The sequence below is a fragment of the Hyperolius riggenbachi genome, chromosome 10, assembly GCF_040937935.1.
Source record: "Hyperolius riggenbachi isolate aHypRig1 chromosome 10, aHypRig1.pri, whole genome shotgun sequence".
NCBI lineage: Eukaryota > Metazoa > Chordata > Amphibia > Anura > Hyperoliidae > Hyperolius > Hyperolius riggenbachi.
The window spans coordinates 91,832,292-91,959,485 of record NC_090655.1 but is presented as its reverse complement, the minus strand read 5'-3'; the positions used below and the strand labels follow the sequence as shown (position 1 = coordinate 91,959,485).

Sequence of the window (127,194 nt, the reverse complement as noted above, 5' to 3'; positions counted from 1 at the left end):
TCTTTGCAGGATGCTGCACACACAGATGCCCGTACACATTCAAAAGATCATTATCTGCAAAATATCCATTCCTGCAAAATGCATTCATAGTCTATGATATCTGCAGATCCCCATACACACTTGGTTTAACAGACTTCATCTACATATCTGGCAATCATCTGCAGATCTGAAGATCCATCCTGGTGGATCTGATCTGCAGATGAATGTCTGTTAACAAGGTGTGTATGAGGATCTGCAGATATCATAGACTATGAATGCATTTTGCAGGAACAGATCTTTTGCAGATAATGATCTTTTAAGTGTGTATAGCATCTTTGTGTGCAGCATCCTGCATACACACTTAAAAGATCATTATCTGCAAAAGATCTGTTCCTGCAAAATGCATTCATAGTCTATGATATCTGCAGATCCTCATACACACCTTGTTAACAGACATTCATCTGCAGATCATCTGCAGATCAGATCCACCAGGATGGATCTTCAGATCTGCAGATGATTGCCAGATATGTAGATGAAGTCTGTTAAACCAAGTGTGTATGGGGATCTACAGATATCATATGAATGCATTTTGCAGGAATGGATATTTTGCAGATAATGATCTTTTGAATGTGTACGGGCATCTGTGTGTGCAGCATCCTGCAAAGATTTTATCTGATGGGGAGTGGAGCTCCATAGAATAGACTGTGTAGAGTATGGCTCTCATACTACATGGAAGGGGGTAAAATTGGTCTGTGATCTTGCCTTTTCCAAAGACTTTTATCTCAAGTGTGTATGAAGCATAAGTGTGTTCCCTGCCTGAGCAAGTTGTAATTGATAGGAAAAGCACACAGTGCTTCACTGCAGTTTTTATCTGCATGGAAAAAATGCATTTGTGTTAACTAGCCCATTGATTAACATTGGTTCTTAGTTTAAATGCATATTTCTATGCAAAAAAAGCGCATGAACACAGACAAGTGTGACCCCTACCTTATTTGTATGGAATAGGGTCCTATACATATTGAGCTCTATTCACAATCATTTTCTGCATGCGGAAATGCCCTTGCGGTAAATTCCCGACTGAAATGAGACCATCTTGACATTCACAAAATTGCACACATGAATATTTTCCGCATGCGTATAATTTTATGCATTAATTTCTTGAATGCGTAAACATGCGGTAAAAGTCTGCAAAAGTTGGTAATTCCCGCAAAAAAAAACAAAACAAAATTCACAAAAAAGCGGGGCGCCTTATTTCTGACTTAACTACCGATTTTTTTTTATCACCTACCAGTACTTGGTGATATATTTTGCTTCCCATTGACTTAAATGGAGTCTGGAGCCTTGAGTGCTGTGTTTGCTGGACTTAAATTTTTTTTTTTTTTTTGGACAAGTTTCTTTATGCCACTTTTTTTTCGCATGGTTTCTGCATGTTTACTATGTAATTACGCATGTTTCCCAAAGTTTTTTACGTATTGTTACCGCATGCGGGAAACATGCGGAACATTTTTAGTGAATGTGAAAAAATGCGGAAATTATCACTGGCGGTAATATAGCGGTAAACAATCTCTTACCGCATGTGTGATTGTGAATAGAGCCCATCGTGTGTGTTAATAAATATGCAAAGCGCAGCAAATGGTACCCACTATGTGCGGTGATCATATGCAATGCAATAGCACTGGAATGAAACAAATGTGTATGGGTAACAATTTCCATAATTTACACTTGTGAAAACAAAACATTTTTTTACTTTTTTAGGCTCGTCTATGTCACCCATGTGTTTTATGATGTTGTTGTCTTTTAAACATTATGGTGAGGTTTTCACTAGAGATGGCCAAAAACAGTTCACCAGCGGACAATTCCCAGCGAACTTCCACTGCATATGGCGTGTTCGACCCGCCCCCCTATACATCATCATGGAGCCAAACTTTGACCCCTTACCTCACAGTCAGCAGACACATGGCAGCCAATCAGCTAGCACCCCCCCCCCCCCCCATTAAAAAGCAGTTGCGGTGGCCATATTGGATTCATTCTCTGCTAACTGCTGACTTAGGCCCAGTGCACACCGAGCGGTTTTTGGAGCGATCCGCCGGCCGCATCCGCCTCTAAAAATGCTTGTCTAATGTATTGCAATGGGATGGTGCACACCGGCGGTTTGCGGTTTTTGCCAAGCCGCAAACGCGCCTCCTGCTGCGCGTTTGCGGTTTTCGGAAGAGTTTCGTCCTCAATGTAAAGTATAGGAAAAACGCAAACCGCTCTGAAAAACGCTAGTTCAGAGCGGTTTGCCAGGCATTTTTGTTACAGTAGCTGTTCAGTAACAGCTTTTACTGTAACAATATGTGTAATCTGCTACACAAAAACGCACGCAAAACCGCTAGGTATGTTTAGAAAACCTCTCTAAACATACCTAGAATCGCTCTGAAATCAGCTCCCAAAACCACTAGCGTATTGCGGATCTGCTAGCGGTTTTGGTGTGCACTGGGCCTATTAGTGAGAACAGAGATAGACTTGCTGCAGATAGGTAGGGAAATCATTAGCTAGGCCTATGTTGGTGTTGTGAAAGCACCCCAAATAGCCCTTTTGAGGGCTAGTACATCGGTCTCTTGTGGTTTTTATTTTGTGTGTGACACTCCAAAGTCCACTAAGGCCCCATTCACACTAGAGCGTTTTGCCACGATTTTGGCAAAACGCTAATAAAAACCCTATGGGCCTGTTCTTACTTGGGCGATTTGCGCTAATCGCTGCAAATCTCATAAAAATGGGCAAAAAATGTGAAATGCGTCACCTGCACCATTTTCAGGCGATTTCCCGGCGATCGCATTTCAGTGCTATAGAAGCGCTAAACGCGATTGCGGCAAAATCGCCGCACTCTTCAGTTATTTTTCTGTGTGAAATCGCGGAAAACTCACTCCTGCAAAATGCCGGAAAAAAAGTCTGGCCTTTTACGTTTCTAAGTGTGAATGGGGCCTCACACCCAGAGCTGTGTGCACACTACTGCTGTTGCTACATTAAGTTGTAGGTACAGAACCACTCCAGTGCATTATTTGTAGGAATGTAATGCGATTTCTGCCCTTTACGGATCACGATCCAACTTTGCATCAACTCCGTAGTTTTTGGTGGGGACTTTGCGCATGGATCCCCCTCCAGCATGCCAGACCCCTCAAAACAACTTATCCATCACTTTTGTGGCTTTGTCGGTTTTAAAATTAGCCTGCCCATTGAAGTCTATGATAGTTCGCATACATTTGCAGAAGTACGGAAAATTTGATGTTCACGACATCTCTAGTTTTCAAATGCTTAGTGCAAGTGGATAACAAATTGCCCCAAGAATTACTACAATGCAATTACAATAATAAAATACCTAAACAGCTTGAGGTCCTCTTCACAGCGATCAGTTGCATGTCAAAATACTGTCCATACAATTCTATAGGCCTGTTCACAGTACTGCATTGTAAAAGATCGTCTTATTCTAACTCGCTGCATGCAAGCTTTGCACTATCCTTCACACTCATTATAACGTGTGGGTTATACAACTGACCACTGTGAACTTAGCCTGGAAAAAAAAACCCCATCAAAACACATACAGAATGTTTGTCAGTCATGACTTACTTATTGTTTCACTTAGATCTGGCTACTGAGGTCCAAAAGGTACCGTATGTGTTTGCTGGACTGACACCTTTTTTCCTTTACCTCTGGTGACAGGTGTAGATAATTGAATTTGCCTCTAAATACCCTTTTTTTTAACCTTGAAAACAGCAGCAGTCACATGACCTGTGTGAACCACACTGCATCATGGGAAGGGAGGCATGGCTGAGCTACCACTCCGCTCCTCTCCCAGTCACAACACATAGGGCTCTATTCTCAAAGACTTCCCGCATGCGGTAAAGTACATGCGGGAAGTTTGCACCCAAAATACCGTCAAGTTGGAATTCTCAAAATGTTCCGTATGTTTTTTCCGCATGCGGAAAAAGTGTGGTAAAAGTGCGGGATTCATGCGGAAAAATTTCCGCAAAAGTCGATATTTTCCGCAATAAAAAAAATCAATTCTCAAAAATGTTCAGGCGCATCATTTCGTCGTTAATTACCGATTTTTTTATCACCTACAAGTAGTAGGTGATATATTCCGCATCCCATTGACTTTAATGAAGTGTGGAGGCTTAAGGGCTGTGCTTGCTGGACTTTAACTTTTTTTTTTAAAACACTATTTCATGCGACCTTTTTACCGCATGATTCCCGCATGAATAATGGCTGTTTCCGCATCTTTTTTCCCGCATGCGGTAAACATGCGGAAAATATTAGTGAATGTGGAAAAAATGCGGAGTTTACCGCTGGCGGGAATATAGCGGTAAAATTTTGCTGAAAATTTGGCTCTTTGAGAATAGAGCCCATACTATTGTTTCCCAAAATAGCTATCATGTTGCCCAGTGTACTAGAGAGTAGGGGTGATCAGTGAGTTGCAAATATTTCTGAGTTCATGCAGGATTGTGTACATTTGTATGCAAATTTATACAGCTTGAAAATGGACCAATCAAGTTGCACCAAGGTTTACATTGATTGGTCCATTTTCAAGCTGTAAAAATTTGCATACAAATTTACGTAATCCTGCATGAACTCTGTATTTTCTTCTCATTCATCGTCCCTACTAGAGAGGAGTCTGGACTGTTGACAGAAAGGTTCCTCGTTGTGCAGTGTCACTCCACCTACCAGTGTGGTCAGTGTTAACTCATTTATTCATGTTAACTAAAAGTTGATTCTCAGGCTGGGAACACACAAGGCAGAAATGCTAGCATTGCGGAAAACGCACATATTGCAAGTCAATGGGCCACATGAAAAAACATGTTTCCTACAAAATGCATTTATAGTCTATGATATCTGCCGATCCTCATACACACCTTGTTTAATGGACATTCATCTGCAGATCAGATCCACCAGGATGGATTTTCAGATCTGCAGATGAATGTCTGTTAAACAAGGTGTGTATGAGATCTGCAGATATCATAGACTATGAATGCATTTTGCAGGAACAGATCTTTTGCAGATACTGATCTTTTGTGTCTGTATAGCATCTGTGTGTGCAGCATCTTGCAGAGATTTGCATCTGATGGGGAGTTCAGCTCCATAGAATAGACTGTGTAGTTATGGCTCTCATACTACATGGAAGGGGGTAAAATTGGTCTGTGATCTTTTATTGTGTACTTAGCTTTAAACTGCTAATTCCAATAGGTTTGGCCAATCCCAATGCTTTGTACTCTAAGGCCTGGTGCACACCAAAAACCGCTAGCAGATCCGCAAAATGCTAGCAGATTTTGAAACGCTTTTTCTTCTTTTTCTGCAGCGTTTCAGCTAGCGTTTTTCGGTTTTGTGTAGTGGTTTTGGTGTAGTAGATTTCATGTATTGTTACAGTAAAGCTGTTAATGAACAGCTACTGTAACAAAAAACGCCTGGCAAACCGCTCTGAAGTGCCGTTTTTCAGAGCGGTTTGCGGTTTTCCTATACTTAAAAATTGAGGGAGAAACGCTTCCGCAATCCAAAATCTGCAGCAGCCCGGGAGTATGCGTTTCTGCAAAACGTCTCCCGCTCTGGTGTGCACCAGCCCATTGAAATACATTACCCTAGCGGATCCACACCTGCAAGCGGATCGCAAACCGCAGCGGAAACGCTCTGGTGTGCACTAGGCCTAAGTGCTTGTTCACACTATGGGCTCTATTCATAAAAAAAAGTGGCGAAAAAACTCCTGGAAGGAAAATACCGCAGCGGTATTTTAGACTTCTGGGTGGTCATTCAAAAATTTTTTGCCAGCTGCGATAGCAGAGCGGAGATCTCCCGCTGAAGGCTGGCGGTAAGCTGTCGGAAGGCATGGGGGAACACTTACGCGGGTAGAGTCCCTCCGTGCACTGCTCTCTCTGGGAGGTCTGTCCCATTCACTTGTATGTAATCCGCAGGTTTCGAGGAAGCGGTATTTCCCGTCCACATACCGCTGCCTCTAATCTTTATGAATGGCCATTTTGTTACTTTTTTTCTAGATAAATGTAGAAAAACACTGCAGAAGGCGGAAATTTCTCGCTCTGATGGGAGATTGTAGATTTTCATGCGGGAACAGCGTTTATGAATGCCCACTTTGCTAAATGGACGGGAAAATCCGCTGTTTTGAGCGGAAAACTTGCGGTAACGGTTTTATGAATAGAGCCCTATGAGCGTTTGCATATTTTTTTGAGCTCTGGCTATCTTAGAAATTACCCTAAAAGAACTTGTGCAAGGATTCCCTATGAGAGTGTTCACATATTAGCGGTTTGATTGTGATCCGTTTTCAAAACTGCTGCCTGTACCATTTTCTGAGCACTTCGGCTCAATGGAAATGACGTCAGGAAGTGAAAAAACGCTCTGCAAAAGCACTTAGAAAAGCACTTTTCTAATTGCAAGGCGCAGGGAAAAGCGCTGACAAAACTCTCAAGAAATCGCCCTTAGAAGGAACCCGAGGTGAGTGACATATGGAAGCTGCCATATTTATTTCCTTTTGAAAAATACCAGTTGCCTGGCTGTCTTGCTGATCTTTCTGGTCAGTAGTGTCTGAATCACACACCGGAAACAAGCATGTGTCTAATCCAGTTTGACTTCGTTTAAACATCTGATCTGCATTCTTGTTCGGGATTTATGGCTAAAAGTTTAAAGCCTGGTACACACATTACCAATTTTGATTGGCCAATCACTGACCAATTTTACCATCTACATGTAGTATGAGAGAAGTAGTGAGAGTTTATCTACCCACTCTGTTCATAGTATTCAAAATCTGTTGACCCTGATACTACATGGAGGAGGTTAAACTGGCCACACCCAGCACTGTGCACACAAGGAAGTCCTGCCCACATACACGATATCCTCACCATACTAACCTTGTGCATAAATAAACACGAACAAGGGTTCTGTGAAAACACACAGAAGTTTTCACACATGCAGAAAAAAAGTGCATGCAGAAAACGCACACAGAAAACAGACAAGTGTGAACCCTGCTTAATTCACAGTGCTCAGCTGTGTTGCAGAATGATTCTGCATGTCAACTCACTGCCCAAACAATGCTATGGGGCTATTTACTGAACTGTGTTGTAACTTCTAACTTGCTGTATTCAGGCTTTTGTATTAACCCCCTTGGCGTTATGATTCTTTCCACATTTTAGGGTCTAAAAGCAATTTTTTGCACCCTTTCAGACCCTAAAACCTGGAAAAAAAAATCATGCTGCCAGGGAGATCTGCAGCAGTTTTTCATTCATTCACCTCCCTGGCTCCAGCGCTGCAGTTATGCCTCCATCCTCCGGGTGGCACTGCAACTCTAAAGTGAAATTGCCGGCTGTCGTCATGATGACAGCCGGTGATCTCACCAGTAGGAAGCAGAGCTCTGGAGGAGAAGAAGAAGAATGGCGGCCAACGTCGGGATTACTGTCGCATACAGTAGGTACAGAAAAACATACAGGCAATGAGAAGTATGCTTTCCTGTACTTGGTAACTAGTGTGTTTAGAGGTAACGCATTGCAAGCAGTGCATTACCATAATGCTACACATTACAATGCAACGTTGCACTGTGAACGGCCCATAGGATTAGCATTGCAGTGCAGTAAACTACATTATAAGACCTTATAACGCAGCTCCTCAACGTCCCACTGTGAAAGCGACCTCACACTCGTTCTAATGAATGTATTATACACTGGACCACTGTGAATCCAGATTATGTTCGCAAAGACACGTTGAGGTGCATCAGACTATATAATCGCACCCCAAAAGCAATGGGATTACACTGTAATGGTACGTTCACATCTGCGTGTTACAGTGCAGTGGAATCTGTTGACATACATGTTTACAATTGCACATTGCCACTTTTCGATCAGGAGCGACTGTTTCTTCTGATTGATTTTTATGAAAATTGAATGGTGTAGGTTAAAGTGGCACTTTGGTGAATATAGCTCATTTTACTTAATAAAACATATAATGTGCACAAGAGGTCCAAGTTATAAAAAAAAGTAAATGGCTGGTGAAACATAACGTGGTGAGGGACAGTTCACATTGCTGCAGCTGGGGGGATAGGAAGTACACAACCAAGTGCCGGAGGTCAGAAGAGCTCACTAACCTTGTGGGGAGAAGACTGGACCAACTGCCATTCTAGCTAGAAAGATCCTCTCTCTGGCCTGGGGCACACCAAAAACCGGTAGCAGATCCGTAAAATGCTAGCAGATTTTGAAACGCTGTTTCTTATTTTCCTGTAGCGTTTCACCTAGCAATTTGCGGTTTTGTGAAGCGTTTTTGGTGTAGTAGAATTCATATATTGTTACAGTAAAGCTGTTACTGAACAGCTTCTGTAACAAAAACCGCCTGGCAAACCGCTCTGATGTAGCATTTTTCAGAGCGATTTGCGTTTTTCCTATACTTTACAATGAGGCAGAAACGCTTCTGCAATCCAAAATCTGCAGCAGCCCGGGAGTATGCGTTTCTGCAAAACGCCTCCCGCTCTGGTGTGCACCAGCCCATTGAAATACATTACCCTAGCGTTTCCACATCCGCAATCGGATCTGAAAACGCTGCCGAACCGCTCTGGTGTGCACTAGGCCTCTGTGATGAGGAGTTACAAGCTGCTGGCAATGTGGTGTTTAATCTCTAAGGCCCCTGCAGTGCCGAGAACACATGCACAGTATAAAGTCTGTGTGAGAGAAAGAAGTGGGGACTGACTCACTGAGAGCCAGAGATTCATCTGAACCCAATAATTGGTAATGCAGAGATTAAACAATTGGCCTATTTCGCCCATTGCTCTTTGCAGGACCTCTTAAAGGGACTCCGAGCACCTCTCATGGGCATGCCTTTAATCCAGACGACTTGCAACAAAGTCGTGCTATGACCCCTCTGGAGGAGCCTCTTGCAATGGCCATGCGTGTCACTTCCTCTTCCTGCTTCATTCAGTGATGCACTTCTCTAACAGAGAAGACAGGGGTTACATGGAAGTTACAACATAGCCGAGTTGGCAGCCACGATTTTTAACCATTTTGTCCTCCTTGATGTAGAACTACGTCAAGGAGGCCATGTGCGCTCCCACGCGCTCCCGCTGCCGATCGTGCGCGGATCGTTAGCCCAGGAATCAATTAATGGGGCCATGGTGCCCGATCACTGATAACTCTCTCCCGCAGAAAAAGCGTCAGCTTCTCTCGGAAGCTTTGCTTTTTCTGCCTCCTATGTCCCTCTAAGCGTACATGTTACGCTTAGAGTGACGTCATGTAAATAAACTCAAGGTTGCCCCCGAATAAGATACAGTGCATTAACCTTATCTAAGCCCCAGGGTGGACTAGCTGTCCCTGACCCTAAAAAATATCATAGTGCAGCCTCCTTGGTCCGATTGATAGGCACAGGCACGCTGAGCACAAACGTGGATACAACTGGAGTCTGACATGATGAGATCTGACCAATTGGCCCTTCCTTGGTCCACTCCTAAAGTCTCTACAGGCTTTATCTCCATACAATCTACACTTTTAGTACTCTCCAAAACACGTAACAGGCCTGATATCTCCCCTTGGCCGACTCCACTTGTCCCTCTTCTAAACAATCCTTTGTTCCCACCGGGTTGCAACCCTAGAGGTTATCAGAATTGGAGGACAGACCCTCCACTACGGGCTAAAGATCTCATAGCACTAGGGATGGGACGAATCCACAATTTTTTCGAATCCGAATCCGAATCCGAATCTGAAAAGGTTCTCGAATATCTCGAACCTTTCGAATCCCGAATCTAACGAATCCTGCACATAAGAATTGTGCGATCCGTGGTATAGTTGCCCCTAGTATAAATAGCCAGGCATAGGTGCCCCCAGTACAGATAGCCAGGCATAGGTGCCCCCAGTACAGGTAGCCAGGCATAGGTGCCCCCAGTTCAGATAGCCAGGCATAGGTGCCCCCAGTACAGATAGCCAGGCATAGGTGCCCCCAGTACAGGTAGCCAGGCATAGGTGCCCCCAGTACAGGTAGCCAGGCATAGGTGCCCCCAGTACAGGTAGCCAGGCATAGGTGCCCCCAGTACAGGTAGCCAGGCATAGGTGCCCCCAGTACAGGTAGCCAGGCATAGGTCCCCCCCCAGTATAGGTAGCCAGGCATAGGTGCCCCTAGTATAGGTAGCCAGGCATAGATGCCCTCAGTATAGATAGCCAGGCATAGGTGCCCCCAGTATAGGTAGCTTATGGTTCAGGTGCCCACAGTTTAGCTAGCGTAGCCAGGCATAGGTAGTCAGGTACAGTACATTGTGCCCCTCAAAGACAAACAGAATGCGAGTATAGTACTTTTCTTACTGTAGCAAGATGTCTGTGGTGGTCTCTGTCTTTGGCGGCAGCTTGTGTGAGGCTCAGGCGGCAGCTTGTGTGAGGCTCAGGCAACAGCGAGTATCTGGCTTGTGTGGGGCTTGGACTGCAGGCATTCATAAAGGGAGAAGGGTAGGAAAGGCTCATATGAGTTCAACCAAACCTTTTCTCAAAGAACAAGCACATGATAATCAAAATGACAGTATAGGTAGCTTCTGGTAAAGGTGCCCCCAGTGTAGATAGCCAGGCATAGGTGCCCCCAGTATAGGTAGCCAGGCATAGGTCCCCCCAGTGTAGGTAGCCAGGCATAGGTCTCCCCCCAGTATAGGTAGCCAGGCATAGGTCCCCCCAGTATAGGTAGCCAGGAATAGATCCCCCCAGTATAGGTAGCCAGGAATAGATCCCCCCAGTATAGGTAGCCAGGCATAGATCCCCCCAGTATAGGTAGCCAGGCATAGGTACCCCCAGTATAGGTAGCCAGGCATAGGTCCCCCCAATATAGGTAGCCAGGCATAGGTCCCCCCAGTATAGGTAGCCAGGCATAGGTCCCCCCAGTATAGGTAGCCAGGCATAGGTCCCCCCAGTTTAGGTAGCCAGGCATAGGTCCCCCCCAGTGTAGGTAGCCAGGCATAGGTCCCACCAGTATAGGTAGCCAGGCACATGATAATCAAATGACAGTATAGGTAGCTTCTGGTAAAGGTGCCCCCAGTATAGAGATAGCCAGGCATAGTTGCCCCCAGTACAGGTAGCCAGGCATAGGTCCCCCCCAGTATAGGTAGCCAGGCATAGGTCTCCCCCAGTATAGGTAGCCAGGCATAGGTCCCCCCCAGTGTAGGTAGCCAGGCATAGCCCCCCCCCCAGTGTAGGGAGCCAGGCATAGGTCCCCCCAGTATAGGTAGCCAGGCATAGCCCCCCCCCCCAGTATAGGTAGCCAGGCATAGGTCCCCCCAGTATAGGTAGCCAGGCATAGGTCCCCCCCAGTGTAGGTAGCCAGGCATAGGTCCCCCCCAGTGTAGGTAGCCAGGCATAGGTCCCCCCCAGTGTATGTAGCCAGGCATAGGTCCCACCAGTATAGGTAGCCAGGCATAGGTCCCCCCAGTATAGGTAGCCAGGCATAGGTCCCCCCAGTTTAGGTAGCCAGGCATAGGTCCCCCCCAGTGTAGGTAGCCAGGCATAGGTCCCACCAGTATAGGTAGCCAGGCACATGATAATCAAATGACAGTATAGGTAGCTTCTGGTAAAGGTGCCCCCAGTATAGAGATAGCCAGGCATAGTTGCCCCCAGTACAGGTAGCCAGGCATAGGTCCCCCCCAGTATAGGTAGCCAGGCATAGGTCCCCCCCAGTATAGGTAGCCAGGCATAGGTCCCCCCCAGTGTAGGTAGCCAGGCATAGGTCCCCCCCAGTGTAGGTAGCCAGGCATAGCCCCCCCCCCCAGTGTAGGGAGCCAGGCATAGGTCCCCCCAGTATAGGTAGCCAGGCATAGGCCCCCCCCCAGTATAGGTAGCCAGGCATAGCCCCCCCCAGTATAGGTAGCCAGGCATAGGTCCCCCCCAGTGTAGGTAGCCAGGCATAGGTCCCCCCCAGTGTAGGTAGCCAGGCATAGGTCCCCCCCAGTGTATGTAGCCAGGCATAGGTCCCACCAGTATAGGTAGCCAGGCATAGGTCCCCCCAGTATAGGTAGCCAGGCATAGGTCCCCCCAGTTTAGGTAGCCAGGCATAGGTCCCCCCCAGTGTAGGTAGCCAGGCATAGGTCCCACCAGTATAGGTAGCCAGGCACATGATAATCAAATGACAGTATAGGTAGCTTCTGGTAAAGGTGCCCCCAGTATAGAGATAGCCAGGCATAGTTGCCCCCAGTACAGGTAGCCAGGCATAGGTCCCCCCCAGTATAGGTAGCCAGGCATAGGTCCCCCCCAGTGTAGGTAGCCAGGCATAGCCCCCCCCCCAGTGTAGGGAGCCAGGCATAGGTCCCCCCAGTATAGGTAGCCAGGCATAGGCCCCCCCCCAGTATAGGTAGCCAGGCATAGCCCCCCCCCCAGTATAGGTAGCCAGGCATAGGTCCCCCCCAGTGTAGGTAGCCAGGCATAGGTCCCCCCCAGTGTAGGTAGCCAGGCATAGGTCTCCCCCAGTGTATGTAGCCAGGCATAGGTCCCACCAGTATAGGTAGCCAGGCATAGGTCCCCCCAGTATAGGTAGCCAGGCATAGGTCCCCCCCAGTGTAGGTAGCCAGGCATAGGTCCCCCCCAGTGTAGGTAGCCAGGCATAGGTCCCACCAGTGTAGGTAGCCAGGCATAGGTCCCACCAGTATAGGTAGCCAGGCATAGGTCCCCCCCAGTGTAGGTAGCCAGGCATAGGTCCCCCCCCAGTGTAGGTAGCCAGGCATAGGTCCCCCCCAGTATAGGTAGCCAGGCATAGGTCCCCCCCAGTGTAGGTAGCCAGGCATAGCCCCCCCCCCCCAGTGTAGGGAGCCAGGCATAGGTCCCCCCAGTATAGGTAGCCAGGCATAGGTCCCCCCCAGTATAGGTAGCCAGGCATAGGTCCCCCAGTATAGGTAGCCAGGCATAGGTCCCCCCAGTGTAGGTAGCCAGGCATAGGTCCCCCCAGTATAGGTAGCCAGGCATAGGTCCCCCCCCAGTGTAGGTAGCCAGGCATAGGTCCCCCCAGTATAGGTAGCCAGGCATAGGTCCCCCCCAGTGTAGGTAGCCAGGCATAGGTCCCCCCAGTATAGGTAGCCAGGCATAGGTCCCCCCCAGTGTAGGTAGCCAGGCATAGGTCCCCCCAGTGTAGGCAGCCAGAAATAGGTCCCACCAGTACAGGTAGCCAGGCATAGGTCCCCCCCAGTGTAGGTAGCCAGGCATAGGTCCCCCCCAGTGTAGGTAGCCAGGCATAGGTCCCCCCAGTATAGGTAGCCAGGTATAAGTCCCCCCCAGTGTAGGTAGCCAGGCATAGGTCCCCCCAGTGTAGGCAGCCAGAAATAGGTCCCACCAGTACAGGTAGCCAGGCATAGGTCCCCCCAGTGTAGGTAGCCAGGCATAGGTCCCCCCAGTGTAGGTAGCCTGAGGCATAGGTCCCCCCCAGTATAGGTAGCCAGGTATAGGTCCCCCCCAGTGTAGGTAGCCAGGCAGGCATAGATCCCCTCCCCCACAAAAGTAGGCCGCCCGACCTCACGTAGGCCCGCACCCGCCCCCACCGCCATCATCCACCAAGCAAGGTCTTCGACATACTGTACCTGACCTGTAGCTTCTTCTTTCGCCCGTCCGTCCACGCCTTCAGCTCTTGCGACGTCCACGCCCAGTCTTCTCCGCGAGAGCGACGTCTTCAAGGGGCAGCGTCAACGTCATCACGCGGCGAGCGGGAGCGATGCGCGGATGGAACGCGAGGTCGGAGGTGGTCGCGATGACGTCACAAGCGGCGCAGGTAATGTATACAAAGCGACGCGTGTGACAAAATGATGCGGCGGGTTGCGCGGATTCGTCGGATTCGAATGCGCGCAAATGGCATGGGGATTTGAATCCACGAATCTCGAATCTTTCCTAAGATTCGATGGATTCGTGGATTCGCCGGATTCGAAGTCCCATCCCTACATAGCACACTCAAACTGGACACCTTTGACTAATCTATGTTTAACGAGGAAAAATTTACTCCTAGACTCATGGAGTCTCCTACAATTCCAACATCTCCTACGATCACTAGGTACAAGGGATCAGCTGTCTCGTGAACTCACATCTTTTGAATCAATGTGCCTAGAAAAGGGCAAGGCGGAAAGGTCCCTCTCACAAATTTACCAATTATTGGGTTCAGATGAATCCTGGGCCCTACAATTAAAGAACAAATGGGAGGTTGACCTGGGCTATACTTTTACGGATGAACAATGGCAAAAGATATTTTGCTAAACCAGAAATCCTCCATCTCTGCAAAAATTCAAGAGTCAAATTACAAAATCTTGAGTAGATGGTATATGACCCCGGTAAAGCTTCATGTGAGGTATCCGACAGCAGATCCATTGTGCTGGAGATGTGATCTAGAACACGGCACGCTCCTACATATTTTTTGGAAATGCCCACTCATAACCCCCTTTTGGGAAGCTGTACAAAAATATATCAAGATACTTACAGACGGAGATCCTAACTCAGACCCTGCCTACTATCTCCTACACCACACTCCTAAACCACTTAAAAAATTTAAAAAGTCCCTCACCAAGCACTTATACAAGCTGCACGCATACTCATTGCCAGACATTGGAAATCTACCACTCCGCCCACAATTCCAGAATGGCTCAATGAAGTTTAGCTAATTAGCCAAATGGAGTCTATGACACATGCTATACATGGCAGGGAAGAGGCCCATAATAAGACGTGGGTACACTGGCACATATTTACGGAAACTCAAGAATATAGGGACGTAATGCTACTTACATGAGTATCTAACCCCTGAATGTTCTCTCCCATTGCAGCTCAGACAATTGCACACTTTAAACAGCTAGATGGAGTCCTGGCACTGGCAGGGTGCCCCAAAACTCTTCTTTCCCCTTCTTCTCTTCTTTTCATTCTCTGACCTTTACTTCCCTCTCCATTTTCTCCTCCCCTTATTACTTCCCTTTTTACAAACTCTGATCTACAGACATCAGGAATCATTTTTGCTAGTCCTTAACTTGTTTTGTTTAATAGTTCCAGGTGCTGGAGTGATGTGGAGGACCCTCCTCTGAAATACACATAACTCATTCTCCGTAAAGCATAATTAGAACCTTGACAAGGTCCCTAGCAGAATGTTCCCTTAGGGCTCTAGGGACCAGGGCCGGGCCGAGGCATAGGCTGGAGAGGCTCCAGCCTCAGGGCGCAGTGTAGGAGGGGGCGCAGAATTCATTCAGCTGTCATTTCTAATTGTGTTTGAAGCAGAAAGAAATAAGAAAAGGGGATACATGACAGTGACTGCAAGCCAGATAACTAGAAATTAAGGTGTTGGGGAGGTTGGGGGCCCTGGGGCACCTATTAGTCTAATAGCAATCAGTGTGTGACGGCTGGGGTGGGAGGGATGGAGGGGAGCACTTTGGTGTCTCAGCCTTGGGTGCTGGAGGACCTTGTCCCGCCTCTGCTAGGGACCATTGCCCTCTATATTTTTTCTTCTTTTCATTATGCTCAGGAGCTTGGGTATGCGGTAAATTTGCCCTATCCAAACCTTTACATATAATATTGTTAGGGGCCTCGCCATATTTCACTCCAACACTATGTTGTTACATTTTGTACACAATTTATATATGGTGGCACTGGTTTGTTATCGTTATTGCAATGCTCCCTGGTTCTAACTGTACCATAGATACTTGTTGATACTAATGGACCTCTAAACTTCTGTTTTTTCTACTTTCTTCAACTTTCCCGTGTCACCCTGATTGTATTGCTTCTACAAATGTCTGAACTATTTTCGACTTCTTAATGTTTGAAAAATAAAGAATCTATTAAAAAAAAAAAGAAAAAGAAAAACACACACATAAATATTTACCTAAGGGTCTAAACTTTTTAAATATCTATGTAAAGATGAAATATTTCTATTTTTTTTTATATAAGCTTGTAAACGGAAAAAATGCTCGTTTATTTCCAAATAAAATATTGTCGCCATACATTGTGATAGGGACATAATTTAAATGGTGTAATAACCGGGACAAATGGGCAAATACAATACGTGGGTTTTTAATTATGGAGGCATGTATTATTTTAAAACTATAATGGCCGAAAACTGAGAAATAATGAATTTTTTCAGTTTTTTTCTTATTCTTACTGTTAAAATGCATTTACAGTAAGGTAGCTCTTAGCAAAATGTACCACCCAAAGAAAGCCTAATTGGTGGCGGAAAAACAAGATATAGATCAGTTCATTGTGATAAGTAGTGATAAAGTTATAGGCTAATGAATGGGAGGTGAACATTGCTCGGATGCATAAAGTGAAAACGACCGAGTGCTTAGATGGTTAAATTGATATTGAACGAAAACACTCTGGTGTAGAACGGTGATTCAGGGAGGAGAGCACAAGCTACAGAAAGGTATGCATCTTTAAGTACTTTTCAGTACTGGTTGGAGTCTTATAGGCATACCCATGAGAGGTGCTTGGAGTCCCTTTAAGCTCCATCATGTTGGATGGTAGGGGATGTTGCACAGCCATTTTAAGATCTCTCCAGAGCTGTTCAATCGGATTCAAGTCTGGGCCACTCAAGGACATTCATAGAGTTGTCCTGAAGACACTCCTTTGATATCTTGGCTGTGTACTTAGGGTTGTTGTCCTGCTGAAAGATGAACCATCACCCCAGTCTGAGTCTGAGACCGCTCTGGAGCAGGTTTTAATCTTGGATGTCTCTGTACATTGCTGCAGTCATCGTACACTTTATCCTAACTACTGAAAAACATCCCCACACCATGATGCTGCCACCACCAGAGCCGGATTAAGACTACACAGAGCCCCAAGCAAAGCAATAAATTTGGGGCCCCCTCCTCAGCTACCCTGTTGAAGGGATGCCCCCCCCCCCCCAGTATAGGTGACCGGATGTCCCTCCAGTATCGGTAGTTGGATGTCCCCCTACTATAGGTAGTAGCCAGTTGTCCCCCCAGAATAGATAGCAAGAAAACCCCCCAGTAAAGGTAGCCAGATGTTCCCCCAGTATAGGTAGCCAAGTGACCCCCCCAGTATAGGTAGCCAGATGTCATCCCCAGTATATATAGCCAGCTGTCACCCCTCAGTATAGGTAGTCAGATGTCAACAGATGTATGGCCACTTTAATTCCCCAAGGCTCATCCCTCCCCCCCCCCCTATGTCCTCCCCTTCGCCACCATCACTACTAATCCCTCAAATCTGCTCCTCTCCCATCTTGAATATCCCCTCCCCCTTTACCAGACCACCATTTCCCTCAGTCAGGTAACACATCTTTACTGACCTCCCTCCTGGCACCATGATCCCTGCCACACTAATGCTAGTTTCTGAAGTTTCGGTACCCCCCCCCCCCCCTTCCATCACTGTTTTCACCCCCCAACATCCATGCCTTTTTGGTGGTCAGTGGCAGAGCATCACTGCCTGCACACGACCCATTTTACTATAGTATGAAACCCTATAGGCCACATCCATACTCAGTACTGACAGGTGGAAAAGCCATTATGATTCAATCATAGTGAAAGAATCTGCCTGTAACAATTGATGCATGTATGGCCAGCTTTAGATTATGGTTTCTAATAAAAAGATTGAGAGAGAGGAGAGAGAAGGCAAAGCAGGTGGTTTTGGTGCACCGGTTACCCAAACCAGGAGTCCCATAGCAGCAATAATATGCTGCAAAGGGCGTGTAAGGGAAATTCGGGGTTCCGGTGATCGCAATACCCCAAATTACACCTCCCACAGAGTTGCAACGACTCGGAGGGGGAATAGTATTTAACACAGCCGAGGAGTTTAGTGGCAGCAGGTAGAGCCAGCATTCGGCGCTCCCGGTCGCCCAACTCACCCGCAGCGTACAAATACTAAGGGCTCGGACACTCTATAAGCGATTTTCTGAGCTCTTTTAACCATCAGAGCTTTCTGAGAGCTGTTTAAAAAACGCTCAAATTGACTTACCGGTACATTAAAATCATGGTAAAATCGCAATTGCGGTAAAATCGTTCAGAAAAGCGCTTATACTGTGCCTGACTGTGCCTGACCGCTTATGCAGAGACAGGGAGAAACAGTGAGGAGAAAAAAGCTGAAAGAGAAGGAAAAATGTATTTGCCTCAGCAGGATTGCACTTTTATTTAGCTTACCTGTATGACACAAGAAGCTACAGCCAGCACTAGGGGAGAGGGAAACAAATGTGGAGGGAGGGCTGCTGCACATCAAGAGTGATTCTGAGTAGGGCTGCTCAAATCCGATCCGGGAGACATCCGGATAGTTGCTATCCGGATATCTCCCAGTAAACCTGTGCGGGGTGGGCTGGGGCCATCAATCTTACCTGTCTGATGTCTTCTTCGTCCGTCCCTCGGCGCCTCCCACGATGCAGTCCAAGCGGTAGTCACGTGATTACAAACACTTCCTCCTTCCGGGTTAAAGGAGGAAGTGTTTGTAATCACGTGACGCGCGTGGAGCGCATTGTGGGAGGCGCCGAAGTAAGGACGAAGAAGATGTCAGACAGGTAAGATTGACCCCCCCGCCCACCCCGCACAGGTTTACTGGGAGATATCCGGATAGCAACTATCCGGATGTCTCCCAGATCGGATTTGAGCAGCCCTAATTCTGAGCATCTTTCAAATCGACAACGATTTGAAAAGCGCTTGGCTAATGTTACCTTATGAGGGTGTTCCCACAGCAAAGTTGTGGTTTTCTCAAAATTGCAAAGACGCTACATATAGCATTTTTTGGAGCAATTCATTCAAAAATCGCTCTGAAAATCGCTTCATAAAATCGCACTCGCAAATTGCTAACGATTGCTATTGTGATTATGGCGTGCACTAGCCCAGAGAGAGGAGAAGTGGAGAGAAATTGAGAATAGCCTGAGATGGAGCAAAGAGCTTATCTGTATTGCAGTCCCACATCACACAGAGGCTACTTTCCTGTAATAGAACTCCTGTCCCTGCCAGTCTCTAACACAAGTCATAAAGCAGTCCTCCTGGTGTCTAGGGACTGTCAAAAACTTTTCAACTTGTTTAACACCTTATCCACACATGCAGTCATTATAACAATGGGGAGAGACCAGACAGATTTTTGCCCACAGACGCTCCAGGGAAGCTCTGCATCATGCTGTGTATATTTACCAGCTTGCCTGCTCTCTAATTGCACTTTTATCAGCTAGCCTAGTGTTTCACATTGCCTTACAACAACAAATCTGAATACACCAGACACTGGACCAGCCCTAAATCATTGAATGAAAGGACCAGGAGGGAGAGAAACACTGTTTGTATGTGTCTTATTATCAGGGGCGCCTCTATCCATTTTGTCACTCCAGGCAAGAATACTTGTGGCGCCTTCCGCCCGCCCCCCCCCCCCCCCCCATGGTGCCTCCCACCCCCATGAAAATAATCGTAATGCGGCAGTGTTTCACCAAAAAATAATCGTAATGCAGCAGCGTTTCATCAGAAATTACACTTATTGTGGCAGCGTTTCACCAGAAAATACACAATAGAAATAGATGTGGATCGCTGCAACCACCAGTGCAACCAACGGGAGCCTGGGACTCAGGGCATCCAGCAACAGCAGCAGAAAAAGGAATGTCCCGCTACACCGTTGTAGGGTAAAAAGGATCTCTCCGACTTTATTGGACATTCGCATCATATTTGCACATGAGGTTATTAATTAATTAATTAATTTTTTGATATCACTCTTTTACTATTAATGTTGATATGCGTAATATGCCTTTGTTCATATGTGTAATATGCCTTGGTGCTGTATGTACATTTTTGATACTTGATGCGTTTTTTGCTAGAGCCATTCGATGGCCTTTTAACTATTCCTTTTTGTACATTGAAAATTGTCATTTTAAATGTGTTTGTGCTGTCACTTTAAGGAAAGTAGCAACGCCCATGATTGGTGTGGGCAATTGACTATATATACTCTTGTCTAGTTGCTCTATGTTAGCTATGATTAAGGAGCCATGTAGAGCTCCGATACGCGTGAGCTATTGTCTGTGCTTTTTTTGATGTGTCCAATAAAGTCGGAGAGATCCTTTTTACCCTACAACGGTGTAGCGGGACATTCCTTTTTCTGCAGAAAATACACAATGCAGCAGCATTTCACCAGAAAATACACATAGTCAGGGCTCCACTTTCATGAGGCACAAAATGAGACAGAAGGAGGCACAGAGAGACTGAATAAGGCACACAGGGCGACATAGGAAGTCACAGGGGACAGAAGGTGGCATGAGGGTCAGAAGAAGTCACAAAAGAGGACAGAAGGAGGCACAAGGGAACAGATGGAGGCACACAGGGGGACACCAGGAGGCACAATGGGCAACAAAAGGAGGCCCAATGGGGGACAGAATGAGACACAAAGGAGGATAGAAGGAGGCACAGGAGTACAGAAGGAGGCAAACAGGGGACACCAGGAGGCACAATGGGCAACAAAAGGAGGCAAAATGGAAGACAGAATCAGACACAAAGGAGGACAGAAGGAGTAACAGGAGGACAGAAGGAGGTCCACAGAGGGGCAGCGGGCGGTAGAGGGGGACAGAAGAAGGCATGAGGGCCAGAAAGAGGCACACAAAAGAACAGTGAGAGGCACAGGGGGACTGAAGGAGGCACACATGGGACAGAAGGAGGCACAACGGGGTACAAAAGGAGGCACAGGAGGAAAGGAGGCACAGGGGGACTGAAGAAGATACACGGGACAGGAGAAGGCACAAAGGGGGCAGAAGGAGGCACGATGGGGGACAGAAAAAAGCACAAAGGAGCCAGAAGGAGGCACAGCGAGACAGTAGGAGGCACAAAGGCGAACAGAAGGATGCACAAAGGGGGACAGAAGGAGCCACAAAATAGTGAGAGGGGCACAGAGAGACAGAATGAGGCACAAAGAGAGACAGAATGAGGACAGAAGGAGGCAGAGTGGGACTGAAGGAGGAATAGGGGGCAGAGGTAGCACAGGGGGACAAAGAAAGGCACAAGGGGACATAAGGAGGCACAGGGGGACAGAAGAAGGCAGAGGTGGAACATGGAGACTGAAGGAGGCACATGGAGACAGGAGGCACAAAGGAGGACGGGAGGCATAAAAGGAGACAGAAGGACAAACAGGGGATCAAACATGGCACAAGGGACTGAAGGAGGCACAAGGAGACAGGAGGAGGCACAGAAGTGACAGAAGGAGGCACAAAGGGGGGGGAAGGATGTACAATGTACAGACGGACACAGTGGCAGCTGCCTGCAACTTACGCTAAGTAGAGATGGCCCGAACCTCTGATGTTAGGTTCGCGAACTTCTGCAAAAGGTTCGGTTCGCGCGAACTTTTGCTAACCGCAATAGACTTCAATGGGGATGCGAGCTTTGAAAACTAGAAACATTTATGCTGGCCGCAAAAGAGATGGAAAAGATGTTTCAAGGGGTCTAACACCTGGAGGAGGGCATGGATGAGTGGGATAGATGCCAAAAGTCCCGGGGAAAAATCTGGATTTGACACAAAGCAGCGTTTTAAGGGCAGAAATCACATTGAATGCTAAATTGTAGGACTAAAGTGCTTTCAAACATCTTGCATGTGTATACATCAATCAGGGAGTGTATTTAGAGTACTGCTTCACACTGACACACCAAACTCACTGTGTAACGCACCGCAAACAGCTGTTGCTGGACTGGTGCGCACCATGGCGAGAGTGCAGGCCGTGGCGGTGTTCCCACCCATATGGTCGCCAGGCTGTGGTAGCTCAATGATAGAACAACAGTGACTGTCCAGCTGATCAAATTTGGTCTGTCCACAATGAAGCAACAACCTTATTATCTTCTTGTATCTAGGTTGGCATAGGTAGGTGCCCCAGTATAGGTAGATAGGCATAGGTAGGTGCCCCAGTAGTTAGCTAGGCATAGGTAGAAGTCCCAGTATAGGTAGGTAGGCATAGGTAGGTGCCCCAGTAGTTAGCTAGGCATAGGTAGGAGTCCCAGTGTAGGTAGGTAGGCATAGGTAGGTGTCCCAGTATAGGTAGATAGGCATAGGTAGGTGCCCCAGTAGTTACCTAGGCATAAGTAGGAGTCCCAGTATAGGTAGGTAGGCATAGGTAGGTGCCCCAGTAGTTAGCTAGGCATAGGTAGGAGTCCCAGTATAGGTAGGAAGGCATAGGTAGGTGCCGTAGTATAGGTAGGTAGGTAGGCATAGGTAGGTGTCCTCGTATAGGTAAGTAGGTGCCCCAGTAGTTAGGCATAGGTAGGTGTCCCAGTATAGATAGTTAGGCAGGGCCTGGCTGGCACAGTAATAACAATTACCAAGGTCCAGCTGCAACAGATAGGGCTGTATAATGCAGTGTCAGTGGGCAACACAAAAAAAAAAAACACATGAGGAGAACATTAGCTCTCAAAAGAGCTGTTGAGGGGTGCTATTTTAGCAATAACAATCAGCCAGGAGCAAGCTAACAAGCCTACAAGAGCCTAACTAATCTTTCCCTATGAGAGTCTGCCAGCAGCTGTCCCTTCACTAATTACTGCAGGCACACGAGTGAGTGTAAAAGCCAGCACTGCCTGCCTTTTATAAGGGGGTGGGGGAGTGGCTCCAAGAGAGAGTGTAGCCTAATTGGCTACAATGTGCCTGCTGACTGTGATGTAGAGGGTCAAAGCTGACCCTAATGGCGCACTGTGGGGGCGAACCGAACTTCCGCAAAAGTTCGCCTTCGCTGGCAAACGCGAACCACCGAAAGTTCGCCTGGAACCATTCACAGGCGAACCGTTTGGGCCATCTCTAACGCTATGCAGATGCATTAGAAGCAAGTGATAAAACACCCATGTGGGTGGGGCTTAATTAGGGTGTATGGCTTTGAGCAGGGGGTGTGGCTTAATCCAGCAATATGGCGCCCCCAGGACCAATGGCACTCCAGGCAATGGCCTGTATTGCCTATGCCTAGAGGCTCCCCTGCTTATTATACATGTTACGGAGAGCACTCCTGAAGACTTTGTTTTTAACGGACCATAAAGAGTTACATGAACAGGGGTAATACATTTTTATTGGGGCTGCCGGGGCCCCTGACCTTTCACTAGATCAAAGCAACTGCCTCTGTTGCCTGGTGGATAATCTGGCTCTGGCCACCACCATGCTTCACTATAGGGATGGGATTGGCCTGGTGATGAGCGGTGCCTGGTTTCCTTTAAATGTGACCCCTGGCATTCATACCAAAGAGTTCAATCTTTGTTTCATCAGACCAGAGAATTTTGTTTTTCATGGTCTGAGAGTCCTTCAGGCAGGCTGCCATGTGCCTTTTACTAAGGAGTGGCTTCTGTCTGGCCACTCTACCATACAGACCTGATTGGTAGATTGTTGCAGAGATGGTTGTCTTTCTGGAAGGTTCTCCTCTCTCCACAGAGAACCTCTGGAGCTTTGGCACAGTAATCATCAGATTCACCATCAATCGGTCAGTTTAGATGGCTGGGCAGATCTAGGAAGAGTCCTGGTGGTTTTGAATTTATTCCACTTATGGATGATGGAGGCCACTGTGCTCATTGGGACCTTCAAAGCAGCAAACATTTTTCTGTAGCCTTACCCAGATTTGTGCCTCGAGACAATCCTGTCTCAAGGTCTACATACGATTCCTCTAATTTTTTTCTTGGTCTGTGCTCTGACATGACAACTGTGAACTTTGGAACCTTCTATAGACAGTTGTGTTCCTTTCCAAATCATGTCCAATCAATTGAATTTACTTTTTTTTCCACATTCACAACAATTTTCCCAAGTGAGAGTAATGATTGGTAAAATAGTGCAGTAACACCCCATTAGTTGCTAATCTCATGTGTAACCTTGCCCTTTGGGGGGCACTTTCCAACTGAGGTGATAGTTCCCAAGAGCATGTGGTCTTCACCAGAGGGTCTTCACCAGAGTGCCCCGCAAGGGACAATAGGCTTTGCTGCCTAGTGCCCACCAGGTCGCACTTAAGGGAGACTAACAGTGGTTAAGAGAACTAGGGACACCACACTTGGGAGATACTCGTAGTCAAGGTAGATCCAGGTCAGTAGGCAGGCAGCAAATTAAGGTACAGACCAGGTTAGTTTCGGCTTCTTCTGTGCCTCTAGGCCACGTAAGCGATATTGCGAGTGGAGCAGCCGCACGCTCACAGAGGCGCAGAAGATGCGAGGTTCGGCATCGGAAACAGAGGTGATCTCGGGACACCTGAGCTGTAGCGAGGGACAGATGAAGCCCCAGGTAAGTAGATCTTTTTTGCTTTCACCTGTAATTTAACCACTTGAGGACCACAGTCTTTTCGCCCCTTAAAGAGACTCCGTAACAAAAATTGCATCCTGTTTTTTATCATCCTACAAGTTCCAAAAGCTATTCTAATGTGGTCTGGCTTACTGCAGCACTTTCTACTATCACAGTCTCTGTAATAAATCAATGTATCTTTCCCCTGTCAGACTTGTCGGCCTGTGTCTGGAAGGCTGCCAAGTTCTTCAGTGTTGTGGTTCTGCTATGAACTCACCCTTCCAGGCCCCTCTCTGCACACTGCCTGTGTGTTCTTTAGATTAGAGCAGCTTCTCTCTTCTCTCTTATCTTTTACAAGCTGGATAAATCGTCCTCTGAGCTGGCTGGGCTTTCACATACTGAGGAATTACAGACAAGGGCAAAGCTGTTTGCAGGAAGAAAAGAGCAGCCTGAAACTTCAGTGCATGGGGGAAAGAAACACACAAATGATCTCTTGAGATTCAAAAGGAATGCTGTATACAGCCTGCTTGTGTATGGATGTATTTTTCTATGTGTGGACATACTGTACATCAACCTACTTCCTGTTTTGGTGGCCATTTTGTTTGTTTACAAACAAACTTTTTAAAACTGTTTTTAACCACTTTTGTGACAGAGGGTAATAGGAGATGTCCCCTAACGCACTGGTATGTTTACTTTTGAGCGATTTTAACAATACAGATTCTCTTTAAGGACCAGAGCCTTTTTTTCCATTCAGACCACTGCAGCTTTCACGGTTTATTGCACAGTCATACAACCTACCACCTAAATGAATTTTACCTCCTTTTCTTGTCACTAATACAGCTTTCTTTTGGTGCTATTTGATTGCTGCTGCGAGTTTTAGTTTTCATTATATTCATCAAAAAAGACATGAATTTTGTCAAAAAAATGACTTTTTTAACTTTCTGTGCTGACATTTTTTAAATAAAGTAAAAATTCCTATACATTTGAGCGCGAAAGTTATTCTGCTACATGTCTTTGATAAAAAAAAACATTCAGTGTATATTTATTGGATTGGGTAAAAGTTATAGCGTTTACAAACTATGGTGCCAAAAGTGAATTTTCCCATTTTAAAGCATCTCTCACTTTTCTGACCACCTGTCATGTTTCATGAGGTGCTAAAATTCCAGGATAGTATAAATACCCCCCAAATGACCCCATTTTGGAAAGAAGACATCCCAAAGTATTCAGTGAGAGGCATGGTGAGTTCATAGAAGCGGAAGTTAGCGGAAAATGACACTTTGTGACAAAAAAAAAAAGTTTCCATTTCTTCTAACTTGCGACAAAAAAAAAATTAAATCTGCCACGGACTCACTATTCACTCCTCTCAGAATAACTTGAAGTGTCTACTTTCCAAAATGGGGTCATTTGTGGGGTGTGTTCACTGTCCTGGCATTTTGGGGGGTGCCTAATTGTAAGCACCCCTGTAAAGCCTAAAGGTGCTCATTGGACTTTGGGCCCCTTAGCGCAGTTAGGCTGCAAAAAAGTGCCACACATGTGGTATTGCCGTACTCAGGAGAAGTAGTATAATGTGTTTTGGGGTGTATTTTTACACATACCCATGCTGGGTGGGAGAAATATCTCCGTAAATGACAATTTTTTGATTTTTTTTTACACACAATTGTCTATTTACAGAGATATTTCTCCCACTCAGCATGGGTATGTTTAAAAATACACCCCAAAACACATTATCACATTATACTACTTCTCCTGAGTACGGCAATACCACGTGTGGCACTTTTTTTGCACCCTAACTACGCTAAGGGGCCCAAAATCCAATGAGTACCTTTAGGATTTCACAGGTCATTTTGTGACATTTGGTTTCAAGACTACTCCTCACGGTTTAGGGCCCCTAAAATGCCAGGGCAGTATGGGAACCCCACAAATGACCCCATTTTAGAAAGAAGACACCCCAAGGTATTCCGTTAGGAGTATGGTGAGTTCATAGAAGATTTTTTTTTTGTCACAAGTTAGTGAAAAATTACACTTTGTGAAAAAAACAATAAATCTGAGGGGTGGGGGTGATCAGGAGGGAGCAGGGGGCAGTTTATGGTTAAAAAAAAAATAGCGTTGACAGATAGTGACAGGGAGTGATTGATGGGTGATTAAGGGGGTGACTGGGTGCAAACAGTGGTCTGGGGGTGGGCAGGGGGGGTCTGAGGGGTGCTGTGAGCGATCAGGGGGCGGGGGGGGGGGGAATCAGTGTGCTTGGGTGCAGACTAGGGTGGCTTGAGCCTGCCCTGGTGGTCCCTTGGACACTGGGACCACCAGGGCAGGAGGCAGCCTGTATAATAAGCTTTGTATACATTACAAAGCCTATTATACGTATTGCGTGCGGCGATCCGGGTGCTAGTAACCCGCCGGCACTTCCGAACGGCCGGCGGGTTACAGCGCGAGGGGGCGGAGCCAGTCGCCGGCGGCTGATTGCGTCACGAATGACGCGATCGCCGCATAACCACGCCCGCCGCCGCCACCGCCCATCGGCTTAAGGCGGTCGGCAAGTGGTTAAGGTGTATGAAAATTCTCTAAGGTGTATGAAAACTCTACCACCAAAGTGATGTGGCAGCCTATGAGGCAGGGACCTGTGCTAGTAGGCCCAATGACCCCTTTATGGCAAAACCCACCTTTCCCTCCTGGTTATTACTCCTATTTTGCCCAATACTGGCAAGCTTCCTAGACTACTAGACATTCCCCTGAGAGCAATCTGCAATATATTGACTCCCTCCACCAAGAGGTGCGGTCGCACAGGGTTCCCTTATGGGCATATTTCCAAATCAGAAGCTTTCTGGCATCTTTGTCTGTGAAGACTTAAGCTTCTAAGGACTTATCAGACTTTGAAAAATGGCTTCTAGAAAAGGGTCCTCATAGGCACTTGATCTCTTGGATATATGATTGGCTAGTCACAATTTTCACCTCCGATACTCTTCAATCTCAAAGCAAGAGGGAAACCTTCCAGGGCAGGTCCTTCATGGGGGAGCAGCAGCAGGCCATCTAGACTTTGAACCATAAGGGCTCCCTAAATGTGTCCACACAGGAACAGGGGTTCAAGATCCTTACTCAGTGGTACAGAGCACCAGCTCAAATTTGTGGATGGAGCTGCAGACCGCTGCTGGAGATGTGGCTTAACGGGTGCAGACTTGCTGCATGTCTTTTGGCACTGTTCCAAGCCTACAGCTTTTTGGAGTCAGGTACATGAGCGGCCTGAAAACATTTCATCAACAAAGGTTCCATATCGATCGCTGTTACCGCCGTGCACCCGATTGACCACAAAGGCCCAAGCCCAACATCTTGCAGCATGTCCGATCGTCATTTTCGGCCTGAAATTGATCGCATCGTGGATCAGGCATGCACTTGGCAGCACTGATTTTCATCTGATTAATTATCGAATCGGATAGTCGATCGCCCGCCAAGTCAATAGATGTATGGACACCATTAGTGTTAAGCAAAAAACAAAGAAAGGTTATTGTGAGAGTAGGAGACAGAAAAGTCAGTGTAATGTATGTCAGCTTGACAATGTAGGCCAATGTGTTGGTGAACTGATGAAAGCATTGGCTGCATGAGGTAAAGATAAACAAAGAAAGCTATTCTAGAAGTGAACCATTTGTGTTGATACAAGCTGTCGTTTCATTTCACGATCTACAAAAGTGAAACAAAACATGCACAGCTGTACAATGTAGCCTGTAAGATCAAAGCAGCTGGCACTCAATGCTGCTGGCAATGGCCGACATACACTTACAGGGCCATTAAGTCCAAACTGTGCTCCACAGCAATGTACAATTTCATCCACAATGTTCCAGAGGAATAGAGCCAGGCAACAGTTACATAAATTGCAAAGTCTTTAATGCAAATCCTCCTCAGGAGCTTCCTTACTCCAAGCTTTGCCTGAGGTAAGTTGCTTAATGAATATTAAATGCTTTATTACCATGGTGATAACAGTAAAAACAGCACAGAATTGTTGATGAACCTAGTGAATTGTGACTTGTGTTTAATTTGGCTAGCTCAGCCCCCCAGCACACTCAAGAACAGCAATATGGCCCTTGCCCTAAAAAGTTTGAACACCCCTGTTGTACGGTAACCGGTGCTGGCACTTGTCTACTTTAGGGGACCCAGCAGGAAACCTCATACGGAAGTTTCACTAACGTGATTAGGTGGTCAGCACCCACTTGAACTGATAGGTTTCCAATAGGTTGTGGTAAACTACGCCCACACTATTTGACCAATCACAACACTTTGTACTGTAAGAGTGTGCTGTGATTGGAGAACTGTAGATTTGTACAATGTAGGCAATGCCAGAGCAGGATCATTCATAAGGAATCCTAGGCAGGTGTCTAGGGCCTTAATGTGCGTCAACAAGCCTTTTGCCACCTTATTTGACCCCTTTCCCATGTCAGCTTACCAGAAAGACAATAATGGGGACCCAAAGCTACTACTTTGCCTTGGGCACCTCCTCCTCTGGGCAGTGCTTGTACTGTGTAGCCTGTGCTGTACTGTGTAACCTGTGCTTGTACAGTGTAGCCTGTGCTGTACAGTGTAGCCTATGTTTGTACTGTGTATCCTGTGATGTACTGTGTAGCCTGTGCTGTACAGCGTAGCCCGTGCTTGTACAATTCAGCTTGTGCTTATACAATGTAGCCTGTGCCATACAGTGTAGCGTGTGCTTATACAATGTAGCCTGTGCTATACAGTGTAGCGTGTGCTTATACAATGTAGCATGTGCTTATACGATGTATCCTGTGCTGTACAGTTTAACATGTGCTGTATTGTATAGCCTATGCTTGTACTGTGTAGCCTGTGCTGTACAGTGTAGCTTGTGCTTGTACAATTCAGCTTGTGCTGTACAGTGTAGCCTGTGCTATACAGTGTAGCGTGTGCTTATACAATGTAGCCTGTGCTGTACAGTGTAGCATGTGCTTATACAGTGTAGCCTGTGCTGTACAGTGTAACGTGTGCTGTATTGTATAGCCTATGCTTGTACTGTGTAGCCTGTGCTGTACTGTGTAGCCTATGTTTGTACTGTGTAGCCTGTGCTTGTACAGTGTAGCCTGTGCTTGTACAGTGTAGCCTGTGCTTGTACAATTCAACTTGTGCTGTACAGTGTAGCCTGTGCTATACAGTGTAGCATGTGCTTATACAATGTAGCCTGTGCTGTGCAGTGTAACGTGTGCTGTATTGTATAGCCTATGCTTGTACTGTGTAGCCTGTGCTTGTACAGTATAGCCTGTATTGTACAGTGTAGTCTCTGCTTGTATTGCTAGCCTGTGCAGTACTGTGTAGCCTGTGCTTGTACAGAGTAGCCTGAGCCATACAGTGTATTCTCTGCTTGTACTGCATAGCCTGTGCTGTACTGTGTAGCCTATGCTTGTACAATGTAGCCTGTGCTGTACAGTGTAGTATCTGCTTGTACTGTGTAGTCTGTGTTGTACAATGTAGCCTATGCTTGTACAGAGTAGCCTGTGCCCTACAGTGTAGCCTATCTTGTATAGTGCAACCTGTGCTGTACAATGTAGCCTGTGATGTTCAGTGTAGTGTGTGCTTATACAATGCAGCCTCTGCTTGTACAGTGTAGCATGAGCTTCCTGTACAGTGTAGCCTGTGCTGTCTGTACAGTGTAGCGTGTGCTGCCTGTACAGTGTAGCGAGTGTTGCCTGTACAGTGTAGCATGCATGTGCTGTACAGTGTAGCCTGTGCTGTACAGTGTAGCCTTTGTATTTACAATGTAGCCTGTGCTGTACAGTATAGCCTTTGCTTTGACAATGTAACCTGTGCTGTACAGTGTAGCCTTTGCTTTTACAATGCAGCCTATGCTTGTACAGTGTAGCCTATGCTTGTACAGTGTAGGAATGTGAGCTCTATGAAGAGGAGTGGACCATGCGTTCGCCATAAAACTTCGTTATGTTATTAATAATAAAGCGACAAGAGGCCAGCTAATAGGCATCTGCAGACATGTAACTTCCTGGAGAGGCGGGCTCTCCCTCTCTCTGACACACACAGTGCTGGGCTGAGGCTCAGGACTGCTCAGCACACGGCTGCTCTCTCTATATGGTAGCTATAGTCCTCATCATCACCAGCATCCTCCTCCTCCTCCTGTGCTCGCTGCCCCCTCCATGTGCTGCCTTGTTGATGTACCTGCAGGGGCACCGCACACACATCACCACTGAGCAGCACAGAGATCCGCGCTGCTCTCATTTCTCTTGTTGTATTTTTCCCATTGGAACAGTCGGGAGCAGCAGCTGATTCCAGCAGCCGCCAGCACAGCAGAGAGGCTGATGAGCAGCAGCCAGGGACGCATCACAGCCCGCAGTGTTAGTAAGTACCCTGTCCTCTGCTTGTTGGACCATTGGGGGGGATGGCTGACATTGGGGTGTGTGATTTGCTGTGGATGTGCAGCATCAGTGCTAGGGGGAGCAGTGCGCTGTGAGGATGGGGAGGTGGGTGTAAGTGGGTGGAAGGCTGGCTGACATCTGCTGCATAAACTCTCATGTATTTACGTCGTAATGTGAGACCTGTGGGTGCTGTGATATTAGGTCACCTATTCACAATGACAAGTCAGCTTTTCTGTTCTAGAACTGATGGGAAGGAATATGATCTCACTGTAATGGCCATTGAGCAGTCTAGAGCAACTAAAGTAGTGATTTGAGGTGAGATCAAATTTGTCTTTATTTGAAATTATTTTCCTCTATAGGAGCTGGAATTAGTGTAGAATGAACTGGAACAATGCACTTGGCTGATCAGATTTGGAATCCAAATAATGAATTGTTTTTTTTTACGTAGACGATTACGCATGTGCAAAGTTTCAGATCAGCCCCTGCTAATTCTGGTAATTCTATAGAATAAAAAAAAACCAGCATGTCGGATTTTAGATCACATTTCTAGTAAGAATTATTGTTTAAAGTGAACCTGAGGAAAGAGTGGTATGGGGGCTGCCATATTTATTTTCTTTTAAATAATACCAGTTGGCTGGCTGTCCTGATCCTCTGCCTCAAATACTTTAAGCCAAAGACCCTGAACAAGCATGCAGTAGAACAGTGTTTTTGACATATTGTCAGATCTGACAAGATTAGCTGCATGCTTCTTTCTGGTGTAATTCAGACACTACTGCAGCCAAATAGATTAGCAGGGTTGCCAGGCAACTGGTATGGTTTAAAAGGAGATAAATATGGCAGCCTCCATATCGCTCTCACCTTGGTTTCACTTTAAGCCTGGGATTTACTTGTGACACATCTAACCTTACTGAGCTGAGAGAATTTGTGTATAGTTGTATAAAAACTTGAAACAAAAACATCCAGCTATTTCTCCAGGGTGCAGCAGCAACCTCAGGAATATGATTGCCTGTTATGTACCCCTTAGCTTTTAAACGATGCCCATACTTTTCAATGACCCATAAAGTACCACAGTCTATCGGATTCCTTCTTTCATTTCTTCACATTACAGGAGATGGTAGGGAGGGACTTTAATTTGTACTTTGCACTTCATCTTATTAAATGAGAAAAGGCGTGTGCTGAATTTTGTCAAGGTCAGACACCACTTGTTTCCCTAGTTGAAGGATATTCCTTTTTTTTCTATTCAGTGAATGGAGATGTTGAGCTGAAAGGTAAATGATGATGATGATGTGTGTGGCATGACTAGTAATTTTTTTTATATAAAATAATTACGGTGTTTAAAGAGTTGTGGTGATTGGTGACCTTTGCACAGGCTGCACATGCTGCTTGCTGTGCTTTTTATTTACACGTTACACTTTACAAAGCGTGGACGGCCCTACAAAGAAAACATTGCTTAGGCTAAGGTTGTCCGAGATATCGCAGGACAACCTATCCCATGTGCAGCCTGCTGCGGATGTAGAGAAAACACAGACATGAGGTCACCAGTCGGCCCAGCTTGTCTTCAGATGCCTCTTGTTATCTTAAAGCAGAATCACAGTCGTTTTAATGTACCTATGCTAGATTTATCATATATTCTTTGGTGATTTCCAGGCCAGGAAAACCTTAGTGATCAAAACCTTTTCTCCTTTAGGCTACTTACACACCAAGACGTTGCGTTTTAGGGGACGTTATGGTCGCATAACGTGCCCCTAACGCAACGCATGGTGGTGCGGGAGAGGACGGTAGAGTGAGCCGCGTTAGGCGGCTCTATCCGCATAAGGTCTCCCAGGGTGGCGCTGATTGGCCGGCAGGACCACGTGATGCGGAGCGAGACACTCCGCATCACGTGGTCCCACCGGCAAATCAGCAGCCACCAATGCAGTGCACATTAAGTAGCCATGTGCGTGGCTACTGTAGCGGCATCTCCCCGCCTCCTCTCCGCCCCCCACTGAGCATGTGCAAACAGTCTAACGCGGCTAAAGACGCTAGAACGCACAGCATGCTGCACTTTCACTACAACGTGCAGCGTCACATGTAACGCAACGTGGGCAGTGTGAACAGCCCACTTGTGTTACATTGCTGTACGTTGGGGGAGCATTACAGGCTGCACTAACGTGCGCCTGTAACGTCCCTGTGTGGAAGCAGCCTTAAAGTGTACCTGAGGTGACATGATGAGATAAACATGTATGTACAGTGCAAAACGTATTATTAACCAGGCTGTTGACTTGCTTTTTTTTGCTGCCTGAAAGAGTTAATTTTTAGGCATGGAAGTGACAGCTTCTGTCTTGTCGGTACCTTGTCGGGAATGTACTAAACATCACTGATAAGCTAATTAGAGCCATAAAAGTTTTCCTGTCAGAAAACAACTTCTGAGAGCAGAGGGAGATCGAAAAATTTCAATAGTTCATGTATTTTTATTTAGGGACACTTAATAGGCTGTCGCTGAGCAGAGACAACAAAACTTTCAATCTACTTTGTAAATATTTACTGGTAAATATAAAATAAAATAAAACCATGGGATATTAAAAAAAAAAAAAGATCATTTTAGGAGTATGAGGTTAAATACAATTGTTTATTTCGTCAGTTTATTTTCACCTCAGGTTCTCTTTCCAGTTTGTAGTACTCTCCTGGCTTTATTAAAGTCACTAGAATTCAGATTTCAGCCTGATGTCAGACTGTTATGGCAACACAGTTGAAAGCTTTATTGCAGACTTGTGAGCAGTAGTACTTTGCTGTGGTTAGATGCGGCAGTGTATTATGGCACACAGCACTTAGCAGAGTCAGTCACTAACTGTCCCTCAGTGCAGCTCCAGTCCTGACCCTGGTCATAACCAAATGTTCCTATCATCGTCCATGGCTAAGTTAACTTACGAATATTGTTTTGGGGATATGAGGTAAATCTTCTGATTTGCTTATATGAAAGTACCCATCTTCTGTCAGCTTTAGTTTACTGCTTCTCGGGGAAACTGTCACCAGACTTGTTGGTCACAGCATGGACACTGTGACCTGGATGACCTGGCCAGCTATTGTTAGTTCCATACCTATGACAGTGTTTAGTCAGCAGTAGCCATGTGATGCTGTCAGCCCTCATATGAAATTCCAGATGCTTGACTATTATGACATATCAGTGGAAATCATACAGGAGATGACACGTCAGTGAAACCATGCCTATGTATGCAGACAGTGCTCTGGATCTAGTATGCAGCACTTCAGTTATGAGTGTACACTAGGTGACATGTGACATGATGAGATAGAGATGTATGTACAGTGTCAAACACAAATAGCTAGGCTGCGTTCTAACATTCAGGTATGCAAGTGACAGTTTCCCTCCACTCAGGACCCATATGAACTATAGCGGAACCCTCACCGATAATAATTTCAAGCAACAGAGGATTTAACTAGGTACATAGCTTGACTACTTTCAGACCTCGAGGATTGAAATCTACACCCCGTTTTGATGGCTGCCAGGGCGTAGATTTCAATCCTGAGGCGCCGAACAGTCTTGCCACTTTCGTCGCTCCTGACGATCTTGCCACGCTCTGCCATCTCTATTAACGGCAGAGCCCTGTGAGCGATTTCATTGGCTCCTGACCCTGGATATCAACGTAAGCGGCTCCCATTGGCTTACATTCATAGGCAGGGTCAGGAGCCAATGAAAGCGGCTCCTGACCGGCTCACAGGAACTCTGCCGTCATAGAGAGTGGGTGGCCCAGGTTCCAGACGTGTGGCGGCGATTGCGGCAGGTATGTGGGGCGATTCGTCAGTATTCGTCGCTATTCCGACATTTCTTGTACCAGCGGTCTCTGGTCCTGCCGGTTAACTGCCGCATGTGGATGGAGCTCCCGCCTGACCACCTGTAAACCATCTACCATTTGGGTAGTATCTGCGGCACTTAGCTTGCCCTTTTCTCCTGAATTTGGGAGCTGGATGGGTACAGGCTTAGTCTGGTTCGAGCTGCAATGATCGTAATTATTTCTCGGTTTTGGTAATTGTGAGTACTATGGGACTGTCTCTGTTTCTGGATCCTGTGTCTCATGCTGATCCCCCCCTGTACTCCCTTTAAATGCCCTTACCCTTGTACTGAATTTGGAGTGTGTGGCAACTTATGCACACATCGACCTGGACCAAAGGCTTTCTTCATGGACTATATAGTTTCCTTATTCTGACTGATTGGCTTCTCACTATTGCATTCTTACCGCTACACATGGACATCCCTGGACTTGATGACCGTGTGCTATTAACTTTCCATTTGTGAATGTTATCTGTATGTTGGAACACAAACTGCTCCATGATCCTTGCTTAATTAATAGACTGACCTCCTACCTGTTACTGGTAGGTGGTCAGTAGGTGGTCCTAATAATTATATTTACTTTATTGTATAAGGATGCATGACCAGTCTATTTTTATTCAACATATGCCATTTTTGTTTTATATGCAAGGTTTGGGCGCTTTTTGTATACTGCCTTCTTTTATCTCCCCTTCACCTACCCTGTTTGCCTATACTCCGGATGGTTGGCTGCCCCCCATCACTGGGCTCCCTATTCCTTCTTTCCCAATAAAATAGGCTCCCCGGCTCTAGCTGTTGCTTTAGATGGCGCTACATTAATTTAGATTTAACTCTCGTTTTATATACTGACCACTTGGGCGACATCCTCTGTTGCGACAGTTGTTAGGTTTACTTAAAGAATACCCGAGTTGACGTGATGAGATAGACATGGATATGTAAAGTGCCTAGCACACAAATAACTATGTGGTGTTCCCTTTTTTCTTTCTCTGCCTGAAAGAGTTAAATATCAGGTATGTAAGTGGCAGTTCCAGTCTGAGTGAGGACTGGGTCAGACTACAGTGTGACCCTCACTGATAAGAAATTACAACTGTAAAACACTTCCTCCCTTCGTCCTCCAGGACGGCCCCTCCTGAGATTGTGTAAGTCCCCCCTCCCAAATCGGAAACACCTTAAGAGAATTAAAATAATTAATTGATGCAGTATAAATCCCACCTCCTCACAATCTCCCACAGTTTTTTGTTTGTTTCCCAGACCTCACCACGGAAGCACCAGGGAAGGTTGTTCCTTTCAGTAGGGGAAGCCTGTTGACACCTGCTGCACCATTTTTATTGATTTTTTCTTTGTTTTTTTATTTTTTTGTAAAGTATAATTTAGGCTTGTTACTGGTGTGCGGCCTAGAATAGGAAGCTAAGCAGGTGGTTACCTGTTTTTTTCCTATTTTGAATGAAGGGGACTGGAGAGGTTCCCTCTCTTCATTATACTTTCTGCGGGCATGGCGGCGGTAAGCAGAGATGCCGGATTTTCCGCATGCCCGAATATGACGCAAGTTTGCATGATAGGTCGCATGTATGCATCATTGGATACGCGTGAGCGCGTGGTGCGTACTGCGTCATGCATAAAACGTCATGCGTACTGATCGTGTTAGACGGCTGAAAGTGCGAGTTTTGTAAACCGCCATGGCCACGCTATACACGCATACGCTACAGCTCTGAGGGGGTCATGGTGCAGTCAAGTGGGCCCACCACAGAAGCTCAGGAGAGTGCTGCAACTGGTGAGACTGAGCAGTCAGGTCACATCCACCGGTAAGCAAACACATTGCAGTGTTTATTGCAGACTCCTGTCATATTGTTAATGGGTACATGTTAGTAAGACTCTTGGTGTTTGAGTTGTTTTGTACCAGTGGCGTACCTAGGGCATTTGACACCCGGTGCTAGGTATTGAAAGACACCCCCCCACCCACGGTCCACCACCTGCGGCGCGCAAAGCGCGCCGCGGCAAAGAAATGGGCGTGGCTATGACCGGATGGGGCGGAGCTAATTTAAAAGTGCACCCAAGTTTTAGTCAACCTTTCTCCAGAAAATTCACATCATTGCGCAGCTTTTCTCCAGAAAATACACAAAATGTCAGAAGCTTTCAACATAAAATACACGTAATGCGAGAACATTTCACCAGACATTACACGTTATGTGAGCAGATTTCACAAGAAAATACATTCAATCATGTCGGCAGATTTGACCAGAAAAAAATCATTCAATCTTGCGGTAGATTTGACCAGAACATACACAATGACAGCACCAGATTTCACCACAAAATACACAATATCGGTAGTTAAACTGACCACAAAATACACAATGACGGTAGTTAAACTGACCACAAAATACACAATGACGGTAGTTAAACTGACCACAAAATACACAATGACGGTAGTTAAACTGACCACAAAATACACAATGTCGGCAGTTAATCTGACCACAAAATACACAATGTCGGTAGCAGATCTGACCACAAAATACACAATATCGGTAGCAGATTTGAGTGTTGGCAAGCTGATAGCCTGGTGGGTAGGTGGTTAAGGGTGAGCAGCCTGATTGCCTAGTGGGTAGGTGGGCAGCCTGCTGGGTAGCAGTGGTGGGTAGGGGGGCAGCAGTGGTGGGTAGGTGGGCAGCCTGCTGAGTAGCCTGGTGGGTAGGTGGGCAGCAGTGGTGGGTAGGTGGGTAGCATGGTGGGTAGCCTGGTGGGTAGGGGGGCAGCAGTGGTGGGTAGGTGGGCAGCCTGCTGGGTAGCAGTGGTGGGTAGGTGGGCAGCCTGCTGGGTAGCAGTGGTGGGTAGGTGGGCAGCAGTGGTGGGTAGGTGGGCAGCCTGCTGGGTAGCCTGGTGGGTAGGTGGGCAGCCTGCTAGGTAGCAGTGGTGGGTAGGTGGGCAGCAGTGGTGGGTAGGTGGGCAGCCTGCTGGGTAGCCTGGTGGGTAGGTGGGCAGCCTGCTGGGTAGCCTGGTGGGTAGGTGGGCAGCAGTGGTGGGTAGGTGGGCAGCAGTGGTGGGTAGGTGGGCAGCAGTGGTGCGTAGGTGGGTAGCAGTGGTGGGTAGGTGGGCAGCAGTGGTGGGTAGCCTGGTGGGTAGATGGGCAGCCTGCTGGGTAGCCTGGTGGGTAGGAGGGCAGCAGTGGTGGGTAGGTGGGCTGCAGCGGTGGGTAGGTGGGCTGCAGCGGTGGGTAGGTGGGCAGCAGCGGTGGGTAGGTGGGCAGCAGCGGTGGGTAGCCTGGTGGGTAGGTGGGCAGCCTGCTGGGTAGCCTGGTGGGTAGGTGGGCAGCAGTGGTGGGTAGGTGGGCAGCAGCGGTGGGTAGGTGGGCAGCAGCGGTGGGTAGCATGGTGGGTAGGTGGGCAGCAGTGGTGGGTAGGTGGGCAGCAGCGGTGGGTAGCCTGGTGGGTAGGTGGGCAGCAGTGGTGGGTAGGTGGGCAGCAGTGGTGGGTAGCCTGCTAGCAGTGGTGGGCAGGTGGGCAGCAGCGGTGGGCAGGTGGGCAGCAGCGGTGGGTAGCCTGCTGGATAGCCTGGTGGGTAGGTGGGCAGCAGCAGTGGTGGGTAGGTGGGCAGCAGCGGTAGGTAGGTGGGCAGCAGCGGTGGGTAGCCTGGTGGGTAGGTGGGCAGCAGTGGTGGGTAGGTGGGCAGCAGCGGTGGGTAGGTGGGCAGCAGCGGTGGGTAGCCTGGTGGGTAGGTGGGCAGCAGTGGTGGGTAGGTGGGCAGCAGCGGTGGGTGGCCGGGCCGGTGCACCTGTAAAGAAAAAAAACCCATTCACTTACCTGCAGATGAAACCTCTCTTCCGAATCCCAGGCAGCCTCCGCAGCTCCTCTTGAATGTCCCGCGCCGTCTCCTGCTGCGTCATCAGTGCAGGGCTACGGGAAGATGGCCACCGAAGCCCGCACTGGAGACAAAAATAGACGGCAAGATGGCGTCGGCGGCCATCTTGCTGTCTATTTTTGTCTCCAGTGCGGGCTTCGGCGGCCATCTTCCCGTAGCCCTGCTCGGGTAAACTGAGGGCGGCTATCAGCCGCCCTGTCAGTGCCCGTTGCCGGCGCCCGTGGAGGGGAAGCGCCGAAGGAGGGGACCCAGGTGAGGGAGATGTGGGGGGGTATTTCCCCCCTCCCCGCCGACGCTGCCACCCCTCCTTCAGCGCTGCTTCCCCTCCTGTGTCATCAAGGCTTCTGGGGAGGCCTTGATGACACCCCCCCTGGAGCTGACACCCGGAGCGGAGCGCTCCTGGCCGCCCCATGGTAGGGACGCCACTGTTTTGTACTACAGAAACTCAAAAGCACTTCGAAGTCTAGCTGATGTACTAAATGTGGTTGCAAGTTGCCTGAAGGAACCTCTAAGACTTTGTTTGGTCGGTTATATCAAGTCTAGGTCTTATGCTCCTAGACCTGAAGGTACCACAGTAGCTTTATTTGACCTGATGAAACCCATGAAACAGGAAATGGCTACAACTTTCTCAGCTTTCAGGGCAGCTTTACCCTCTTGCCCTATGCAGGCTACACCTTTTTGTTCTGGCAATTCCCTCAAATTCAAGCGTTCATACCACAGGGGAGCAGCCATATACATAATCAATTGCTTGATTGTTGGAATCGTTTAAATCTGGGTCTCAAAGTAGATTTTTCCACAATCAGGGATTGTGCATTTTGATTGAAGCTTGGCTGATTACAATGAATGGTGTGGTGCGGATTATGCAAATACATGCATACATATTTTGGTTGGCCGTAATATTCTGAAAGCAGTTATACTTTCATGTAATGATTTGTGCACAAATGTTATAACAAGTTTGGGTTTTCTGTTAATGATTTGTGTGCATACATTTTCAGACAATTATATGCATGCTTAGTTTATCTGCCAGCAGGTGTGCTTTACAGATCCTGAATGCAATGTTACTTATCAGATAATTATGTGCAGGGTTTAGCACATGGATATTCTGAATGCAATGGTGCATTTCAGATAGGAGTTATGTTCAGGGATTGGCACATAGTCTGAATGCAGGGTTCTGAATGCAATGCAGAATTACATGCAAAACATATGCACAGAAACCTTCAGTTTGCAAAGCTAATTTTCAGATAACAATGGTGTGTAATAATTATACACAGACATTCTGTTTGCTATAGCAAGTGCTCTTTTCAGATAATGATGCTGATAGCAGGTGTGCTTTCAGAAGATAATTTTGTGCAGGGAATATGCACAGGAGTCAAGCTATTAGCAGATGTGTTTTTACTTATGTGCAGGGATTCTGCACATAGACATTTGAATTGCAACACTGTTTTTTTTTTTGCATATAAATAGATGCAAGGTTGATGCATAAGTTATTCTGATGGCAAGTTTGTTTAAAAAAAAAATAAAAAATAAAAAATAAAAATTTAAAGGGACAGTGGCTAGTGTGGTGGTTAAGGGCTCTACCTCTGACACTGGGGACTGGGATTAGTACCTTAGCTCTCCCTGTTCAGAAAGCCTACACCTGTTTGGTAAGGAGTCCTTGGGCGAGGCTCTTTGGAACTGCTACTGCCTACTGAGCGTACCTTAATGGCTGCAGCTCAGACGCCTTCCGTCCGTCGGGACAGAAGCGCAACATAAATGCTGAGGCAGCAATTCAGGATTCAATCCCAAGTCTTTTTCATTTGCAGTCCTGAGTACTTCCTTGATGGGTTACAAGTGTTCCCAGGATCTTTATGAAAGAACATGATTTTAATAGCAGCAATCTGAGTATACAGAAGATATTTTCTAGCTTTACCTAGCTGTGAAAATGAAGGAAGACCTAAGATAATATGCAGGTTGTTTTACAACTGTAGAGTATTTAGGATGGATCTGCAGAAAGGATTGGATCAAAAACACTCTTGATAGTTTTTCAGAGCAAAGGCGGTCACAGACAAGCTATGTCTTTCATTTTGCCTGTATTCCAGTTGTTGCTTATGCACAAACTGTCTACAAAATATGTCAAACAGCAATTCTATGTCAGTGGTTGGATAGAGAAATCGATCTGGATGTCAGATCCAGTGACACTCTCCCGAGAAATGGACTTCTCAACCAAATCTGCAATCGAATGGATTATAAAATCCATTCGTTATTACGACAGATGCAAGACTCTGGAGTTGTACAAGGCATCTGAATCTCAATTAAATGCATGACAGGTGTGCTTCACTGGAGAAAATATTCTCTTTAATCTACTGGCAGTCTGGAGTACTCTCCAGAAATGAGAGAATCGGTTGGAAAACAGATTCGTGAATCTGTGACTCAGTTTAAACTAACAAGTGGGACTTATAGTCCACCCATAATCTTAAACTTCCTATGCTCAGACATTCTGCTGGGCAGTGAACAAGGTGCTTCCTTGAGATCAGCTTATCTCAAAGGAAGGGATATTATTCTAGCATGTAGGTTGAGTTGCAAACAACCATCTCAGAACTGGCGTCCGAACAAATATGTTTGACAATTTGCAGCTACCTGGTTTCTGCTTGGAACAATGTTGTTCGTTTTTTCTCCAGAGAGTGTGAACACTTTTGTTGCGGCACAGGGGGGAGCATACGTTTGTTTTTTCCCCCTTGAAGGGTACTTCGAAAAGGGATGTAGGATCAGACCACAGGTATTCTTTTTGCGTCAGACTGACCAAAACAGGTTTGGCATCTGCTGTAGCCCTACCTTTGGTAAAGGTGCCATTGTTCTTGCAGATCTTGGATGATCTTTGTGAAGCAGGGTCAGGCCATTTTATAGTGGCCTCTCGATATCTGAAGGCATGGTCTGTGTAAGAATTTATATGCTGGTTGCCATTGGCAACAGCACCACACACCTTTTGCTCCGGCACCAGAAACTCATCAGCATACAGGGGATAGAGCGGAGACAGCCTTCTTCACCTTTCAAAGGGCTTTATTAAGCATCTTGTGTTGGCATGGGCATGTGACCCACCTCATTAATTAATAAGCCATTGCTTTATAACCTAGTTACAAAGAATGCAATGTTTTGTAAATATCGGCTTTGTTTATGGTGTCCGTCTAACTGTCGGGGGCAGTTAGACCTGATAACCCATTATGTGGCCTTCCAAGAGGGACATGTTCCTGGTACATGACTGTATCATTTCTCTCTGAGAAACTCTGCTTAAAGAGACCCTGTATCTCAAGTCTTTTCTAGACTTCAGTACCTGAGACTAGAATTCAAGTATACTTACATTCCAACAGTCTGCTCATCCTAAAGTGAGGCTGCCATTCGTCTGAATTACTAAGGCTTTCACTATACAGACTTAGTCCTTAGATGTTTGTTGGTGGTGACAGCGGTGGCCAGGTGTATTGGAGAAATACAGGCCCTATACATTTAACCACCATCCATGTCTGTCCTGAAGAATAGAATTGATTTCAGGTTACCGCTCTTATTTCTACGAAACTTAGGTCTGATTTCCACAAGGATCAGAGAATCTTTCTTTTCCTTATGTGCTAATTTCTCAATTAAAAAAGAGGTAAATTAAGCTCACTGGATATGAGGGTGAAGCTACCGCATGGGCCTCTTATGTCACATTCATAAAGCTCTATCGTTTTGGATCTACCAAGAAATCAATCCTTGGAGTGGTCCTATCCTGAGAAGAGGTTCTATTCTAACTCTCATTGGTCACCTATGGTGGAGGCAAGCAGAAGCCAAAGCGTATGGTTACCGGTAATTAGTTTTCCACGTAGCCTCCACAAATGGATATACCCACCTAAATCCATCGCTAAATCTCCTACTGATTCAAGGTAATATTCAATGCACTCAGGATAGGTAGAATGAGGTGGTACTTATATTGCATCTTAGACTTCATGTCCCATTGGGAAGAACCAAGGACTGGAGAAATTCAGCTAACCTTCTGATAGCTTTCGGAGGTTCTAGAACAGGAGTTCAGGTTTCTAGAGCTACGGTGTCTAGATGGATTAAGGAGGTTATTACTCTTGCTTACTCAGAAGCTCAGGTAATAGCACCTGCTCATATTACAGCACACTCGACCAGATCTTTATCGACGTCATGGGCAGAAAGGTCAGGAGTCTCTTTGGAACAGATTTTCGGGCTGCGACATGGTCCAGGCATTCGACATTCGTTAAGCATTACGGAGTTAAACTCCTCTCCATTCAAGACCAATCTTTTGGTCGTAAAGTTCTGCAAGCAGTCATCCCACCCTAGGGTAAATTTCTCGCTAAATCTCAGGAGGGGCCGTCCTGGAGGACGAAGGGAGGAAGTGCCGGCTGCTTACCTGGTAGCAGTGTTCCGGCGAGTCCTCCAGGACGGCCGCCTAGTTCCCAACCCTGACTTTTAACTTTTATTTATAAGGGGAGTGTGGTTCGTTATTCTTCTCTTTGCATAAACTGTGGGAGATTGTGAGGAGGTGGGATTTATACTGCATCAATTAATTATTTTAATTCTCTTAAGGTGTTTCCGATTTGGGAGGGGGGACTTAGGCCTCGTTCACATCAGGGCCGTTTCTGTGCGCTTTCCACAGCGCACTGCCCTCTGCGTTCAGCAAGGTATTGATTTTTCCATGTAACTAAATGTAGCTGGTTCACATCTATGCGCTGCGCTGAGCAGCGTTACAGAAACGTAGTGTTGCAGGCATTTCTGTGCGTTGAGCTGGAAAGCGCACAGCAATGCAAGTGAATGGGTCCGCTTTTTTAGCGCATAGAAGCGCGTACAAGCGCATAGAAGCGCATGCGTTTTTTACCCCTAATTGGAGAAAAAAATACATTTACATACAAAAACAAAGTTTTATTGACAACTGCTGCTGCTACTGTAAGCAAAACGTGCTTTAAAGAAGCGCAGCGCAACGCACAGAAACGCGGACTAAAGCGTGCACAAGCGCATGCGTTTTTTACCATGCGCTTTAACACGTTTTTCAGCGCAGCAGATGTGAACTAGGCCTTACACAATCTCAGGAGGGGCCGTCCTGGAGGACTCGCCGGAACACTGCTACCAGGTAAGCAGCCGGCACTTTCCTAACAGAAAATGGCTTCTGAGAGCAGGAAAGAGATACAAAGGGTCAATAGTTCATAGATTTTAGCTCTGGCATACTTCAATGAATGTGTCATTGAGCAAAAACAATAAAACAGTAAAAACTTAAAAAGTAGATTTAAATATAAAGAGGATAGATAAAAAAAAATTATTTCGTTAGTTTATTTGTCCTTTAATACGGTGGTCTGTTATCAACGTACCATTAGTTTGGTTTGCTCAGAGCTGTTGCCCTAGTCACTGTATTATTCTAAAACCTGGAACGTGTAAGGCTGACGGCGGGTGGATCGCTGGCCTGGGTTGTGCTGGGTATCCGCTCGCCTTCATCTTTGAGGTAATTGGGGCGTTCTTAGGTTAGGTCATAGGCCTCTTCTGAGGCTTATGTATTTTCAGGTAATCTGGTATTTTATCTGCAGGTGGTGAGATGCTTCTGAGAGGCACTCCCTCTAACTTGGAGTTACATTAAAAATTTCCGATCGTCCATCGCAATTGATGTTGTAATTCCACTGAGAGTTCCTGGGCATTCGGCAATGTGGACTTTTCAGCCCAGAACTTTATTTGAGCGTGTCTGTTGTTACAGATTAGTTAATTTATTTTAAATCAAGTTGCATTTGTAATGTTATGTTCTCTTTAAAGGGGACCTGAACTCAGAACTTCCTCTCTGCTCTAAAGGATAAGCAACAGCATAACAGTTTAAGAAAAACATTCCTTTATTACAGCTTACAGAACTCCTGCAATAAATCTGCAGTGTGTCTACTTCCTGCTTTTTCATTGGAAGCAGACAAAGGGTTAACAGCCTGTGTTTACATATTAGCTTTGTCTGCCAAGGACTGCCAAATTTCTCTGCTGACACAGCCGAGAAATCAAATTGCACTTGTGATTACTTACAGATGAGGGGGAATTAGACAGGCTCTTCTCTCTCTAAAAACACACAGGGTGCATTTCTCTCTGTTATTTTTGCGTCCTGTGCAAGTGCTCAGGTCCACTTTAAGGCCTTGCTGCCCAGGTCCTTCCCTACCAGCTATAATGGTTTGCACTCATTTGGTTGCCAAATGTCTTCTACTTATAATATTGTAACTCACAATATCCAGGGGGTGAATGAGCCAATAAAGAGGAGAAAGGCCTTTCATCACTACAATCAACTGAATGCTTCTTTGTTGTTTTTACAGGAAACGCATTTCTTACATAACAAAGTTCCGCCATTTTTATACTGATACTGAAAAGTACGCTGGAGGGCAAGTTAACTACCCTAGTCAATTGCCATGCATTTAACGCTTCTCAGGCCGAAAAGTATGCTTCACTGTTTTGTGGTGACATACTGCATGCAGTGCGTTACCATGTCAAACTCTGTTATGCCGCACTGTGAATGTCGCATAGGAGTTGTGGACAGCGCTGTCTTTTGAAGCTCTTATCTCAACTGTCTCTCATTGTTTCTTCGTTTATGGTTTTCCTGCAGAGAAAAGTTCAAAAGTTCACTGGCCACCCCTCCGTCTTGCTGCTGTATGCACATTTGGAACCCCGGTTGGATCTTCAGGGCGCATACTCTGTCTATACTCGCATCTCTGTACTCGCTCTTGCACGTTTGTGTATAACAGCCATTTGGCGGGAGTGTCCTGGGAATGTGCCGTTCTGATTCTTTTTGAACTGCGAATGCCAGGATGCTCTCTGCCACAGCTGCTATGCACAGCCATATTCTGCTCTCCAGGGACTTGCGATACTGTTGCTTTTCAGGACACTGAACTTTCTGCTGCTGCACAAATGTAAGCAGAGAAGCAGGTGAGTCACCACCTGTCAGAGGCGGGGTTTTGTCTGGGGGTAGGGCTCATTTTGGGGGTGGAGCTTCATTTGGGGTGGGGATTAATACAGTGGCATGGCACCACCCAGGACCAATGGCACGCCAGACCATGGCCTGGAATACCTTTACCTAAAAACTACCCTCCTGAGTAGTGTTTACTTAGGAGCTGAGACTGTCCAGGCAGAGCCTCTCTGCAGTCTTTTCATAGTAACTGATAAGACAGGATGATCTGGCTATACAAACAAAGAAAAACAGAGCAGCATTTTTCTCCCCAACAACTATATGTGAAATAATGACTTTTTCATTGAGTATGTGCAAGAGTTTGTGTCCTCTTTACTAAGCTAACCAGGGAACATTCCAAACACAAGGCAGGAGCAGCACTCAAATGGGCAGGGTGTAAGGGATTCACCTGTGTATCAGCAGGTCATCAGACAGAACCCACTTTAATCCAGCGCAGCTCTTTTACAAATCTTCTTTATTCTATGAAAATGATGTACCATGTTACATTAAAAATGCTGCACGAGTGGCTGCAGCCCGCTGTTTCCAGCCACTAGGGCTCTTGTTCACGCCATGCTCAGGTGCTGCATTTTTAATATACCTTTGTAATTCATTTTCATATAATAGAGGATTTGTAAAAGAGCTGTGCTGGATTGAAGTGGATTCAAACAGGGAACATTGCTTTTTTTCCCCCTGAAATAGTGTAGTGTTTCGCTTTACCTAGTAGTATAATCAGCAAGTCAAGTAAAATGTTTTAAGGCATTGTATCTACTCTAAAGTATAAGTACACATCAGTATTACTCAAAACTGTTTTTATCAAATGGAGAAAAAATTTAAAATGAAAATAAGTCCTTGTTTACAAGGAATGATATGACAGGGATGATGCTTGTCAGATGTAGGTTTATATTAGCTTGTCAGGCTCCAGAGAGTGACTGTTGGCTTTAGCCTGCACCTGTCACAGGTATTTATTGTAGCGTTTCATTGTTGATACTTTCTGTTAGCCTGGATAATCTGCTTCCACTCATACAGAACAGGTGAGAGCCTAGTACCTCATGCATGCTGCTAGAAATAACAATGTGAAAGAAGGATGTGTCTTGTCTGTCCACACGTCAGCCAACCATGAGCACTGACTCATTGTACATTAATATAATGATACAGAAAGATGATTACCATGGATGCAGATACTCACTGACTTCTTATATCAAGAAAAAAGTGTATTTCTTGTTAGTTACTATGTGTATTTATATAGCACTGAAATCTTCACTAGCACTTTTATAGCGTACATAGTAAAGTCATTAACTGTCTCTAAATTGCCTGAACCCTCACATCTGTGAATAAAACTCCCTCTTTATTTTGTAAAAAAAAAAAGTTTGCATGCAATAGAAGACAACATATGATTAAAGCATGTACAAGCATGTTAGTAGCATCCTATGGTCGGAAAGGATGAATTCTGGAGATATGTTGAGATGGAAGGAGGTGTTTAATATGTGGTTTAAATGAGAACTCTGAGTCCAGCGTATGTTTTTGGGATGTGGAATGAAACCAGAGTGCCTGGAGGAAACCCATGCAAACATGAGAACATAGAAACTCCATACAGTTACAATCCTGGTCCAGATTTTATTTTGGGTCCCTTGAGCAGAAAGGGGAGAGTGCTATCCACATAGCTCCCAACTGTCCCTCTTTCACAGGGACAGTCCCTCTTTGGGAGCCCAGTCCCTCTTTCTCCCTCATTTGTCCCTCTTTCTCCCTCATTTGTCTCTCTTTCAGTACTATTGTACAGTTCTGTGTAAACATGTTTTTTTTTTTCTACTGGATTTTTTTTCATTGACTATAAACTTTATTCCTATCCTTTAAATTAATATATTTCTTATATTCAAATCTTAATATGAAGGAAAATGAGCCAGGATAGAAAGGACCAGTGGGGTTTGAATTATAAAACAATTTTCTTATGAAATCTTTATAGAATGCGTGCCTAGGGTTGTGGCGAGGGTGTGACAGGAGCATAATTAGGGGTGTGGCAGGGGTGTGACTTGCGTGTCTCTCTTTCATATCTCAAAAAGTTGGGAGGTAAGTATCCACTATGCCACCATGCTGCCCATCTCTTCATTTTCAAGTGATTTTCAAGTGATGAATCTCGCAGATCTAAATTCTTCACATTTTATAGGGTTCAGCATGTGCTGGGCGACTAAAGATTTAATTCTTTTCACTTGATGTAATAAATAGAACAGAAGCCTCCTAATTCTACAAAGGTCAGCTTTGTTGTCAGCATATGCGGGAGACCAATCTTCCCCAATTATTATCTACTTGTCTTTCCATCTAGTCCTCATAGGGTAAGCATGACGTAGTTATAAAATATGATTAGCTGTTCGCATCAGCACAGGAGCTCTACTTTAAAGCGGGTTCTAACATCCAAAAAGAAAAAATTGCCTCTAAATAGTGCCCCAAATGTAGATGTAAAACCCTTTTTTCCCTACACGTCCCCTAACTTAATTGTGTTTATAGCTACATTAACAAGCTTATTTCAAATTACAATTAAAAGAAACCTCCCATTTAAGATAAGAAAAGGACACTATGACCAGAAGGTAATTTAATCCCCCCTCCCTTTGAAAAGTTTAAACTGTGATGTAAGCCTGTTGTCTTGGTGATGTTTTGCTGAGGGTATACGCAGTAAATTAACACTGCGCTGGGTTGAAAAAGAAAAGGGCAGAAATGATATCACAGAGAAACAGTAAAAAACAGCAGAAATATTATTTTCTTTTTTCATATTGCATTTTTCTCACATTTGACAGTAAACACAAAAACCAACAGGGTAATTAAGCAGAATAATTAATTTCTTATTTGATTATTTTAATTTTTTTTAGTTAATATGGAATTTCATCCCACTTTAAGTGTACTACCCCAGCACTTTTAATGGCACCACACAGCTTTTTAGCCTCTCCTTAGTGCCCATTCACACTGGCAAATGCAAAACGCTAGCACTTAGCGTGGGTGATTTTTACTGCGATTAACGCGGTTAAATCACTGTACACTCTCGCGATTTTTGAGCAATCGTGATTAGCGCTTTTTAGCATTCTAATCGTGATTGTTCTAGAACTGCAGAAAAATGCTGCACGTAGCGTGTTTTACGATTGCTGCTAATAGCCCGTCGGCAATCGCGGCAGGGAGATCAGTTTGTATTGTGCTTGCCGGTGATTAGCGGGAATCGCCCACTAATCAACCCAGTGTGAATGGGCCTTTAATGAGTGTCACTTGGATAGACACCTTGTTACAAGCAATTAGCCGTTTATTTGTGCAAATCTATTTCTGGATATTTCATCCTTCACCTCATTTGACTGAAGAAGCCGATTGTAGAAGCAACAAAATGTCTTCTAAACCGGGGCTGTGGATTCGGCACAAAAATTATCCGATTCCAGCTTCTCAGTTTATGTAACCTCCGACTCCAGGTACCCAAAATGGCTCAGACTCCTCGACTCCAACTCCACAGCCCTATCTAAAACACAGAAATGTGTCCAGAAGGATTTGGTAACCCCCCCCCCCCCCCCCTTGTGCCCCCCCCCCCCCCCCTTTCACTTGGCATAGCCTTTGTGTCTCAGCCCACCTGCAGGCTGGTGCATCTGTTGAATGGCCTGTACTCTAGGAATGGATGTGAACATGGATATATGAGGGTGTCAGTGTAACAGGTGGCTTCCCTACATGCTACATGAAAATAGAACAGTGAAGAAACCATTACTTTCTCTTCCTCTTTTCTGTCCTATATTTATGACAGCACACACCATGCATCTGCATTGCCGGCCACTCTCACAGTTTTTTTTTTTTTCTAATTTATATTCTAAATACATCTCATCAGAATGCCCTACTGGATGGTGGGGGGAAGGAGCAGGCTGCTGAAGGGTTGCTGTGGAGTAGATGAAAATCTATGCAGGGCTGGATTTACCATAGGGCACTGTAGGCACATGCCTACAGGCGCCTGGTGATGGAAAGGCGGCTCACTCTCCTCCCAGGACGCCTCCCTCCCTCCTTCCCTATGCAGAGTCCTGATGAGAGTGTAAATGAGAGGTTACTCACCCAGCCTTCTGTATTCCACTGATGAGATCGCCCGTCAGTCGGGGGTACCACTAGCTACTTATTACTGAGGGTACCTCTGGCTACCTAATACTTGGGGGCACCTCTCGCTACTTAATACTGAGGGTACTTCTGGCTACCAAATACTTAGGGACACCTGTTGCTACCTATGATGGGTAAGGGAGAAGTGACAACTGGGACAGCCAGCATAGTTGCAGTGCAGTCTGGTGGGGTTTGTAGGTTCGTGGCGGGCGAAATCTAAGGTGCCAGAACATTTGTGTCCATAGGCTCCTGTAAGGTAAATTCAGGCTTGGATCTGTGCATTGGTACAGCAGGCGTTTTATTTTTTCACTCTGCAAAAATGAAGTTTTTATTTACAAAACTTCTGCATAATTCATTTAAAATAATATTATGTTGAATGCAGATAAACAGAAGCAAACTGAGCTTCTCGACACATTTTTATAAACGCAGAGCAAAGACTATGACATCATCATAGTAATGGCAGAGAAATGTACAAGCCCAGCTGCAGGATATACACGCTCCCCCTGCTGGCCAGCTCCAGAGATGTCATAGCACAGTCAGGTAGACACAAGCCACCTTGTCACTGCTGCACTCACACACACAGACATGTGCCAACCATGTCCTTACCTATTCTGTACCAGAGGCCAGCCCCTTGCCAGGAAGTCTCCACCTTTCACCCTGACCCCGCTGTATTTCACAATGTGTCTGTGCCAAGCACAATAACACATACGTTTTTCCTACCATTATTTGGCATTCGTGTAAGGTAAGGATGTGAGCAGCAATAGTTGCTGCTCATTGAGGCAGAGTTCATACTTAGCAGTACAGAAAACGCACATTTTTTCGCATGTGCTTTTTTTTTTTTAATTTATTTTTAGACACTGTACGTGTTCTTCTTCATTTAAAGTGTACCAGAGATGAAGCACCTTCATGCATTTACCATATATATCAGTGGGAACATTAGAGAAAATACCTACCCTGCTCTCTGTTTCATCCTTCACTGCTCAGCCTGCCTGTTATCAGCCCTGATAAAATCCCTGACTGAGCATTCACTCTGGCTTTGCTCAGGAATCTTTATAGCAGAGTCTGTCTTCTCTGATGTCTTTTCAAGCCCAAGCCTGCCCCCTTCTGGCTCTGCTTTCCTGATATGTATACTGCAGCATCACAGAGAGCTGTTATGACATGGGAGGAGCTGCTGGTGCCGAGGAAGGAGCTTTTTTTTTTAAATCTATTTGTTAGTCATAAGAGGTTTTTAGAAATGGTGATTTCATTTTGAACACAGCCCACTAAATAATATGCTTTTCTTGTGAACTGTGTTTTGCATATAGTTTAAGTAAAAAAACACAAAAAAACTGCACACCAGAGCGGTGAAAATACCAGATATTGTATTTATTTTGTAAAATCTATCGGGAGATATGTTTATTTTGTGCCAAAGTGTTCATCTCTGGTTTCCTTTATGCTACTTTCCCACCAGGACATTGCGTTTTAGGGGACGATATGGTCGCATAACGTGCCCCTAACGCAACGCCTGGTGGTGCTGGATGTGGACGTCAGACTGAGCCGTGTTGTGCAGCTCACTCTGGCGTCCGTGGTGCCGTGATGCGTACTCTTGGACGCATGCGGCATCACGTGGTCCCACCAGCCAATCGCCGCACAGAGCGGCGCTCCAGGAAGTAAACATTGCACGTCACACTGTGCAGTGAATATTAATTAGCCATGTGCCTGGCCGCTATCCTCTCCTCCCCAACTATACTGAGCATGTGCAAGCAGTCTAACGCGGCTTAGCCACGTATAAAGTACTGCATGCAGTACGTTATCTTGAGGTGTAGCGTTACAATGTAACGCAACGTGGGCACTGTGAACAGCCCATTGATTTTTCATTACTGTGCGGTGGGATGCGTTACAGGCTGCACTAACGTGCGTCTGCAACGTCACATTGTGAAAGCAGCCTTAAAGGACAACTGTAGTGAGATGTTTATGGAGGCTGCCATATTTATTTCACATTTAACAATTCTAGTTGCCAGGCAGACCTACTGATCTATTTGGCCCAGAAACAAGCATGCAGCTAATCTTGCCAGATCTGACAATAATGTCAGAAACACCTGGTCTGCTGCATATGCTTGTTCAGGGTTTATGGCTGAAAGTATTAGAGGCAGAGGCTCAGCAGGACAGCCAGGCAACTAGTATTGCCTGAAAGGAAATAAAAATGGCTGCTTCCATATCCTTCTCACTTCAGTTGTCCTTTAATGAGAAAAAGCACACAATTTTGCTGCAGGATGTTTTTTTTTTTTTCCCAGCATGTGAAAAACACATTCAAGTGTGAACTAGCATAGATTAAAATGGTTCTCAGTAGGGGCATAACAATAGCCCTGCAACCGCCACCATCATGGAGGGGGGGGGGGGGGATCCTGAAATTAAAGGAAACCAGTGTGGAGCACATATAAAAGTCTTATACATATCTGGGGCTTCCTCCAGCCCCATCCACATGGATTTCTCCCACGCCGCCGTCCTCAGCCTTCTCCTGCACCCATTTACATACCTCTCTGGCGGCGGCTGCACTAATCATTGCTAATAATATTAAAGTCTATGGTGGCGCCCTTTTTGCACAGACGGCTCTGGCACCCTTTTCAACTGACAAGATGATTACACCTCATTAAGATATATGCCCTGTGAGATACACGCAAACAGGCTTGGAAGACTACAAATAAGCCCTCGTTTTTGTGTGTCTTATACACTGCCTGTGCATAAACGCTAACCAAGATCTGTCCAGCAGCATGCTTCAAAGGTGCTCCATTCACACATAAATGCTCTGTGGTCAGGATAACCTGTTTATACAAAGCATGTGCTGTAGTATAAACAAAGCCTAGACTCAGCTGATGGAGTTCTGTGGCAGCTCTATATCTGTACAGAACTGTGACTGCATGCAGCCGCAGGCTTTTTGCCTGTACAGACCCTGGGTGCTAAATGAAGCTAAAATCATAATACTGCACCTGAGTCTGAGCAGAGTCACATTTAAAGAAAACCTGTCATAAAAAAAGAGCCCCTGGAGGATACTTACCTCAGGAGGGGGAAGCCTCTGGATCCTAAAGAGGCTTCCCCCATCCTGCTCAGTAAACTGGATCCAGCACTGGCTCCCTGGACGCAGAAAAGCAATAATATTTACTATTACCGCTGTGCACATGCGCAGTAGTGGCTGTCCACTCGGGCTCTGGCGGAAACAGCTGAGCGTGATCGGGTCCGCTCTACTGCGCAGGCGCATACAGCTCACGCCTGCGCAGTAGAGAGGACCGATCAGTCTTGGCTGTTTCCGCCGGAGGCCAAGCAGAGAGCTGCTACTGCGCATGTGCACAGGCCGACAGCCCACATGGAGATCCCGGGGGGAGGGGAGACGACACCCTACACTTTATCATTTTATACTTTTTCTCTTTTTGGCTCCCTATTCCCTCTCTCCCTCCTACTGCCTGGTACGCACCATGCAATTTCCGGCACATAGGTGGGTCGAAGGGATTATTTCTGACAGGTTCTATCTGATCTCCAATCGTTTTTCTGATCGTTTTTGCATAGACGTTATTGGAAAACCAATGAGAAAAATGATTGGGAATCTGATCGGACCTGTCGGAAAAAATGTATTTGTTCATCATTCCTACCCGAAATTGCAATGTGTGTAAAAAGCATAAGTCCCCATCCCAAGTAGTTGTTTGCTATCTACTTCATCAGCATGGGAATAAAATAAAAAACACATCACTTGAAATACCATATGAGTTTTGCTTTGTGAATTGACACTTTTAATACAGTTGCCTGACAAGCTGGTATTTTATAACTTGTTATCTCTTTAGTCATCATTTTAATTAACATGTTGTTAATTTAACACCCTCTGTAAGGCCCCGTTCACACTGCAAGTGTTTCCAGCCGCGTTTTGGAACTGCGTGCAGGTGGCCGACACGCACGACATCAGACATTGCATAGAGTGCAATGTCTGATGTTCACACTGCATGCGTTCTGGACCTGTGCGGTCCGGGAACGCATGCTGCACGCATTTTTTGTAAAAACGCGTGGCTGTCCCATTCACTTTGCAGTGATGGGATCAGCCACGCAACGCACAAAAACGCGGATGGCGTGCGTTCGTACACGTTGCGTTCCGCACGCATTGCCATCTGCGTTTGTGATGTAAACGGGGCCTAAATCGGCATGAAAAACAAATATGATGGCCATACATAATTAGAGGATGGCCACCAGATGAGATTGCCAATTAGATCTCTCTCTGATTAGATTTGATCGCAGAGGGATCTATTTCCTGCCCACACACTGCAGACATATTTACAATAGATTTCACCATTAAATATCGGTATCCACATTTTCAGAAGATGAATGAAGAGCTCTATGGAGCCTAAGTAGGCTATGAAGGCCGGGCACGCTTGCAGTGGTGTCTGGAGGGTTCCTTTGATGCCTGAATTGTGTGACAGAATGGAAATGTGAGCACTTGGCAAGAACTGGTACCTGATTCCTGGCAGCTGCTTGAAGCTGAAAGCAAAATCTAAATACCCGATCCCTTTCTTGGCTTTCTTTATTAGCCGCACTGATCTTTAAAGCGGGACTGAACTCAGTGTTTCTACTTCTTGTTTTCACGGAAGCAGACATAGGGTTAACATTGTGTGTTTACAAATTAGCTGCTCGGCTGAGGCAGAAAGCTGAGAGATCAAATTACAGTTGTACTTAGTCACAATTGAGGGGGGATTGGACTGGCTAAACTCTCTAAATACATAAAGGTTGCATTTCTCTGTTTTCCTTCTGTCCTATGCAAGAGTTCAGGTCTATTTTAATGTGCACACTGATCCGTGAAAACAAGGATGCGTCCAGTTTGATTCTCTTAATGTGCTGAAATGTTTTTTCAACCAATGTTTCATAAAGTGAAGTCCGTAGTCCACTGGATAGTAAAGTATCATTGTATTTGTCTGTTTGGAAGTTTAGAGCAGCTTAGGGCTAGGGGATGTTTCCACTCTAGCAACTTGCTGTGATGTAAAAAACGCATCCAAATTCTTTACAGTATGCCGTCCGTTTCCCCCACATGCGAATTGGAAGGCAGTCTATTGATTTCACTAGGCTGCATTTATCCATCCAAATTCATATGTGGGGAAATGCAGCAAATCAGCCCTAGTGGAGATGAGCCCTTGAGCTTTTGCTGAAAGCCAAGGTTACTGTAGTGTTTTTTGGTGAGAGTTAAGTAGCAGTATCAGGACTGTCAGGTTCAAGTTAACAATAGTTCATCCAATAAGTTCGTTTTAGAAATTGTGAGGGTGAACAGTCAGGGGTTCTGTTTGGATTAGGTTAGTGTAAGGATTAACAAAACAGACAAATGATAAGCGCTCAAGGATGCACCTGAATTGTAAGCCATCAGCGGCAATGCAGAGCCCCCTAGGGCTGAATACATGCCTCTAATGCAAAACAGATGCAAAATTATGTGCTAACTCTAATCTAAAAATTTGAGAGTGAATTTAAAACAGTGAAGGCAGCTAGCCAATAGTATACTTACATTTAAGTTTGCACAGTGGGAGACATGGCAGCGCTTTCAAACAACCTCATACCTGAAGGATTTAACTGCAATGGTGAGCAGAGCTCTAGAAACTGGACTAAATTACACACCCAGCATACACTGCAGGCAAAGAGAGGGAGGGGGAATTAGTGATTAAGCTGCATCAGTGGGCAGAGCTCCAGAGACTGGACTATATTACACACCCTGCATCACTATAGACCAAGGGGGGGTGTTAGCTTCAGTGATAATTAGTGCACAAATTATGACCTAATAGACTTCCCCACGGCGGTGACGTACCCCCTTGGGGAAGACCTACCTCTAACCTAGCAATAAAAACATAATTCCTCGTGCTGCTATTCATAAATGGTATACACATTTCATAAGACAAACAAAACAGACAAATGATAAGCGCTCAAGGATGCACCTGAATTGTAAGCCATCAGCGGCAATGCAGAGCCCCCTAGGGCTGAATACATGCCTCTAATGCAAAACAGATGCAAAATTATGTGCTAACTCTAATCTAAAAATTTGAGAGTGAATTTAAAACAGTGAAGGCAGCTAGCCAATAGTATACTTACATTTAAGTTTGCACAGTGGGAGACATGGCAGCGCTTTCAAACAACCTCATACCTGAAGGATTTAACTGCAATGGTGAGCAGAGCTCCAGAAACTGGACTAAATTACACACCCAGCATACACTGCAGGCAAAGAGAGGGAGGGGGAATTAGTGATTAAAGGGGAACTGAAGAAAGAGGTATATGGAGGCTGTCCTGTTTATTTCCTTTTAATCAATACCAGTTGCCTGGCAGCCCTGCTGGTCTATTTCTCTGCAGTAGTATCTGATTAAAACCAGAAACAAGCATGCAGCTAGTCTTGTCAGATCAGACTTATAAGTCTGAACCACTGAAACACCTGATCTGCTGCATGCTTGTTCAGGGGCTATGGCTAATAGTATTAGAGACAGAGGATCAGCAGGGCTGCCAGGCAACTGGTATTGTCTAAAAGGAAATAAACATGACAGCCTCCATATACCTCTCTCTTCAGTTCCCCTTTAAGCTGCATCAGTGGGCAGAGCTCCAGAGACTGGACTATATTACACACCCTGCATCACTATAGACCAAGGGGGGGTGTTAGCTTCAGTGATAATTAGTGCACAAATTATGACCTAATAGACTTCCCCACGGCGGTGACGTACCCCCTTGGGGAAGACCTACCTCTAACCTAGCAATAAAAACATAATTCCTCGTGCTGCTATTCATAAATGGTATACACATTTCATAAGACAAACAAAACAGACAAATGATAAGCGCTCAAGGATGCACCTGAATTGTAAGCCATCAGCGGCAATGCAGAGCCCCCTAGGGCTGAATACATGCCTCTAATGCAAAACAGATGCAAAATTATGTGCTAACTCTAATCTAAAAATTTGAGAGTGAATTTAAAACAGTGAAGGCAGCTAGCCAATAGTATACTTACATTTAAGTTTGCACAGTGGGAGACATGGCAGCGCTTTCAATCAACCTCATACCTGAAGGATTTAACTGCAATGGTGAGCAGAGCTCCAGAAACTGGACTAAATTACACACCCAGCATACACTGCAGGCAAAGAGAGGGAGGGGGAATTAGTGATTAAGCTGCATCAGTGGGCAGAGCTCCAGAGACTGGACTATATTACACACCCTGCATCACTATAGACCAAGGGGGGGTGTTAGCTTCAGTGATAATTAGTGCACAAATTATGACCTAATAGACTTCCCCACGGCGGTGACGTACCCCCTTGGGGAAGACCTACCTCTAACCTAGCAATAAAAACATAATTCCTCGTGCTGCTATTCATAAATGGTATACACATTTCATAAGACAAACAAAACAGACAAATGATAAGCGCTCAAGGATGCACCTGAATTGTAAGCCATCAGCGGCAATGCAGAGCCCCCTAGGGCTGAATACATGCCTCTAATGCAAAACAGATGCAAAATTATGTGCTAACTCTAATCTAAAAATTTGAGAGTGAATTTAAAACAGTGAAGGCAGCTAGCCAATAGTATACTTACATTTAAGTTTGCACAGTGGGAGACATGGCAGCGCTTTCAAACAACCTCATACCTGAAGGATTTAACTGCAATGGTGAGCAGAGCTCCAGAAACTGGACTAAATTACACACCCAGCATACACTGCAGGCAAAGAGAGGGAGGGGGAATTAGTGATTAAGCTGCATCAGTGGGCAGAGCTCCAGAGACTGGACTATATTACACACCCTGCATCACTATAGACCAAGGGGGGGTGTTAGCTTCAGTGATAATTAGTGCACAAATTATGACCTAATAGACTTCCCCACGGCGGTGACGTACCCCCTTGGGGAAGACCTACCTCTAACCTAGCAATAAAAACATAATTCCTCGTGCTGCTATTCATAAATGGTATACACATTTCATAAGACAAACAAAACAGACAAATGATAAGCGCTCAAGGATGCACCTGAATTGTAAGCCATCAGCGGCAATGCAGAGCCCCCTAGGGCTGAATACATGCCTCTAATGCAAAACAGATGCAAAATTATGTGCTAACTCTAATCTAAAAATTTGAGAGTGAATTTAAAACAGTGAAGGCAGCTAGCCAATAGTATACTTACATTTAAGTTTGCACAGTGGGAGACATGGCAGCGCTTTCAAACAACCTCATACCTGAAGGATTTAACTGCAATGGTGAGCAGAGCTCCAGAAACTGGACTAAATTACACACCCAGCATACACTGCAGGCAAAGAGAGGGAGGGGGAATTAGTGATTAAGCTGCATCAGTGGGCAGAGCTCCAGAGACTGGACTATATTACACACCCTGCATCACTATAGACCAAGGGGGGGGTGTTAGCTTCAGTGATAATTAGTGCACAAATTATGACCTAATAGACTTCCCCACGGCGGTGACGTACCCCCTTGGGGAAGACCTACCTCTAACCTAGCAATAAAAACATAATTCCTCGTGCTGCTATTCATAAATGGTATACACATTTCATAAGACAAACAAAACAGACAAATGATAAGCGCTCAAGGATGCACCTGAATTGTAAGCCATCAGCGGCAATGCAGAGCCCCCTAGGGCTGAATACATGCCTCTAATGCAAAACAGATGCAAAATTATGTGCTAACTCTAATCTAAAAATTTGAGAGTGAATTTAAAACAGTGAAGGCAGCTAGCCAATAGTATACTTACATTTAAGTTTGCACAGTGGGAGACATGGCAGCGCTTTCAAACAACCTCATACCTGAAGGATTTAACTGCAATGGTGAGCAGAGCTCCAGAAACTGGACTAAATTACACACCCAGCATACACTGCAGGCAAAGAGAGGGAGGGGGAATTAGTGATTAAGCTGCATCAGTGGGCAGAGCTCCAGAGACTGGACTATATTACACACCCTGCATCACTATAGACCAAGGGGGGGTGTTAGCTTCAGTGATAATTAGTGCACAAATTATGACCTAATAGACTTCCCCACGGCGGTGACGTACCCCCTTGGGGAAGACCTACCTCTAACCTAGCAATAAAAACATAATTCCTCGTGCTGCTATTCATAAATGGTATACACATTTCATAAGACAAACAAAACAGACAAATGATAAGCGCTCAAGGATGCACCTGAATTGTAAGCCATCAGCGGCAATGCAGAGCCCCCTAGGGCTGAATACATGCCTCTAATGCAAAACAGATGCAAAATGATGTGCTAACTCTAATCTAAAAATTTGAGAGTGAATTTAAAACAGTGAAGGCAGCTAGCCAATAGTATACTTACATTTAAGTTTGCACAGTGGGAGACATGGCAGCGCTTTCAAACAACCTCATACCTGAAGGATTTAACTGCAATGGTGAGCAGAGCTCCAGAAACTGGACTAAATTACACACCCAGCATACACTGCAGGCAAAGAGAGGGAGGGGGAATTAGTGATTAAGCTGCATCAGTGGGCAGAGCTCCAGAGACTGGACTATATTACACACCCTGCATCACTATAGACCAAGGGGGGGTGTTAGCTTCAGTGATAATTAGTGCACAAATTATGACCTAATAGACTTCCCCACGGCGGTGACGTACCCCCTTGGGGAAGACCTACCTCTAACCTAGCAATAAAAACATAATTCCTCGTGCTGCTATTCATAAATGGTATACACATTTCATAAGACAAACAAAACAGACAAATGATAAGCGCTCAAGGATGCACCTGAATTGTAAGCCATCAGCGGCAATGCAGAGCCCCCTAGGGCTGAATACATGCCTCTAATGCAAAACAGATGCAAAATTATGTGCTAACTCTAATCTAAAAATTTGAGAGTGAATTTAAAACAGTGAAGGCAGCTAGCCAATAGTATACTTACATTTAAGTTTGCACAGTGGGAGACATGGCAGCGCTTTCAAACAACCTCATACCTGAAGGATTTAACTGCAATGGTGAGCAGAGCTCCAGAAACTGGACTAAATTACACACCCAGCATACACTGCAGGCAAAGAGAGGGAGGGGGAATTAGTGATTAAGCTGCATCAGTGGGCAGAGCTCCAGAGACTGGACTATATTACACACCCTGCATCACTATAGACCAAGGGGGGGTGTTAGCTTCAGTGATAATTAGTGCACAAATTATGACCTAATAGACTTCCCCACGGCGGTGACGTACCCCCTTGGGGAAGACCTACCTCTAACCTAGCAATAAAAACATAATTCCTCGTGCTGCTATTCATAAATGGTATACACATTTCATAAGACAAACAAAACAGACAAATGATAAGCGCTCAAGGATGCACCTGAATTGTAAGCCATCAGCGGCAATGCAGAGCCCCCTAGGGCTGAATACATGCCTCTAATGCAAAACAGATGCAAAATTATGTGCTAACTCTAATCTAAAAATTTGAGAGTGAATTTAAAACAGTGAAGGCAGTGTAAGGATTAAGATATGTGGTGAACACTAACATAAAATTATGAATGCATACAGTATATATTCATGTGGCAGATGGAAGGTTACCAAGAATATTGGCTCCCAATTACAGGCATTCATAAATCCATGTCTCCACTGAGTGGCCAGATATTTTCACTGATCAAGGCTTGTTGCGAATGACAAATCAACAGATCATAGACACCAAGATTCAGGAGAACTGGGCCTTAGTAGAACATACTCTACAAACCAAATAGAGCCATAGGAAAAAATGGCCTTGGATTGGAACCCAAATAGTAGTTTCAGCTGTGCACTTCCATCCAATAATTCTTACCAGTTAGTCAAAGACACCCAGATCCACCATGAGTCAATAATCCATAAAAACCAGTGACGTCAGGGTGTCCACCTAGATTTATAGCCATAGTGCTCTTTATATGGGTCACTCGCACCAAACTATTGTGCATTACGTACTGTGATACTTAATAAAGCACTTTATGGCTATCAATCCAGGTGAACGTCGCTTGCTTTGCTTTTGTTGGAACTCCGAAGAGGCTCAAAAGTGGGAATGGTTAAAGATATCTTGGAATAAAAAAAAATACAAGGGTTGTCTAGATCTAGAATAACAGCTGTTTTCAGTTAATCCATTAAGGATTATTTCTCCACAGGTAATAATAAAGATTAACCTTTATCCTATCCTTTTTACAAGGTTTTCGACCCCTATATTGTAGCATCTCACTCCCTGCCTATGGGTTGGAGGAAATGAGATTGGGAAAGGGAGGCTTCAGTCTAATGGTGCTGAACAGTTAGACCACGTTCACAGTGGGGCATTGCGTTGTGTTTTCTGTGTAACAAATGCAACAGAACAGAAAAGTCGTTCCGCAAGTTATAACCACGTTGCGCTGCATATAGCGAAGTATACAGTCAATGAAAAGTATGCTTCACTGTACCTGTTAGCACGCGCATTTAGCAGTAACTCACTGCTTGCACTGTGTTACCATACCGCGACCCTCCGCACTGTGAATAACAGATGGGAGGAGCATTGCAGTGCAGTAAGCGGCATTACAAAGTGGCCGTTAACACCACACCACTGAACGGGGCCTTACCAGCGTTCTGCAGTCATGTGGCAAGCGGTCCATGGAGGATAGAGGTTAACCCGATGTATGCAAGTTAAATTACACAGGCAGAATACCTTGCGTGGCAAATGCCCCTTGTATAGGTAGGTATATGTTTATACAATGACAGTACTTCAAAATTATTTCAAAATTCAAAATGATTTGTGGCCTAACGCACGTCGCAGCTCTCAGGCTGCTTCGTCAGAGGCAAACAGCTGATCTGTGGTATATCAGAGAGCCATCCAGAGCCTATAGTTCGCAGGACAAATATGATTGAAATAGAACAAGATGCAGCAAAAGCTACACCTCTTAAAGTCAAGCAGAGTAGGGCAGTGTTCACACTTGGACTATTGAGTGTCAATGGAGAATTGGACTTCTACTAAAATTTGCCAAATTGCTGTAACAATTGCGGAACTTCCTCCGTGATCAGCGCACAACGCGTGCGCTGATACGGCGGAAATCCTCCACAAGCGTATAATTGCAGGAACCCAGCAAAAGGTGCTACGCACCCGTAGAGGGAAATTCCTGTCGGCAGATGGCGTTGTGGAGTGCAGAGGAACTAATCCTCTGTACCTCCACAAATGCCAGACAGGAATTGTACGAAGCGCAGAACGCAATCGCAAGAGAAGCGATTGCGAATGAGAACGAGCAAAGGGACAGGTTGTATGTGTGTGCACCAAACTAGTCGTCAACCCGCGACGGTGCACACACCACAGCAGATAAGAAGTAGGAACGCGATCGCGAGATGTGCGATCGCCAGACGTGACACAAGGTTATAGCAAGGCAGAGCACGAGAGTAGCAAAGGCACAGCAAATCATACAATGAGGAGATACGGAAAATAACAAACGCTAGCTAAACGCGAACACTGCACTCATTCGCAACAGTGCACGCGTTTATGCGCGGTCTCCACGTGATAAGCACAATAGAGACAAGCACGCCTAACTAACCATCGACAGACAAACATGAAACACAGGACGCGAACGCTTGCTTAACGGTTACCTCACCGAGCCTCCAGCAAGCGTTCGTAGCAGACAAGACAGACACACGAAAACAGGGACAAGCGAGAGATAGGATCCACAGCACTAGCGAAAGTGGCTAGCGCGATCCAGGAAGACAGAACACAAGGATCCACAGCACTAGCGCAGGATGCCAGTGCGATCCAGGTAGACAGAACAGAAGAATCCACAGCACTAGCGCGAAGCGAGTGCGATCCAGGCAGACAGAACAGAGTAGCAGACCAGAAGGATCCACAGCACTAGCGCAGGATGCTAGTGCGATCCAGGTACAGATCAGAAGGGGCTACCAGTAACAACCGCTGTTCCGGTTAGCACCCAGACACACAGAACGATTTCCTGTCGACCACCGCTGGGACAGGACAATCGCAACAGACAAACAAAACAGATAAGCAATCCTAACTGCACTAAGGAAACATGCCCAGTGCAGTTTCCAGGGATTACTCTAAGCTGATCTTTAAACAAAGAGCAAGGCTGACACTCCTCCAGGAGTGTTTCACAGGAAGGAATCCTTGTGACCAGCCAAGCATTGTGGGAAACACATAGTACTTATAGTACACGCCTCCAATGAATGTGGCCAGGCAATTTGAATGACAACGTATGCAAATTCCTCAGCAAGCACCAGCTGCAAAACTGACAGAAGCTCTCCTTTCCAGAGTCCTGCAGCATGCAAACCTAAACAATGGTCAAAAAGCTGCCTGCCTGCACAGGCAGCTGAGCAGATCATTACAATTGCATTTGTGTTTGCACATGTCCGAAGAAACTTAAAAGCATAAAACTGCACACTGCATGTAAATTCCCACTGACTTTCATTAGTTGCGGTAAAATAAAAAAGTGAGAGAACATTTGCATATGAACGCAAATTTTAACATAAAGTTCATTTTTTCGCAATAAGTGTGAACCCTGCCTTACTGCACGCCAGCTTCTATGACATGACGCCACCTGCAAACCAGAGGAGGAATCCTTTGACATTGTGGTGGAGCAGTGTCTTATTAAGGGCAACACTTATTGAAGGTGTATAAGCATCTTAAGACAGTCCTGTGTCTATTCAGTTTTAGGGCCCAATTTCACTTCAGCCAGCACCTGATGTGATGCGAGAAGGCATCCGAATCACTCTAACTTTTAGTTTTTTTGTTGCTACATTCCGTCTGCTTCCCCCCTCCCCCCCCCCACATGCAAATCGGACGGCAGCCGGCAGGAAGTAGCATACGGGGAAATGCTGCAAATTGCCCCTAGTCTAAATGAGCTGTAAGGCAACCTCTATGTGAACTACAGTGCCCAGCATTCGCAGTGGGGCTATGTCCTTATGGAATGCAAGATATGTCTGCACAGCCTTCAAATGATGTGAAAAGGCTGCAATTCTTGTAGGCTTGTCACAGGAAGTCATGGCAATCAACCCATAAATGCAGAAGTTCTTTCTCAGTTAATAATTAAACATGAAGCAATAAAACCTCATTAATTGACTTCATTTGCTAGAGTTATTCATCAACCTGCTCAGTGTTATAAGGTGTCCACTTGTGTTTTTTGAGGAGTGCCATAAAGAGTTTGTTCTGTATTTGCACTCCTGCAGACTGGGGTTGTTACCCAGGACAATGGCAGGCTTGTGTTTTGCAACCTGTGTGCCATATGATTAGCTGTTCTGTGATCACTGAAGCTGACATCTATGCTTCAACCTGCCTGGAACCTTCACCTGTTGGGACATGTTGAGTAGGTTGGTGTCTCGTATTCCTGGAATGGAGTGGATGTTATTGGTGTGAGCAGCACAGTATCAAGAAATATAAATTGAGACTGAATTTAGCATTTAATATTATATATATATATACTAGCAGACCCAAGCCCGTTTAAGAACAAGCTCTAGGGTCTGTGTTTTTCGCCGCCGCATGCACCCGACGCACACGCGTATTTGTGTTTAGCATTTTGACACTTTTAGCAAGCGGGATCCCATATGGCACAGCAGTTGTTCGACAGCCTACATCTCGGACTCACCATGGATAGGCTGTGTTTTTTGACACCCACATTTTGGGTGTAAAGTGGGGGAGTCGCCCTCTCCCCAGGGGATATACCGGGGAGTGTGCTTCAGCATGTATAACTACCTGTCCTTGCTCCGGCTTGCTACCTCTGGTGGCCCCTGCAGATTTACAAACTGGCCAATAGAGTTCCATGCTCATTGTGGTCACATGACAGTAAGCCTGGATCTCTGTTGGTTAGTTCAGAAACTTCAAGGGACACCAGAGGAAGCAAGCCAGAATAAGGACAGGTAGCAGTGCATGCTAAAGCACACTCATATGTGCTCGCTGCACCCATCGATATTGACAAATTGGTGCTCTGCATGCCGGCCCATTGGAGGTTGCCCAATCAGCCGGTCATAGGTGTGGCCTATTTGTTAGGACAAAATTGTGTGTATGGCCCAGTGCACACCAAAACCGCTAGCAGATCCGCAATACGCTAGCGGTTTTGGGAGCTGATTTCAGAGCGATTCTAGGTATGTTTAGAGAGGTTTTCTAAACATACCTAGCGGTTTTGCGTGCGTTTTTGTGTAGCAGATTACACATATTGTTACAGTAAAAGCTGTTACTGAACAGCTACTGTAACAAAAATGCCTGGCAAACCGCTCTGAACTAGCATTTTTCAGAGCGGTTTGCGTGTTTCCTATACTTTACATTGAGGACGAAACGCTTCCGAAAACCGCAAACGCGCAGCAGGAGGTGCGTTTGCGGCTTGGCAAAAACCGCAAACCGCCGGTGTGCACCATCCCATTGCAATACATTAGACAAGCGTTTTTAGAGGCGGATGCGGCCGGCGGATCGCTCCAAAAACCGCTCGGTGTGCACTGGGCCTAAGTGTGTGTGTCAGTGTATGCAGGGGAGGGATTATCCACACCAGTGTTCTCCCCCAATTTCCCCCAGAAGGCATGAAAAGTAACCAGGTGGGGCGCGAGGGGAGAATGCAGGGCCAGCTCAACTCTGCTTACAGCACAGGAGGAGGATGAGGAGGTGAGCCAATGACAGCCGGGTGCACACCAAAATTAGCCAGGTAGAGCACCTGGCTAAGATCTTTATAGTGATGACTGCAGTCATTGCGCTTACCCTTTGACCTTATTCAGCAAATGCATCAGCAGCTTGTTTATAGTAAGTTATATAAATCGGTTACCGTCCATGGATGGATATCTTAGGGCTAGTTTACAATCGGAGCTTGGAGCGCCGGTAGCCCGCAATCGCCCCCGAAACTCTGCATGCAGCGCATTTGCAATAAAACGCAAACGCTGCAGTGTGAATGTATCCATAGTACATTAGTAGCAGCAGAGGGAAATGGCAGCGCTTCCAAACAGACGCTGCACCTGAATTGACTACCTGCACAGGTATGCAGAGCTCAAATAACGGGCAGGTTACACACCTTGCATTCAAAACAGGTACAGTAAAGGGGGGCGTTAGCTTCAGCATAAGTTGTGCACAAATGATCCCTAATAGACTCTCCAACGGCGGTGACGTGCCCCATAGGAGAGAAACTAACCACTAATCTAGCAGTGAAACATATAAAAAAGTGAAGCATGTTCAAACAATGAAAATTGTCCAAAAAAAAGAAAAAAAAAAGGTTAAAACCTCAAACTAATGTAACAGTGAAACATATTCAACAGTGAAACATATCCAACAGTGAACCCTAGCTAGTCTAAAATTAAAATCATAATCCTTACCTGGTGCAGCTAGCCATAAATGGTATACACATTTGTTCAGAAGACAGCAAGCAATGGGCAGCGCTCACAGGCTGCAAGTGAAGTGAAAGCTCCAGAGACATGCCCAGCCCCTTGGGGCTAAATACACACCCTGAATACAAATCAGATGCAAATCATGTGCTAACACTAATCTAAATTCTAAAATTTGAATGCAAGCTGACACCCCTGGAGGCAGCTAGCCTGAAGTATACTTAAGTTTTGTACAGCAGAGGGAAATGGCAGCGCTTCCAAACATAACAGGGATAATTTGTGCACAACTTATGCTGAAGCTAACGCCCCCCTTTACTGTACCTGTTTTGAATGCAAGGTGTGTAACCTGCCCGTTATTTGAGCTCTGCATACCTGTGCAGGTAGTCAATTCAGGTGCAGCGTCTGTTTGGAAGCGCTGCCATTTCCCTCTGCTGTACAAAACTTAAGTATACTTCAGGCTAGCTGCCTCCAGGGGTGTCAGCTTGCATTCAAATTTTAGAATTTAGATTAGTGTTAGCACATGATTTGCATCTGATTTGTATTCAGGGTGTGTATTTAGCCCCAAGGGGCTGGGCATGTCTCTGGAGCTTTCACTTCACTTGCAGCCTGTGAGCGCTGCCCATTGCTTGCTGTCTTCTGAACATTAGTAGCAGCGCTTTGCTGATCGCCGGTAATCACCAAATTGATGAAGAATCACCAAATGTGAATCAGCCCTTATTATTTCCTTAAAGTTTTAATTTACTTTTTTTTTTTTTTTTTTTACAACATGACTCTAGCTCTGTTTTACATGGTGTGCATTGCCTCTTATTTGATTTTATTGTGCCAGTTACATCCTGCTTAGTTTATTTCAATACATTATGAACCAAAGTGAATTCCTAAATAGAAATTAGGCCCAAGGGTGAATAAGCTTTCTTATTTATTAAGCATCATGTTCCTTCTAGCAGCGACCTCAACATGCCAACACAATATCCATATTAGAGTTAAAAGGTATACTTAGACTTCCCTCCAGGTCACATTTACAGGTCACTGAATTTTTAATGCAGCTTATGTAACATAATCACTAAAATATAGAGTGGACATACTGTATGTGTGTGTGTGTTTTGTGACCACATATAGAATGATTTATACAGCACCATCTCATTCCTTGGCACTATACAGCGTAAGAAGCATGGGTATGTAAAAGGACAGGCATTGGTACATAAGAACTGGGGCCCGCTAGAAATTGCAAAACGCAATTACTAAGCACTTTTTGTAGTGATTTTAGTAGTGTTTTTCCAAAGGGATTTCTGGCAATTTTTTTTTTTTTTTAACAAATCAGTTTTGTTTTGTAAAAGTAAACAAGCTATAGATACAGATACAGAAATGGCAGCACTGTTTTCCAGTATGAGAAAGTTAATGCATAACAAAACATCATGGCAACAGCATATAATCATATTATATGTACATAAAATGGTTTAGAAGATGAACAGCTGTACATAATAGTAAATATATGTATAAATGGATACATCAAGATTGCATGTAGTTACGGATAATAATGTACATGTCAGTACCAACCAGTGCCGCTGGAAAAAAGACTAGAGAGGTGTAAGAGAGAAAGGAGAAGGTATAGGAAAGAGAAGAGAAGGAAGAAGAGAAGAGGGGAAAGAGAATGGCTTTTGGACCCGCCTCCGGACCACCCCCAAAGATCAGTCACCAGCAGTAAGTATTTTAAATCGGTTAACAATCAGGGTTGGACCCAGCAGTTGTAATATTATTATACCACGGTGCCCAGATTTTATCAAATCGCTACGGACAATTACGATTTTTGTAAGTCATTCGATATAGCAGAAGGGCTGTGTTTATTGTACGTTTCCAGCAGTTTATTGATGGTAGGGTATCTCCTTTCCATACACGTAGTATTTCCTTTCGGCCATAATAGCATAATATACGTATCAAGTATTGGGTGTGCTTGCCGCAAGAGGGCTCATCAAATAGTCCTAACAGTGCTAGTTTGGGTGTACAGATGAATTGGGAGTCCAAAATGTCATTTATGATATTAAATATTTCGTTCCAAAATGGTTTTAGTTTATCACAGCTCCAGAACATATGAAAAAATGTTCCAGTCTCAGTAGAGCATCTATGGCATATTGCACTATGTGAGTCGCATATCTTATGCATTCTTTCAGGAGTGAGATAGGTTCTGTGCAAAAACTTGACCTGTACTAATCTGTCTCTAGCAGAAATAGGAATTTTGATATAGTCATCTAGAATGTCTTCCCAATCAGTATTGTCTAAGCCAGGTATGTCTTGGTTCCACTTTTCTTGACAACTGAGAAGTTTTTCATTATTTCTCTGTAGGAGAGCAGAATAAATTACTGATAAGGGTTTATCTAGGTTTTGTGTCATAAGAATTTGTTCCATGTGATTGGCCTCTAGGGTAGGGGCGCCATTGGGGAATTGTGCCGAGAAGGCATGTCGGAGTTGTAAGTATCGAAAGAACATTTTATTTGAGAGGGAGAATGCTTGCTTCAATTCGTTGAAAGTTAATAATGACCCGTTCTTAATTAGCAGTTTTGAATTTAATGGCGATATGTACAGCTTTTACCATTTCCTCTTTTTTTTTTTTTTTTCTTCTTTTGGTTATGATTAGTAAAATTGCTGCCAAATAGATTTGTATGAGTGATTGAAAACACATTTTGCAGCCATCTTATAAATTGTATTGGAGCACAGTCGCTCCAACCTCCATTGACTTTCATTAGCCTAGGTGCTTTTTGAACGGCCAGCTTTAAATACATTGCATCCACATCTAGAATAGATAATGTAATGGTTAAAGGACTACTGTAGGGGGTAGGGGAAAAAAAGTTGTACTTACCTGGGGCTTCTAATGGTCCCCTGCAACCGTCCTATTCCCACGCAGCCACTCACCGATGTTCTGGTCCCCGTCTCCGGTTTACTTCTGGAATTTTCGACTTTAAAGGGGGACCATTAGAAGCCCCAGGTAAGTTTAACTCTTTTTTTTTTTTTTTTCCCCCACCCCCTACAGTACTTCCTTGACGTGGGAGACCAGGGTTTGAATCCTGACTAGGGTCAGTACCTACTTAGTAAGACTTCCTAACACTGCATCAAAATGCATTGCATATGAAAACAAAAGTGTGTTACAAAACCACAATGGCGCTTTGAGTCCACCAGGAGAAAAGCGCAATATAAATGTTCTGTGTTTGTTTGTTTGACATTACTCAGTGCATGAAGTCAGTGAATTTTTTTGAACAGAATTCTTAAAGGGGTTCTTTCGCGAAAAAAGTAGGCAGTTAAAACATGTGACAGATGACAGGTTTTGAGCCAGTCCATCTTTTTAAGGGGGATTCTCAGTGCTTTCTTTGTTTTCAACAGCATTTCCTGCATAGCAGTTTAACTGCCAAAATAGCAAGATACCAGCCGGCCTCCTTAATCACTTGCACACTATTATGTCAGTTAGATTTTGCAACTGAAAACAAAGCTGTTGAAAACAAAGAAAGCACTGAGAATCCCCCTTAAAAAGATGGACTGGCCCAAAACCTGTCATCTGTCACATTTTTTAACTGCCTACTTTTTTCGCGAAAGAACCCCTTGAAAGGAAAACTATTGCGAAAAAGTAGGCAGTTAAAATCTGTCACAACTGACAGGTCTTGGGCCAGTCTATCTCCTATTGGGGGGATTCTCAGGGTTTTCTTTGTTTTCAACAGCAGTATACTCTGTACAGCGCTGCGAAAGATGTTGGCACTATATAAATGCTAAATAAACAATAATAATTCAATTCCTATTTCCCTTATATCCATGGCAGGTAAAACAACCCAGGCATGTGATCAGGCCAGCACTGCTTCCCTGCCTGCTGTGTGAATTGACTTTCAGTTCTTAAGGGTAGTACACACTAGCAATTTTGATTGACCAATGATTGCTCAATTTTACCACCTCCATGTAGTATGACCATTTACCTATATAATCTTCATAGAATTGAAAATCTGTTTGGCCCTCATACTACATGGAGGTGGTAAAATTAAGCAATCATTGGTCAATCAAAATTGCTAGTGTGTACTAGCCTTTAGTTTTGTAGTTCCAGCTTTGTAATAATGGCTTGTAACACTGCTAGATTTTATTGTGTCTCCTTTATGGAGTTTGTGTAATTTAGGCAAATTCCATTGGATCTGCTCTCCAGCTATTATGATCTTTCTGTTGTGTAGTTCCTGTTGTGTAGTTCCTGTGTTTAGAGCCCATCACTAATGTATGCAGATGACTTTCTGGTAATGAGCTGCTATATCCTGCTGGATAATGATGGAAAAGACCCCCCCCCCCCCTCCTCCTCTGTAATAAGCTGCTCAATGCGTGGGACGGCCGTCGGCTTCTGTCCGCCTCTTGTTTCTGTGAACAGTTACATTAGTGAGAGCTCTTCCTGCTCTGTTGTATCTGGATTGAAAAATTAAGACGTAGTATGGCCGTATCAGCCAGGGATTAATACTTGTTTTGGCCTGTTAATATGTCCTATAGCATGGAGTCAAACAGGACAACCAAGGGAAATGGCACAGTTTGGTGACCATGTAAACCACTTAAAGAGGACATGTAGTGAAAATGACATAATGAGTAAAATTGCTTATTTTTTTTTTTTTTACAATATATTCATTTATAGATTATTTAGTCAGTGTTTGCCCAAAGATTGTAAAATCTTTCCTCTCCCTGATTTACATTCTGAAATGTATCACTGGTGGTGACCTCTTTAGTTCTGCCAGGTGATCTGTATGGAATGTTCGTTACTATGCACAGACGGAGGTATTGCTTGCTCTGCAGTTGGAAAAAGCAATTATTTCCCACAATGCAACAAGGTTCACAGACAGCAAACAGTCAGGACCATGGCTATGACCTCACACTGTGGGAGGGGTTTTACCACAATATCAGCCACACAGACCCTTCCTCCCCCCACCCCCTAGAAGTTTCTTCTAGGAGATAATTTTTCGTCCTCAGTTTAAAATCACTTTTTAGCATTAGCATAATAATCTTTAACGGAAAACATTTATTTGTTACAGCTGATAAAATCCTGCAATAAATCTGCAGTGTGTCTACTTCCTGCTTTCATGGAAGTAGACAGAGGTTTAACATCCTGTGTTTAACAATTAGTTGCTCTGCAGAGGCAGTCAGCTGATACAGCTGAGAGATCAAATTATGGTGGTGATTACTTACAGACAGAGATGGATTAAGATGTATTGTGGCCCTAGGTAAGGTAGTAGATTTGGGCCCCCTTATGGTCCTTTTGGTAAGCGTAAGTGGAGAGAGGTGGAAGAAAGGTGGCAGGTGAGCCCCTTTACACCCACTAGGCCCCAAGCACCTGCCTAGGTTGCCTGGCGGATAATCCGGCTCTGCTCACAGATGAGGGGGAATTAGACAGACTAAACTCTCTAAATACAGACAGGGTGCATTTCTCTGTTTTCCCTTCTTCAGGTCCACTTGTGTTTTATTGGTGATGTTTGAAAACATCTCCCTGGAGAAAACGGGAGAAAGTGTAATAGGACATGTGTCATGACATCCTGATTAACAAGAATATTGATAAATGCTTTCCTTACAGGTAGGGCCCGTTTCCACTTGTGCGGTGCGAATTAGTCGCGGAAAACGCAAAATGCATTTGCACGCGTATGCAAATTTTACTGTGAGTTTTCGCATATGTTAGTAAGTATGTGATTTTAACCATGTCAGTGCCTGTGTGCTTTTACATTGATTTTATGCGAATAAGCTCACGAATTCGCGGTAAAATTCGCATACGAAAATGCATGCGAATTTCCTAATAAATACACTGTGTATGCGAATTCTGTGGGGTCTACCATGCAGATTTTTTCTGCACAGGAAACAGGCCCATCCACTTGTATTGTCTATGCGAATCTGCATGCAGGAAACGCATGCAGATTCGCTCTAGTGGAAATGGGCCCGTAGTGATGAGCTCACGAGTAGTGAGCTATTCGAATCCATGATTAAAATGAGGCTTGATTGCCTCAGCTGTACGGCTGGGAGAGAGGGGGTTACTTACCCATAAGTCTGCGGTCTTCTATGCCTTCTAAACGGCTTGCACGGGTCCTATTGGACGCGTTGCAAGACTCACTACGCGTACTTCCTCCTTCCAGCCTGAAGGAGGAAGTGCGCGTAGTGAGTCTTGCAATGCGTCCAATAGGACGCGTGCAAGATGTTTGGAACGCATAGAGGGCCGCGGACTTATGGGTAAGTAACCCCCTCTTTCCCAGCCGCACAGCTGATGCGCAGTTCGCCCGTGAGCGTACCCCTGTCTTGCTCCTGTGGCTGGGAGCATTCTGCACAGGCGCAAGGTGGTCATGGGAGCGTGTGTGTGTGTGTGTGTGTGTGGGGGGGGGTGACTGGCCAAGCTAACAGGGTTTCCACCGGGCAAACAAGTAGACGGAGGAAGACGGCATATGAGCGATCGGTGCAAAGGGGGCTGAAGGAAGCCCCAGGTATGTATAATACTTTTGTATCCTAGATCTCAGGTACACTTTAAACAGTCCATTTTTCCTAGCCTTTCCTCCATGCAGGAGTGCTTCCTTCTCCTGGACATAGGAGGGCCGCACTCGCACAGGCCCAATCTGCAGGTAGATACCTATTTGAATTTCTTTTGTTAAATAGCTATAGAGGGTCCCAGTGCTGGTACGGTAAACTATAGAAGTATGTGGGAAGCCCTCTGGACCATTCAGAGGCATCCCACTATTGAGGTAGGTAATTTGTTTTTATAAGCCATTGCAGGTGTCCTATAATTAGCTCCCACAGAGAGAAATGATGCCCTTTTTAAGCTTTGCATCCCTGTCCTGTTAGTATTTGCACAGCCTCACAGAGAATGTATAGCCTCTAATTACTTTTAAGAAAAGCTGCCTTGGCAGTCCCACTGCTCCAACTGCAATAGGAAAGCTTTGGTTTATTAACTCATTAAATGTAAACAAAAAATAAAGAACGCTGTAAAGTTCTAGGCAGAATTGATGCGCTCTGCGCATTTCATTAATGCATATAGTAAACTGTAATATGTCACCGACTTGAGCCATAGGAAAACATGGACATTACCTTGCTCATCAGTTGTCCTTTCAGTTATAACTGAGAGCAACTCATAAATAACTGACAGCAACTGATATAATTCAGTTCTGACGAAATCTTGTCAGAAATGAAAGGAATTGTTGTAAGAAGAAACTGGTGAGCTTCTGAGAGAAACTGACATTGAGGTAAGTACGTAATATTCATTTGCAGGTACATTGTATTTATTTTAAATAATTGTGCTCAGTTCAGGTTCCCTTTAAATGGGAACAGTAGTGAGAGGTATATGGAGGCTGCCATGTTTATTTCCTTTTAAGCAATACCAGTTGCCTGGCAGCCCTGCTGAACCTCTGCCTCTAATACTATTAGCCATAGCCCCTGAACAAGAATGCAGCAGATCAGGTGTTTCAGACTTTAAAGTCAGATCTGACAAGACTAGCTGCATGCTTGTTTCTGGTGTTATTCAGATACTACTGCAGAGAAATAGACCAGCAGGGCTGCCAGGCAACTGGTATTGATTAAAAGGAAATAAATATGGCAGCCTCCGTATACCTCTTACTTCAGTTCCCCTTTAATGTAGCTAGCACTTGCCTAGCCTCATAACGGAGATAAGTCTATGCTCTGGCGTATACCGGTAATAGATTTATCCTTCACACAATGCTGTCCTGTAGCCCACAGACATGTAGTTTCCTGTTATAGGAAGACACATGAGTTATAAATATTAAACAGGTCTCTGGCAGGAACACTTCTAAGGCTGAACAGATACTGTATTGATTTTTCCACTCTAAACCAGTTAACTCCTTTTTTAAGCCTTTTTTAATCTATATTTCATTGGAGAACAGTGTTGTTTATCTCTCATTTCAGTGTTTTTTCCAGTCAGGTTTATGGTGAATCTACAGGATGATTATTCACAGTGCGGAGCTGATAATGATTCTGTCCTTCACAGAGAAGGAGCACTAATGAAAGAGCAACATTAATATTGTAAAGATGTCTTGTCATAAATATTTAATGGCGTGAATCATCTCTAATGAGTGAATGGGAATGACATTATTACTGTGGATTTTTGCGACCCACAAACTAAAAAAGAACAGCATTACTTTTCATGAAATTAATATTAAGTCCTGCGGACATTCAAATAATGTATAATAATGATAGGTGATATGTAGTATTGAAGTCTTACAAAAGATTACAAGCATTACAGGCTAACACCTCCTCCTTTGTATCACCTGTGTCAGTTTTCCACTGTATGCAATTTGCCTCGTTTTGCAGATTGATATCTGCAAAAACATCAGCAACATAATATAAACTGTGGGAACACTTTTCCATTCAGATTTAGTCTCACAACTTGCCATTTCCTGTTGTGTCATCACTTCCTCTGTCACTCATGGCTGTGGCTGAGGGGAACCTGTTACTCGCTTCCCAGCAGCAGGAGAATTCACCAGAGCCAGAAATGGCAGAAAAAAAAATGGTTTTGCACTGAAGACTTGATTGTCAAAGCCTAGGGGCACCCAGAGCTCAGTAGCTAATCTTGTGCACACTTTTTAGCTGCATTTTTTCCTTGCAAATACAGGCATTTTATTCCTTGCAAATACAGTGAAAATCGCGTAACATAGTTACATAAGCAAAACTACAAATCATAGAAAAAATGCAGACTACCGTTGCAGCAGTGCAAAAATCATGATTAGGCTGCTATGCGATTGAGTTTTGGGATATACAGTAGATAAGATACATTAATAAGCCTTACATCTTTTCTATAGCCCCATGAAACAGTAGAATATACCTAAATTAATGTCCAGCGCTGCGTAACATGTTGGCGCTTTATAAATACAATAAATAATAATAATAATATAATGCATTTGACCACTCAGGGCTGTGGAGTTAGTCCAAAAATCATCCGACTCCAAATCTGACTCCAACTCCTCCGTTTTATGAAACCTCAACTCCGACTCCAGGTACCCAAAATTGCTTCAACTCCACAGCCCTGTGACCATTACCACAAAAAACTGTACTAATTTAAAGAACATGTGTAGACATTCATTTAAGATGTATATTTATCCCAAAGTACACACTGTAATTTACTTTTGTCTTGTGTAGCTGTTACTTATAGTAGGCAGCAAGCGGTTCAGACCTCTCAGATTTCGGCCCGGTTCGCAGGGGCGTTTACACAGTGGTAAATGACGGCCGGGGTGCTTGTCGTTTAAACGCTGTCCATTCAAATGAATGGACAGCTGTTTGTATGGATGCTTGCTTTTGTTTACTGCCGTTTGCCCAAACGCCTCGTTTTGATCCGATTCTTGCCGTTGCCTGTCCAGTGCTTAGCTGATCTTGGGTTGAGTTGCTTCCAGGATCGTTTACCACCATGCTTCCGTGTCCCCCTGCAGGGGTGAAAAACGCTGCACACTGGGAAGGGCTGCCAAATGATTTTCTGAACGCTTACAGAAAAACATTTACAACGAGACGCCGGGCCGCTGGGGGCAGCTGGTTTAACCACCTGTCTGAATCAAGCCAAATAGTGTTGGATTTATCGAGACTAGCATTTCCTTTATTTTTAAAAGCACTGCCTGGACAGCAGTAGCACAGCCTAACTTCCAGGCTAGTTTGTAGGAGAGAAGGTAGGCTGTATAAGGGCCGCTTACTGCGTATACCACAAGTAAATGCAAAAACAGACTGGAAATGCTTCCTATGCTATTAATAAGATATATTTACACTGTCAGACAGAATCCAAATGTACAACCCGATCGCCAGACCACAAATGCAAAGTCCCGGCCTGACGACTAATGCACCGCAAATCGGATGCAATGGAAGCCTGTGGGAACAGACTGTGTTCGTTCCCACTAAGCTTCCTACTGTGCAAAAATTGCATACCTGTTCTGTGGAAATTCGATGCCACTGTCCACACTCTCCTGGACACCAGGAAGCATAGGTCTTCCTCTTTGTGTGCAAAATAAGCAATGGTAAGCCTCCTGCAACAGAGAAAATTTGTAGACCAATGAGAATCCTTCCTGTTGCTAGGTAGGCTTCACTTTTTTCTTTTTCTTTTTTACAAATCAACAGTCAACCCCATGCTTCTTGGTCTCCAGACAAGCAGCAGACGAGCAGGGACAGCGCAAAAATCAGCGGAGGTACAGGCAGACAGTGATTGGACAGGTGGCAATGCAAATGCAGTGGCCAATGTGAATGATGCCAGTGCGTCCTGTGCGATTGTACGCACTGCACCACTTATGGATATGCTGAGTTTGCATTGTAGTGTGAACACAGCCAAAGTCCTTTCCAGGCTTTTGGAAAAAAATACCGGTGGTCCCTTACTTACCAACAGATTACGTTCCAATAGATTGAGATTTGAACTATTTGTAAGTTGAGTCCCGTCTTATACATGGGGAAATGTGGATACATGATTCACTTTCAGAGAACTCCGATTTGTACATATAGTATAAACAACGTTTTTGCTTGTTTTTAACATGTTTTTAATGTTTTAAATGTAATCTATTTACAACAGTTTCTACAATACTGTAACATGTAACCTCAAAAATAAATAATAACAAAACAGTAACATTTATTTTGTACACAGATACAATTTTGTTTGTATGAATGAAAAATTGTAACTCAAGTCGTTTGTAAATATGGGACTGCCTGTAAAGGAAACGTTCAGAATCCCCCATTATAGGGACCCTGATCAGTAGCTATAATTGAAATCGGTACTTTCCTCCAGCCCATCGTAGGCCGTGAGATCCCCCAGCGTCCTCCTGGCACCTGGACCGAGTGTCAGCCAGACACTTCCTGAACGGTGACGCTACACGTCATCACGCCGGCCGGCATGACAGTCCTGCGCATGTGCGGTTTTGTAACTCTGAACCACGCATGTGCAGGACTGTAATGCCAGCCAGCGTGATGACGCGTAGCGTCACCGTTCAGGAAGTGTCGGCCTGACACTCGGCCTGGGTGTCGCCGGTAATGGCCAGTGGGACCTAGAGAGGAGGCAGGACGACGCCAGACGACCAAGCGGCCTACGGTGGGCTGGAGGAAGCCCCTGGTAAGTACTGATTTCATTCATAGCTACTGCTTAAGGTCTCTTTAAACCAGACCTGAATTTAGAGCTTCATTTCTGCTCTAAAAGATAAGCAACAGCATAATACACAAGAAAAACATTTATTTTTTACAGCTGATACAAGTCCTGCAATACATCTGCAGTGTCTACTTCCTGCTTTCATGGAAGCAGACATGGGGTTAATATCCTGCATTTACAAATTAGCTGCTCTGCCATGGCAGAGATTTCTGAGCTGACACAACCGAGAAATCAAATGGTGATTAGTCACAGATCAGGGGGAAATAGACAGGATAAACTCTCTAAATACATTCAGGGCACATGTCTCTATGTTTTCCATGTGTCCTGTGCAAGAGCCCAGGTCCACTTTAACAATATAAAAATAGAATCTGTTCTCTTCCTAGCTAAAATCTATACAGGAAAGCATTTCAGGCAGGTGGATATTGTGATTTTGCTGACGCATCCAATTAAGAAACAAAAGAAAAGGGCGATAATGGTACAAAACAACTTCTTCACTGCCCTCAATCTCGCCTTGTGTTTTCTGCCAATCAGAAGGCCTGGTTACAGCAGCCTAATGAGCAGAGTAACTCGATTGTACTTTCCAAAGGGTTGTGTGTGTCATGCAGCCCCCTCCAGTGTACACAAGGCTTGACATCATTAGGACCATTATATTTTCTGAGTCTCCACATCGACCACTGATTCATAGAGATTAGAGGAACTGATGTTATTTGATACTTGCAAGGCATACATTGATTTTCTTTGTTCCCACTTTGCTTGCAGATGGAAGGATTGTAAAGCTATTACCAGCCCCTTCCCATCAGATCTGAAGACGGCATGGAGCAGTCCATATCCATTTCAACTCTGGTGAAGCATCTTTATTTCTTTGTTCTGCATGTTTTGCTGTATCCTGTTGTAAATCGTGTCTTTGTTGTCTTCTGGAAGCTGAAGGCGTGTAATGACTGTATGTTTTTCTAATAGTGCATGACTGTATTTATAAGGTTGAGGCATACAATTTACAGCATCCCATAATAGCTTGCTTAGAGGGCAGGAGCCCATAGCAACCAATCAGAAGCGAGCTCTAAGAAACGAGAGGGAAAAGACTAATGGATTTGACTCATGGCACTGGACACCAACTGCTGACTGTAATTTTAAAGGATACACGAGGTGACATGTGCCATGAGATAGACATCTGTATGTACAGTGCCAAGCACACAAATAACTAGGCTGTGTGCCTTTTTTTTTCTTTTTCTGTCTGAAAGAGTTAAGTCAGGTATGCATCAATGATCGTAACCCTCACTGCTACGGAATTACAGCTATAAAACAATTACCTGGCAGAAAATGACTTCTGAGAGCAGGAAAGAGATAAAAATTAACTCTCACTGATAAGGAACTGCAGCCATATAACATTTTCCTGGCAGTAAATGTCTTCTGAGAATAGGAGAGAGGTAAAAAGGGTAAATAGTTAACAGATTTTAGCTCTTGCATACTACAATAAATGTGTCATTGAGAAGAGGCCATGAAACATTTAAAACTTAAAAAGTAGATTTAAATATAAAATAAAACTGGGGGATACCTTAAAAATACATTTTATAAGAAGGATAGATACAGTTGTTTATCTTATTAGCTAATTTTCATCTCTGTTGTCCTTTAAAGAGAAACAAAACTAAAAAAAAAGCTTTTGCACCTACAGCATTCTAAATAGTAAATATAACAATCCTACATATCTACCTCTCCACCGTTGTTTAAAATTTTATAAGAAAGTTTGTCTTCTTAAAACAGAAAGTATTTGCAATTATTCAGGTAGGAGTGAGTTCTGCGATGTCTTCCATAATGCATCACTGCTGAATATGCAGATCATTTCTTTAATGTCCCTGTAGTCTAACCACACCTCCAGAGCCGCTGGAATGCAATGATGTGTAAGCTTGTTAAATACATAGAGCCACAATAGTCCAACATGCATACAGCCTGTTTTAGACAGTCCCGTGTATGTTAAGTGTCCCCTGTGTGACCGCTCGGTCCCGCTCCCTTCCCTGTGCCTCAGCTTCCCGTGTATGTTAAGTGGTCACTAGAGGGAGAAGTGAGGAGGTCGGCGATTTCCGGGCGGCATAGATTAGGTAAGACGCTGCCTGTCACTACACTTAACGTACATGGGGAGCCGAGACACTAGGCGAGGGAGTGGGACATAGCGGTCACACAGGGGACTGAAGGGGGGGACACACAGGGGACTGAAGGGGAAACCTGAGGACTGAAGAGGACTCCTGGGGGCTGAAGAGAGGACAGAAGAGGACACAGGAGGGCACCAATTGGGGGAGAACATTGTAAGACGCTCCTGGAATATGGACGCACAAGGTTTAGTATATTTTATTTCCCCTGGTTTTTGCCCCCTAAACCTAGGTGCGTTTTATATTCCAGAGCGTCCTATACGGTGGCAAATACGGTACTAGTTTCTTTAGTGGAGCCTGTCATTGTTGGCTGTTATCTGGCACATCTGCAGCTTCCTAGCACCCATGCTCTGCAACTATAAGGCAGGGCTGTGGAGTCGGGACAAAAATCTTCCGACTCCAACTCAGACTCCGACTCCTCAGTTTATGAAACCACGACTCCGACTCCAGGTACCCAAAATGGCTCCGACCTCGACTTCGACTCCTCAACTCGGACTCCAACTCCGACTCCACAGCCCTGCTATAAGGTCCTGCTGCACACCTCACTAGAGAATATGTCAATCCTACATTAAGGTTGGAGAACAGTGGCAAATGCTGAGAAATCTGCTGATCCAGCCAACACAAAATAGATTTAAAAAACAAAATCTGTTATTATGTGGCAAAAGTTTGCAGCTGTTGTCTTGGTCATTAAGCCCCAACCTCACCATACGATTCTTTGTGCGATTTGATTACGATTCTATTTACGATCCGGTTAAATCCAACATGTCCGATTGGGATTCGATTTGATTCAATTCGATTTGCCATTGTTTTACAATGGCAAATCGAATTGAATCGAATCCTGATCGGACATGTCAGATTTAATTGGATCGTAAATAAAATCGTAATCGAATCGCACAAAGAATCGTATCGTGTAGAATTGAGCTTTAGGCATGGCTGAGGAGATGCAAATAATTTTGAGTTGATGCAGAACTTGCAAATGTTTTAATGCAAATTTATGTAGCTTTAAAATTGGCCATTCGAATCCCGTGGATTTATTTGATTGGTCCATTGTCAAGCTGCTTAAAATTTAAAAAAAATAATTGCATAACTCTGCATCAACTCGAAATTACTTCCAACTGGATCAGCTTTACTGTGCATCAATTATGAAAATGTTCCACTCATTTGAAACCGAGGATATTTTGTGTGTGTTAAAAAAGGTCAAACCACAAAATGTTGTAACAAAAAAATGATTTATTTTATTTTATTGAAGTAAATCTTCAAAAGGCATAAATATTTCCCTTTTAAGTATTAAGGATTTGGTATGAGAATTTTGATCTCAAAGCTACTTTGGAAATTACATATGCATTCCTCTTGAAGAAATACATTTTTTAACAAACATTAAACAATTAATATCTTGTTAGGAGCTCTTGTATAATACTGTATTTTTGCTAAAAAAATACAGTAGTATACAAGAGCTCCTAACAAGGCCTACAATAGTTGTAATCATTTCTTTAAGAGGAATGCCTATGTAATTGCCAAAGTACCTTTTGGATCACATGTCTTCATTGCTTGGAGTAATTCTTAATATTTAAGAAGGAAATATTTGTCTGTTGACGATCTGCAGCGTTGGTTCCTTGTACTGTGCAGCATCCAAAGTGAGAATTTATTTTTTATCTAAGTTCTGGGTGTACGAAAGATCTACTGTATGTTTTTGTTGTGGGTGGGTTACGGTATCTGCAATAGCTCAAACTTTAATTCACTAACCTTTCAGCAATCCTCATTGTAATCTAATATGGTGTAATGGGAAGTTTCTCTCCTATTCCCTCATCTCTCCAACCCTTCCCCTTTTCCTTCCCCTACGATACACGTCTATGGAGCCTGAAGCTGCTGCTGGTGTGATGGTGTGATTCTAGTTTTGCAGCAGCTCCATTGGATAATATTAGTAGCAACTGAGTTTTACAGCAGGTGTTGTTACTAGAAATATCCCTATATATACATACCGTATGTGGTAACAAAGGCCTTCCTTTGCCTACTTCCTGGACATGGCAACTATGGGTTACCTCTACAGAAGGTGAGAGGGCATTCTCCCAGTCTGGATTGGTTCCCCCAACCAGGTGGTATCCCCCTGACTGCTCCCGGGGGCCTCTGCATGATTTGTGTCTGCATTGTAATAACTCACCTGTCCCGGCGCACTGCTCCATCCATGCTTTGTCTTCAGCCCCCCTGTCATCCTCTTTTCCATGCATTGCATGTTATATGTATATAACCTGCGCTGGGTCATAGAGAAGAGACAGGGAGCGGGGAGGAAATAGGATGGGGAGACCATCTGGGTGGTCCAGCTGAAGGGTTAGTGGCACGGCAGTGGTCAGGGGCCCTGGGGCAACTGGCCCCTTTGCTTTAATGGTAGCGCCAGCCCTGCTTCCAGTGGAAGCTGAGCAGTAAAATGAGAGCTTAAGGCTTATGAGCTCTGAGGAAGACTTTCCAGACCTCGTAAGGTTTGGAATCCCAACTTGAACTTAAAAAGCTAACTTCTAAACAGATGAAGTGATCTCTCTCTGTCCTAGCTATAATAATGAGAAAAAGACTAAACATACGGTATACTTGCTAAGTGAATTGTAACAATAGAAAGTCAAGTTCGCTCAGAAGACATCAACAGTGAAATCAGCTGGTACAGTCCACAACAGCCCATGTCTGTAGTGGTAGATTTAGCCATGCAGTTTGACACCTCTGCAAACAGAGGTGCAAATAGTATTATAGTAGAGCAGTATAGTTCTCCAAGATTCACCTGTGTGCACAACACACTTTTATTGTCCTGATTGTTATTGTGTATTTGTATAGCGTGACATCTCCTGCAGAGCTTTTACATAGTGTATATAGTCCGGTCACGAACTGTCTCTCAGAAGAACTCACAATCTAATCCCTACCATAGGCAGTCATTGTCTCATGTTCTAATTGCAGTCTAAAGACAATTTTTGGTGGCGTAAATTAACCTATCTATGTTTTTGTGTGGGGGAGGAAACCTGAATACCCGGGCGTAACAAACGCAAAAGTGGGGTGAACAAATAAACTCTGTGCAGATAGTGTCCTGGCCGAGATCTTAAACCCGAGGACCCTAGCACTGCCCGGAGACGCACTTGCGAGTGACTTTCACCGGATGAGCATGCAGAGGATGTATGATACACAATGGCTTTTTCCTGCAGTTATTTGTATGTGGCTGAATAAGCCTATTATATTGGTGGTATTGGTTTATGTATCACAATGTGGCTCAGTACTGAAGGAAAGTTCCTGTTTCTGTCCATATTTATTACTGTATGATGTGTGTGTTTTGGTGCAGAAGAAGCTGGTGGCTATACCAGATCACACCGATGTGTCCCTCACCCCAGAGGAGCGTGTCCGGGCCCTCAGCAAGCTGGGGTGCAACATCACCATCAATGAAGACATCACCCCTAGACGCTACTTCCGCTCTGGAGTGGAGATGGAAAGAATGGCCTCTGTGTATCTGGATGAAGGAAACCTTGAAAATGCCTTTGTTCTCTACAACAAGTTTATAACGTAAGAAGTTCAGTTATGTATGAAAGTGAACCTGGCAGTGCTGCTTGTGAATTCTCACCAGTCATTTTCGCATTGAAAATGCTATATCGTTTTTGAGAAATTTTCACAAAAAATAGGCTTGTATTTTCGAAATTTGAAATTTTTACAGTGAAAAGCGAGACAGTGTAGAAAAAAACAATATTTTTTACATACCAGTTTTTACCATGAAAATCAATGCTTTTACCGCAAAAAAAAATAAAAAAATAACAAAACAAATTTTCAATAGAATTTTCTCTCAAAAAGCAAATTTAACATTTTCGCTAAAATGAGTGCAAAAAGAGTATTGGCATTTTCATTCGTCGCTGACATCGGGCACAAAGATGCAAATTAAGCAAATTATGAAAAGTATAAGGCCCCGTTCACACTGCACGCGTTTCCAGCCGCATTTTGGAAACGCGTGCAGGAGGCAGACATGCACAACATTAGACAGTGCATAAACATCACTGTCTGATGTTCACACTGCATGCGTTCCGGACCTGTGCGGTCCGGGAACGCATGCTGCACGCATTTTTTGCAAAAATGCGTGGCTGTTCCACTTTTCAGTGATGGGATCAGCCACGCAACGCATACAAACGCGGATGGCGTGCATTCGCATGCGTTGCGTTCCGCACACATGGCCGTCCGCGTTTGTAATGTGAACGAGGCCTAAATGGTTCTTGCATGCAAGTCTGATTACAGCAGCCAACAACACATCTTAGTGCAAATTTAGTTGATGGGCTCCATTCTTCCCATACGTTCCTCAACTATTCACTTATCCTACACATGAACATTCGGAGGTGTTTTGATGGTTTTATATATTATAGTATTTTGGTTCCATATCTTTTAGACCCTTTTTACATTTGAATTGCAAGTGTGAGTTGCGTTACCGTTTACCACAGGGTAACTCAGCGCCAATGCAAGGCAATGGGCCACCTGAAATTGATCTAAGATGGAAGCCAGGACCACAGTCTCTTTGCAGTTTAGTTATACCATATTAGTTAATAATTTAATTTAAAAAGGTCTTATCTGCTGTCTCTTCTAATGCAAACTGTGAAGTGCTTTCTGTTTGATTGCAGGTTGTTTGTAGAAAAGCTGCCTCAACATCGAGACTACCAACAATATGAAGTTCCAGAAAAACAAGATATATTAAAGGTTATCTGGATTTTTTTTATGGTCTATCTTTTCTTTAAAAATGTTTTTTTGTGAAAATACTCCTGAATTGCCGAATATTTGTATCGTATGTTGCTTATCTTGGCAGGTCCTGATACACTTGTAGGCTACCTGGGTACAGATCTGATGATGATCTTCAGACTTCAGAATAGGAGGCACCACCGATCGAGTCATTAGTGGGGAAAGTTGATAATTCTTATCCTATTTATTTTCCCCCAAAGCTAAGAAGGTTTTGGAAAGCTAAGAAGTTGTCTTACTCCTAAAGTTTTCCATACATCTGTGGATTTGGCTGCCGATTGAAAATCCGTGCCGCCAAAAGCATGCTGGATTGACGATGCGACCAATTTCGGGCTGAAATTAGTCGCATGCATCGATCGGACATGCTGGAAAATCTCATGCCAACATGCTCGATTGGGTGTACAGCGGTAATAGCGTGCAATAATCACGAACAATTAACATAGTGGAAACACCCGGCCCCCCTAATGTACATGTACCCCCCAGTGCCCCTGCATTCATTCTTTACTTGCCGCCATCTAGCACTGTGTCCGCACTCCTCTTCCGGATTTGCTCCTCACATGGTTGCCGGCGCATTGCACATGGGGCACATGTGTGGTGTCATATGCGCCCCTCGTGCTGTATGCTGGCAACCACGTGGGGAACGATTCATTCCAGAAGAGTGCAAGCACATCAGTGGACAGAGACAGGTAAAGTATTAATACAGGGGCACTGGGGAAGGGGGGGGAGGGGGTGTGTACATGTAAGTTAGGGGGACAATGGCCAGGGGCGATGAGGCAGCATAATGAGGCTGATTGCTAGAAGATTTAATGCTGCAAAGCGATCGGGAATCAGCCTGCGGTTTATAGACAACAGATCACTCTCTGTCTTTTGAGATCTGTCTATTGGTCGATCGGACGCCAAAATCGCTAATGTATGGGCCTTTAGTCTTCAGCATTTCTCATGTGCTGCTCTAATCTTCTAGACCAACTTTCTAAAATCCGTGCGGCACACACCAAACTTTGAAAGCTCTGAAAAACACGATATAACCTAAAAACTCAGCTTTTTATACACACATGCCATAAGTTATTTTAAGTAGTTTAATGTCCATTGTTTGCTGAAACCCTATTTACAGTTTTATCCTCATTTACAGCTAACTTCCCCTATTTCAGTGCAATTAAAAACAACCAAAGTTTTTGTTTCTTTTTCTTTTAGAAATTAAAGGAGATTGCCTTTCCACGAACAGATGATTTGAAGAAAGATCTTCTAAAGAAATATAATCTAGAATATCAAGAGTATATGCAAGGCATAGTAAGTTGTCCTAATATCACTGCAGTGTATCTATAAGGATTTGAAATGAATATTATGCCTTGTGTTGGTAGGCACTTAAAGGACCACTATCGCGAAAATCAAATCACTACATTTTAAATACTGCCTACTGAGCGCGCCCTAGTGGCTGTAGTTCAAGCGCTTTGAGTCCCACAGGAGAAAAGCGCAATATAAATGTTATTTGTCCTGTCAGTAAGTTGCAGTAAACACAATGCAAAGTTCCGACCAGCCACCTATTTCCTGATAGCGGATGTGTTTCCCATAGAATCATGTGGTAGAAACGCATCTCCCGACCCAAATGAACACTGAACTGTGAGCTCCAGTCTGAACGGGGCATTTTCATATGTCATAAGTGGGAACTGAGCCTAACAGAACACTCATGCATCAGTCCTGTGAAGTATAGCAAACATTGTGTGACTGTCCCATGCCTGACGTCAATGTCATTTTTCTCTGCTCTGAAACTGCATTTTTTTTACATGTGAATAGATTGATGCTTCACCCTTAGGCATAAACTGTGCCTGTCCCTTTCTCCATCGCTAAGCTGCTCCCTTTGTTCACTGCCTTCCCTTGTCATGTGCTATCAGACGTCAATCGTCAATTAAAGAAACACATTACTAACACTTGAAACATTTTTGGGGCTAACATTCAATATTTACTAGATGGTCAAAAAGTTTTACAATGAAATGCTGCAAAATGTAATTTGATTCGATTTTTAACAGCTCTTTCCAGTTGGTAGTCCCGGTTTATGCTAGGCACACACGATGCAATTTTCTGACAGATTTACCGTCAGATCGATCAATTTCGACATGTCTGATCTGATTTTCCATTCACTTCTATGCAAAATTGTTCGAAAAATTGATCGGAAGTCATATGGGTTATTTGGAAATAATCCATCTGGCAGTAAATATGTCAGAAAATTGCATCGTTTGTACCTACCATTACATTTACTAATGTGTAATAATGCAGAGTGCTTGATATGTAAATACTAGCTGATGGCCTGGCGTTGCCCGGGTATGTATTTGGCTGATGTTGGCTCCGACCACTTTTTCTAACCTAACACACAATTACTCAATGACCTTGTTTGTGAGCTTTGGCCGTCTTTGGCATCAATAATTTGCATTGAATAGAAACAAATGTGATTGGCTTTGGCTCCACCCCCTTCTAAATTTAAACCACAGTCACCTAATGACCAACTGTACCAGGTTTGAGGCTTGTGCCATTAACAGTGCAAGAATGGCAGCAATTAAATATTCCCCTTGAAAATCAATAGGTACATTTTGATTGGCTTTTATAGGCTCCACCCACTTTTCTGAATATTAATCCCAGTCACCCAGTGACCAACTGTGCAAAGTTTTAGGACCCTACCATTAGCAGTGTAAGAATGGCTGCAGTTTACATTTCCCCAGTGTAAGTTGTATTTGTCTCCGCCCACTTTTTAGTTATGGGGATAAAAAGCATCCTATATGTTATTCCAGGTAATGTACTATGTGTGTGCCAAATTTCATTCAAACCCGTTCAGCCATTGTTGTGTGATTGAGTAACAAACATCCAATCTTTCGCATTTATAATATTAGTAAGATAAGATTTGCCAATTTTTTGTTTGAGAATTAGTGGTCATGTGACTACTCAGGCTGTTTCATTCCAAAGCTTCATCGGACAGTAGAGGAAGTGGCAAAAATCAATGCGGTTCAAAACAAACCGGAATTACACTAGCGGGAACAAGTAAATATTCATGATTAGATGTAACATAAAATGTTAAAAATGATTCTGTCCACTAACATCCCATTTGTGGCTCTCCTCAATAAATATACAGCGTTTAGCAGAATACTTGGCTTCAGGAGAGATGTGAGAGTGGTCAATCCAGGTCTGTGAGGGCAGAAGTGAGTTGGGGTGAAGTGTGATGGAATAGAAATCTGTGATCTACTGATCTTACACAACAGAAGTCCTATAGTTGTGTTTCCACTTTATTGTCAGAACAAGAGGAAGGCAGAATGTTTGAAGAAGATGGAGCAGCAGCAGCAGATAGAAGCAGAGAAGAAGCGATTGGCACAGCTACGCCAGCAGCAGATAGAGAGGGAACAGTTCACTTTCTTTGAAGATCAGCTTCGGAAACAAGACCAGATGCGAGACCAGCAGAAAAATAAAGTCCCTGAACAGACTGATGGTAGCATAATGACTTGTTGTCCTTCCCCTAAAACCCACCTGAAGGGCAGCCTTCCTCCTGGACAAGCTGTAAGGAATGACGCCGCCATGTACCCTGGACAGTCCCCTCCTATAAGCAGAGCCTTAAAGCCAGCAGCAACTCTAAGTGCCGTGCAGAGTAAGTACATGATTATAATTTTAGTGTTGGAAGGAGAGGGAAACGGGTTAAATTCTCTTCAGTAACGAAGCAGGAAAAAAAGGACATTAGAACACATACGGAAAAAAACGGCGCCTATGATATTGGCTGCATTTAGCAGCATACCAAGTAAATTTTGGGCGAATGACCATGGCCGCTAGAGGGTGCTGAATTTTGCCTTTTGTGGCTGCTATGAAGGTAAATTTGGGCACCCGGAGGCCCCCAATTACCGGCAAAAGGGGGAAATATTTGTGTATAGCCTTGGGGATATCCAAATCGGCTTGTGGATAACTAAATTGCAGCATTGCATAGGGGGAACCCGCTATGCAATGCCGCAATTTAGTTATGTGCAAGGCAATTTTGATATCCACAAAGCTATCCGCAAATATTTCCTCCTCTTCCAGGCACCAAAATGTATCTTTTGTGGATGAGGGGGGAGGTTTAGGAGGAGTTTTAGAGCTAGGCACCACCAGAGGGGGGGGGGGGTTAGGTTTAGGCACTGCCAGTAGGGATTTAGAGTTAGGCACCACCAGGGAAGAGTTCTGTGTGAGAGTAGGGTTAGGTTTAGCCATAGTGCAATATCGGTAAATTGAGCAGGCATTACATAGGGGGCGCCCAATCGGTAATATTGGCCAACCACTGGTCATTCAAAATTGGATGTGTTTAGGGTAACATTGGCCAGCCACTGGTCATTCAATATTGGATGTGTGTACAGCGGACAGACCTTGGACGATGAGCAAGCACCTCTATAGCAGCAAGACCCCCCCCCCCCCCCCCAAAAAAAAACACAGGTGGAGACCAATTTCACTTGCTTTTACATTTCTGATGTTGACTACTGGAGTTTGAACCTGTATAGTAACTCGCTCTTCTCTTATTTCCCTGCAAGATGAAACCGTGGAAGGCCTTCGAATAGTTGTACTACCCAAAGATCTTTCTCACAAATTTTTGCAGTTGGCGGATGCAAATACCACCCGAGGAATTGAAACGTGTGGGATTCTTTGTGGCAGGCTGGTAAGGCTAATACCTAAATTGATTTCTGTTTTTATAAAAGATACAGAAGTGAAGGATTAAAATGGTGCCTCACTCTGTGTCAATTCTGTGAAATTCTGATTTCCCATTTGATGCAATTTTACTTGCGATTCCGATTTTTGATTATTGGATTACAAAAAGTCCTGCATGCTACGTTTTCTCTGCATTTTTCTTATTGTGTTGCTGGCATCCAGTGAAAATCAGAATTGCAAATCAGAATTGCAAATCAGAATTGCGATTTGCAGTGTAAAAGAAGCCTACGATCACAAAATCTAACAAGATTTATGTGAGCTGATTAAGTACAACTCAAACAAATTGTTTTGGTACACCCTCATAATGATCATGGAGGGGTAGATGTTGGGGAGCTGATGGCTTTCATGAGAGGCTTTTAGAAGGATCTAATAAACAGTAAATTTTGCTTGCATCCACGGGAAGATTAATTGTAATTTGAATGATTCTTGCAGAATACAATCTTTTATTAGTACCCAACTGAAAGAGTAATTTTAGACATTTCCAACTTTAAGGATCTTTAAAATGATCCAGATTATTGAGAGTGTACAAAGTACAAAGCAACGCGTTTCGCAGGTATATTCCTGCAAAACGTGTTGCTTTGTACTTTGGAGTATGGAAATACATTTTTCTGTTGAACAGTTTCATGTCTGCTTTGAGGAGGTAAGTCCACCGCTTCCTCCTTTAAAATTTGTAAGTTTTTAGCAATATTTATCCTGTTGGCGCTTCTGTTCTCCTTCTACAATACTTGAGTCCACACCTGGTGGAGGGATCCATACCCTTATTCTTCTGTCTACAGAGAGCGACATCTTAATCCTGAGTGAGGACAGGTCTAATCTCCTCACCTGCTTTTACAGTGGTTGTCTATAAGATGACCCTGGTTTGTGAGTATATTGTTTACTTACTTTCATATACCAATTCACTATACATACTACACTATATTGGGCTCTCGGTGTCCCCTTTTTCTCCCTGGGACGGAAAGGACAAGCAGATTTCTACTTACCTAGGACTTCTTTCAGCCCCTTATAGTCTGTCTGCTCCCCCAACCATGGTAAAGTCCGCAACTGGGTCAGTCGCCTAGGCTGTACATGTGCAGTTGTGCTTCTGAGGTTGGGAGCATTCGTTGCATGCACAGTCTGTATAGACTTCTAGCTGCGCATGCCCAGAACACTTCTGGCCAGGGGATAGCTGGGTTGCAGACGTTAGCCCCAAGTAAGTAAGAATGCTCTCGTCCCCCTATCTCAGGTTTACTTTAATACTGAATTTCCGGTCCATATGATTGGTCAGTTTACTAGATCATTCTTTGTGTGTCCAGTATATAGCTGACCACTAGATATGGTCACTGAGATGCCTAGTATAATTCCAGGTTGCATGCAGAATGTATACAGCTTGGGATGGGACCAATCAAATGCTCTTAAGGTAGCCATGCATCTAGCGATTTGGCTGTATGATCCACTATTCGATTCGATCATTTTATAGAATAGAGAGAGAATAGAGTGTGTTCCAGAATTCACAACCAATGAAAAGTGGCTGATTTCATGTCAAATCGACCAGATTAGTCATTCGAGCAGGACGAAAGTTATCGGTCGATTGCAAAGGCATCAGCTACCCTTCACATATCATTCCATCGACTCTGAATTGATTTTTTTTTTCATTCAGAGCATGGAGACACAACATTGGTCAAATCGAATGTGCAGGTAAATCGCATAGGCTATCGTTTGTAGTGTGTAGGTTACTAGTCGATCATCTTTCCATCAGCCATACTGAAGTTGATTCCTTAATAAAGTCGATCGCTTTGTCGATCGAATCAGAATTGCTAGATGTATGGCTACCTTTACTGGCGACTTTGATTGACCCAATTCCAGGCTGCATATAATTTGCATTAAAGAGAGTTTGAAGTGTTAAAAAATACCTCTTTTTATTTCAGAATCCTGTTCAGCAGTATCAGCAAAGATGATTCGCCGCATCCCCGCAGCCGTACAAGGTCTTTAACCCCCCGAATTGCCCTGGGCTAAATCCTCCGGTACTTACTGGAGGAGGCAGAGCTTTGGGCTGTAGCTCTGCCTCCAGTCCATTCAATCACTGCCGATTGCCACCTCTCCCCCGCCCCTCTTTCACTGAGAGGGGCGGGGAGAGGCGGCGATCAGCAGTGATTGAATGGACTGGAGGCAGAGCTACAGTGCAAAGCTCTGCCTCCCCCAGGCAGCAGAATGCACGACTTTGAATGTCGTAGAATTTTGCCCTGGGATTTGGGGGGGATAAATACCTCGGATGGCCGTGGGTATGCGGCGAATCATCTTTGCTGATACTGCTGAACAGGATTCTGAAAAAAAAAGAAGTATTTTTTTAACACTTCACTCTTTAAATTTTGCCTGCAAGCTGAAATGACTTGCATCTTGTTCTTGTCGTTTGTCTCCACTGAACACAGCCCTTCAAATTGTTCTGGTAGATATCTAAAGGTGGCCACACACCACACAATTTTTTAAATATCTGTTCAATTTAACCACCTTGGCGGTAATTATCAGCTCGTCCATTACCGCCGCGGTGGATTTATCAGGCCCCGCTGGGCCGATTTTCACAATTTTCTTTCTTAGCACTTTGCTAGCTGCGTGTTGGACGCGATCGCCGCCGCTACCCGATGCGTAATGCCCCCCCCCCCCCCCCCCCCCGGGTGACCTGTGCAGTGGTGAGAGAGGTGTTGTCAATGAAACATTCATCTCTGACATGTGCAACCAGCAGCCTATTTTATCTAAGCATCTGATTGGATGTTGGAAAATAACATTTGAAAGCCATATTGCTAACTTGCCTCAGCAAAACTACCCCTTTCTGCGACCGCCGCATGATGGCGGCCGCAGAGTGGCTCTCTCGTTCCTGGATCACGCCGCATGATTTTGCGAGGAATGAGATTTGCAGGGGACGAGCACTCGCTCAAGTGCATGTTCCCCACAGTAAACACAGGGGGCCACTGCAATCAGCCTGTCAGCCACGATCGGAGCTGGCAGACTGATTTTAACACAAAAAAGCAAAAATATTTGTACACAGCGCTGCGATCTAGCGCATCGCAGTACAGAGGAGGTCCTTGTCACTTAACTGTCCCTCAGATCAGCTCACAATCTAAATCTAATCCCTATCATAGGTTAATGCCTATGTATGCGTAGTGTAGTGTATGTAACACAATCTACGGGGAGGGGAATAAAAAAAAAGTTGTGTTTTTTTAAAATTATCTTTTTAATTAATAAAAAAAAATTAAAATCGCAGCAGCAATCAAATACTACCAAATGAATGCTCTATTAGTGGGAAGAAAAGGAGGTACAATTAATTTGGGTGCTGAGTTGTATGACCGAGCAATAAACCGTTAAACTTGTGAAGTGCTGAATTGTAAAAAAAATGGCCTGGTCACTAGGGGGGTATAATCCTCTAAAGTGGTTAACATATCTTAGTTCCTGGACGTAGAAACTACGTCCAGGAACCATGCGCTCCCGTGGCCGATCGCACGTGCATACGCGCTCCCGGCCCGCGGTTCGTTAGCCAGGCAATCAGTGAATCGGGCTATGGTGCCTGATCACTGATTCCTCTCCCCCGCTGAAAAAGCGACAGCTTCTCTAGGAAGCTTAGCTTTTTCTGGCTGTTGCCTCCCCCATGCGTCTCTCTAGGCGTATGTTACGCTTAGAGTGACGTCATGTAAACAAACTCAAGTAAAACTACAACTAAAAGTAAAAAAAATAAAACTAAACACACATTTACATTATAAAATTATTGTTTACATCCCACCCTCTCAAAAATACCCAAATAAAATGTTTAATATAAAAAAACAAAAAACATTACAATAAAAAAAAAACCAAAAAAAAAACAAAAACATGTAAATATTTACCTAAGGGTCTAACATTTTAACGTTTTAAATATCAATGTAAAGATGAAATATTTCTATATTTGTTTTATTTTAAACTTGTAAATAGTGATAGATGCAAAACGGAAAAAAAATGCACCTTTATTTCCAAATAAAATATTGTCGCCATACATTGTGATAGGGACATAATTTTAACGGTGTAATAACCGGGACATATGGGCAAATACAATACGTGAGTTTTAATTATGGAGGCATGTATTATTTTAAAACTATAATGGCTGAAAACTGAGAAATTATGAATTTTTTTCCGTTTTTTTCTTATTCTTCCTGTTAAAATGCATTTAAAGTAAAGTGGCTCTTAGCAAAATTTACCCTCCAAAGAAAGCCTAATTAGTGGCGGAAAAAACAAGATATAGATCAGTTCATTGTGATAAGTAGTAATAAAGTTATAGGCTAATCAATGGGAGGTGAACATTGCTCAAGTGAAAACAACGGAGCGCGAATGGGTTAAGCAGGCCATACACTCCGATTTTCATCTGCGACACAATGAGTAGCATCCATCGTATTTTCATTAGATTCACCACAAACATCAAGCAAAATTTCTATCGCATGCAGTGTGGGAGCGGCGGTGGACCGATTGTCGAAACGTTGCACTGCATCAAACGGTGAAATGTTTCCGTGGGATAGATTTTCATTAGATTTCATGGTTACAAAGCTGTACAGTCTGATTCCGGTTGCAGGAGGAAAGCGTTCATATCATGCAGAGTTTTGCTGCGTTTGTTGTGTGTGTCTGGAAATGTCAAACGGATGCTTGCTCTTCCATATGGGCATTTCAGTTGTTGGCATTTCTCCTCCAGGCTTGTATGTGAAAGGCCATCCAGCTCCAGAGACCCTGGTGTATCTAGCATTTCACATTGCCTTCTGTGTCTTTCATGTCATGTGGAAGAGATGTAGCATTTGCTCTCCTGCATTTGATGTCCCTCCATGTGACAGATATTTTTAGTTCAATTCAAGTGTGTCAGATTATTTTGACAAGGAGTAAAGCAGGGAGGGATAAATGGATGTCTTCCCTGGGTTATTTCATAAGACATGCTTTGGATAGCATTTCTGTTGGAAAAAAACAGACATTTGCCTTTAAGTGTTAGCGTATTAAAGGACCACCATCGCAAAGTATTGTAAAATTTAAAACACATAAAAACACTTTAAATTAAAAGTACATGTTTTCCCATAGTAAAATGTGCTATAGATTACTTTTCTCCTATGTTGCTGTCACTTACGGTAGCTAATAGAAACCTGACAGAACTGACAGGTTTTGGACTAGCCCATCTCCTCATGAGGGTTCTCAATGTTTTTTTTTTCTTCAAAAGCACTAAGTGAATGGCAGTTGTTCAGTCGAACTTGCCAGAGTAGTATGCAAACAGGTAGGGGATGTTGGCCAGTATCTTTGTATAGATCCTTTCCAGGGAGTGCTTTTATAAATAATAAATGAAATACGGAAAATCCCCCATGAAGAGGTGGACTAGTCAAAAACCTGTAAGATCCATCCGATTTCTACTACCTACTGTAAGTGACAGCAACACAGGAGAAAAGTAATTTATGGCTCATTTTACTCTGGGAGAAACATGCTTCTTATTTGTATGTGAAAAAGAGAGAACACCAAGCCCAATATAGTGTACTATGTACTGGTAATGTATAATTGGAAGAGTAATAATATTAATTTAATACTCACAAACCAGGGTTACCAATTAGGCAACCACTGTCAAAGCAGGTGGGGAGATTGTCCTGACCCCACTCAGTAATAAAAAGTCACTCTCTAGTAGTAGAAGGAAGAGTACAACCCTCCACCAAGGGTGGACTTGATGTAGATAATAGGACAACAGAGGCGCCAACAGGATAAAAAACACTAAGGCTAAGTTCACAGTGGGACGTTAAAGTCGCGCGTTAAAACAGCATTTAACGCAGAATAACTCACTGCAATGAAAAATCAATGCCCTGTTCACAGTGCACACGTTGCGTTGGTGCCTAACGCTACACGTTAAGTAAAAGTGCTGCGTGCTGTGCGTTATACACGTTGCGTTGGACTGTTTGCACATGCTCAGTAATGACTTGGAAGCATACTTTTAATTGCCTGTATTTTTTACTGTATCTGCTGTATGCGGCGGTAACGCTGCGTTGCCACTTTTTGGGCGCGTTGCGTTGTAAGCTTGCGGTGCGACTTTAACGTGGCATCAAAACGCAACGTCCCACTGTGAATCTAGCCTAAAAGAACCCAAAAACCCATCTTGGTAATAGAGGAGGCAGTGGTGGACTCACCCCCTCCAAGCAGAACACACGACTGTGGATTTTCAGTCAAAACAATTTTATTGGATACTCCAAATAAAGTGCAACGCGTTTCACGGGGTACAGACCCGCTTCATCAGGCAACAGATAGGAGTAAACAACATCTGCCAGTATCATCAACGCGGAGCGCATCTGTCACTGGGTCTGTACCACGTGAAACGTGTTGAACTTTATTTGGAGTATCCAATAAAATTGGTTTGACTGAAAATCCACAGTCATGTGTTCTGCTTGGAGGAGGTAAGTCCACCACTACATCCTCTATTACCAAGATGGGTTTTTAAGTTCTTTTAGTGTTTTTTATCCTGTTGGCGCCTCTGTTGTCCTATTATCTTATTTGTATGTGTTTACATGTACAGTACTTTAAATTTAAAAAATGCTTGCGAGAACAGATATTTATTGGTTGGATTGCCCTGAAGGAGGAGGAGACCTTTCCACTGCAAAGGTCTCCTTTTAGTTGCCAACTTTAACTTGTTTTGTGTGATTTTTTTTTCTTTAATGTTCTATTGCCTTTCCAATTGGATTAGCTTGGAAAATAACATTAAGGCAAAAAAATTGCAAGAAAATTGTATCGCACTGTGTTTATATGCAAATATTTCTGTGACCGTTGAAATAGAATTTCAGAAATGTTATCAAGAATTTTCATTTGCATTTGAAAGAAAAAATTCCAATCTCATTAGTGGAAAAGGTGCACTCCAGTTTCCATTACCTTGGTGGGGTCCTTGTGGTTGGCAAAATGCAGCGCATGTAATGGAGAAAGGCCCTAAAAAATACAAAGAATAGCACCGCTCTTTGCTTGCTGTAATTTTACCAAATTTTTAAATCACGTTCTCCATCGCCCCCTTGTGATGTAATTTCACATTTGCGGCCTTATTAATAAGTACATGCATCATGATAACATGGCCCCTTAGATGGAAAAAATGCAAAGTATAGAATTTGGAGCAATTTTTTTCATTAGTTACATTACTGTCCAAATGCGTTAAAAAGACTCTTAACTCACTGCTTGCACTATTCACATAATTACCGGAGCGGATGCTAATCTACCCCCCAAACCCAAAAAAAAGGACATATTTAAAAGGTAAATTGATCAGATCTCTAGAAAAACTAAAAAAAATGCTGTACTAAAAAACTTCACTGACTTCATGCACAATGTGGTGTGTTTTTTTCAGGGGGCTCAGAGCTGTAAGGGGGCTCGACTCCAGATCAGGTGTTTTAGTGGTTACACTTATTATGGATGTGAAGATTACAATGTTTACTCTTGTTTTAGGACTCTTGCAAGATGGGCCCCAGGCTACGAGGGTCGCTAGGAATAGGCAAGGGAAAGGGTGTGATTATTGGGGGTCACATCAAAGTTTCGCTGGGGGGCCACTTATTTTGTAGTTCCGCCTTTTGGATGTGAGTTAGCATAGAGAAATGCACGGTAATGCTTTTCACCTGCTGATCCTTAGATATATACCAGTGTTCTCCCCAGAAATGGTTTCCATCCGGACGGCATGAAAAAGTAGCCAGGTGGAGCGCAACGGGGGAATGCAGGGTCGGTGCAACCCTGCTTACAGCTTAGGAGGAGCATGAGGTGGCGAGCCGATGACAGCCGGGTGCTCATCCAAATTAACCAGGTGGGGCGCCCGGCTAAAAAAAAGCCCGGGTAGAACACTGTACACTGTATATACGACAACCCTTTCTGATTACTTGAAAGTAGGCCTTCTCTGTGATGTGTACATGACCATTTCAATACTGCCTTCTATCTGTTTTATAATACTTTCTCATTATCTTGTACGTTACAGACACACGATGAGTTCATCATTACACATGTCATAGTACCAAAGCAGTCTGCAGGACCAGACTATTGTGACATGGAGAATGTGGAAGAATTATTTAATGTACAGGACCAGCACAATCTCCTTACTCTGGGCTGGATTCATGTAAGTGAACACTGCTTGCTAAAACACCCACTACTGACTTTATCATTTTAATAACACCTGTAGAGCTAAAAAGTCTTGAAAGCTCACCAAGTCTACCTGGCTGTAGATGGTGCCGGTTAGTAGTACATGATTTTTCTATGCTAGATAGTAGGTCATCTGGCTGCAGACAGTTGAATTGTTTTATGGTGCTGGACTTTTACTGTGACTGTTAATGGGTGGTTTTATATTATATCGTCGTTCTCTTTTTTTTTTTTTTTAGCAGTTAGCTTTTGGCCAGGTTATGTTAGAGTAAAGCGATGTGCACACTTTCAAGCTAATGAGAACTGTAAAAAAAAAAAAAAAAAGTCCAGGTACTTACTGAAGGAGAGGGAAGGCCCTGGGTCTTATTTACAGTGTTCCCCAACCCTGTCCTCCAGGCCCACCAAACAGTGCATAAAATATATGCTGTATAAATCCACAGAGGTAGTTAATCAGCTCTGCTGAGGCACTAATTACTTCACCTGTGAATGTTTGTGGTTTCCTGCAAAACATGTACGGTTAGTGGGCCTTGAGGACAGGGTTGGGGAACTATAGTATAGAGCCTTCCCACCCCTCTCATGGTCCCCTCGTTTAAGTGACGGCTCCCCTCTTTAAATCTCCCACCGCGGGATACTTCGGAAGTCTTTGGGAGCCCGAGTGCTCCTAAAGACAGGCGTCTATGGGGTGGACAGGTGTCTTTAAAGTGGAACTGTCAGGCATAAAATCACAAATCAATTCTTTATTTTATCTGGTAAACAAGTAATAAGGATGCTTCTAGGCAATCCAAAAGTTAAAAAATCACTATTACTTTTCTTGTTGATAAACGATCATTTCCCAATTTACCTGACTATTTGGTACATTGCCGCACAAAGGAAGTTGCAGGGCATGCTGGGTTGTCTTTTTTTGCTTCTTTACTTTCCTCTCAGACTTAACTAATGCAGCCTGATTGGCTGAAGCCTCTTTCCCTCCTGTTTTCCCATCCCACACCTCTGTTCCTCTCTAATTGGCCAATATTTCTTATGCTGAGACAATGCACTTTCTATTGCACAGCCGGGTGGGAGTGCCTGAAGACTGGGAGGAGGGCGGGCAATGCATGCATAATCAGGCAGAGGAGAGTAAGGGAGGAAATGACATCAGGATTGGCTTCAAGGTATACACAGTTAAAGGACAACTGAAGTGAGAGGTATATGGAGGTTGCCATATTTACTTCTTTTTAGCAATACCAGTTGCCTTGCTATCCCACTGATCCTCTGCCTCTAACAGCTAGACCCTGAACAAGCGTGCAGATCAGGTGTTTCTGACATTATTGTCAGATCTGACAAGATTAGCTGCATACTTGTTTCTGGTATTATTTAGACACTTTTGCAGCCAAATAGACCAGCAGGGCAGCCAGGCAACTGGTATTGCTTAAAAGGAAATCTATTGGCCTCCATATACCTCTCACTTCAGTTGTCCTTTAAAGCGGTATAAAACCCTGACATAATATTCAATAAAAACATGTTTTCCTACTTTTTATATGCCATACGGTTATCATATTTGCTTTTGTGCATAAGTATTGTTATTCAGTTAGAAATTACAAGTTCCCAAAGTACAATTTTTTTTTTGCTCTGAGAGCTGCCTTTGCATTTTATTCATAACTGGTTTATTCATCTTGTAATATAAATGCTTTCTGAGTGTCTGACTGTGTTCAGGGGTGTCTGCACAGTCAGAGAAGTGTTTACTTAATTGTATCAAGTGAGGAATGTAAACACAAGATAACATTATCTCCAGTTCGGATGCGTCCAGCTTTCCCTGCAGGGAGCTTGTAAATCCTGTGTTTAACTAGTTGAATGCTGTTCTAGTAAAAAAAACAGAAAAAAACAGACAAACTAGTGGTAGTATATAATATGCTGTAAATATGCTTTTAGAGCAAAGAACAATTGCTGGGTTTCATTCCGCTTTAAAATGGAGAATCCTAAAACGGATTTTCTTTTTTTTTACTATAGAAATATCACTAAAATCAAAATGTGGACAGTGCATTACATATGTTATGTAAGTATAGCAAGTATTTATCTACTTATCTACGTTTTTTTTCTGAGATAGTATGGCTGACAGCTCCGCACTTAAAGAGCACAGACAGGTGCTACTAATTTAGATTGAGTGGAGTAGAGGTGGACTTTTTAAAAGCAGAGTAGCAGGCCTTTGAGAGCCAGAATTCTTGCTGATTGCCAGGTGTTTAAATACTGTACTTATGTGCAGCAGTGCAATACGAATAAATTCTTCAAATATTGTTCAATGTGATTTCCTGATCAAGCCTCATCTACAATAGCTGGGTTAATTTATTATTATTGACCAAAGTGTTAATGAATGTCAAAAGTGCTCATTATCCCTTCACATTAATCACTGAGACATTGATCTCTTCTTGCGTAAAACGCTGAAGAAAAAAACGTGCCTGTGTTTTCAATGAAGTCAAATACAACAGTATACATCACAAAGGCCTAGTCCATAAATATTGTATTGCCACTCGAAAACTAGTGAATCATTTTTCTTTTTATAGTTCATGTTCTGTTAATTAAAGCTAAGCTCTAGGATTGCAAATTAACATGTTCTTCTGAATATTAGCACCAGTGCAGACACGATCTCTAAAAGAGGAACTGTAGAGAAGATAACATAATTAATAGAATTGCTTATTTTTTTACAGTACTCCTTTATAGATAGTTAGGGCCAGAGCAGTTGTGTCCGCTTTTCAGTTACACATCAATGTTATAGATGCTGAAAAGCGGACAGCAGCTAATACAGCTGCATTAGTGGGCTCAGGCCCTTAGTGTTTGCCTATTGTAAAATCGTTCCCTGATTTACCTACTGAAATGTATCACTGGTGGTGATATCTTTAGTTCTGCCAGAAGATGTGTTCAGAGTTCTATGCACAGAGGGAGATACTGCTTGCTTGGCAGTTGGAAAAAGCCGATATTTCCCACAATGCAACAAGGTTCACAGACAGTAACCTGTCAAGACCATGGTCATGACATCACACTGTGGGAGGGGTTTCACCACAATACAGTAACAGCCATACAGATACCCCTGATGAAAAGGCAAAGATTTCTGTGGGAACGGGTTTCCACTACTGATTAGGATGAAGTTCAATCCTGAGTTAAAGAGAATATGTACTCTAAAGTTCTTACAATAAAAAGCATACCATTCTATTCATTATGTTGTGCTGTGCTGTTTCTGCCACTCCCTGCTGCAATCATGGCTTGTAATTGCCAGTTTTAGGCAGTGTTTACAAACAAAAGACATGGCTGCTCACCAGCTTGTGATAGGCTCAGATAAGCTCAGTCTGTGACTGATACAGAGCCTGCAGGGGGCGTGGAGAGGGTGTGTATAACTTCTATCCTATTACAAGCAGAGCAGCACATTCCTGTCTGACTGCCTGAGCCCGACAAAGATGATAAAGGAAAGAAGATTAGATTATATACCAGAGATAATACAGCCACTGTGCAACTAGGAAAGGCTGCAGTAAGACGGACCACATTAGAACATGTATAGGAATTTATAGGATAGAAATAAGGCTGAACATTTTGTTACAGAGTCTCTTTAAAGTTTCTCTTTAAAAGCATACTTTTCACTGTCAGCAGTTAAAGGGATCCTAACGTTCCGGAACATTTCCACATGATAGTGATTTTCCAGTAGCAGGTTGATGTAGCGTTATAATGCCACAGATGTGCACAAGCTCACTAGGAACGTTTCAGAGACACCACTTCCTCTGCACCTTAACTATTGTATACACAATAAGGCTAAATCCAAGCATCATTAGGGCGTCTATTTGAAAAGGGCTCCTGGAAAAAAGGGCTCCTGGTGTAGCCCATATATACCAAATTTGGCTACAAAAAGGGTGCCTGGTGTAGCCCATATCCCAACTTCAGCTACAAAGGGCACATGGTGTAACCCATATATGTCAACTTCGGCTACAAAGGGCACATGGTGTAGCCCATATATGCCAACTTTGGCTACAAAGGGCGCCTGGTGTAGCCCATATATGCCAACTTCGGCTACAAAGGGTGCCTGGTGTAGCCCATATATGCCAAATTCGGCTACAAAGGGCACCTGGTGTAGCCGAAAAAGCTAGTTTTAGTTTATTTAAAAGGATGCTGTGATAGGCAAAATTTGTTGGGCTATAAAAGGGCTCTAGATATAGCTAAGAAAAGTGATTATTATGACCTAACTGCTCCCTACTCTCACACAGAACCCTCCCCTGATGGTGCCTAACCCCCTAGGTGGTGCCTAACCCTAAGACCCCCCCAGGTGGTGCCTAACCCTAAGACCCCCCAGGTGGTGCCTAATCCTAAGACCCCCCAGGTGGTGCCTAACCCTAAGACCCCCCCAGGTGGTGCCTAACCCTAAGACCCCCCAGGTGGTGCCTAACCCTAAGACCCCCCAGGTGGTGCCTAACCCTAAGACCCTCCAGGTGGTGCCTAACCCTAAGACCCCCCAGGTGGTGCCTAACCCTAAGACCCCCCTGGTGGTGCCTAACCCTAAGACTCCCCTGGTGGTGCCTAACCCTAAGACCCCCCAGGTGGTGCCTAACCCTAAGCCCCCCCGGCTTGTGATGCCTAATCCTAACCTCCCCTGCACCCTCGAATCAAAAATCTCGGCTATCAAAGGGTGCCCTTTTGTAGCAGAATCAAAAACCTTGTAGCCTAAAACCTTGTAGCCGAATAAAAAAATGGGCTACAAAGGCATGTCCTACTGTAGCCGGAAAAAAAAAATATGGGCTACAAAAGGGCGTCCACTTGTAGCCTATATCAAAACTCGGGAGCCCTTTTCTCCACCTTGTAGCCCATATTTGCAGAAATAACATTGATGTCTATGGAGTAGCCCTTTTCATACAGGCAGCTCAGGAGCCCTTTTCAACGGATCCCTCATTTCATTAGGGCCCGTTTCCACTAGATGCGAATTCGTATGCATTTTCTGCACACAGATTCGCATAGCAATATATTTCAATGGGCCTGTTTCAATCCTATCCAGAATCCAGAAAAAATCTGGACAGCAGTGCTACAATTTTTCTGACGCCGCATGTCATTTTTGTGTTCACGTTTTTGCGCGGTTTCCTATATGTCAGTAGGGATGACAAAAAAAATTTGCGATAATGCTTGTCAATCCTTCCCTTTTTTGATGCCTTTCCTTAATCATCAAACCATATTAACTAAAGATAACACCCTCTTACCTTATTCTAAGCAATCGCCCTCCTACCCTGCCCGGGACAATAACCCTTATTAATACCTAACTCTTCACAGCAACCATAATCAATGCTTTCTTCTTGTTACCATCATACCTCAGTGATTAATCTGAACTCCGGGAGCCAATATCTTGACAGTTGTCATTTCAGCCCACATCTGGTGCTCATCACTGGCGCCCAAATGAATCCCCCCATGTCTGAAATGACCAGTCATGGCTGATAACCCCCAGAGCACAGGCACCTGTTCTAATAAATCGGCAACAGTGTTTGTTCTCCATAATTAGTGCGCCAAACGAGGCTCTGCATCAATCAGTAGCCCAACAGTCTCTGTTGTGAGTCATTCCATTCCCATTGCCTTTCCCTGCATGCTTCATTACAGCACATGTCCTGTCCTCTCCTATGCCATAATCCTCCACACTGCAACTAGAGTATGACATTAAAAATTCACTTTGTAGGCGGTAGGGCACATACCTAAGGCAGGACTATCTACGAGCAGCTTATATCTCTGCTATCTCTGCTTCCAGACTCATGGATGGCAAATGTTAAATACTCCCAAGTATGAAGTGCAGGAAATCCACTGCGCATGGGGTCTCCTGCCCCTCTCAATCAGTCCATGTCTACAACATCTCACTAAAGGTGGCCACACACACGATACAATAAAATGATTCGATTTTACAGCAATTCGATAAATATGATCGGATCTCACGAAAAAAAAAATCTAAATCTTTTTTTTTTTTCCTTCTTAATTTGACTGAAAAATCCGGTTGGACTTCCCGGTTTTTTTTTTTTTTTTCGTTTTTTATCGATCCAGAATGCTGGACATTTTTCTTAAATTTTTCTAAAGATTGTATGGTGGGTGTTAAATTGTCAATTCATTAATATACACACCCTAGCAATTTTCTCAGAGTTTCCAATCATTTGTAATTGGGAAAAACGTGTGTGTGTGTGGTACATTGGTGATATTTTTGAAATGCTACAATCAGAAAAATTGATTGCAATTATTGAATTGAACAGAGATTTAAAAAATTGTATGGTGTGTGGCTACCTTTACAATCCACTTCTGGTGCTGTGATGTCACGAAATGGGGTGTGTGCAAAGGGATCCCTGGAGTCGTTATTTTAGCTACAACAGCTCTTGTTCTTGCTAAAGGTACATGACAGGTGTCTCTAGCTGTTTATGAGTGTGTTTCTTTAGTTTATACAGCAATATGTATAACTAAGATGTGTCTGATGTCTGCTGCTAAACTAATACTCTTTTTTTTTTTTTTTTTCTTCTTCTTCTTTTGCAGACACATCCCACCCAGACGGCTTTTCTGTCCAGTGTTGATCTTCACACTCACTGCTCCTACCAGCTCATGCTACCTGAAGCCATCGCTATTGTCTGTTCACCAAAGCACAACGAGTATGTCCATTGCCTGATGCATCTTCACCAAAAGACAATTGCTGATAAGAGTAGTACAGGCAGAGTGGTGTTTGAATAGTGTAACAATCGGTGTCAGCAACCAGAGAGAGAATCAGATCCTTGGCGATCCGCAGTATCCCCAAGAATACAGATATACCCGATTATTGAGGATCTGCGGAATCGTCAATAATCAGATACGTTTAACCTCTAGACACCTGAGAGAGTGTAAGTGTTTGGTGCAACAGTAACAACTCTGAGTGAAGACCACCAGAGGAGCTGGTGGCCTAAGACTCCTGAGGAATTCACCCCTGACTGTGGGTGATATTCCTGTAGCCTGTGGACCCCTGAGCGAGGGACCGAGGCTGGGGTTGCAGGAAGTCGTGTTGCTAATATAAGGCCTTGCCCTGAACTGGGCTAACGTAACACAGTAGTATCACAATTCTAGTCTTGGGTGTGAGGTCCGTAGTCACAACACCCTGGAACTAGCCTGGAGCATAACATAAATGATAATACAATTCCCTAGTCTTTGGTGTGAGGTCCGTGATCATCAACACCCTGGAACTAGTCTGGAACATAGCATAAAGACAATACAGTTCCCTAGTCTTGGGTGTGAGGGCCTTGATCTCAACACCCTGGAACTATGCTAGAGAATACACAGAAGATACACAGTATTCCTAGTCTGGGGTGTGAGGGCCTTGATCTCAACACCCTGGAACTGGTCTAACAAATAATACAATTCAATTAGTATTTTAAGCTATCAACAGAATCTGGCTAAGTGTGAATTCCCAGGTCCACCTAGTTCAAACACACTGTAAGGATCTGACTATGGTCTGAGTGCCTTCACGTAAGTGTTAGCAATGGCAGACAACCAGCAACTGACAAGCAGCAGAATATATAGTAGCTGGACTCTCAGCCCGATCCACTCAGCCAATCATGAGACCTGCAGGAATCAGCTGATCTTCCTGATCAGCTGACACTTCCCCTGCTGGTATAAAGGTCCTGAGTTCTGGCCCACGCGCGCGTAGCTCTCCATCTGCCTATGTGCACTAACAGACCCAGCCAGCCACACCAAGCGCACGCTGCTGCATGCAAACCGCTGCGTTGGACGCGGAAACAGCCGCTTTGCCGTCAGGACATGCGGCAGCCTTTCCGCATTCCACCATACTACCAGACGCGTGTCTATGCGTGCACACCGCCGCGTTGGACGCGGAGTCAGCCGCCTTGCTCTTGACACATGCGGCGGCTTTTCTGCGTTTTCTCACAAATAGTGCCCAGTTTGGTAGAGCTCGGTTATGAACTCCATCATGCTGGGAACACACGATGCAATTTCCCGTCCGATCGACGGGTGATCGGACAGGACGTTATAGTGTGTGTACTTGTCCAAACTGTTCCTCATCAATCATGTGATCAATTTTCTGATTGTAACTTCGCAAAATGGATCCCCTTCGCGAAACAGATTGAACATGTTAGAAATAATCGCCCGATACCTGCCAATCAGGCAGGAAATTGCATCGTGTGTTCCCAGCATAAGAATGAATGAAGATACAATTTGGTTGGACATGTAGCATGTCTCCCTGCCTGGCTGACATAATCTCGACTGTGTTCTCTGATTAAAGTGGACCTGAACTCTTGCACAGGACAAAAGGAAAACCCAGAGAAATGCACCCTGTATGTATTTAGAGAGAAGCGCCTGTCATCCTCATCTGTAACTACAAATTTAATTTGATCTCTCAGCTGTGTCAGTGCAAAAATTCGTCAGTACTCGGCAGACACAGCTAATAAGTCAACACAGGATGTTAGCCCTTTGTTGTTTCCATAAAAGCAGGTAGTAGATACACTGCAGGTTTATTGCAGGATTTGTATCAGCTGTAACAAAGAAATGTTTTTTTCAAAGGTTATTATGCTGTTGTGTATCTTTTAGTGCAGAGAGGAAGTTCTAAATTCAGGTCTGCTTCAAATAGAGTACAAGCAAAGAAGGATCCGCAGGCCAGACCAGATGGAAGAAAAAAGCTGAAAATTTTTATTTGAAAAATTCCACAAAAACAGTGCAATAAATGGAAGACAGGATAAGCTAACACGTATCGGGCTTACAATCTGCCCTTAAAGTGGTCTAACACCCAGCATTTCAACTTTGCTTTAAAAGATTGCTTACAGCTTATAAACTATTATGCCAGATTTTTTTTTTTAGCAGAAATTCACTGAATGGATTAAACATGACATTTTAGTGCTGCATTTAGCTAGAAATGCTCCTCCGTGCTTGCTTGTTTAGTTACAAATGTATCTATCTACAATGTAACAAACAAAGGCTTCAATTCATCAAGCATTACCGCATTCGGTAATGCTGAAAACAGCTGAGTTAACGGAGCACTTAAGAAAATGTTAATTCATCAAAGCTGTTACCGAATGAGAAGCTGAAATGACAGAGCAATGAGATAAATTACCGACTTGTGCTCAACACATGTCAGCAAATGTCAGTAAATGTTAATTCATCAAGGTTACCACATTCGCTAGCACATTCGGTGTTTATCTCCAGCTCTCCCCTGTCGTTACAGGCTTCGAAAGCCTTCTGTGTGAATGTTTTCATGATTAACAGGAGCAGGCAGCCAATAGAAACAGCCCCTGTTCTCCTGCAAGTGCAGCTGATAGGTGCTGATAGGTCACAGGCTTCTCCACACAAGCTTCCAGACCCCCCAGGCAGTGAGCAGAGAGAACGGTGGTGTAACCCTTTGAGTCCCTGTTTGAATATGCAAAGATGCAAGTGGTGAAATCACCAAGCATGGCATTTGTAATGTCTCCAGGAAGTTTATCTACGTTGTGGCAAATAAGTAAAATGTTAAGAAACACTGATGGACAGATTCAGAGCAGCAGAGGCAGTATAAGTAACAGTAAATATTAGGGGTGGGACGACGAATCCGGCGAATCCACGAATCCCTCGAATATTAGGAAATATTCGAGATTCGTGGACTCGAATCCCGACGCCATTTTCTGTTCGCCGAATCCGCCGAATCCCGACGCTGCATCGCCGCGCATCCGCCGCTTCCCCCGCTCGCAATTGTCCTCCTCCCGCTCCCCGCAGCCGCCTCCGCTCGCCCGCCGCATAAATAAGAGGAAGCAGCCTCTCACCTCCAGCGTGGAGCCCGGAGCGGCAGACCTCCTGCACACTTCCTTATTCCCCCTAGTGACCGCCTCTTACTACGCGTCATCAGTAAGAGCCGGTCAGGTGGCCACTAGGGGGAACCAGGAAGTGAAGGGAGAGGTCTGCCGCTCCGGGCTCCACGCTGATGCTGGAGGTGAGAGGCTGCTTCTCCTTATGTATGCAGGGGGACAAGTGGAGGAGGCTGCGGGGGCAGGGAGGAGGATATGTGCCACCCATAAGAAGCCCCCATAGCCTGCTATCTATACTGAAGCCCCCATACGAAGCCCCCCATAGCCTGCTATCTATACTGAAGCCCCCCATAGCCTGCTATCTATACTGAAGCCCCCCATAGCCTGCTATCTATACTGAAGCCCCCATAGCCTGCTACCTATACTAAAGCCCCCATAGCCTGCTATCTATACTGAAGCCCCCCATAGCCTGCTACCTATACTAAAGCCCCCCCATAGCCTGCTAACTATGCGGAAGCCCCCCATACTGAAGCCCCCCATAGCCTGCTACCTATACTGAAGCCCCCCATAGCCTGCTACCTATACTGAAGCCCCCATAGCCTGTTACCTATACTAATGCCCCCATAGCCTGATAACTATACTGAAGCCCCCCATACTGAAGCCCCCCATAGCCTGCTACCTATACTGAAGCCCCCCATAGCCTGCTACCTATACTGAAGCCCCCCATAGCCTGCTACCTATACTGAAGCCCCCCCATAGCCTGCTACCTATACTGAAGCCCCCCCATAGCCTGCTACCTATACTGAAGCCCCCCCATAGCCTGCTACCTATACTGAAGCCCCCCATAGCCTGCTACCTATACTGAAGCCCCCCATAGCCTGTTACCTATACTGAAGCACCCCCATAGCCTGCTACCTATACTGAAGCCCCCCATAGCCTGCTACCTATACTGAAGCCCCCATAGCCTGTTACCTATACTAAAGCCCCCATAGCCTGCTAACTATACTGAAGCCCCCCATACTGAAGCCCCCCATAGCCTGCTACCTATACTAAAGCCCCCCATAGCCTGCTAACTATGCTGAAGCCCCTCATACTGAAGCCCCCATAGCCTGCTACCTATACTGAAGCCCCCCATAGCCTGCTACCTATACTGAAGCCCCCCATAGCCTGCTACCTATACTGAAGCCCCCCATAGCCTGCTACCTATACTGAAGCCCCCCCCCCCATAGCCTGCTACCTATACTGAAGCCCCCCCATAGCCTGCTACCTATACTGAAGCCCCCCATAGCCTGCTACCTATACTGAAGCCCCCCATAGCCTGTTACCTATACTGAAGCACCCCCATAGCCTGCTACCTATACTGAAGCCCCCCATAGCCTGTTACCTATACTGAAGCACCCCCATAGCCTGCTACCTATACTGAAGGCCCCTATACCCTGCTACCTATACTGAAGGCCCCTATACCCTGCTACCTATACTGAAGGCCCCTATACTCTGCTACCTATACTGAAGGCCCCTATACCCTGCTGCCTATACTGAAGGCCCCTATACCCTGCTACCTATACTGAAGCCCCCTATACTCTGCTACCTATACTGAAGGCCCCTATACCCTGCTGCCTATACTGAAGGCCCCTATACCCTGCTGCCTATACTGAAGCTCCCTATACTCTGCTACCTATACTGAAGGCCCCTATACCCTGCTGCCTATACTGAAGACCCCTATACCCTGCTGCCTATACTGAAGACCTCTATACCCTGCTGCCTATACTGAAGGCCACTATACTCTGCTACCTATACTGAAGGCCACTATACCTTGCAACCTATAGTGAAGGCCCCTATACCCTGCTGCCTATACTGAAGGCCACTATACCCGGCTGCCTATAATGAAGGCCACTATACACTGCTGCCTATACTGAAGGCCACTATACCTTGTAACCTATAGTGAAGGCCCCTATACCTTGCTAGCTATACTGAAGACACCTTTACCTAGCTACCTATAGTGCGGGCAACTATTCCATGGATCGCACAATTCTTATGTGCAGGATTCGTTAGATTCGGGATTCGAAAGGTTCGAGATATTCGAGAACCTTTTTAGATTCGGATCCGGATTCGGATTCGAAGAAATTGTGGATTCGTCCCATCCCTAGTAAATATAACACGTTTACATGTAAAGGGATGTCTGGATGCCTTCTATTGTTATCAGCTTGTAACAACACAGAGACATTCCAAGCTGCTCTGCACCACTCTGCTGTTATCGAACAGCCTTTGATGAACTGAAGCCGTAGTACTTCGGTAACTTAACGAACCTCTACCACATGTGTGAAAATATTGATGAATTAGCACAGTGAAGTGTAAAATACCGAATGCGGTATTTTAAGGACTGGGATTTTGTTATCGAACACCCTTTGATGAATTGAAGCCTAACACTGCTCTGAGAGAACAAAGAGGGCTTCCCCGGCAGGCTTTTCAAAGGTCTATTTGTATTCCAAATAAAGATACATTTGTAACTACAGATAAGAACGGATGCGGATTCCTAGTTAAATCCAACACTAAAATGTCATGTTTAACCCATTCAGTGAATTTCTGCTTAAAAAAAAATCTGGCATAATAGTTTGTAAGCTGTAAGCAATCTTTTAAAGCTAAGTTGTAATGCTGGGTGTTAAACCGCTTTAATCATAGCTAAAATAGATCTGTCTAGAAAAAGGCTTATATGCAGGTGGGGGGAGAAAAAACCCCACCCACTCACTATATAGCCCAAACCTTTAAGGTACAATACATCCATATATACAAAAACATGTTACAGACATATTTAATATCAATAGTATGAAATTTAAGAAAATATAAAAATGTAAAAAAGTTACCACTAGAAAAATACATGAGAAATGCAATAAATGGAAGAATACATATAATAGTGCATACAATAAATGCAATGTAAAGGGAGGAGGAAGAACAACCATCTGCATGGAAAATAAGATCATTGCAAAAATATGAAAGGATGTATCCAGATGGTTGTTCTTCCTCCTCCCTTTACATTGCATTTATATTGTATGCACTATTATATGTATTCTTCCATTTATACATTGGGCTATATAGTGAGTGGGTGGGGTTTTTTTCTCCCCCCACCTGCATATAAGCCTTTTTCTAGACAGATCTATTTTAGCTATGATTAAGGGCAGATTGTAAGCCCGATACGCGTTAGCTTATCCTGTCTTCCATTTATTGCACTGTTTTTGTGGAATTTTTCAAATAAAAATGTTCAGCTTTTTTTTTCCATCTGGTCTGGCCTGCGTATCCTTCTTTGCTTGTACTCTTGGACTGGTTTGGCTTCCCAGATCCTGCACCGACTAGCTGGAGGTGAGGGGAGTAGAGCGTATATGAACTTTTCAACTTTGCATCTGCTTCAAATAGAAAGAGCTATTTTTAGGCCAGAATATAATATAACCAGTTCGGCCTTTCTGGACGAGCTTTCTCGTCCAGAAAGGCACTGCTACTTTCCCTGCGTGGTGCGCGCGATCGAGCGCGTGCACCCGCCGCCCGCCGCTAGCCCCCCGATCAGTGAATGGGAATATAATTCCCATTCACCGATCTAACTTCCCTGCAGAAATACCGACGCTTTCTATCCAGAGAGCGTGGTATTTCTGCCCCCCAGGAAACAACTCCCCTGCATTTAAGTTCCTGGATGCGACATCGTTCGCATCCAGGACTTTTCTCACGGTGGCCATCTTGTGGCCAAATAGTAAACTACACCCACACACAGTTTTAATTAAAGAATTACATTATCTTACATTTAAAATTAGCAATTTCCCTCCCACACCAAAAATTACCCACATACACTTTTCATTAAAAAAAATAATAAAAAAAATACAATAAAAAAAAACCAAAAACATCATAAATAGTTACCCAAGGGTCTGAACTTTTTAAATATGCATGTCAAGAAAGTATGTTATTATATTATTTAAAATTATAAGCTTATAAATAGTGATGGACGCAAATTGAAAAAATGCACCTTTATTTCTAAATGAAATATCGGCACCATAAATTATGATAGGGACATCGTTTAAACGGTTTAATAACCGAGACAGATGGGCAAATAAAATACATGAGTTTTAATTACGGTAGCGTATATATTAATTTCAAACTATAATGGCCAAAAACTGAGAAATAATGAATTTTTTTCATTTCTTTCTTAATCTGCCTGTTAAAATGGATTTAGAAAAAAATAATTCTTAGCAAAATGTACTACCCAAAGAAAGCCTAATTAGTGGCGGAAAAAACAAGATATAGATCAATTCATTGTGATAAGTAGCAATAAAGTTATTGGCGAATGAATGGGAGGTGAACGTTGCTCGGATGCATGAGATTTTCGGTACTGCGGCGCTGAACCGGTTAAAAAAACCTCTAAAATCACTAGATGTATTTTTAAAATATTTGTCTTCCTTTCAGCACTGGAATATTTCGACTTACGAATGCTGGCATGCTGGAAGTGTCTGCCTGTAAGAAGAAAGGCTTCCACCCTCACAGCAAAGAGCCAAGACCGTTCAGTGTAAGGAAATGCTTGCTATGATGGGTGTGTGGTATGTCTGTGCCTGGAGGAGGTGATTCTGATGCATGTTTAACAGATGATCAAAGGCAAAGCTAAGATGGTTAAAGAGAACCCGAGGCGGGGTTCTGGCAATGCAATCCACGTACAGAGGCTGGGTCTGCCTATACTGTCCAGCCTCTGTTGCTTTTTCAATCTCCCCTAAGTTCCCCCTGCGCTCTGCTATGCCCCGTAAATCACAGCCGCGCTGTGCGGGCTGTGTTTACCTTTGTACTATCAGTCTCGCCGCTCCCCCCGCCTCCTGCATAGCTCGGTCCCGCACGTGTCCCTTCCCTCCAATCAGCGGGGAGGGAAGGGACGCGGGCGGGGACCGGAGCTATGCAGGAGGCGGGGGAAGCGGCAAACTGACAGTACAGAGGTAAACACAGCCCGCTGCGACACGCTGTGATTTATGGGTGATCACAGAGCGCAGGGGGGCTTAGGGAGGATTGAAATGGCAACAGAGGCTGGGCAGTATAGGCAGACCCAGCCTCTGTATGTGGATTGCATTGTCAGAACCCCACCTCATGTTCTCTTTAAAGAGACCTCAATAATTCCAGCTTGCATGAACATTCCATGCAAATTGTGTGCAGCTTGGAATTGGGTCCTTCAAAAACAGGAGGAAGTTGATATGAAATATCTCCCAAAATGTCCTCACTGCTTTGTAAGTACTCCGCCCCTCCCTGGTTGTAAAATGTCTCTCTGCACTCTTTATCCTCCCTCTGCGTTGGGTATTTGGCCTGGATAATGAGAAGAGAGCAGAGCAGGTGATGGTCCCTGAAAAAGCTGTTTGCCGGTAGGGTCCCCCAGCCCTTCAGTCCAAATGAAGAAAGACTGGGTCTCGACCTGGTTTTTAGGCCAATTGGCCAATTTTTATTTGCAGAACCACAGTGCTAGAGCACAACGTTTCGACCAGATGGTCTTTATCAAGTGCTTCAATAAAAATTGGCCAATTAGCCTAAAATCCAGGTTGAGACCCAGTCTTTCTTCATTTGGACTGTTGTTGCACCCTTGGTGGATACGGGTGTGGACTGGTTGACTTCCTGGTGCTGTATTAAGAAGTGGGGTTGTAGCATCAAGGTTTTACCTATCCCCCAGCCGTTCACACAGTATTTTGAAGGAAGTATGCTCCATGCACTGTGTGGTCCTTCATCAAATTTTGCGGAGCACTCGCTATGCAATGCTGTAATTAGCATTTCCACAAGCCCCTGGTCCCCGCAATGCTATTGGGCGCTGCTATTTACTTTCACTGCCGCTAATCAGGTGCCTCTGGGTGCTGAAATTCACCTTGCTTGCGGCAGAGGGTGAGTTGAGGTTTAGGAGGGGGGTAGGTTTAGTCAGCCCCTAAACCTACCCGGAAAAAGGTGGGTCAAGGTTAGGCACCGGGAGGAGGGTGGGGACAGTGTTCTCCCCAGCCGGGTGGCATGAAATAGTAGCCGGGTGGCATGAAAAAGTAGCCGGGTGGGGCAATATGAGAGAATGCAGGGCTGATGCATCTGTGCACAACTCTGCTTATAGCATAGGAGAAGGTGAGCCGATGACAGCCAGGTGGAGCACCCAGCTAAAAGGGCCCGAGGAGAACACTGGGGATCATAGAGTTTCGTACCACCAGGGGGGGATTAGGGTTTGGCACCGGGGGGGTTATTAGGGTTAGGCACCACCAGGGGGGGGGGGGGTCTTAGGGTTATGCATCAGTAGAGGGAGGGTTCTGTGTGAGAGTAGGTTTAGGTTTATCCATAGTAAAATATCAGTAAACATTAGTGATATTTTACTATTGGAACCCAGCACTAGAATATTACTAACTAGCGCCAATCCCCTTATTTTCCAGGCCCCTTTTTTGCATATCTTCATGCACAAACTAGTGTCAGGTTTGAGAACTTTTCACCGGCCAATTCCAACTTCAGGGGGAGAAATCAGAAATCCAGACTGGAAGCACCCATGCACTGGCACACAGGAGATTGCATGAGAATCAAAACGTAACAAAGTTTAAAAAAAAAAAAAAAAAAGAGAACAGCGCTACAAATAAACATTGAATACATGAAGTATTTGGACTCCTTACAGAACACGAGGGAACCTTTTAGGCGTAATTCCCATTGGAATGTAAAAATAGAAAAAATATTTGAGGTTCGGTTATGGTTTTTATAGTGATTTTACTGATAAAATCCATACCATTGCCTGCTATGTCTTGGAGATCACCGCAGCTATATTATGAGGCTTAAACCATGTGTTCATCACAAACAAAAGGTTAATAAAACTGCCATGTGACCAGTGTTGCCAACTCATCCCTTTAATTACTGACACATCTAAGTTATACAGGTTCTGGGACTATTTGCAGATAACCAGTGCCTTAACTGCATTTAACAAGCCACAAAACCTGTATAATTCATATGTGTCAGTAATTAAAGGGATGAGTTGGCAACACTGCATGTGACTTTAGGAGATTGTACCGTTCATGGGTACCTTAGTAGGACGGTGATGGTTGGCGATGCACAAAAAAGCCCAAACGATCAACTATACCATCAATCAGATTAGGTACTATTGATGGTGCCGATTGACAAGGAATGATCGTTCAGTCAATCTGAATTGCAGGACATCTCTTTTAGCCTTATCGGATTACTTATCGTTTTCCCCTTTGTTGGTTACCTTGAACAATTGATTGCATTAATCGCACTGTTGATTGCTAAGCGGATTGTACTGTTGATGGACACCTAAAGACCCCAAGAGTCATTAGTGAGGGCTGGTTCAGATGGATGGCTGCGGGCGTCCATCCTCCTCTCCACCGCGTCCTGCACTGAGGGGAATGGAAGTGTTAATCTCAATGTGTTTGTTGACAATTGCGCATGCAACGCAGCCAATCTAATTTTCCGACACACTGCATGGAGCCTCTAGCATTGGATGCTTTCATGGTTCCGTATCACCTTAGGGGCTTGAAACATGACAACAAGGACCCTGCCGAGGCAGAGGCGAGAGAAGCTCCAGCCTCAGGGTGCAGTGTAAGAGGGGGGGCACAACTCACTCAGCTATCATTCCCCTATTGTGTTTAAAGCAGAGAGAAATAAGAAAAGGCAGTGGCTACAATCCAGATAACTAGAGATTAAAGTGTTGGGGGCCCTGGGGCACCTCTTAGTCTAATAGCAATCAATGTGTGACAGCTGGGGTGGGAGGGATGGAGGGGCACACTTTGGTGTCTCAGCCTTGGGTGCTGGAGGACCTTGACCCAGCTCTGATGACAACAGAACGACAGAAAAATGTTAAGCATCAGCAAAACGAGATGCCAGCCGTGTGAAACGCTCCTAAATTCCCTGCTTTAGAACCAGTGTCCTCCTTTTTCATTTATTATTTATGTAATTAAACCGTCTCATTGCGCTTCTGAAGCAGGGGTGGGCAGAAGTTTTTTGGTTGCGGGTCATTTTGCTGTAGAAGCCCACATGCCTGCTGCATCCCTCCCAACCTTCCTCCCATCCCAGACACTTGCAAGTGGGTTTTGTGCTGTAGTTGTAACTCACCCAATCACTCTTTCCAGCAGTGATCTCCATGGCCACAGCGGCATCATGTGACACACTGGTACGTACTGCCGGCAGGTCACATGACATTGCTGTGGCCGTAGAGATCACCACTGAAAAGTGTGGTTGGGTGAGTTAAACCTATGCGAAAGCACTGCACGCAACTTTGCAGGTGATCTCCATGGCCAGCAGCGATCTCCATGACCACAGAAGCTTTGTGACACACTGGTTTGTACTAGTGACAGGTTACATGATGCCGCCGTAGCCATGGAGATCGCCACTGAAGAGTGCGATTGGGTGTGAAATACCTATGTGAAATCACTGCACACAACGTTGCAGGGAGGGAGGAGAGAAACCCGACTCTGTATCAGTGGGCCAGATTCATAACACTAGTGGGTTAATTTGGCCGTAGTTTGCCTAGCCTTGTTGTAGAGCTTACTTTTGAAACAAACAACTATGGAGTACACCACCGCCTTTCCTGTGAGCTGCACCTCAGAGCTTCTGAGCTGAGAACGTTCAGGAATACGACTGTAAACGTTATAATCCGTGTTCTTGTTTTCAGGTTTGCAGACACGTGATTGTAAAAGAGGTGAAAATGTCCGTCCTGGATCTGAGGTGATAGTGACCAGCGGCCTCTGTCCATACATTTTTATTACGCCGTTTCCCAGGAATAACAAGTGGACTGTTTTTCTAATTTATCATTTTTAAATGTAATGGTTTCCTATTTATTGATCCTACGCCTTTTGGATTTTGTTTTTGTTTATTTTGACCTAGTACGGCCTGTGTGGTTATAGAAACAGAACCTATACCATCAACCATATATTAGATCGCCAGAGGCCTGGAATTAAAGGTATGCTTCAGTGAACAGTCCTAGTGTATCATTGTTTTTTGTTTTTTTTCTAAACTGTTAAAACTTTTCACAACAAACTGACATACATTAAAGATACATACCTGCAGCTTTTACTTTGGATACATGTGGGGAATGTCATAACCATGCAGGAAAGTGGAAGTCTACTATCTTATGAGGTAGTGTAAAGGGTACTTGTGTATGAGTCCATTCACCTATTTGTTTTACCTGCAGGAAAAGTGTACAGCAGAATTAAGGTCTCTTTTCCACGAACTGTTTCTAGGCAGTGAAATGCCTATCAAACTCTCACAACTGCTCACTGCTGCCTGGTAACTGCTTGTTGCTGCCTGGTAACTGCTCACTGCTGCCTGGCAACTGCTTGCTGAGCACACAGCTCAACAGTTCATGGAAAAGAGACCTCAAGAGCAGCTGTTTCATCATCAGCTGTTCTGTTTCTCCTCATTACAGAATATAATCTATTTCACTGGAGGTGCTCTGGAGCCTCTCAGAGGAACAGATGAAAAGTACACATCCATTTACAATGAATGAAATCAATAAAGAATGTTTTATTTATTGTATTTATAAAGCGCCAACATATTACGTAGCACTGGACATTAGTTAAGGTTGCAGACAATATTTAGGGGTGACATACAGTCAGCAATAAGACAGGAATACATGAAAACCAGATCAAGCAGCACAGTATGAGTACAAGGTGAGGGCCTGAGCCCACTTGTGCAGTTGTGTCCGCTTTTCAGTTACACATCAATGTTAGACCTCGTTCACATCATACGCGCTTCCGTGCGGACAAAAGCAGGAACGGGCAGAAGGGCATAGACAGCCCTTCTACAGTTCACATCTACTGCGCTGCGCAGCAGTACGATGCGCTGGGAAGCGCTTGCGTACTGCTGCCTGCATTTTGCCCGCAAGCGCAGAGCTGATCCCATCACTGTCAATGGATGGGATCAGCAGCAGCGCAGATGGCGTGCGATCGGATGCACTGCGTTCGGATCGCACGGCCATCTGCGCTCCTCAGATGTGAACGAGGCCTTAAAGATGCTAAAAAGCGAACAGAAGCGGATACAAATGCATCAGTGGCCCTTATGCTTTGTCAGTCACTGGATGGAGCATGGAGATTAGGCAAGTCGCATTCACTCAAGAGTTCACTCAGATCCATAGGATGGGTGCACAGTAATGGAGGTGCATAAACAGGTAGGAGACATAAGGAGGAGGACCCTGCCGAAGTCTTACAATCTAGAGGAAGTGGGATTAACACATTTCTTTACATAATAAACAGACAGCTGATCTATTCCATGGACAGCAGATCAGTGCAGCCTGAGAGTAATATTGATGACTTGGGCCCGTGACCACACCTTTCGGCCCACGACCAATTTTTTTCCAGTACACTCCAGGACAGGTACACTTTGAGATTTAGCTCCTCCCAGAAACAGGAAACATCCCAGAGCCTCCCTATAAATTAAAAATGGAACCGGAGGTCAGGCAGTATAGGATGTTTCCTGTTCCAGGAACATGCTTCCCTAAGTGTACAGCTGTCCCGGAGAGCCTGGGGGGCTAGGGGCGAGTGGTGCACGCAAAGTTTGTCTGGGAGGCTGGGTTATAAAAATTCCCCATTCAGCTTACCCAGGTCCCTGCAGCAGACTCTGGTTGTCCTGGTGGAGAGAGAGAGCTTGCGGGAGGGCCGCTCCGAGGACGCAGTGTGGCAGGAGGCTTTCAGCCGGGCGGTGGACGCCGGATTGTGCTGGCAGAGGCCGCATGGAGAGCACTTCCGGGTCCCGGAGTCAGTTTCCGGGGCAGATGACGTCACCGCATGCGCGCTGACTGAAGAGGAGCGGCCTGCCAGCGTCCCAGCACCTCATTCTCCTCGTGGCAATGGAGGAGACACAGGAACCGCCGAAGGGACAATCCAGTAGGAATAGATGCTCTGTCGCAGGACTGGAACAATCCATTAAGGTATGCATTCCCACCTCTGAATCTGATGGCCCTAGTGTTACAGAAATTGTTAAGGTCAACCGGAACAATGATGTTAATTGCTCCGGATTGGCCCAGAAGGTCATGGTACCCCTTGCTGCTGGCTCTCTCGGTGGGTCCTCCATGGAGACTGCCAGTAGCGAAGGATATGATTCTCTGTCAGGGACAGCCTGTCCAGCAGGCAACTACATGGAAACTAACAGCGTGGCTACTGAGGAAGCAGTTCTCAGAACCAAAGGGCTGTCTGCAAGAGTGATTACAACACTGCTAAACAGCAGGAAACGTAATACTAGGTTAATTTACCAGAAATACTGGAAGACATATAATTTATGGTTACAAACGTCTAAATTCAGATCCACGGAAATCGCTTCCATTCTAGAATTTTTACAGGAAGGCGTGGATAAGGGGCTGGCTTTGAGCACGATAAAAGTCCAAATTGCAGCCCTATCAGTTTTTTTTGATAAAAAGTTAGCGACGGATCCGCTCGTCATACGGTTTATTAAGTCAATTGAAAGGAGTAAACCAATTTTGGTAAAAAATTTTCCCAGATGTGATTTACCTTTTGTTTTACAGTCTCTTTCATCTGATTTTTTTACGGAGAAAGATTCCTTGCGTATTGCTACGTTAAAAACCGTGTTTTGGTAGCCATTACCTCTGCAAGAAGAGTTAGTGAGCTACAAGCGTTATCGTGCAGACAGCCGTTTTGTTCTTTTCATGATGACAGGGTAGTGTTAAGAACAAGTCAGGAGTTTCTTCCTAAAGTAGGTGATATTTACCATAGAACACAGGAGATTATACTGCCATCATTCTATACAAATCCTAAGACGGAGGAAGAAGTAAGATGGCATAGACTGGATGTTAAAGAAAACCTATCAGCATACCTGGACAAAGTGAAAGATTTTAGGAAGACGGAATCTTTGTTTGTAAACTTTTCAGGTAAACATAAAGGAGCTAAAGCTTCAGCCACAACGATGGCTAGATGGATCAAAGATTGTATAAGAGAAGCTTATAGAGCCGCAGGGAAAGACCCACCTTTAGACTTAAAAGCTCACTCTACAAGGGCAGCTGCTACGACATGGGCCTATAGGCAGGGAATATCGCCTTTGGACATCTGTAAAGCTGCAACATGGAAGAGTCTTAACACCTTTATGAAACATTACAAGCTTGACCGGCTATCTGCAAGGGATCAAAGCTTTGGGAGAACTGTCCTGGAGGCAGTAAACCCGCCCTAAGGTGTGTAAACGTATTTTCTTGTTTATCATCTCGAAGTGTACCTGTCCTGGAGTGTACTGGAAAAACCACATGTTAGCTTACCTGCTAACGGTATTTTTAGTCACTCCAGGACAGGTAGGGGTACCCACCCTTTCAATGGGATAATAATATAGATAATATACATATGATTTATTAAAATCTGTATGTTCTCGATTTTGTAATGGAATGGTTGTGTTTTATATAGAATGTATAAACATAAGGTTAAGGTTGGTTCCTGTTACTTGTCATTATACTGCCTGACCTCCGGTTCCATTTTTAATTTATAGGGAGGCTCTGGGATGTTTCCTGTTTCTGGGAGGAGCTAAATCTCAAAGTGTACCTGTCCTGGAGTGACTAAAAATACTGTTAGCAGGTAAGCTAACACGTGGTTTCTAAACCTACTTGGTTGGTGGCATGGACAGTGTTTTCCACTGGGTCTCTGCACCTTCATACAGCACTGAGCTGCCCTCCATGGAATACTGTAGATCAGCTGTCCATTTATTATGTAAGTAAATGTGTAAATTCTTCATTGTGTTAATTCTTCATATATATGATCCATAGATATGTATAAAGACATGACTATGCAGGGGCGTTGCTAGGATCCTAAGAGATCTGGGGCACTTTTGGGCACTCCAGCTGAAAAATGGGTGTGGCCATGCACCAAAATGTGGGTGTGGCCATGGGTGGTGCCAAATTTACAAGAACTTAATAGCAGTGTAAGTTGGCCTGCCCAGCAAAATGTTGGATGAAGCTCCCTTCTCCTTGAATGCCCCCCCCCCCCCCCCCAAAAAAAAATGCAGCATATCACACAAATAGGCGTAGTTACCAGACTTCTGTGCTGGCTGGTCTGACTTTCTGCTGGACGAGCTGGCCTGCTGCCAGCCCCACACCCATAGCATTCCATGGCCTTCTAGCGGACCCCCTCCCATACTCCCATGGGGCTCCCATTGACGCACCAAAACTCCCAGCATGCCCCCACAGAAGAACCACAGCTCCCTGCATGCCCCCATAAAGGAATCACAGCACCCAGCATGGCATCACAGCACCCAATATGCCCACATAGAGGCACCCAGCATACCCCTCATTGCCATGTTCTGTGGTGCCACGCTGGGTGCTATGTTGCCTCTATGGGGCATGCTGGGTGCTGTAATGCCATGTTGGGTGCTGTGGTGCCACGCGGGGTGTGGTGTAGTGCTATGCTGGGTGCTGTGGTACCTCTACTCTGCCTGGTGGACATCCCGGGCACCCCAGAATAGATCCGGGGCACGTGCCACTGATCTTTGGGGCTAGCAACGCCCCTGTGACTATGGTAGGGATTAGATTGTGAGCTTCTCTGAGTGACAAGACTATATACTCTGTACAGCGCTGCAGAAGATGTCGGCTCTATAAATACTAAATAATAATAATCAATTTATTCATTGTGAATTCAAGTGTACTTTTTTATTTGATCCACTGAGAGGCGCCAAAACACCTCCAATGAGTCAGATTACATTCTGTAATGACAAACGGAGCAGCTGCTCTTCAGTCACGCTGTACACTTTTTCATCATGTGAACAGATAGGCTGGTCTTTTCCATGGCCTAACACATAAAGCCTGGTACACACATCCAGGCCCGGATTTACATCACTGGAACGTATAGGCACAGATGTCTTGGAACCTTAGACTTCACCCTCCATGAACCTTCAAACCCCCATTAAACTGCACTGCATGTGACCTGGCTGGCCCAGCTGTCACTTCTCCCTTACTTCCCTTTCCCGTCATAACTACAGGTGCCTCTTAATACTGAGGGTACCCAGGGCCGGTTCTCTCATGAAGCAAGGTGAAACATTTGCATCCGGCCAGAGATTTCGGGGGCAGCATGTTTGTACTATGTGTACCTTCCTAAGGAGGAATGGAGTGGCTGAGGGTGAGCAGTTTATTTGTCACAGACTCACAGCCAGCCAGTGTGATTGTGTTGAGCTGCAGCATGTCATGTGAGAACATTAAATGAAGCAGAGTAAATTGTCGGGTGCTGTGTGATAATTGCAAATCGGGGGAGGGGGTGCATCCTCACAAGTCTGCCTCAGGCAGCAAAAAGTGTAGAACAGGCCCTGTGGGTACCTCTGCCTACCTACTGCTTTGTAGCTAGTGGTGACCCCGACTGAAGGGAGATCTCATCAGTGGAATGCAGCGAGATAGGTGAATAACCTCTCATTTACACTGTGCTCGGGACTCTGCATAGGGAAGGAGGAAGGGAGGCAGTAGAAGAGTGGAGTGGGCCACCTTTCAATCATGAGGCGCCTGTAGGCACATGCCTACAGTGCCTTACGGTAAATCCGGCACTGCACAAATCCAATTTTGATTGGCTAATCTTTGCCCAATTTTAGCACCTCCATGTACTGTAGTATGAGAGCTAACCTACACAATGTTCATAGTTTTCAAAGTCTGTTGGCCCTCATATTCCATAGAAGTGGTAAAATTAGTGAGTGATTGGCCAATCAAAATTGGATGTGTGTATGCATCTTTACTCTATGGTGAGAACTGAGAAGGAGCTAGAAAGTATCAAAGCTTGCTACCTTCTCATTGGCTGCAGAAGCTGTTTTGTCATCACAGAGTCCAAATCGAGCACCCTGGAACAGGAACCATTTAGGTTTTCCATTGCAGCACTGTCTAGATTACTGAAGGTACTGTTACTAACCCCAGAGCTCGCATTATAGTTTGAGGATTCAGATGTGAATTCCTGTCAGTATTATGAGGCATTCAGTAACTAATATGAGAAGATCAACTAGGCTGCACAGAGGTATTCAGTAAACATTTGGAAAGCATTAAGATGATTGTTTGTAGTTGCTATAGCCTTGTACACACTTGACTGCTGTTGCCCGGCACGGATTGGGACACAATCCCTCAGATGACAATGAGTAGCCAAAGCTGTACAGACACGTTGCTAGCCTGCTGGCTAGAGACTCTGTCTGTCACTATGTAGGGGCATGGAGGGATGATGTGTGGCACATGACTAAGGGGGAGGAGCAAGGGAGAGAACATCTGGCTACATATTAGGTCAAGATGATCTGATATGCCAATTATCTCGCTAATCTATTGGCGCCGCTGTAGATTCTCACCTGTCGCAGTCTTTGGTGAATGTAATCTAAAGTGTGTAGAGGTGATGGAAGAGTCTCTCCATCAAGAATCATGCGATTGGAACTCCAAAGAGGATGTCGGCATTGCAGCGCGGCCTGGTGGAGGTAAATATGAAAGCTCCCAGTGGCAAAAAAAATGAATAAATTGGTTTTGGGAGCACATATAGCTTTGCTATATGTGGCTGCTAATGGGTTAATTAATGTCTTGAGGCTTTTGGGATACGTCTACCAACTTTGCTAATCTAGAATGTGTTCCTATTTGCTCCCATTTCCTAACAGAATTGTAAAGGCTTAATCGGATTGGTCAGTTAGTGACCACTGGGCAGACTGCAATCTTCAAGTCCGCATATGCTCAGTAGGGCTCAAGTCTGGACTCGGACTGCGCCATCCAAAGATATTTACCCTCTTCTCTTAAAGGGAACCTAAACTGAGAAGGATATGGATTTTTCCTTTTAAAATAATACCAGTTGCCTGGCTCTCCTGCTGATCCTGTGTCTAATGCTGGGAATACGCGGCTCTATTTTGAGCCATTAAGATGGATAAGCTCGATAGACAATTTCGGACGTGTCTGATCTCCTGGCCGATCGTTTTGCCGCTCGATTCCGGATTGAAGTGCATGGAAAAAGATAGGAAAAACAAGCGGAAGATAAGAAAATTGACTGTGGAATCGAGCGGCGAAACGATTGAGTGGGAGAATCGAGCGGCAAAATCGAGCCGTGCATGCCTAGCATAATATTTTTACCCACAGCCCCTGAACAAGCATGCAGATCAGGTGCTCTGATTGAAGTCAGACTGGATTAGCTGCATGCTTGTTTCAGGTGTGTGATTCAGCCACTACTGCAGCCAAAGAGATCAGCAGGACTGCCAAGCAACTGGTATTGTTTAAAAGGAAACATCCATATCTCTCTCAGTTAAGGTTCCCTTTAAACTCACCACTGTGTAAGCAATTTTTGCTGTATGATTCTGCTGAATATTTTTCCCAGGGAAGACTTTCTGGAGGTCAGCAGGTTTTCCTCAGAGACGTGATAGTATTTTGCTTCATCTATTTTCACTTCTATCCTGACAAGTGTCTTAGTTCTTGCTGCAGAGTAACATCCCCGCCACAGGGTGTCATCACCTGCTTTGATTTACATATAGTGACGATGAGCTGTGTTGGTTTCCTGCTGGAGATACGACCTGATGTTGAAGCCAAATAGTTTGAATTTAGCTTCATCTGACTGGTCCAAGCTGAGCATATGCAGTATCCTGATTAGGGATGGTCTTTGACATGCAAATCATTTTGAGTTGATGCAGAATGTTGCAGATTTTCCATGCACATTTATGCAGCTTGAAAATGGACTGAATCCAATCACCCCTCGTTTTCATTTAATTGTTCCATTGTCACGCTGCATATATTTGCATTACAAAATTGCAGAATTATGGACATATTTGCATCTCGCTGACAGTCCCAAATCATGATGGCTGTCATGTGCATCCTGCTTTTCTGCCTTGACGGACATTTTGGGCAAAATTTGGGGTGGAGAAATTTCACCCCACTTTCACACCTATGGGTCCTTTTACACTATATCGATTATTGTCAGTTATAACTGAAGGGACAACTGATGTGCAAGGTTATGTCCTTGTTTCCCTATGGCTCAATTCACATTATGCAAATCTGCATGCAGATTTCATGGCGTGCAGTTTGAAATTGGGCCAATCAAGATTGTCAGGAAGTGCATTTGATTGGCCCATTTCCAAGCTGCATACAATCTGCATTGAGTGTGTGTGCAAGATGGAATCCTTTGCATCGCATTGACCATCTCTATCTATTATTCCTTGCAGAGCTGTCCAACTTTAGTTCTCGAGGGCCATATCCAAGCCAGTGTCTAGGATGGACTGACGGTGGGAGAAATGTGTTCTACCTGATGAACCGCACCCTTCCTGATTCAATCGCATCAATTAAATTGAGCTGTGCCAAAAATGTGTGAGGATGTTGGCCCTTGAGGACTGGCATTGGTCAGCACCGGTTCTTAGGAGTAGAACCTAATACATGCATACATTTACCACATTTTTTTCATATTCAGGGTGCTTTAATAATTCATTTAGAGCCGGTTTCCCCTAGATGCAAATTTGTGTGCCTTTTCTGCACATAGATTTGCATCGGAACGTAAAGTCCCCAGTATCCGGCACCGGTGGGGATCCCCTGTTGCCGGTTGCTTGGGCAATTGGCCGAAAAAGCCCAAACCTCCCCCCATGTAACATACTGAGCCTCTTGTGTCATCGGCTAACCTTCCTGTAGCTCCTAGTGGTTTTCCGGCGTCCTCCATGCACAGCTCCCGCCGTGTCACCTGTCCCTCATCGGAAAGCTGCCAGGACCTACAGAAAGGTTAGAAGACAGCACTGGAGGCTCTGAGTATTTTATTACCTACAAAACACACTCCCCGTTTTCCCCTGAGGAATGCCAGTTAGATGAGACTTCCAGTTGCCTGAGTTCTGGAAAACCGGGACCTTGCTGTGTATTTCAGTAGGCCTGTTTCCTCTGTATCCAGAATTCACATGCAGAAAAAAAAATCTGGACAGCAGTGATTTCCAATGCCGCATCACGTGCATTTTGGGGCATGTCAATAGAGATGCAACATGTAAAAAAAAAAGAAAAAATGATGTATGTGAATTCGCATGCAAAAATGGACACATACGCGTATGCATTCGCACGCGATTAAGCATCCATAAAAAAGCATGCACATGGAAACATACCTTCCACTTTAGCAAAGTGTCAGTTGTATGCAGGACAAGCATTTGTTGCTTAACCAAAGTAATGCTTATAGAAGACGTTCTTCAGGATGTGTGTTCCCACAAGACTAATCTGTATCTCTCTGTATGTTCCCACAAGATGAGTGTTCCCTGCCTCTATTATGGCTAATGAGATTCCCCTCCATCATCCAGTGTGTTCTGAAAGCAGCGCCTTAGCTTGCAGTTATGTGATCAGCTGTAAATTGAATGAGATAATCCCGTCTGCTCAGCTTTTTACCGACTGCAATGCGTTTTATCATGAAACACTTTCAGAATTAATTACGTGGCAGAAGAAAGTTTGGGCTTTGGAGTGTCTGAGTTAAATTCACATTAAAGATAAGATGATAGTGTGAGTGCAAAAAACTGTTTCATGCCAGTGACTCATCTCATCCCAAAAAAAGAAAAAGAGAACTAACCCTTCAGTATCCACTGTGAGTCATGGACTGTTTACAAGCACCGTGCTAAAAAGCTGAATCACTTCCACATGAACTGCTTGAGAAGGCTGCTGAAAATTACCTGGCAGACAGGGCCGCATTTACCATAAGGCACTGTAGGCACGTGCCTACAGGCACCTGATGATGGAAAGGCGGCTCACTCCCCTCCCAGGACGCCTCCCTCCCTCCTTCCCTATGCTGTGTCCTGATGAGAGTGTAAGTGAGAGGTTACTCACCTTGCTCTCTGCATTCCGCTGGCAGGATCTTTAATACTGAGGTTCCTCTATCTACCTAGTGGGGCACCACTGTCTACTTAATACTGAGGGTACTTCTGGCTGTCTAATGCTGAGGGGCACCTGTAGCTACCTATAATGGGCAGGGGAAGTAAGGGAGAAGTGACAGCTGGGCCAGCCAGCACACCTGTAATGCGGTTGGGTGGGGGTTTGTAGGTTCATGGAGGGTGTCAGAATCTGTGCCTATAGGGTGAGGTAAATCCGTGCCTGCCTACAGGTCAAGGTTCCAGATATACAGTAGATGTCCTCTCTCAAGTAGAGATGTCGTGAACGGTTCGCCTGCGAACGGTTCCAGGCGAACTTTGGGGGTTCGCGTTCGCCTGCATCAGGCGAACTTTTGCGGAAGTTTGATTCGCCCCATAATGCTCTATTGAGCAAAACTTTGACCCTCCATATCACTGTCAGCAGACACATTATTGCCAAACACACTGGTCTCACTGCTGGAGGTCCGCCCGCCCTCCCTCCTTCAAGCAAGGTCCTTATACCATTTGACTCAGTTGTCTGCCTACACTAATTAGTTATGGGACAGCTGCTACAGAGATTTTAATTAGCCTCTTGTGGGTCTCCTCCCACCTCCCTCCTCCCCTTCTACCTATTCCCTCCTACCAGAGGGAGGAGGGTCTCATCTGCCAGGGAATTATCCTATTTCAAAAACCAGTATACATCATACCATGGCTGGGAATCGAACCCAGATCTCACTGTGTGGTGGGCAAGCACACTAACCACGGTACCACTACAGTAGTAACTGAAGCTGGCCTAAAATTTACTATTTATGCTCAATGCAATAGAAACATTAGGTTGCTTAAAGGGAACCTTAACTGAGAGTGATATGGATGTTTCCTGTAAACAATACCAGTTGCCTGGCAGTCCAGCTGATCTTTGTGACTGCAATAGTGGCTGAATCGCACCCTGAAACAAGCATGCAGCTAATCCAGTCTAACTTCAGTCAGAGCACCTGATCTGCATGCTTGTTCAGGGGCTGTGGCTAAAAGTATTAGAGACACAGGATCAGCAGGCGATTCGGGCAACTGGTATTATTTTAAAAGGAAAAATCCATATCCTCCGTTTAGGTTCCCTTTAAGGATTTGTAGCATAAAAGCCAACTCACATTGGCTGGGATTTGAACCTGGGTTTCACTGTGTGGTGGGCAAGCACACTAACCACTGAAACGTGATGAGACCAGCTGGCAGCTGAAATGCGCTGTTTTTCTGGTAGTTTAGGTTCTGCCTTTTGTTGGCATCCAAGTTACCCTCTGAGCGCAGCTATAGCCGTAACTCAATTACAGCCTATATCGGCGCCCTTTTTGCCTGCCTCAGGGAGTTTTTTTGTGCAATTAATTACACAGTGACTGTAGTTCTATTTTCCTGACTGCAAATCTTTCTGGTTGAACTGGTTACACATTATTGTGCAAAGTAACTGCTTCTCACCTCTTGAAACTACCTTGCTCCCCTGTCTTCTTAGTATAGTCTGATTCCCATCTTCTGCAAGTCACATAATTGCAGTGATATAGTCCTAATTAGTTACAGTATCACCAGTGGCGTAGCTAAGGAGCTGTGGGCCCCGATGCAAGTTTTACAATGGGACCCCCCAAGCACTCTATACATAACAATTGATACAGTGCACCAAAACCTGCCAAGGACAACCACAGTGTCAGAGGTGCAAGAAGGGGATGGGGAACAGCTTATTAACAATTACCACTATTCAAAGTATCTATAGAAGTGATTATTATGAGCACAGGACCAATAGAGAGCTAATACTGCAGTTGAAAGAGGGCCCTTCGGGGCCCCCCTGGCCCAAGGGCGCCCGATGCGGTCACAACCTCTGCAACTCCTATTGCTACGCCCCTGTGTATCACTCATGGTAGGTCAGGGTTCAGACTGACCAGAGTAATCCCGGCTGTTGGCGGTGAGGAGACGCATACTTATGATCTGCTGCAACAGGTACCTTAACTTTTAGACTACCGTTGTTGTCAATTTAATTTAAAGGACACCCGAGGCCAAAATAAACGAATGAAATAAACAATTGTATCAATCTTCCTTCTCCTAAAAATGAGTTAAGATATTTCACAGTTTTATTTTATGTTTAAATCTACTTTTTAAGTTTTAACAGTTTAATTGCTTTTGCTCAATGACACATTCACTGTAGTATGCCAGAGCTAAAATCTATGAACTATTGACCCTTTTTATCTCTTTTCTGCTCTCAGAAGGCATTTTCAGCAGGGAAAGTGTTTATCAGTGAGGGTCACACTGTAGTCACTTCCTGTCTGAGTCAGGACTGAGTCAGTCACTTACATACATGATATTGAACTCTTTCAGACCGAGAAAGAAAAAAAGGAACACAGCATAGTTATTTGTGTGCTTGGCACTGTACATACACATGTCTATCTCATCATGTCACATGTCACCTCGTGTATCCTTTAAAGCATGATTCTAAGTTCTAATTAGAACTACAGGTTTTAAGCAAAATGTCATGTTTGTTTGTTAATGAAGTACTGTATTTCAT

At 44.5% G+C, this 127,194-nt stretch overlaps 1 protein-coding gene across 3 annotated transcripts; it reads left to right on the top strand.

Moving 5' to 3' along the window:
- Positions 1–7,377: 7,377 nt before the first annotated feature.
- Positions 7,378–114,866, top strand: STAMBPL1 (STAM binding protein like 1). 3 transcript variants are annotated; one of them, XM_068258300.1, is made up of 11 exons: positions 7,378–7,419; positions 77,270–77,353; positions 81,965–82,182; positions 83,277–83,352; positions 84,580–84,675; positions 86,668–87,013; positions 87,918–88,042; positions 96,038–96,175; positions 102,697–102,809; positions 110,358–110,457; positions 114,559–114,866. In XM_068258300.1, the coding sequence occupies exons 2-11, from the start codon at positions 77,324–77,326 to the stop codon at positions 114,613–114,615; spliced, it is 1,299 nt and encodes a 432-aa protein (XP_068114401.1). In that variant the 5' UTR covers positions 7,378–7,419; positions 77,270–77,323; the 3' UTR covers positions 114,616–114,866. The 3 variants fall into 3 exon arrangements, with proteins under 3 accessions (XP_068114401.1, XP_068114399.1, XP_068114400.1); XM_068258298.1 differs by lacking the exon at positions 7,378–7,419 and adding an exon at positions 30,137–30,452; XM_068258299.1 differs by lacking the exon at positions 7,378–7,419 and adding an exon at positions 73,998–74,399.
- The last annotated feature ends 12,328 nt before the right edge of the window (positions 114,867–127,194 follow it).

Bases quoted from the DNA above. Each gene is read 5' to 3' on its own strand.
- STAMBPL1 (XM_068258300.1), top strand. From the start codon at position 77,324: ATGGAGCAGTCCATATCCATTTCAACTCTG. The intron at 84,676-86,667 runs GTAAGTTGTCCT...CTTTATTGTCAG, and splicing joins AAGAGTATATGCAAGGCATA to AACAAGAGGAAGGCAGAATG. The intron at 87,014-87,917 runs GTAAGTACATGA...TTTCCCTGCAAG, and splicing joins AACTCTAAGTGCCGTGCAGA to ATGAAACCGTGGAAGGCCTT.